Raw genomic sequence first — 108,450 nt, 5'->3', positions numbered from 1 at the left:
CATAGTATAGTATGTTGTCCAAAATGGGTCAAAAATGTCATAGTATAGTATGTCGTCCAAAATCATCAAAAAATGTCATAGTATAGTATGTCGCCCAAAATCAGTCGTAAAACCATGAGTATTGTATGTCATCCAAAATCAGTCAAAAAAGTCATAGTATAGCATGTCGTCCAAAATCACCCAAAAAAGTCATAGTATAGTATGTCGTCCAAAAACCCAAAAAAAGTCATTGTATAGTCAGTCAGTCATCATCTAACCGCTTTATCCTCCACCAGAGGGTCGCGGGGGGTGCTGTGCCAATCTCAGCTACATCGGGCGATAGGCGGGGTACACCCTGGACAGTTCGCCAGTCCATCGCAGGGCCACACACAACTAGAGACAAACAACCATTCACTCTCACAATCACTCCTATGGTCAATTTAGAGTGTCCAATTTACCTAATCCCCACATTGCATGTTTTTGGACTGTGGGAGGAAGCCGGAGTACCCGGAGAGAACCCACGCACACACACGGGGAGAACATGCAAACTCCATGCAGAAAGGCCCTTGTTCCAACCGGGGCTCGAACCCGGGTCTTCTCGCTGCAAGGCGAGAGTGCTAACCACTACACCACTGTGTGGCCCTCGTTGTATAGTATGTCGTCCAAAATCACCCAAAAAAGTAATAGTATAGTATGTCATCCAAAATCACCCAAAAAAATCATATTATAGTATGTGGTCCAATGTCACCTGTAAGTGTCTTGTTTTCTGAGACCGGCAGGACTCGAACTAGTGCAGCCTGGGCAGTCTTGTATCCAAAGTCTTAACATAGACCACTCAGCCAACTCGGATCTTAACACTGAAACAAAGTATACTCTCTCGTCCAACATCAGTCAAAGAAGTCTTAGTACAGTATGTCGTCCAAAATCAGTCAAAAAAATTAATAGTATAGCATGTCGTCCAAAATCAGTCAAAAAAGTCATAGTATAGTATGTTGTCCAAAATTGGTCAAAAATGTCATAGTATAGTATGTCGTCCAAAATCAGTCAAAAAGTCATAGTATAGTATGTCCAAATTCAAAAGTCATAGTATAGTATGTTGTCCAACCAAAGTCGTAGTAGTATGTGGTCCAAAATCGGTAGTCATAGTATAGTTGTCCAAAATCACCCAAAAAGTCATAGTATAGTATGTCGTCCAAAATCGCCTGAAAAAGTCATAGTATAGTATGTCATCCAAAATCAGTCAAAAAAGTCATAGTATAGTATGTGTCCAAAAATCTTTCAAAAAAGTCATAGTTTAGTATGTGGTCCAAAATCAGTCAAAAAAGTCATAGTATAGTATGTCGTTCAAAATCAGTCAAAAAAATCATAGTAAAGTATGTCGTCCAAAATCAGTCAAAAAAGTCATACTAAAGTATGTGGTCCAATGTCACCTGTGAGTGTCTTATTTTCTGAGAGTGGCGAGACTCAAACCAGTGCAGCCTGGGCAGTCTTGTATCCAAAGTCTTAACATAGACCACTCAGCCAACTAGGATCTTAACAGTGAAACAAAGTATACTCTCTCGTCCAAAATCAGTCAAAGAAGTCTTAGTACAGTATGTCGTACAAAATCAGTCAATATAGTATGTCGTGCCTAATTGGTCAAAAATTACATAGTATTGTATGTCGTCCAAAATCTGTGAAAAAAGTCATAGTATAGTATGTCGTTCAAAATCAGTCAAAAAAATCATAGTATAGTCAGTCAGTCAGTCATCATCTAACCGCTTTATCCTCCACCAGAGGGTCGCGGGGGGTGCTGTGCCAATCTCAGCTACATCGGGCGATAGGCGGGGTACACCCTGGACAGTTCGCCAGTCCATCGCAGGGCATCATAGTATAGTATGTCGTCCAAAATTGGTCAAAAATTTCATAGTATAGCATGTCGTCCAGAATCAGTCAAAAAAGTCATAGTATGATATGTTGTCCAAAATCACCCAAAAAAGTCATAGTATGATATGTTGTCCAAAATCGGTCAAAAAAGTCATAGTATAGTATGTCGTTCAAAATCAGTGAAAAAGTCATAGTATGATATGTTGTCAAAATCATAAAAAAGTCATAAGTATGTCGCCAAAATCAGTCAAAAAGTCATAGTATAGTATGTCGTCCAAAATCAGTCAAAAAGTCATAGTATAGTATGTTGTCCAAAATCAGTCAAAAAAGTCATAGTATAGTATGTCATCCAAAATGGTCAAAAAAGTCATAGTATAGTATGTCGTCCAAAATCAGTCAAAAGTCATAGTATAGTATGTCGTCCAAAATCACCCAAAAGTCATAGTATGTGTTGTCCAAAATGAGTCAAAAAGTCATAGTATAGTATGCTCAAAATCAGTGTAAATCAAATCAGAATCAGAGTCATGTATGTTGTCCAAAATCAGTCAAAAAAGTCATCCTATAGTATGTCGTCAAAAATCAGTCAAAAAGTCATAGTATAGTATGTCGTCGTCAAAAAGTCATAGTATAGTATGTCGTCCAAAATCAGTCAAAAAGTCATAGTATAGTACAAAAAAGTCATAGTATAGTATGTCGTTCAAAATCAGTCAAAAAGTCATAGAATAGTATGTCGTCCAAAATGAGTCAAAAAAGTCATAGTATAGTATGTCGTCCAAAATCAGTCAAAAAAGTCATAGTATAGTATGTCGTCCAAAATTAGTCAAAAAAGTCATAGTATAGTATGTAGTCCAAAATCAGTCAAAAATGACATAGTATAGTATGTCGTTCAAAGTCAGTTAAAAAAGTCATAGTATAGTATGTCGTCCAAAATCAGTCAAAAAAGTCATAGCAAAGCATGTCGCACAAAATCAGTCAAAAATGTCATAGTATAGTATGTTGTGCAAAATTTGTCAAAAATTACATAGTATATAGTATGTCATCCAAAATCCCTCAAAAAAGGTAATACTATAGTATTTCGTCCAAAATCACCCAAAAAATCAAAATACAGTATGTCCTCCAAAATCACCCAAAAAAGTCATAGTACAGTATGTGGTCCAAAATCAGTCAAGAAAGTCATAGTATAGTATGTCGTCCATAATTGGTCAAAAATGTCATAGTATAGTATGTCGTCCAAAATCAGTCGAAAAAGTAATTCTAGAGTATGTCGTCCAAAATCAGTCGAAAAAGTAATTCTAGAGTATGTCGTCCAAAATCAGTCAATAAAGATTCAAGATTCAAGATTCAAAGTGTTTATTGTCATATGCACAGTAAAGAAACACGTTTCCCTGTACAATGAAATTCTTACTTTGCTGTCCACTCAAAAAACACCAGCATAAAGTAGAAAAGTATAAATATACATAAGGAAAATATAAATATTACAAGAAACTAAAATAACATATATGCATAAAATAAATGTAAACATATGCATATATGCAAGGAATGAGAATATTACAAAAAAAACTAACATAACATATATGCATAAAATAAGTGTAAACATATGCATATAAACAAGAAATAAGAACTGTACATAAAGTGAATACTGGTTGTGCAGTTAAACAGATTTAAAGTGACATGTTTCATAGTATAGTATGTCGTCCAAATCAGTCGACATACTATATTGATTTTGGACCACATACTATACTATGACTTCTTTGACTGATTTTGGATGACATACTATACCAGGGGTATTCAACTAAAATTCTCTGATAAGCTAAACCAGTACCGTAAAGTCTAGAGAAGCTGCGCCAGTCAAAACAGAAGCGCCCCGTCAAAATATAAAATACTTTATACTTTATACTTTATAATTTATTTATTTATTTTATAATTTATTGACTGTCGGTCCAGGTCCATATAGGACGGCATCTGGGTACAAAAACGTCATACTGTAGTATGTCGCCCAAAATTTTATGAAAATGTCATAGTTTAATATGTCGTCCAAAATTTTATGAAAATGTCATAGTTTATTATGTTGCCCAAATTAGACAAAAATAGCAACTTTTTTATGTAGGTTGTTGGGCAGGAGAAGAGTTTCTTCTAGAGATTTTTGTCATTATTTTTCTGGATCTCAGCAGTGTGATGCCCATGTATCGCCACTCACACTCATTATAAAATCAGAAAACCTCCAAAAAAAGTACAAAACTTAAACTGTGATTGTAAAAAAAGCGTAATATGTATCAAAACTTTGAGTTATGTGAAAAATGTCCCAAGTCTTATTACCAGTTTAAAGTTTCAATTACGTTTCTACGGTAAAGTATGACGACACTGTGATGCTCCAAAATGTCCTTCATTTTGATCCTTCCTTCGACCGTTTCCCATTCATTTGTGTGTGGAAATTATTTGCAGTATTTTGCGATTTTTGACGCCACATCGAAACACACAAGTCTCGAGGTTCTCACTAGTATTCCTTGCAGCAGGCACTAATAATGTAGCTAAGTATATTGTACAAGCAAGTTCTTGCATAACCCATTCTGACAATTCTTTCTTACTAAAGTGTGGAGAGCTCCCAGAGGGGGTTCAAAGCAGGTGTAGGAACATTGACTTTGTCATTGCTTTTACATGTGCTCTGCTTGTCAAGAGGTGTTGGATACTTCCCTTGTCCCTGGCAGTGAAAGCAGCAGAGGACGCAAGGGGAGATTTTCTCTTTTCTCTATTCTTTTTCTTTCTTTTTTTGTTTCAACTCAGACATCACAGATACCTGCAGGACACATCAGTGCTGTCCATGTCAGTCGGAGGCAAACCGCGTTTGACAGGCCTACAGGAGATTCGGTTTGACCACGTTCTAGGGTGATTATGCAACATTTTATTTCTGAAATATGCAGATATATTCGCACGCCGTAAGATAGTTCGACCTACATCAGTATCCACAAAACTTTCTGACAATAACAAGTAGAAAGTACCAACATTTAAACACAAAGCACTAGTGACTTCTTAAACCAGGACGTACCACTCAAGTATAGTAGAGCAGTCAGTTTCCCATTATTTCATTTATTTTAACATGTTATCACTTTCTCAAATCGTTTGAAACACAGCAGAAGAGTTTGTCATACCCTCCAATGTGCAGCAGAGAGATTTCATCTGTTGTGTCACACACCTTTTTTTAATCAAATATAAATTACCAGGACTGAATCCTCTTGTCAAAACCAAAACAACCATTCATTTCCACACCAAAAGTTTTCATTTTTCACTCTGAACCTATGTCCTCACTTGACACTAGGAGGATATCTAGATAATGTAGGAATAGTTTTAATAAAATAACACTCAAGGTAGTGCGCAATTTACTCCGGCTCTGTCAAATATTTTCTTTAATGTAAGGATAAGTTAATGATGAGTTAAGACGTGAGAAAAGTGAAATTGTTACGAGTGTACCAACATGAATGCCAGCAAAGTACAAATTAAACTATGTCTTGTGGGTTTTACATTTGAGAAGTCCGCCTGCTCTTAAGGAGATTAAATTACTTAAGAAAGAGTGACACGCAGTGCTTGTGAGTGCTGGCTGAGTATTAGCCAAATAAATCTTAAAAAAATGAAAGGTCACTGAAGCCGATTTCCATCTAACAGACAGGAAACTATTTTGTCAGTTACGCTCATTCAACCTTTGATTTTGCCTTTAAATGCACTTTCATATTTGGTTATGATAAGTTGTGTGCGTGTGTGTGGGGGGGGACCGTGTTGATTTAGTCACATCCAGCAGGGCAGCTGTGGGCGCAAAACAGCCTCCAGTATTAGCATGTATAAACAGGCTTAGAAAAGGAGCACTATTTGGCTGTTCACTTTCATCCTCTTAACCGTAAACGAGGTGGAACAGGCACTGACACCCTCAAAAATAAATGTAGACCCACACACGCAAATTCAGCGTGATGTGGGGAACCAAGGAGAGTTGTTAGAGTTAAGGTCAATCCTGTTTAGATTGCACTGGTTGTCGGGGTGGCGTTGTGCTTCTTTTTTTCTCTTCACAAATTTGCTGAGATTTTCCGCGAGGTTAATCGTGTATTCATGTATTCTGAGATCTGATGTTTGCTTGTGTTGTTGGGCTGCGTTTTATGTTGAGGTGCGTGTTTGGAGTGGGGTTACGGGGTTGGTGCAGAGGATTCAGCACGGTGGTATTCACACAAATAGAGTTGCACAATAGCGGAGGCTCATGTAACGCATTTTATGGAGAAACCGTGTTAGGTAAAAAGCATTGTTCCTGTCATACACATTGTCCCCCATGTTTTAATTTTTTGACAGCTGGACCAAGTGTCAGTTAACCCTTCATTAACCTTATCAAAATTGTTATCACATTATCATATTTTTCCTTAGTAGGTCACGCAGGCATTAAACTAGACAAATGAACAAACCTTAAACCCTAATTTCATATGCGTCTGAATTGAGGTCACACCACATCCAGAGCCACTGGGTCTCCCACTGCTAACCGAATAAGTCAGATTACAACCACTGGCAGCTGTTCGCTAGAGAAAAACTTGTACATGCTGACTTTGTGACACCTACACCTCACAAATGTCACCAAGTTGAAATAAATGTTAAAAAAAAATTGTTTTAGCAGATCCCAGAGTTAAGGGTAAAGTCTGTAAATATAATGTAAATTATAAAAAAAATAAACAATTCATGCCGAATAATGATAAGGCAATTGTTTGTTAACAACTTAAGAAATGCAGCTCTAATATTATTGTTTTAAAGCATTGTGGGAAAGGTGCAGCTTTAAATGGTAGCTTTAAATTCTCACCTTAAAGTCACAATAGTTTGACAATATTGAGAAAAATGTGTGACAGATGATATAACAGGAGTTACAGTAAGTGCCACTGACAAAAAGAGCCTTGACTTAAAAAAAAGCTCTTGCAAAGGAAATTATACTGACTGTACAATACAAATGTGGCATTTACGTTTGAGACAAAGAAAAATGTCAAGTAAGTCATTTGACAGATGTGTCTATTGGCTCAGGTGTCTCGGTGTGACTTATGCTGCACAAAAGGATAATAGTAATTGCCAAAATGGTTGAAAGGTTATGTATGAGATCTAATTTCATGGCGCGCTATCATGAGCGCACTGGAGACAATGCAGCGTGTCACTGTGATGTGTCCCATCCTGGCTTTGTAGTGCTTTGCTAAAACAAAGACAGGATTAAATGCATGGATTCAAATGGTAAACGACAGTCAAATACATTTGTTTGTCCAACACAGCATAGTCTCACCGCAGCCTGGGGCGACCTGCTTCAAGTTATTTATGATGTCGAAATTAATCTCACTTAGCCCGATGAGGCTCTCGAAGAGGGGCCCTATTTCTGAGACGTTTGCAGAGTGAGGGATGAGAGGAGAGAGGGGACGGCGCAGAGCGACCAAAGACTTATTCAAATCCTCCCCATAGATTAGCAATCGCAGCTTGACAAGCCACCCGCAAGTTATTATTTATTTCATTTTTGAAAATTGAAGCTGTCTCTCACTAACATGTCAGAGACAGGGGAGGTAATCCGTTTGGAATTTGCGAGTGATAAGACAGGAGACAAACTCGCCAGTGAGTATGGAGGATGTAAAATATTTAAATGAGGTCTGTGGGATTTTACGGAGCAGCTGTGTGTTTAGTTGCTGCTCGCTGGCATTGTTTGCCCGTGATGGATGGAGCATTTTATTGCAGGGGCCCATTAGAAGAACAAATATTATGATTTATGATTACACATGATCTTTAATTGAGGATTGATGGGGGGAATTGTATGACTGTACAGTGTGGTATAGCGCTCGGAAATGTGCATGTCCAGTTTTTCTTTTTAATTAAATGAGTCTAATGAAGATGTAAATCACTGTGAAGTGCTCATGAAAAACACAAAAATCCAAAATAACGTATTAAACCTCTCTGCAGCCTTTTCTCGCCTGACTTAATCTCAAGACTTCATCTAGTCAGACAATCTTTCTGTTGAAACAAACTGAATGTAACATGGACTGTCCGGGGGAATGAACACAGCTCCTTTGTTGCAGCTTCCTCACTGAGACAGTGTTTTAAACAAATAAACAAAGTGTGCAAGTGACTACCAGTCACCACTGGCACCGCTTTCCGCAAATGCTGACTTTAATGGAACTAATGACTTCATCTGCTCATACGGCGCAGAAGAAAAGTCACAGCTATCGCAATCATAACATACACGTTAATGTAAAATAGTAGTGTACATAAAACATGCTGCCCAAGAAAAGGTTTTGTTGAACTTATTTTAAGTTAAACGGACGTAGAATTACAAAGAAATATTGTTTCCACATTCCACATTTAAAAAAAATATTATTAAATTTGCTTTTTAATAAATATACAGATATCACATTTATTCTCTTACACATGTGTACGTGGATAATCACACAGATTAATTAGATTAGATAAATAATAACAGTGACAATTTGACACTAAATCAGTCCTTGTGCTTAGAACAAAAGAATTATGTAGAAAAGGTCAAGGTAAGCTGACTTTGTTTATACAGCCCCACTCACAATAATAGGGTTTCAATAAAGCAGAGACCCTCGTGGAATAACGCTGGCATCAGCTCAGTGCCATTTATAAATATTTGACAACAGATGAGCGGACTCCATGGGATGCCACTCCGAGCAGCACAGAGTCAAAGTCTGCTAATAAAGCAAAGGCCATGAGCCTTTGCCCTGTGTTGACGAAATCCAAACTCGATATCCAGTAGCTGAGATAGTTGTGAAAACATGCACATTCCTGCTGAGAAACACAAGCGTGCACGCACCATCAAAATGTGAAGAGAGCAACCGAGAGAGTGAGAGACAGTCATTACAATCAATAATAGCGTGAATGAAAAAGCCATTAGGCGCTTTATGACCAGCTGTGATTTCAACAATATTATTATGTGCCTCTCATTTCTCCTCATTTCTTCATATTGCCTCTGCTTCACTTAAGACAAAGTGTCGCAAATAAAGTATAAATCTCGTGGTCACACTGTGGACAGTCACAGAATCTGTGTGTGTGTGTGTGTGTGTGTGTGTGTATCAATCTTCTTCTCAGGCAGCTGTAACCTTCCAGGTCTGAATGAGAAACAGGTGGTGGGGTCGAGCAACGCTCTCTCGGCTCAAAGGAAAACACCAGAACAGCGTAACAGCTTACATGATGCTAATAATGCACAAAGCATATTGCCTGATGATGTGATTTAAACGGCGTTGTGTATTAATTGTTTGATTCACTGTGTTACATGTGAGCTAAATAGTAGCACACCTACTGCCTGGTTTTCTTCTTCTTCTTCTTCTTCTGAGGTGCTGTCTTCTCTGCCCCAAATGACACTGCATGTATTTATAACAATGAATAAACAGCATAGCATCGCATCATTTTTGTCTGTCTACTGTCTACAATTGTCAGAAGGGTGAAGGCAAGACAATTTTGTGTGCATATAGACAATAAAGTATTTGCTTATCTTAAATGTTAAAATAGCTGATAGTTAAATAACACCATACTAGATTTTCTAAATGCAAGCCCTATCTAAAAATAATATAAATCTGTTATAACACTACAATGTAATATTGTTATATGGATTTGCGTGTAAAAGCATAGTGCAGTTCCCTTCGACTTGATTTCCCCCCCTTTCATTCATCCTCCTGCCTCTTTTATATTCCCCAGCTTCTTATCAGCCTCTTCATCTGTGATTACTCTTCCTTTGTTCTCGCTCGCTCCTCTCCTCTTCCTTCCTTCCATTCTTCCATCCCCCTCTCTTTCTGTCCATCTGTATATGTTGCTCACTCTGTGTTGGCACGTGCATCGCTGTTCCCCTGTTGGTTCTTGGCCAACTCCCCCACTCTGTTCTCGCTCTGGTTCATCCACCCCCACCTTCCTCCTCCCCGTCCTCTCCTTCTTTTCCCGTTTTGCATGTGTACCAGGGTCCGGGGGGCTCAGCACAGTGTACAGCCCAGTGGCCTAAAAGTGAATACTTACATAATTGCCAAGTGTCTCCAATCATTAGGGGCAGCCCTTAAAAAAGACATGCTTCGCGGACAGCTGCGTCCCCTCGCCTTTGCCAGCCTTTCAGATCGCATTTGCTTTAACAGGCTCATCCACATTATATTTAACCCCAGAGTGCTCCAGTGCACAGTGGATGATGGGGGGAAATAGATAAAGGTTACACTATTAATGTGGAGGCAACGTGAGGTATGGTTGACCACAGAATATAAACTTTCCCCCGGAGGTAATATATGTTAAGACTGATTGTGTTTATATCCAATATTACTCCAAGTGATGCTGCATATTTTGTGACCTGACTTCATAAACATTAGGTCACTCGCATCCAGTATCACATGAGTGTCTAGTCATGAGCGCAGTCCCACAACATTTCAATCTCCATTAAAAGCAACAGCCAAAATAATTGATTCGAAACGGTTATGATTCTGGGGTCATGCTCAAAAGAGACATTCTATATACAGTAAGTGACAGACCTTAAACCTCGGAACAAAGAGAATTTATGCTGTTTTCTTCCATTATATATAGAGGCTATAATAATATATGTATTTATGGAGTATAGAGTGTCTGATATCCTTTTTTTCAACATGACCTATAGGCAATTTGATGATATGTATACATATATGTATACAAATATAAAAAATATATATACATACAATACATATATATATATTCATTTTCACAAACTATATAAACCTATATAGTATAATACCTAATAATTATTATTTTTCTATTTTTTTTCGGAAATACGTCACAGTTCAAAGTTCGCTTGGCTTGAACAAACATAAAATTATAAGTGCATTTTGAGACTTCGGCACAACTATAGCTATTCCCGGATTAAAAAAAAAAAATAAATATGCAATTTAAAATGAATCAAAACTGACTCAACAACATAAAAAGGCAAAAAATATATTTTTTTACAGCCTGAAGATGTGACCTATAAACACACACCCCCAGGAGTTGTGTGTTATCCCCACGGCAATTCACCAAGGGTGCGCCTGTGGCATAGATCTGTGCCGCGTGAGCACAAAGAGTTAAGCTCTCATGTACGTTGTCATTATTTTTTCAGTACAACAGCTAAAGCTCCCAGTCACTGAGAAAAATACCCTCCATTTAATCCACAAATATAATGTCAAAAATATGAGTTGAGGCGTACTCAGAAGAGACATTTTGTTTACTGACAATTCTCTGCCAGATCCTACTGAGAGACAAACATACATTTTGATTTCTGCGCATTCAAAGAGGCCTCCCACAGTATGGTTAGTGACAGCTGGGTCATGTCCCCTTATATTGGGAACACAGCTGCCTTGCAGACATGAACTCATGTACGCACACACACAACACACAGAAGCTTGCACAGCTATTCTTTTTAGGACATTGCATTGACTGCTATTCATTTGGAAAGTCTGAACAAAGTGTTGTCCTTAACCCCAACAATTCACATTTTAGCCCTATAAATTTAACCAGTTCCTCAGACAATAGGGTCTGCCTCATTAGGACCAGGAATGACCTGATAAGGTCAGTGTTTATGATAGAAATAGGTCCTAAAGAGGCTACAAATACACACACATGCATGCTTGCATGTTTAAGGCAAACAGGAACAGGAAAGCAGAGCATCTGAACAGCCTCAGAGCAGGAACATATGACCACATTTTATTTGTTTTCTGACAAAAACATGTATCTGCAGGAAAAAAAAAAAGACATTTCAGCAAAGAACAAAAGACTACTTTTCACATGGGTCTCCATGTGTTGTACAGAAAGTTTCACAGTGGAAGAGGTTTCAAAGGGCCATAAATGGCATTATCCCACAAATAAAGTCATCCCCCTTTTAAAGCTTTATATGTCTGTAATTGACCATGATTCTGAACTGGTTTTATCTCCTTGGTTGGTCGCCATTACTGAAACTGTTGCCTAAGGAGAGGTTTGTGTATTATGTGATTCATCTTGTAACTGCCACAACTGAGAGTAAACTAACACAGTTCAAACAAGGAAAGTACAACATCATTTAACTGGCTTATTGTTACACATAAGCTCTTAAGTACAAGGTCAGGACATTGTTATAAATAAAAAGTAAGATGACCCTTTTTTTCTTAGAACACTGACACTAACGATCACAGAATTCAAGAGAAAATGGAGTTCATATGCACATGGTCAGATGTGAAATGCTGAACTAACAGCAGGTCCTTCAAAGTAATGACAAAATACCACTTTTGTTTGTGCCTTTAGTGGTGATTTGCATTCCGCAAATACAACCGTGTAGTTTGAGAGGACACAGTTGGACGACCAATATAATTTGTGTCTGTGTTTCCAAACCATGAAGTGAAACCATTGTATGATACAGCAATGCTATGGGTGACAGAGGAACTGCTTGATAAAGTTTGAGTTGAAATGACGTCGTGTGGTTTAGACTTTTGTGCAATTGTCGTGCTTTTAAAGGAACAGCGCTGACAGTTGGAAGAAGAACCAATGTGTCAACCCTGACCTACTCCCTACATGGTCTTTGTTACTCATCACCTACTTCCTCCCTTGCTATGCTGACTAATGTAGGACTTTGTCACTTGAGTGTAAAAACACAGCGTGTTGTTTTATGGCATTTAAAAAATGACTCTTCTTGTCATTTTTTCTTTGTTAACTCTGTAAACGTTGACGCTTGAGACTGATAATTTCCATGTATCTATTGAGTCAGCACACTATATTTTCAATCGTGTTAGACATTATTAGCTTCATTACATTATAAAAAGTACCATGAGTACCGTTGAGACTTCAGATAATAGTTGTTTTTTTTTTGTTAATTGTTATGTAATTTTTTTTCCTTTAATACTTTTTAGTTTTCATTTCTACTTCCCCCCTTTCTTGTTCTATGTTCATCATCTTCATCGCGCAATAACTATGTACTGAGACTAAAGGAATTCAAATTGTTTCAGGGCGAAAAAAGTGATGTGCAAATAAGTGTGTCAGGCTGACGGCTTGTGTAAACGGTCTTCTAACAGGAGCACAGTGGGCCATGAATCAACCATGAAGGATAATCAAATCAAATGCAAATGTGGTTTGTTTGAATTTATTTCTGTTGCTGATGCTTGATGCCCCGAGGGGCCCTGTCAGTTGTACAGGGAGGGGCCGTACATAATGACAGGTCACGCTCAAGGGGCCCTTTGTAAGCATGGTGAGTGGGAGCCCTTTTCTTGAGGACAATATTGTAGAATTAGTCCAAGACAAAAGGAGGTGTGAGTGAGAAGGACACGTATCCCCTCCCAGACACACACACACACACACACACACACAGATTTGCACAGAAAGTATTCTTAGAACACTGCATTGACTATCATTCATTTGGACAGCCGAAGCAAAGCATTATCCCTAACCTTAACCATTACTAGTTAATGCTAAATCCTAACCTTAACCTAATTATTACCAAATATTATTATCATTATTATTATTATTATTATTATTATTATTATTATTATTATTATTATTATTGTTATTATTATTATTATTATTATTATTATTATCAGTATTATTGTTATTGTTATTATTGTTATTGTTATTGTTATTGTTATTGTTATTGTTATTATTATCATTATTATTATTACTATTATTATTATTATTATAACAACCAGGTTCTGGTCTCCATGATGACTACTGGTCCTGACAAGTCACTGTTTAGAAAAGGTCCTAAAGAGGTAACAGATACACGCTCTCCATAATTTTAGAGAACGTAACTTTAAAGCACCACAAAGTAGGATTTGTTCTCAGCTCCCCCCACAGTTGGTAAACGGTACCACACTGCCGTACAATAAAAAATTAACAACACATGAAGAGGAACCTTCATTTAGCGATGTACAGCTTCTTCTTGTTTCCTAGCCTTGATGCCATTTGATCGTTAAAAAGCAAAGTGCATCGAATTAACATGGTACAACTATTTTCCTATTACCCAGTTGCATTTCAAAGTAAAGCAGAAGTATGCCTCTAGTTTCTAACTAGTGGCATGCAAATCATGAATATTTACAAAAAGATATAATTATACCATGATTTGAAACGTCTCTGAGCTGTGCGTGGTTTACTTTCATGTTGTTGAGTTGTAGAACATGCATCTTCATAGAGCAGAGAGGAGTACAACCAATTTATTTTGCATCCCTCTAATAGAAGGACATCGTAAATTTGGTTAATCAACATAGCTCTGATTACAGAAGAGGGGCCTCAATAACATTGTAATTGGAGGCAAGGTCTGAGACCATGGGGCTCTAAATATGTTGAGAAGTTTATCGCAATGAGGTTCTCAGCCTACTAGTCTTTGAAAACCGTAATGGAGGAGTATGTGGAGACAATAGTGGGTTAACATGATTGTGTGTGTGTGTTTGACTAGGCTTCGGAGCTCTCTGTAGTCTTTCTACTGTGCTCCTGATGAGGGGGAAGTGAGACATAATGATGACAAAAGCGACGGGTGCTTGGGAGCATAAAGAGCCTGGTTAATCACAACCCTATACTACAGGAAGTCTCTATTCAATGAAGCTTCAGGCAGCTAAGCAACAGTACAATCTGGGCACTGGAGTGGACCAGCAGGTCCACAAATGTTGCAGTGGGGGATAAAATGAGTTTACAGCATACAAGGCTTTAGAATTGTTGTTGGATGATGACAAATTGTGTGTATTTACTGCATTTCCCTAGGTGATCATTTTAAGTGCTTTGTTGTCATTCACTCCTTCAGATATACATTCTTACAGAGTATTTAAGGCATATAGACACGAGGACCTAGTGGTAAAACCCGATCAGCTCCACCACTGAACCACAACCACCAGTATAAAGTTGATTTTTCTGAAATGTTTCCTTACAGCATTTTATGGGATAGATTTTTGGCTTGGTGGTTTCAACCTCATCTCTTTTGTTTTATCCTTATTTACTCTACTCACCTATTTGTGTCTCTTCCGACAATGAGCACAGGATTCCTGCTCACCATTGAATTTTGGAACATTGTTAATTCAGAGCTGTCAATCATCTTAACATTCTGCCACAATAAATAAATACATAAAGACAACAGAGGCCAGTTAAACAAATATTTGTGCACCCATCCTGACTAACTGCTCATCAGAAGCTAAAAAACATATTAAAAATCTTTCTGATTCCGCCAACTTGCACCCGAATTAGTCAAGCTGAAAATAATGAATTGCCAGTGCCTCACGTACACAAATGCATCTCTAATGAGTAGTGTCCTACTTGTTCAATTCATTACAGAGATTTCCCGATGCTTTCATCTTGTGCACATGCCTCTGCCTGTGACTACAAATATGATGTGCCATATAAGATGCCCATGCCTTGTATGAGCGTGTGTGGGGGGTGAGGGGTGTTGGTAGTTTGTACACATCCGCATTATCTCTGGCTGCTCATCCGGCTGAGAAGCTGGCCTTAATTACAGCTGTCTGCCTGAGTCACTAGCTTGCTCCCCTGCCCACACAAATAGAGAGCAACAACAGACAGCATCTCAAAGGAAAGGCAAGAGTGGCTTCGCCTTGTAGCCGGAAGGCAACTTCTCCCTGCCAATGAGCTACAAAAGGTACTGTGGGTCTACATCCAAATGGATCTCTAGTCTATTATCCTGTGGGCCTTGTTGACATCCAATTGCTGTACAGTGTCTGGGAGTTTGGGTCTGGGAGAGCTAAATGCATTGTATTTGTCCCCTGTTGTTTAACTGTGTTTGTTCTTGGATTTCCTGTTGGCCTTTCAAAATCAGCTATTCTACTGTGTATCAATTTTAAGCTCAGAAATTGTGGCTTAAAGTCTGGTGTAGAATTAGGCTGTAACTTCACAGAGACTCAAACCAATTCAGTAGTCATCAACACAGATTGTGATATGCTTTGTATAGCTGCTTGGATAGAGTCATCGCGCAGGTTTTTCCCTTGACCCACCCTGTGCTTCAAACTGTCGACTTAAATGAAAAACTTTACATGGAGACTGACGGGGCTGCAATTAAACATCTGGAAAATACCAGGCCCAGCCCAGCTTGTTTGGAAATTGGGCAGAGACTATAAATAAATTCCATACATTTCTGTGGCCAGGGCATACCTCAGTATGCAAAGAATCTTGTTTGATGTTTCCATAAAGGCTTGGATTTGGGCCAGGATTTCTTGCGCACTGTAGTGACAGTCCTAAAAGTTTAAGTAGCTGCATTGGGACACATATCCGCAGTCTATGAATGGACAGTTTATAGGCCTATATCTAGTATTTCTGCAGCTGAAATAGTCTTAATCAACAAGTTTGCACACACATGACAAAATGTCATTTCTCTGTCTTTTTTTCCTGGAGACTGTTTTCATTCAAAGGACCAAAATAAGTGCCTTGACAATCATTTATGAATAAAAACTGTTTTTTTTTGTTTGTTTTTTTAATAGCCAAACCAATTTAAAGCCACATATCTTTCTCATATCTCACATTATTCTGGAGCTACATTATACTAATATGCTTTTAATGCTCTTGAATCCCACAGGTACATAATTGTAAATGTGCCTGCACCTGTAACATTAAACAGTCAGAAAACACATTCACTGACTTTAAAACTCTCCAATGGGCCTGTATGATGGCTGATCTAAGCTTTTGGCAGCTGAATCGACCTAGTAATAAAATCCCTTGTGCCTGTGATTTATTATTAATAATGATTTTATTTGTTAGTATGTATAGTATTAACATTTGTGACTATAATACAAGACTGTTATAATGTTCAGTGAAATGTTGCTAGGGAGAGAAAAGATGGCCCAGTTGGAAAAGTAAATAAATAATATTTTCAGATAATGATACAGTGGGTGAACTAATCACCTTCAGTGAATTTATCTGTATTGCACATGAGGCATGATTATACAAATAAATCTCTGTAGTGAGCATTGTGGAAAACAAATGTATGTGAGATTCAGCCAAAGTGCTCCAGAGATTCCATTGGCAAAGAGTAAAACATTAAGAAAACAGGTAACAGCCAAGTTATTTAGATTACAAATAAGATTCTGAAGCCAAAATAGCATGAAGAATATTTCATTTCTCCAAAAACCTGCACACAGATCCACTGATGTCATGTTATTATTGCCCATTGCTCAGGACGGAGTATTTTATCACCTGGTGTGAAACTGTGACTGTCTTTGCTTGCCTGGCTGCTCCTCTGCTCCTCTTTCTCTGCATTACCAGCAGGGAGTCGACTTCCAAAGCCTGTAAAAGACACACTTCATTAGGTCTCCTACAAGACCCAGACACAACTCAGATACATGAGGAAAAACAAGAAACGGCAGGGGGAAAACCCCCAGCTCTGACAAAACATGCAACACTATTTGAGATATACTGTCCTGATCCAAACAGTGCAATTTTAGTGTAAACAAATACTGACATGTCAAAATAAACGAGAATGAGTGTGGGTCAATATTGCATCGATGCAAAACATATTTACACCAGGTCCAAGACATTTAGAAATGTGTGTGACAACATTATGACATATAGGTCTTCAATAGAAAAATAACAAAGATATTTCAGTACATGAGCACAGAAGAGCTGATTATTTTAGGTGTCCTAGTGTTGAGGAATGAGATTTAACCTCAAATAATCTGACCAATCAGTTTAAAAACGCTCCAAAAAACACTTTTAAAAACACCACTGCTTTAAAAGTATAAACATAAACACTTCATTACTTGCCTGGTGGGAATTCATTAAAATCACCAGGTCTTCACATAACCATGAAAATGCAGATTAACCCCAATCTAGAACAATCCAGACACCCTGCAATATAAAAGAAATACTGAACTTCTCATCCCGGAACTAAAAGAAACCTTGAACATATAATCAATTGTGGTGCAAGGGTGAGTAAGACAAGTTAAAAATAAAAAATAAAAAATGACTGAAAACTTGGCTCCTCCCATCTCCGATTGTGGTCAGTGTGGCTGCACATGTTCTGTATGACAATCAATGTTCCAACATTTCCCTTTTACAGTTGGTCAGATATTCAGATATTGAGTAATGCTATATTTCAGGAGCGACAGAGACAGAATCAACCTCTTCATCATCACAGGCTGTGCATCAAAATAATTGGCAGCACCCAATTATCCTGTGATCCGTGTGCAGGCGATCTGACGATTCGCTTGAACGCGACTCTGTAATCAGGTGCTATGAATCACAGATTTGACGCTGCCATGTCATAGTGTTGGACAAAATATGGCTGCTGGTGTCTTTTCAAATGTCACATCGAATTTCAACAAACAAAAACAATGTACTGACAACAAGAGCAAGCTCATGAGGCCTAATCAGCTGTGGTGCAACAGCAGTTACTTAACAGTCGACTGTGGCTTTGGTGCTTAAGGCTGTGAAGCCAGTCCAACTGTAAAACATGTTATACAAGAGTCAGATGGAAGGAATAACTTCTTATTTAATGGGGTTAGAGTTAGAAAAGCAGTTTCTCTCACTGAAACAGCGAAGAATTGATTCATTTCATTTTCCACCTTCACTGAAAATAAGGCTAGTGATGTAACTTTAATGAATATCTTGGTCTAACACTAATACATGTTGTGTTTGTGGGCAGAAGGTGAATAGTTCTACAAATCACATAGCCCTTAGTAACATTTTCATTTATTTTTATTTTTTTTTACTTTGTGCTGCAAGCAGAGACTGTGTGTTTTGTCAAAGGACACTTTAGCAAAGTGCATCCTCGCTGCCAGGGGAACATTTTCTGGCAAATTACAATTTTAATTGTGCAAACACTTTTCTTGCTAAACTGGCTCAGTTAAAGCTCAGCGCTCACCATTTTTAAGACTGCTTATTGACTAACCAGCTAAGTCGTGAACACCAAGTTCAACTCCAGTCCAGCTAATGGACTGGACTGGATTAATGAAGCGTTTCCACTCTACTCTCTACTCACCTCACCTCGCCTCGCCTCAGCATGGTTAAGTTTCCACTAGCATTGTACCTGGAACCAGGTACTTTTTTTAGTACCTGCTCTGGCGAGGTTCCAGGCACGCTGAGTAGATACTATGCGTGACATCGCCAGACTGCGGCCACTGATTGGTCAGAGTGCAGTCACAGGAAGAGACGTCCAACACAAAAATCAAGCTGAATAGTGCCGAACTGTAGATCAGTTAAAAATATTTAACAATCCTGAAAATGTGGGTTAATCCCCAACAATGGAGGAAGTACTAAACAAATATTTTTAATTAACTGATTCTAGTTATTCAGTTACACTGAAAACAACTGCTGTACAAGTCACTAGTGACTTGTTTGTGTGTGTGTTGTTTGTAAAACAAAGTCACCGCAGTTTCTTGCAGCCGTGCAGTAATGACTCTGCCCTCATTGAGTATAGGTACTTTTTTTGTAGTGGAGATGCAACTTAAACCGTGCCGTGCCGTGCCGACCATTGTGGAAAAGGGCTATACACGCAGGAGTAATGGGACTATTAATTGCATTATCCAGATATGTTAGTCCGACTAAGACTAGCTCGATTTTAGTTTACATCTCATTAAGAAAACCAAATTATTGTCTTATTCCGACTAAAATCAGACTTTTAACTGTAGACTGGCATTGTGGATTCTATTCTTCCCCAGTAATGTACGCTGACATGAAAAAATTGTTTCAAAAGTCAAAACTCACAGATGTCAGACGACATGAAACATCAAGACAAATGTTAAAACACTTCTTTGGGAAGGACGTGATGGTAGGTCAAGCTTGAGACAAAATACTCTGAATGAATGCCCTCTAACCATGACATGATGTTTCTGTCAATCAGTGGCTGAACGAGACTGAAGCTGACACTGGTCATGTCACAAGGCGTCCGAGGCGTCCTCCTGTCCGTGTGGGGTTATCACAATGCTGCCTCGGCCAGGGACAAATAGTAAACACTGTGACAGAATATTATGGCTGAAATAACAATTGCTCAAATGGTACTGCTCTCTACACGACAAACTCAATATGTAAGGTTTGTATCAGTACAATCTGTCTTTTAATATAATGTGAACATGATGTTGCTCTCAAATCATAGTAGGTTTTATGAGCTAAACAAACACCAACAACTCTAATATTTGGAGATGAAAATATGGCAGATAAACATGCATGTTTTCATACCAATTAGGCTATGATAATGCGCCGTGTCGAGCACTCATCACACCTCGGCGAATTAGCATTTGTGACACATTCTTAGTGGAGGGTATGGCCTACTTCAAGATAATCTTGGTAATAATTACACTAGGACCGAATAAAATTTAACTGAATATTGAAATATTGGTTGTAATATTTAATTACATGAAGGATTTATAATTTTCTTTTCCTTGAATGCAGTAAATAAAGAATTTCCTGATTTTTCATAATAAGATGATTTTCACAATTAAAATGAGTGGTGGTGAGTAAATATGTAAAATCAATAGAGAATGATACTCTATGTGGACACAAAAGAAGGGAAATACTGCAGTATAATTTTAAAATTCCTGCAACTTGTCTTAGATCGCTGTCAAAATAAGAGTCACAGCCAGTGGACTCAGCTCGCTGAGAAATAATTCATATCATGCTTCCTTCTGACTGCCACTCGTCTCACGCATGTGTTCCCCTTCCACCTGATCCTGTGGTGAAAAAAAAGCACATTCCTATTTATTTCTTAAAAATAGATACCTTTAATCTTTTAATCTCTAACATTTAAGAAACAAGTTACATTTACAGAGGCTTGGCTGCTACGGGTTTCAGATGCAGTCCTCATCGATGTTTGTGTTTAGCGTAGGAGAACTCTCTTGCTTATACAGAGTTGCTCTATAAGCCTCATCTAATGTCTTTGAAAATGCATAACACGGGTGTGACCCTCCATCGGAAAACACAGAGGTTTTCTTCCAAAACATTTTAAAACCCCATCAGAGATAAATGACAAATTCTGAGTTGCAGCACCAGGGAGGCAGAGGCTACATCGGCTTATGCTTGAGCGAGTATGTAGGCCATATACACCATGGATGCACTGCACACCCTGAGGTGAGTGTAGCAGTTTATTTTCTTTATATATATAAACGTCAAGCAAGCTCCACTGCATCTGTGTGACACGGGCCCTGCCGCAGAGAGGAGTCGGCCCCATGCTGAATAAAAAAGCTCCCACATTATGTTGCTCAAGACAGCAAAAAATATTGTGCATAATATTGTGCAAAATACTGTGAAATATTATTGTAAATAGTCTGTTTCATCTGAAATTCAACAACTTCAACACACATTTAGCCAGAGATTTCATTAAAACTTTTTCTAGGTGAATGTGAATCATCATTTTAATTCAACTTAGTATCTTGTCATTTTTTTGTTTGTTTGTTCCTCTCTTTTTTCTCAACAAAGTAGGTAGGTTTACTGCTCAGAACAGAAATGATATATGTTAAGTTTAAATAGAGAACCAATGCAAAATTTGTATTTATAATCCCCCAAAACATTAGTATCACAACTGGATACAAAACAAAGTTAATGTAATTCAGAAAGAAGGAATTATGTGTATATCACGTGTGTATCTGTTTTGTCCCCTGGTAGAATAAACATATTCTTTCAGGGGAAGATGTGGTTGCTAGGTGATATAACCTGTCAAATCTGTTGATGGGAGTGGGCAAACCAATCCTCTTTTCTTGTCAGATATCAGTGGTGAGATTAGATGTGAAATTTAAATATGAATAAGGGAATCGGAGCTAATTATAACTCCTCGTTTCACTGCTTTGTCAGCACCAGGACATTCACACGAATCAAAAAACTCTGAGAGTTGGAAGGCAGGAGGAGGAAGAAGAGAGAGGAGAGAGAGAGAGAGAGAGAGAGAGGCAGAGCTGCAGATGCAGGGAGGAGGAGTCAAGAGATCAATCCCTAGTTTGGGATTACGTGTGCTCAGATAACATCCTGCACCCCACCCACCCCCACAGAGATGTGCCTCCTTTCAGGATGAGTGTTTCAAGACTGCACTGAGCGATTCCTTCAGTAATCACACACACACACACACACACACACACACACACACACACACACACACACAAAAGCACACTCCGTTATACCCCCATCCGCATAATGCTGCTGGCCAAGTTTACACCTATAGCTCTACGTTATGGTCTCCAAATGCGATTACCGCTTATCTGAAGGAAGACGAAACTACCTTCACCATCGGGTTCATCATTATCACATCCATATTCATACAGTTCAAATCCCCTCTGGAGTAAAACTAAAGGGATTCAAGCACCTGGGATCAGTGGAGAAGGAAGGATTGTAGATTTTACTATTGAGGTCACAGTATAAAAAAAGATATTTTTATTCTCAAAGACTTTTGTTATACAAAGAAACATCCACCATGGAAAGAAAGTGACAATCCTTTTTTTCCGATACAGTAATTGAGTGCACATGTTAAGAACAATTAAGGGTAAAATACACAGTAAATTCCTTTTTTTTTTGTTAATGCAGAAGCTTGTAATGATAATATGGGTGGAGCTGTGAAAATAAAGGATGGTTGTTTGCTCTGTTGAAGATACAGAGAATAAAATGATAGATGCTTCCATGGGGTTAGGTTTAATTACGTGGGAGAGGAAGTTGTTTTTTTCACGCCAATACAGCAGGTTTTCCTATATATAATATGTCTTTAAACGCCCCAATAGATTTTTTATTTTTTTTCCATGCACCGTATGTGGTAGCACCGCTGGAGACCAGTGGTGAACTCGAAAATGAGACCACCACGGAGTTTAATTAAATGTCTGCCCCCCCCATATAACTCCAGTTTGTGTTTCATGTTTGTTGAATTAAAAAAAACATTAAGTCGTGAAATTATTTCCACTGTAATCCTATATACTTTGTAAAGCTGACATATGTGAGAACATAGATCTTCCCTCAATCAAAATAAATAAGTGACACAAGGTTAAACAACTATCAATTTCACAAGATTTCATTAATTTTGGTTGGCATTATAAACCTGTTAGGACATTGACAAAAAAACAATAAACAATGTTTTGGTTTTGACCTGTCATTATGATGGTAAAAGCGACTGCGAAGAGTAACTGGTGTTGGAAAAAAAACCCACCACCATCTAAATGTATATTATTCCCCTATAAGCCTTCCATTCACTGTGTTTTCTTGGACAAGACAAGAAAAATAACAACTCATTGTACGACACAAAGGAACTTCATTATTCTGCATCCAAAACAATGAACGGCTTTCAATCAGTATGTTTATCACGCACAGTGCTTATTATAACATCATTATAACATCATCTTGAGCATCTTGCTGCGGCAGAGTCTTTACAACGGCGACCCGACGTGACACAAGAGCAAAAATATGTTGACCAATGTTCAGCAGTCAATAGAAAAGGTTTGTTCTAAGGCTCTGAAAACAAAGTAGTTTTATATTTCAGCAATTACACACATCTACAATTATTCTGATGGTAGTATATTAAGTTATTGACGATTAACCAATAAACATTCAAATGTTAAAGCACAAGAAGAAAAGAGAATGTCCTTTGTTACTGAAAAGCCATTTGTAAAACATCTGGGTAACATAGAGCTTTTCTCTTTCTGCATTTCCAATAACCTCTCGTTTCTACTTTACTTTGTCTTCATGGCTACAACTCCACTGTAACGAATGTTTCCCATCACCGACCACAGGCCTACCTTCAAACCACGGCCTCAACGGTTTCTTACCACTTCCACCTCCTTGACTTTGTATGTGCGTATGTAAATGTGTGTTTAGGGGGCTGCTGTATGCGGCACACAGCTGCCAGAAATGCAGGCGAAAAACCCTGATAGCATCATCGCACAGGAAAGAAGACACTGCCATGCTGGTGCTGCTAAATGTGGAGGAAAGGAGAGAATTGCAGTGAAGTGCTAATCTGTCTCTTTGTGGATAAAACAGATGTTCAGCGAGCATGGGAACTCTTCAGACTCCTTCACTGCGGCTTCTTTGTGCAGGTCAGAAGAGCAGCGAGTCCTTATCCAAAGTTTATTACCACTACTAATTAGCCAAGATGGATGCACAGTTCCTAAGCCAAATATTCACACATAGACTTCAGGCAACAGAGAAAAGATTAATTTACAGCCAAAGTCTTGGCTTACACAACGCCCACTATAATCACACACACACACACACACTCGCAGTGTCTCAGAAAGCTTTCAGTGATTATAAACAACTTATTTACGGCCCTTTTTGGTTTGGTGCTGTATTCATAGATTTTATTTTTGATAAATGATGGCACATAATTCATCCACTATTATGCCATAATATTATGGGTGTGATTGACAGCTGGAATCATCCAATGGGAGCCTGTTTGCAGGTGATGCCTCTGTACTTCTGGCTGCAAAACAACAACGCGGCGAGTCCTCAGACATTCTTACAGACGACGTGACTACCAGCTGCCACTCGAGCAAAACTGAGATCTGGTAATGAATGAAAATGAGAAGTGAGTGATTGTGATTGCTGATTTAAACGGTGGAAAAGATGATTGACACATTGTATTGACGGAGTTGTCCAGGTGGTTTTAGGCTGACAGCAAGTTGGGTTTGGAGCAGATTAAACTGTAATAATCAATCGTCATTGTTGTGCGTGTTTGACAAGATGCAATAATTCACTAGAAAATGTAATCAGTTAAAAGTGATTCTTCTCCATAATGTACTTTTCCTTACACAATTCAAATGTAATTCTCTGTGAGGTGAACGACACATATGCAGACACTAATCTTTGCATGTTTTACAGTATTTACATTATGCAAATATATGGTAATTTGTGTATCCTGTTTTTGGTGGAGCCTCTGTATTTGACTCCATAATGAACAGTTTCCTCATAAGCCAAAGTCACCCTGACTTCTATCACATTTTTATAATTATTCCCAAGGCAATAGATGCATATCAATCCACTATCTAGTTTACTAATCAGCGTATCTAATATGCCGCAAGTGAACTTTGCTCACAGCCCGCATGCTCGATCCCTGTCCCCCACTGCCATACCCCTCGTGTTCCTGTCTCTTGCTCCACATCTTTTATCGCTTCACATCCAGAGGGGAAATATGAAGCTTTTGGAGTAAATCAAGGCTTTCCTCTTCATAAATGCCTATGCAATTAACTTAACTATTTTCTCCCACTGATTTACGGCCACCATTTTGGAGACCGAAGTCATCCTGGCTCTGTGAGTTTCAAAAGATCAGGGTTAGTTGGATAAGTTCCACGCTCACACATGCACATGCACATGCATACACTTTGAACCACTGCACACTCACACGTACGCTCACTCCAGTCTTCTGTGAAAAGAAAGTGAGAGACAAGAAAGAAAAGGAAAATATGAGTGAGAAGCACAATGGCAGAAAAAATCAATAATGGAAAGCTAAAGTGCAAATTGATCTTACAATGGTGTATGACAGTATGATGCAGTGGCACGTGCACGTTAACCACAGAGAAACAAGACACTGCTTTGGATAAACATTAAAAAATTGATGTGTTTCCGTTTGCCTTTTGACATACATGTGCCAAACAGATCCATCTGTGTTTTAGTCTCATAAAAGAAACTGCTCTGTCATCAAAGTGCACTGTAGGAGAGTCTTCATTGGTTGGTTTGGTGCAAGTGACCCCTGCTTTTAAAGAAGCAACTGAATTCCACTGACTTTGTAATTCCTCAGTCCTCTTAAAACGTTATTTATTTCACAAATGAATTAAAAAAGGATTGTGAAAAAATGCAACACGTCATCTATGTGGCATAAATGTTGCACAAAATGGCGGTTGCAGAAAGCACCTGGAGTCTTTGTGGTTTTCTTTCTTGAACTTGAACCACGGGAGGTTTTTGTGAACATTTAATCAAAATTTTGAAAAAAGTTTTAGTGTGGTTGCTTCTTTAGTGTAAATCATCATTTCAGCAGCTTTTTGTGCCTCACTGTTCTCTTCTGTTAATGCGTGAATGCAGGTATTTGGAAGATGTAAGAGAAAATGCAAAAAAAAAAAATAGTATTTAAATATTTTGCTGGATTGATTAGGTTTAATGTGAAACATCACATTTCTCTATAGCACACAGTGTCCTGCCGCAGTGCTTTGCCGGGCTCACAGTAACGGCGTACGTGGGTACTCACTGTAAGTCGGATCAGAAGTGTAGGATGAAGGCTTTAAAGTTAAAAGAAACCCAGACATAGTGAAGTCAGATTTGATTCATAATCTTAATCGCTGTTAAATGTAGAGCACGGGGAAAAAAGACATTCTGCAGACACAGTTCATATAAGATGAGGCTCCTTTCCATACTCAGGTGAGGGATTAGGATTACAGACCATGCAGTCTTCTCATCTTCTTCAAGAATTAACAGGTTCTTTTTTTTTTTTTTCCTTTTAACCCACCAAAGACGATTACAGCACACATCACATTTATTAAGCCAACGTATATGTATATATATATATATATATATATATATATATATATATATATATATATATATATATATATATATACACATATATATACATAATTCTATACACTCCACTAATTACACAGACCTATGGGTATTTACTTTCATTGTTTGCTGTGAAGTTCAGTGGAGTTTCGCCTGACAAGAGCATAAGCAGTGACAGGATCTTCTTTTTGCAGGCAGGTTTCTTTTGCTCAATACTTGTGTGGACTAATTTTAGATAAGCGTCTATATTTAGGATGGAAACAGTTGTGATTTTAATCATTTATTCCCAAATTGGCCGATAGGGATCAACTTTCACATTATTTAAGGGCTTTGTTCTGTAGATGTGTCCACAGATCTCACCAGTTTGTTTTTAATATGACTTGCAGAATGCCTCAGATTCTATTTTGTGACTCTGTCTATTTACTGAAATGCTTTTCAGACATATAGGCCAAGCAGGGCCCCTCCCAAAACCTAGCCACATTTCCAAGCCCTCTGCATGCATTCCCACACACACATATGCCAATCTAGACCCCGGCGCAACCCATGTCTGCTGGCTATCTAACTGCACACAGGCTCCTTTTTTCCAGAAATAGTGAAGTCTGATGTGTCTGTGTGTGTGTGTGTTTAGGGATATATTAGTGCATACATTGTGGACGTGCCGGGAAGCCAGCATACATGTGAAGCCTTACATCAAAGGCTACAGTTGCGCACTTCATGTTTTTTGTAGTGATTATGCTGTTTGTGTGTGTGCAGAAGGCACAGACTGCAGATAGATTCAAAGCACGAGTGAGCAAGTTGTGATGTGTGTGGTAGCATTCAGGCAGATGACCTTCCTCTCTGCTCCCTCAGCCCCTACCCTGTGGTACTCAAACCCATCGACCCCACCGTGCATCTCCCGCATCTCCACCGTGCCACACTCACAGGACAGTAGGTCACACCCCAGATGAGGACATCATAATCGAGGTATGTATATGATTGAGGTCAATTTCAATTATGTTTCTGACGTTTGACTAATACTAGTTCCCATTAGAGAAACTAGTGCATGAACAGGAAGGATGACCATGTTCCAGGTTGTGGGGACCTAAATCTGTCTCATTATGGGGACAAAAAGCAAGACATCCGTAATTTGAATTACTACATTTTAAGGAGAAGACATGTTTTTTAAGGTTAGGATGATGTTAGAGTTAGGTTAGGGTTAGGGTCAGGGGTTAGGATTAGGATTAGGCCAGTAGTAAATATGGGTAAGGTCAGAGTAAGTCTCCAGGAAATAAATGTAAGTCGCTGCAATGTCTTTATTAGTCATGGAAACTTTATAGTCACACACAAAGCAGTATTCTTCATGTAGGACTATTTAATCACCTTGATCTATAAGTTTTTGAAATGGTACCTCTAATAGTTTATGTTTGTCAAGTCAAAAGAGCATTTGCAAGAATCTCACTGTGTTTGTTGTCAAAATGGTGGTTCTTCTTCCTTACAAACCCTTCACCGAGGCAAAACTAATTTTGACATGAAGGGCAATTAAAATATTACATTATCAACATAGTTGAATTATTATATTATTATTGTTGTGTTTTTTTGTGTCATAAAGCAGTGTTTTGTTTACTGTCAAATGTATGTAATGTATTTTCCAGCCAAATTATAGCACAAAATAAAATTGTGCTGGTATAAAATGACAGTATAATGTATGCTGCTACATGTCAACATGTGTAATTTTGATTGCAGAGTTCAAGAGTTGAGCTCGGACCTCATTTTGGTTCACGGAAAAAACGACAGGGTGTGACTGAATATACAGCACTTGATCACTGTGTTGTGGAAATAATTGTTGTCGTTTGTTATCAAAACAAATCTGTCCGGCGTGACGCAGCGAGCCATGCTGCTGAATCACTGAGTCTCAGAGCTCCCTTTGCTTTTCACTTCTTGCTCCACATGGCCACTAAATAAACTAAAAGACACTAAAAGAACACACCAGCAGCTTATCTTTGTGTCAGCCCAAGGCACTGAGCTCTTTCTCCCCTCCCCTACACCTTCACTTTGTAGCCCATGCCAAACACTGTCACCCCAAATCTCCTACTAACCTGCCTCCTTATGGCAGCAGTGCTCAGAGGGAAACCGCTATGGCATGGCGGAGCCACACGGTACCATCTGCTTCAGTGGGGCACATGGTGGTGGAGAGGGATCGGCCTCCTTCCTGGATCAACCAATCCCCCCCTTTTGCTTTCTTCATCCTATGTCGTCGAGATCACCACCCGCCCCCCAAAAAAGAAGAAAAAAATCCCCCTGATAATTTAGCAATGAGAAGTCCCTCTGCACTTGGATTATGAACGCCTGCTGTAGCCATGGCAACTTTGTATTTGAGGAGTGGAATACAGGGGGTATGAGGAGGGTTTTTGGGTGGGGAGGATGATCATGAGATGTGTGTTGGGGGGTTGCATAGAAAGTGGAGGCATTGTTGTATTGGTATTCAGGGTGTCAGCAAACCAGAGTAATTGCTAGGTCTTTATTAAGAGGAAGAGTTAAGGGCTTGTCTGGGGGGTGCAACGCTCTAAATTCCCTCCAGAACACAGCTGGAGGGAATAAACACACACTGTCTTTATACTTCCTGTTGAAGGAATCCTTTATCTTTTATATTCACAATTTATTTTTCCACAACAATGATGGAAGGGTCAATTTAATTTGCACGGGAGCAAGAGTGAGACATGACATTGCGCCTGTTTCCATGCTCAGATTGATCGATGCAAGCGCTCACGTTTGTGTCTTTATGCTTTTAGGTACAAAAAAAAGGAATGTAGCCAGCCATTTACATTCACCCTATGTTCAAAAAAAAATCTGTATTATGTGCCACATGTAAATCCTACAAACGTAATGTATGTGATCTGTTTACTGTCTCCCTGACGGTGTATCTGGAGCTCTCTCCGGGATGTATATATCTGCTTTCAGCTCCTTATCAGGCGCTCACAGTGTTCCCTGTAAAGTACAGACTCAACCACTACGTATTTGCCGTGAAACGACAGACTTAGAGGGAAAGAGAGAGAGAGAGCGCAAGAGAGAGGGAGAGAGAGATGGAGTAGGGAGAGAGAGGGGAGGCAAAAAAAAAACTCCTGACACCTCAGACTCCACTTCACAGCCAGTGAAGGAAGAAAGTGAGCGAGCCGCTAAGTCCACCCCCCACCCCCACCCCCAACAGCCGCCTGCAAGGTGGAGATATTACTGTTCACATTTGGACAGATGCGAGGATCTCACAGTAGTGTGTGTGTGTGTGTGTGTGTGTTTGTGTATATCTGTGTGTATGCAAGGTGAAGGCCTTAAACTATATCACTGAGATTGTCCACATTCACTGTTCATGTTTGAACATTTAATTCCATGACACGGTGACAAAGACGATCGTATCAAAGATCAACTGTAAACATGTCCTTTATCCTAAAAGTTGGAAAGCGTGTTGATTTCTGTGTGGTTGCGGTTGAGGTAATTGTATGCAAGATCTCTTGTGGGAGAAGTTGGACACTCGCTGGAAACAATGAACGGATGCTGGGTTTTGTGTGTCCCAAATGGTCAATTCAGGGAGACTGTGAACGGTTTTTGCTGTGGCCGTATTTCTAAATGCACAGCAGGATTTATTTTTTCTTTTCTGAGTGTGAGCTTCAAAAGGCTTTTGTGAATGAGCTGCTACATGGAACAAAACAAACATACTGCAAGAGACAGAAAACCCTATTGGGTGCAATACTGTGTACTGTACAGCCAGACAGTAATAGCATAATCAAACAGGACATGATCTTATTGCCCTCAAATGTCAACCGCCGATAGTAAACATTCAAGACCACTTACCTGGAGAGTAGCCAAGCAAAAGAGAGACAGAGGGAGGAAAAAACCCTACAGTGGACACAAGGCTGGAAAAGCTTGTGAAATCATTTCTCAAAAATAAAAACAGCTGCAGTCAGCACATGAACTGACACAAAGTGGATAACTGGGAGAAGGCCTGAGTGACTTGTCTAAACCCAATGTCTTATGCACTTTCATGTTGCATTATATTTAATTATACATCATACTGGGGCAGCCCTTAACAGGGTCTACTTGCCTCACAGGTAGAAATACTTAAATAATTCAGTAGTCGACATGTAGGATAGGATGTGGTGTGAGTGCAGGAGGAGAATAAGCTTACTGTTACTCAACCCTCCGCTCCATCTTGCTGCAGGACAAAATGGATTTTCAGTAGGGTTAAACGGCAGACTTTCACAAGCGTGCGCCCCGCAGCATCAATGAACCAAGTTATTCAAGAGCAAAACACCAATGTTACGGTTTACATCTCACTTTTGATGCAACAACAATTAATTGGCAAGCTGTTTATCTGAAAATCATTTGGAACACGGCAAACCAGCTTAGACCATGTCCGTGTTTCTGCACTGCACGCCATGCCCATTACTGTTATCTTTCTTTCATCCCATGTACCTAATACGTATTTTTACGCATGTTCCATTACAAGAAAGCAAGTTGCAGGTGTAGCTATAAAAAAAGATCTTATTGAGGCTACAAGGATAGAGACAGAACACACATTTATAGCAGGAATAATGTTGCCAGTTTCCTCCCACAGTCCAAAAACATGTTGGACACTCTAAACTGTCCGTAGGTGTTACTGTGAGAGTGAATGTTGTTGTTTGTCTCTGTATGTTTGTCCTGTGATGGACTGGCGACCTGTCCGGGGTGCACCCGTCCTTTCGCCGCCCTGTGTCAGCTGGGATTGGCTCCAGCGGCGCCGCAGCCCTCAAGTGGAGGATAAAGCGGTAGACAATGAATTAGTGAACAAATTGATAAAAGGAATGCAGCATGCAGAAGTAATTCATGTGCTTCCTCGGTAAACAATAATGTGCTTGTACACAATAATGTACACACCATCTGTTGTAAAATGAAACCATGAATGACCGAAGTTACTAAAAATGGAAAAAAATAACCACTTAAAGGTGTCTGTGTTCACGTCAATGTTTGTGGTCTGTGAAGATATACATGAAAGTTTCCCAGTTATTAAGTAAATAATCTGTTAATATACAAAAGACAAACAAAACATATTCAAATGAAGGTTTGTTCCCTTGTTAATTGATTCGTGCTTTGACTATAGAAAGAGCTTGACACCAGATAGGCCGTGATATAATGTCGCAGCATATCTGTACACTATAAAGAGCAAACATACAGTATGTGTAAGGGGGAATAAAATGCAGTGTTGCTTTGTCTGCACATGGCTGACAACGCCTGCAGACAAATACTGCAGGAATGCCGTTGTAATTTTACAGTGCAGGCACACTTTGGGGGTAGGAGAGAAAAATAGGTTACAGACACAATAGCGGAATACGAACGATGCTTGTCTTAGCGCTTTAATGTTCCCAGCTGCTGTCTCCACTGACTGTGTTGAAAGGCGGCTTTGGGTGCACAGCGGGAGTCCAGAGGGTGGGAATGTGTTGTGCGCTTCTCAGTGGTTCCTGCTGAAACTTTAGCATGAAAGAGAAATCTTTGAATATTCGTGCTGTCGTCTTTTTTTTTCTTTCCCCTGCAAAAGTAAGCTGCTCACTTCTGTCAGCCGCTGACAGGGGAGAAATATGTAGCTTTTACCTTTGGCACGAGGGCTTTAATACTTCTCCAGGTGCAAACGCAGGTGAGACATAAATTAATACTGTAAGTGATCAAAAAGATTTCGGGCACTACATGTCTTTTGGTTCCATCACTTGACGCATAGAAACCACACTGAGTTAGATTGAAACAATACATCTAACGCACTTAAATGTGGATTTCAGCAGGTATAGCTTATATATCAAAACGGAGGGGGGAGTGTTGGGGGAATGGAGTGAAAGATACAGAGAGAGAGGAGTGGATGCAATGAACAGGAAGCATCCGGAATGAATTCCCAAACATGACCACGCATGGCTGGGCTGAACTGGCCTGGATGCAGGAAGGGAAGGTTTGGTGGGGGGTTGAGAAACTCCTACATGTCCAGCTGGACAAAAAGAGAGAGACAGGAAGACGGCAGAGAGAAAGAGAGAGAGAGAAAGAGAGATGGAGAGATGGAGAGAGGAAGGAGAGAGAGAGGCCCCCAGGCACTGACAGGTGTAGCCCTCCACTCCAGCTGAGGCCTCACAGCTGACCTGGATCTCTGGATAATTCTCTCTACATCGCTCCCAAGCTCTCTCTTGCTCTCTCTACCCCTGTCAAAATACATGCTTTGACTTTGAGGGTTACACACACATGACAAGATATGGTTTGTTACACCGTGATCACTATACTTCATTTAATATGGCATGTCTACCAACCAGGCTGCAGCACAGTCGCAGTTCATCACACAGTTACTTGCTTTAAATTGGGGGAAAAACTAGCACCCACATTTGCTCATACGATCAAACAGAGCATCAAGCATGTGCATTAATAAAGTGAGTCTCATAAAAGTAGCTGAAAAGGCAGCTTTTTTTTCTTTCTTTTTTTTTTGGCTTAGCTGCTGGTGGCAAGCAACAGAAAATAGAGGATGACAAGAAGAACATCTGTGGATGGATTCACAACCATGACGTGTAATTAAACGACCTGGACCTCCAGACTAACCGGACACCACAGAATCAATAAATGCACTTGATGCAGTTTCTGCTTAGATAAATGCTTCAGAGTGAAATACACTCTGGGTGTGTATTAAAACAAGGGTCCTATAAGCTGAGTGTCTCTGTGTTTCTCACCACACTGATAAGTGGTCTCCATTTATGTAACACTATTTTTTTTGGTCTTGACGACCTCGCAAAGCTGCTTTACCCTATACAGCTTTGCCATCCCACTCGCAGCCATTCACTCCCACATTCCACAGCACCTCTTTCTCTGTTATACTTCTATCACAGCCATTCATACTCTGCGGGATCTAACCCATGACCTTACGGTTAAAGGACAACCTGATCTACCACTGTTCCCCCACTGGTGTGGTTGGTGCAGATGTCTCAGATTTTTTTTTTTTTTTCTTCAAAACCACATTTGCAAACCGTGTCTCATCCCCAGAGCGTCATATACCAGCGCCCTGTCACAGCCCTCAGTGTCGCCTGACAGATGCACAAGGTAGCCTTCTGGATCTGAAAGCAATGCACCGGGCTCTGCAGAGCAAAATAAAAATCGCTGTATGAGGTTAAGGTTAGGGCCAAGAAAAAAGAATTAGGATAAAGACTTTTATTTTATTAATATCATCAGCCTTTCCATGCCTAATAATAAATAAAAAGTATACATTTTCCTTGTCATGTGACTGCTGAGTACCAGTTTGATGCTCACAGTGACATTAAAGCGTGGACGGACACTTCAGGGCAGCTCTGCGGAAGGGTACCTTGTGTGTCTGTAAGACGACGCCGAGGGACGTGAGAGCGGCGGCATATGATGCTCTTGGAATGAGAACAGGCTGACAATTCCTTTAAAAATTCAGTTGCTTCCCACCACAAAGAGAGAGAGAAAAAAAAACAACTTCCCCCCAGTTAACTCTCTTTTTTGTGGCTTTGCTAAGAGGATAAATAAGTTGTTTGTGACTTTTTCACTACAAAACTCAAAGCATCGGAGTCGTTTGCGCAGAGAAACAGCCTGTTTCAAGATGGAAAAGGATCATGCCTCTGACGGATGATGAATGTGTAATGCAGTGCAGAAGGTGATGATTTCTACAGCAGATGCTTTATCTGTTTGGTTTCTTGTCATAATCTGAGGGTGAGCTGATGCACGTTTATTAAATACTGCTAAGCCAGTTCAGGTAAAACAGATCAGGTTCTCATCTTGTCCAATATTGTAACATCCATTGCTGTGTGCAGCATTAAGAAGTATCCCCTTTGTTACATGAAACATCAGCACAATTAAAAGTAACCACAAATTAATTCAGTTTGCTTCACTGGGCCGTTACGTGTGGTGACTCTTAACATGACGGGTGAATGATTATTCCAATATGACAAGTTACAATGATAAGGTCAGTGCTGCTGCACAAAGAGGGACAGTTTATGTCGCTCCACAAAGGACTAAATTAAACTCATTTTAAATAAACAATGAATTTGTGCGTGTGAACGAGAGCAGATTGATTTGCAGTTAGCAGCACGGTAATTAATCTTATACTGCAAGTTAGGGTACAGGAGAAACGCACAAAAAGATAAAATCACAATGAGCGCCATTGTGAGAGCAGCATTGTTTCATGTCATTGTCAAATGTAATGTACTGTATTTATTGCATGCTTTGTCTTTCTCTGAGCTAAAAGGGGGCTTCATTCTTAGTTGTTGTAGAATTCAATTCCCCTAAAAGAAGGCTGCAAATTGGATAATTGGTTCGTATCTTGTGCAGGTTTTTGGCGAGAACATCAACAATGACATGAGTCAGATCATGGCTGCATATACTCACGCACATTAAAATGTGTTTAAACTGCTTTAGAAAATCCAGTTAAGCGTAATCATTGTTCGATTTAATTTTTATGTCCATGTAGGTTTTAAGTGAACAGCAAGGCAATTGGTTTGAGGAAATATAGCCGTACCAAGTGGCATCCGTTCATCGTGTCACCCATAAGAATCTGAACTCCCGTTTTAAAGCTTCCACATTCTCAATTTGTGTCATGTCGTTGTTTCGCAAACGGCATCACCTGCAACCAGGCTCCTATTGGACAATGCTGTTATTGTTGTTATTTAACACTGAAGTTGCCCCCTGAAGGCTATTCAGTATATTGTACTTCCACACTGGAGTCCTTGGGAGAACCAAACTGAACCGCTGTGCGTCCACTTTTTATATATGGCGATCTGTAAACGCTTGTGTGATCATTTTTGCAGCAAACTTTGTAACTTTTAATACCTCCGGGACTTTTTTTTTTTCTTAGATAAAATCAAGTGATAAACATGCAAGTGTGTGCATCAGTGCATGACCTCCACGAACACACACACACACACACACACACACACACACATCTCTTTAAACAAACTCCCTCTCCTATAAGCACACACCGATTCATTCAACCACACTCATGTGGATATTATCAGTGGTGCTCAGCTGAGCCTCCCGGCCTGTCCAGTCCCCACTGTGTTGCTGTGACCAGGAGAGGAAGAGCTTATCTCAGCCCCCGGCTCCTCCCTCAGCACCATGCCTTGGCTCCAGGAGCTGGGAGGCAGATGCCATGCAGGCCCCCAGTGTGGCATGTTTTGGTGGCCAAAGCGTATAGCGTTTAAAGCTTGAGGGACAGGCTTTTGAACCAGACAGTCCATCTTCTCTGCATGTTTGTGTGTAAATGTGTGTGTCTGTGCAGGCCACACAGCAGATGGAGGTAAAGGCTTTTAGTGTAACCAATTCCCCGTGGCCCACCTGGACCTGATCAGAGCAGTTGGAACTCACTTGCAGTCGCTCCCTCTCTCTCTCACACTCACACTCACACACACACACATACTCATGCACAGACTTAGCAGGCTGTATTCCCTGGACGGTAATAAATGGGAGTAAATTGCAGTGTTAGTCCAGGAAAACGCTCTTCCTTTAAAGACATGATCAGTGGGAAGGGAAGTTATATCATATACATATGGTGATGAACACTGAGGGCCACACTGTTTTCAGAGATGATTTCACATAAATCAACAACAAGACGTGACCAAAATCCTTACATTTACAATATTTTTTCACAAGTCACTCTGCTCTCCATCATCTCCTGTCATACAACGCTTATTGAAATTGAGAGCATTTCAAAGGACAACAAAGGCAAAATTGGGGGTTTTCAGAAAGCCTCATGTCTGAGAAACTCCAACTGAGTCTTATAGAGAAGAGGTTAACGGCTTCCAAAAGCTCTTTTTCGTTTCAGCGAATTATGCTAAGTGTTCACAAAACATTGGTCTAAATATAGGACTTGAACGCACCACAGATTAGCTGGAACACTAATGGTTCTATAAGCTGGCAGCGCAGAGCTATCTGCTGTCTTTGACTGGCAAGTCTTTGAACTCCACAGCTCCAACTCATCCTGCAGTGGGTAAATATCTGCATGTACATGTGTGTGCGTCCACTCACATCCTGTCTGTGTAGGACTAATGGTTTTCCTGTGTTTTGAACAAATCCCATGTGTTCAAATGATTGGTTGAATTTGCTGGCTATCATACAGCAATAGAATAATAATGAAGTTACTAGAGTCTATTTCAGGGTGAGAGCACCTTCCTCTTGGCTCTTTAAAGGTATTAAAGAGAGACTGACATTTGCTTTCTTGGGGCCAACTATCATATATTTAAGCTCTCAACTCCAGCAAATACAGAAAAACGCCTTGACTTGGAGTCCTGTTTCAGTGAACAGGCACTAATATTTAGTTTTTTCTTTGAAGTCTAATCACAAATGTGCATGTCTACCACTCACACAAGCACAATGCCTTTGCTCGGAAAGAGTGACTGCAGTGTATGACCCATTTTGCAGAGGCAGGGCTTTGGTTTCATAACTACGGGGTGCGAGTGAGCATGCATGTGTGTATGGATGCATAAAGAGTTTAATACGGCGGGATGATGCAGCACGAAGGGCATTTATATCTTAAAAAGAATTTAAAGAATTGCAAAGCTGGGTTTTGGTAAAAATGCTACTGTCAAATGTTCAGTCGTAATGCCATTAGCTATACTCTCCCATGGGTGACAGACAAGCCAGAGAGTACTCACAAGTGACAAGAAAGGGAAGAAACATTATATAAAGTCAAAAAAAATAATTAAAATCTTGATGTGAAATATACATCATGTTCCTTAAGTGTGACGGCAATCCTCGAAAAAGCTGAACGAGCCCCTCAAGCAGTTAATAATCATTGTTTCACAGTGTAGGAGGAGCGAGGTGGTGATAATGTTTTGTTTCTAGATAACGCCTTGCCTTATTCCCGCCACCTCCCGCTAAAACATTGAGACAAATGGAATGGGTGCATTGCCTTGGGGCCACGCACACAAGGGTGACTGCCATGATGTGAAGCAAAGTGAAGGAGGAGGATGAGGAAGAAGAAGAGGGAGGGGTCGAAGTGCCACAAAAATCAGGGAGCGGCTGCTCGGCCCTCACGGTGCATCACTGTAGCAGTCAAGTGGATGTGAAAACAAGGGAAAACTTTGCGGAGTATTGATTTAATGCCGCAGCCCGGGTAAGGGAAGATGTGCACTCCAGATTACATGCGCTCTATTTCCCAACCACACAGAACCATGAATTCCTCTGCCTCCACACTTCACAGAACCAGAGCGAGATGGACAGACAGAGAGAGAGAAAGAGAAAGAGAGCGTTATTTTATGTGCTATTTTCCTGTATTAAGTCCAACTGTCAGGAAATCCAGTACAATATAATGTAGGACAAAGTAGATATAAGCACAAATGTGTAAAACATATGCCCCCTTTGTTTCAACTAATGTAAAAATAAAAGAGAATAGCAATAGGGTTGTATCCCTTCCTTGTCAGTTAATTTCCCCTCCCTGAAATAGTGAATTAGCTTCAGGAATTATAGGATCAAAAATAATTGTAAGGGTTTAGGTCTTTCCAAAGTTTAGCAGGTGATGCACAAAAAATAAACAAAAACATTAATCGTAAACCCTGGGATATTTTTGAAAAGTGTAAGTGTACAGTATTGTTTATGTATTTTCAGTGAATATTATTATTTTCTTTTTTTTATAATTTCTGTGAAAAATGACTCATGCCTCTCCGGTGATGACTGCTTTTGTATTTAATATTTTATCTTATTTCTTATTTACCGGTTCATTACGGCACATAGCATCTCAAGAAATCACTTCATTCCTGCTCCTGTATAATAGTGTTGCTGTGATTTTTATACCATCACAACAAAAGATGTTTGTGTTCACGTTACTGTGTTTCACACTAAACATGCCAACAATATTATCAGTGCATTAACGGCATCCATGGAAAGAGGGTTAACTGACTATAACTGCATCCTATAGCATTAGTTCTTACTTTAAAATATATGTTATCTTTACTCTTCAGGAAAATCGTATTTAGTAGTTATTTGTTACAAAAAGATCACATTTGTCCTCTCGAGACGTTGGATTGTCCACACATATTTGATATGTCCACTCACCGGTCAATCAGCCTTCTTTCCATAAGGGGAAGCGAAATGAGTGCATTTCTCCTCGCTGCGCTTCGTGTAACTCTGTGCACACATGACAAAAAAAACATTTGATCTTTGGAACAATTTGTTACTTAATGCCCTCACCCACCGACCCCCCCTTTAGCTGGTGAAAATTATGAACAGTGAGCTGCACTCACATTCTTGCGCACAGCCAAGTGAGGAGGCGCCTACGCTCCAGTCGTGGGCCAATGGCGCACGGAGCAGCCTTATCTCGATCCGCGGCTGGCCAATGGCGCGCCTCTCCACGGCTCACATGACGTCCTTCTGAAAGATCCCTCTCCTCTCAGTGCACAATCCCGGCGAGTGCAGGCTTCATTGACGACCTGACACCGGCGGAATCGGACGTCCACCGTCCCCGGCACAATTAAGCAGTGGCTCTCTCACGCAAACTTCGTCTTCGGCGGATGAAGGTGTCCATCCTGTCACTGAGAATGAAGCAATTTCGGCGGAGGAGCAGACTTTCTTTTCCGTCTCCAAACGAGCGAAGAGGCGCAGGGGCGAGACAATAACGCCCAGAAGTTATTGAAATGAAACGTAAGTAGGCGATATTATATTTGTCATATTCTTATCGCTTTTTTAAACTATTGCAATCACTCCGGGAAACAGTAGTTGGTGAAATGTTTAACATTTTTTGTCGCCGACTTCAGTTTTAAATACCGAGCAATTGTGCGCCGTAGTCTCTAAGTGAGAATGAAACGTTTAAAAATGCTTTATAGTTATTAATTTTTTTCGTCATCACATTATTTGTCTGCATTTCCTACTTAATGGTGTCTCATTGGACACTCTTTGTGCGTCTCTGTGATGTGTCCCATTGTGGACGAGTGGCTGTCCCCGCGCAGCGCCATAGCATGAAATATAGATAAAAAAGCACACGGTAAACTCGCTGACCTCAGGGAGGGAGGCAGTGCAACCGGTCCACACGGCTCAATGAGGACAATTAAGGAGGGGGGCAAGAGGGGGAAATAAATGGAGCACTTTAAGCGCACTCAAACAGGGCTGCACTTCTCTTCAACCAGTCAGACAGGATGAGGGTGGATCTTCAATAACCAAGTGTCATTCTTTAATGCAGGATATGACTGTACAATAAAAACAAGTTTTTGACTCAGGTCAAAACTGGCTTTAACTCAAATGCTTTGTTTGAAAAGACATGTCAAATACCTGTGAATTTGACAGACGCACTTTGTGGTCATGTCACTCACTGAGCACTTATTGATTGGAAATGTGTGTGTGTGGGGGATGTGTATAATCATTTATGAGACAAAAGTAAAAGAAAAAAAGGTGCCCTTTGATTTGCCATGATTTCTGCACAATCAGAGAGAGAAGGAGCTGGGGGGCCATTTGATGTTTTGAAAGGTTTCAGATGGCTTTAATTAGGACCTATAAAATCTGTCTGCCCCGTTCTCTAAGGCGGAGCAAGAAGGGAGGGGAACTGATGAAAAAAAAAAGAAAGAAAAGCAAACCGACACAGAAAGTCACTTCAGCGATGGATCATCTAATCAAATTTTTATGACCCCTTTTTTTTCCTTCTTCTCGTTGCTCCCTCCTTTGCCTCACACCCACCCTCCCTTGATGCTGGTGGTATGTAGGCAGCTCTCTTATTCCCTCTTTGTCTGGCTGCTGTGTTATCTAACTCCCCCCCATCCGTTCACCCTCCCAAATCCTCCCACTACCACTCTCAACCTCCCTACCACCAGCAGTCGGCCCAACCCCAGTCACCTGAAGGCTAGACATAATGATCAAGAGAAGTTCCAGTCAGTTTGGAGCAGGGCCAATTGCTTGAGTTGTTCTTCCTCTCCTTCCGCTACTCTCCCTCTCTCTTGTTTTTGTTGTCCTGCTGGCCTGGCTGGTCCTCCCCGTGTCTTTACCTGTTTTCTTGCCTTTCATCATCCAACAAAGACACAAATGTGATGCGTTTGTGTGCATGTGGTACGAGAGTTTGTAGTTGTGTTACTGCTGCTGCTGCTGCCTCTGTGCAGCTTATATGGAATTCTTGGATGTTGGGTGGGTGACTCACACAGCTGCAGCACACACACTCATGAGGAAACATCAAAGACTTCTTCTTTGTGTGTGTGTGTGCGTGTGTGTGTGTGTGTGAGAGCAGATAGATGAGCGTCTAACAGACTATAGTTGCCTGTAGTTATTTTGTACTGATCTGATTCAGTGTTTGGGATGTGTCTCTACACACAAGGGGCGATGAAGCTTTCTTGCAGGCGTAAAGTTTTTCCGGGGTGATGAAAGCTCTTAGTCTTGATGTCGATATTCAAAAGGATTAGGTACAATCCAGAAAAATATTTTCTCTTATTAATGACCAATGGTTGAGACGTTGGGCGTCTTTGAGTCGGGGCTTAAGGTGAGGTCGCTTTTGAAGGACGAAAAATAATAATTATAGGTGGGAGTTGGTGAAAATGATTCGATGAATACGTAGTTTTGACAGATGCGTGCGTCTTCGGCGAGTGTTTTCCTACTGAAGAATGCTCTTCTTTGTTTCCTCACTTGCTGTTGGTTAGGGATTACATCATTTAGTTGCTGCTGGGTTAGCTAGATAATTAGCTATGCTGCTTTTTTGCAAAATGGCCGGTTGGGGTGGACTTTTTTTTGGGGGGGCATCTTTGCTTGACAACAGCGGGAATCAGAATCGGGGCTTTGTGAGATGTTTTTCTGTTTCAATTGGAATGGCGCTGATCATTCGCTCAAGTGTCCCTTTTTCATATACTTGTTTGTTAAAAGATTATCCCCTGACAGCTGGAATGTGCCTCGCTCTCCTCAGCCATTTAATCTTCTCACATGTGATATTTTGAAGATCATCTTTGCAGAATTTGCACAGGGCTCAAATCAAAATCCTACCATTTGTGTGTGTGTGTGTGTGTGTTTTCTGAAAGCTGACTCTGTGTATCATGGCATCAAGGAGACGGAGGATGTCTCTTCCTCTGCCACCACCCTTTGAAGAGGGAAGTAATAAAAAGCTCAATGGGTGCAGCAAGCTGTTCTGCCCTCCTACACTTTGAGGATCTCTACCTGGAGATGAATAGGAGGCCTCTCCAAAACGAAGGGGGAGAAGAGAAGTTTTTATTGACGGCTAAGGATGTGGGGGGATGCGCCATAGCTTATAGACACTCGGTGTGAAATAGTCCAGTTGTACTCGTTTACAGGTTAGCAATGTTTTCTCAACTTGACACGAGAATAAATATTATTTTAAGTTCTCTGGAGGCATAATCTTTCCAAAACATCGCTAACCTGTAAAGCCAGAAGTGAAGAAGTCAATGGTCGGGAATGTAAATGGCAGAGTCATTCAATTACAGCTTTGTCCTTTCTCGGTAAAATCCTCATGACAATAGAGGTTAATTGTTTTTGAATTTTCATCCTCGGCGCGAAAATTAGTGAATAGGGTAGTTGAGTGTGTTCTGGATTACTGCTCGCTTCCATAGGAGAAAAACAAAAGCCGGTGAATGGGGAAAGAAGGATAGAAGGAAAATGATGGGAGGGATGTGAGAGGCCCACGTGTGCGATGGTCTGGTCTTCTTAAGAACAACTTCAATCCTAACCCTTGACCTCTCCTATGCTCCTCCCTGCTCCAGGTGCAAGCCCTCACATAGACACTCATTGCAGGGTAATTTTTCACACACACTGCAAGCTCCGGGAATGCAGATTCTTTTCACATTTTAACCCCCCGCTCCCCCCCGTGCGTCTTCTTCTTCATGCAATTCTATTGTCAGGGGTTAAAGATCCAAGCCTTCTTGTTGTAGTGGGAGAGTGTTGTGATTATTTCAGGCCTTTTTTTTTTTTTTTGTTCTTCCTCTGAAATATTTTCTCACTGAGAAAACAGATGAAAGCATAGGGGGGAAAAAAAAGATGATCTGACATGGTGCGATAATCACATGACTGTTAATCAGAGGGATGTCATGTATAATTAGTACAGTGTTTGATAATAACACAGCGAATAACCTCGGGCCATTAGTGAAAGTTTCTCTCTGCCATTAATGCACATTAATAAAATTCAAGGAAACCTGAATGGAACGAGCCCTCTGCATGGCCCACTAGTTAAAGCGCTGTAAGGTTAATGAACCACTTTACATACTATCTGCTGCCATCTGGGTGGAGTGGTGAGGCAGATGCTGCGTTCTTCGCACTGTCGTGTAGTGCTGTTCAAGTTTGAAAAATGTGTCAGGTCTGCGGAGGTCGACGAGCGCATTCGACATTATGCCTGTTGTCAAAAACGTTAATGAGCAATGTGAAAATCGTCGATGCTGAAAGTTCCTTTAAAAATAAACATGTAGCCTTTCATGTGTTGAATTTGTATTTAACTTGGTTGGCAATGGTCATGAAGTTAGTTTCAAATTTGACTACACCTCTCAGGTCACCAGCGTACACAATTGTTCTTCATAAAACGTGCTACTCGATGTGGATTTTTTTTCTCTGACCCCTGCTCATATCAGAGACAGGGGTGTGATCTGGGCCTCAGGCAATGAGAAGCTTGAAAAAGGGCTAAAATCACTAAGAACGATCCTGGAGACTGGGGCAAAAAGAGGATTAGTGTCTGTCCACCTCGCTCTGCAATCCTCATCTGGGTGATCACATTACAAATAGAGCATACTCAAAGCGCGTTTTTTTAGCAGAGGTACAAAACAAGGACTTTCAGTGATCAATAAAACAGTGTGAAGGCACAGGGATATACTTAAAACAAATCAAAGGCTCTGGCTGGCATGGCCATCATCCAGCTCTGTCTGCTGGAATCAGATAAGGGAGCAGGGCCTTGCAGGAAAGGTTGTTTGGCCCCAGGGCAGCTCGACTTAATGGATATCCCTCCTCCTGGCACCCAATGCAGGCTGAATCCGTCTGCAAATGGGGAAAACCAAAATGTTTCAGGATCTGTCTGGCCCCTCTTTGATACTGTATTTGTGGAAGAGCAGCTGAAGGGATAGATGGGTTAAAGGGAGTCTAATTTATAATCCATACAGGGTGTATGGGGAGAAAATACACATTTCTCTAACCCTTTGTTCGACTGATGGCTTTTAGCTCATGCTTTACTTACATGAAAAAAAAAAGGGAAGAAAAAAAAAACCTCCGTGGTTTTGGTTTGACAACGTGTCAGAGCCAGTGTGAGTGTTTTTCTCAGATTAGTTCTTTGTGCCGTGAGGAGAGAGGAAAGACTGGATGGTTGGGGGGGGGGTCAAATACGGGGGAACAATACCAGCGCAATCCCAGTTGAAAGAAATAATTTGCACAATTTTATAAAAGCCGCGTTTGTTCAGTCGGATGGTTCTATCAAAGCCTAACAGCCACAGTGTAATGTGAATTAAATGGCGGGTTGAGCTACAAACCAAGCATGATGTCGGGTTAGAGTCATTTCTTAGCTAAATGCTCTCCAGGTAAATGCAGATAATGTGCTCTCAAGTTTCTCTTTCTTAAAGACGTCTCATTTCAACAGACAACTCTGAGCTGTCACCAGTGCTGTCAGAGCTTCTGTTCTCGCAGCTAAGCTTATACAACATTTCATGCAAAGGCGAAAAGGCATTATGCTTTATAGCTGTGAATTCATCCCTGAAAACTAGCTACCGAGTTTCTTGTTCCTGTTAAAGTATTATCCCTTCCCTCACTTTTCCCCCCTCGTCTTTAAAACACCCCCAATTCTAAATTACAAGACCCACACATGATGAGTTTTCAGGTAAAGGAAGAGATGTTAAAAGATGATGAGCGCAATTTCTCAGTTTGAAACCTGCTGTCCTCTTGTGGTGCAGATAAAAGACAAATTGCCCACCCCTTTCTGTTGTTGTCTTCAGTTTCAGAACCCCCTGCAGTATTTCCTGGTGACTCACTTCTTTCCGAGTCATTTATGCTCAAAAACTTCCTAAGGATGAGACACACATATTCAGAGTTTTATCGCCAATGTGGGACCATTGGGCATAATGAAGTTCTCTTTCTCAGCATGAGTTTGTGAGGCTCATGATTACAAATGCTCCTGTCATTGTCTCCCATCATCTCCTGCCTAATTGAAGACAATATAATGAGACAATGGGGTCTCGCTTATCATTCTGCGTCGATGGCATGCTCCGTGGAACGTGCCAGCCTGTTAAAAGCAGGGTGGTGCTGGGGCGAGGTGTGCGTTTGTGTGTATGTGTGTTCATGGATACCTGAATGCAGTCGTAGCTTGTTCAATTTGGACCAAGAAGATGGACAATTAAAGTACAGCTCCCGGGGGGGTTGTTCATTTTGGTCTGCTTCCTCACTTCACGGGGCTGCCCGCCCTTGTAAACGCTCCTGGATGTGTCTGGGTCATGCATCAGGGGGTGGAGTAGGGTATGGAGGCAGAATGGTGATTGGGCGGGGGTCTGCCTCTGGAGGGATTGTCTCAGATGATTAGGACAGCCAAGTGTGGAGAGTCCCTCAGTGCCTGGCCTCTTTCACCTTCCTAATGTGCTCTGAATAAGTCCCCCTCCGCTGTGCATTTGTTGTGGGGTTTGGTGGGAGGTGGGGGGGATTATGTCTGGCCGTGGTTTAGGAGTTTTTGTCATCTGCCCCCTTGAGGCCTGCACTCCTTTGTTGGCGCATCAGGCGTCGGTACAATGTCAAATTACACAATGTGCATGCATGCAATCAGGCCATCTCGGGTGAGAAACTAACAAAGGATTAAAGGTCTGGATTTAAATTTTTCCCAAACTTAACTTCAGGGTCAAATCACTTTTGCAACAATTACATTTTTGTTTGTTGTGTTTTTGCAATCAATTATAAAAAAAACAAAAAACTATTCATCGTCAGCTTCACACACTAATACGCCCTATAGTAGTATGATGATGATGTTCTCAGAATATTAGAGACACACTTATACTGAGTAATGTCATGAGTTGCTGGGAAAAACCCCCACATTATTGCTGAAATTACAGTCATGCAAATAAAAATCTTGTAGAAAAAGGAAGACGCTCATCTGTCATCTCAGCAAATTGACGGCTACCACTGTGATGAGTCTTTCAAACTCTTTCTAATGGCTTTTTCTTTGCTCATTTGAAAATTGCTGCGCCTTGGCTTCATTTGTTACTCCGTCTCATTCACTGTTGAATTTGAAATTTGCTGTTAAAGACATTGTGAAAGGATAAAAGCGCAAATACTCCTCGATGAGGTTTCTAATCAGTTATGTTTACAATACTTCAGCTCAAAGTTGGTTCATCAAGACTTTGATTTAGGCTGAAGACAGAGACTTGCTCTATATCAGTTTATATACAGAGCCCTATTCTTACACATGTAGTCTAGAGTGTAATTTGATGGCCTCATAGATGTTTCCATGGTTTCACTACAGTACATCTCTGTGTGAAATGTAAAAAAGAAAAAAATCAAGATCTGTTCATGGTTAACAAAGAGGCTACTGAGCCCCGGCCAAATATTGCAAGTTACGTTGAAAGCCAACAAAAAAATGTTCTTGATGTATACTGAGGAGACAAACCCTCCCAGTGACTGATAACAGTGCTGCAAGATTTCGTCACTGTGGGATAAACGGCTTCTGTGGCTTCGCATTCAAGTCATTTGGGCATTTCGAGCAGCAGGAAATGACACACATTCCTCCCTCACAGTAACAAAATAAACCAAAGTCTTGCTTCCTACTATGACATGACAATTAATTACTTTGTTAGAAATCATGTCATTGATTTATGGTCTTGGTGTCGTAGCATTTTGTGGACTACAAAACTACTAGTCTTAGAAAATAAAATGCACTATTTACTCATGGTTAAGTGTTCTTGAAATCACGCCTCTCTGGTTTTTTAAAGCCAATCCTCCATTTTGGGAATTATGTGAGAATGAGAATTGACGTTGCAGACAAAGGTTTTGCAGCCCAAACCTCATTTAACTTTTTGGGAGTCTCAGCAAGCACATCTCACCATATACATTCCTAATAATGTGCACTGTTCAAGGATGACCCCATTAGTTGGAGCGACGCTCATATAAGCTATTTTCGATCACATTACCCTTTTTTTTCTCCGTCTTATTTTTGGCACTTTCAGATGTGTCTTTCTTACCTAGTACCTTAGTTCAGTCTCACGAGCTCTTACGCTGACAGAAAATATTTCAAACAATAAAAATATCAGACGTGCACTTGATCTGCCTTCCCTACTTTTGTTATTTTTAAGCTTCTAAGTACGTTCTACTCCATTTGACTGTGCCTTAAGGCACATTAAAAATCATTTTCATAAAGATTTCTTAATAAGCCCTTGAGAGGTTTTTCCATTGCTGAGGTTTTCAAGTAGTGTATAAAGTCACTTCAGATGGGAGCATGGGAGCACAGTAATTACAATTATGTGTGTAATTGAGTTTTCCCTGGTTCAGGGTGAATCCCATCTGACCAACAGACAAAAATGTTCCTTTCAAAAAATGAGAGCGAATAGCTGTGGCATCAAAGCCCTTTCATTCTCGGTGTGATTTTTGGCGGATATTAAACACTTCCAAAATTAGTTGCACTGCTTCCCACCACACAGACTCCCCCCAAAGGTGAGAAAATGAAGGAATTTAATTTAGCTGTGCTTAAACCAAAACCTAAAAATGACAATTCCCCATTTTGTTTTGTCTTCTTTCATCTTTTGTCTACATGGAAGGTTCTAAGCGGTCGGGGTTAATACACTGGGAGATAGATCACTCTATGCACATCATCTATCAAATTGAGTCTATTTTTTTCTACAAGAAAATAAATCCAGTGCAGATGATCACTGTGTGGGCAGGAATCCTTGAAGGTTTGCATCATGTCTGCCACATTCGCCTCGAGGGCATTTCTAGCCACCTTACATGCAGCAAAATGCACATACACAGACACACACACACACACGTTCTTTTGCGCGTATGCTCCTCACAGCACAGCAGGAGTCTGTCTTTATCTGTCCTATTGATTAATGAAGCAGGCACAGCAGGGTGTCCAGGAGAGGTAAGAGTCTAGATCAAGGCTGTGAGCTGCATCTCTGACAGCCACACACACACACACACGTACACCCACACACTCTTTCACTGTCTCTGTCATGTTCTCTCTGTCTGTCACAGCAACCAGCAAACACACAGGCAGCCATAACACAAGCGTACACACATGCATACTGAGACACACCCAGCAGTGCGACACATGCATAACTCATCATAACTCACACACTCACTCACACACACACACACACACACACACACACACACACACACACATCAAAATGAATTAGTGTAGTTTGGCTGTGCAAGTGTCTAAGCTGGAAAGACATTTTCTATAAACATAATGTTTGCAGATTAGTTGGGGTTAATGATCCGATTGCCTCGGAGCTACCACGGCGTCTACGTGTGTGCGCACATGTGTGTTTTTTGGCTGAGGGGAAAAGGCGCCGCTCCACCGTGCTGTCGACTCTTCCAAATGAGACTTGCCCCAGGCACCTTTTCAAGAGCAGTACTTATGCTGTCAGGGAACTGGGTCTGCTGCACTAGCAGTGGTAGCTATGTCCCGACTAACCTCAGTGGGCACGTCCAGTATTTTCTATGCCTAAATGAGAAATTACAAGTTGTGCACTTCGAGGCTATTTTTTGCAAATACCCTTTAAGTACGTTCACGCACATTATATTTTATTGCTTATTCTTTCAGAGCAGAAATAAAATCCAGAGTTAAGCGTGTGTGTGTTTTTTTTTCCCTCTTTCCCATTTTTTACTTGTGTTTAAAATTAGATTCCTGAAATAGTCCACTGTAAATGGCTTTGCAAGTCTCAGTCAAACTGGGGTTAGGTGGGTTCGTTGAGGGTGTGGTCCCTTTTTGGCCACAGACAACTGAGAAGTCTTCTGTGCTGATGAATGGACAGAAAAGTACAGATGTGAAATTGAAGGGGAGAAGAATGACTAACCCATGACTTAAAGACCCCTGCCCCCCTCCCCTCTCACCACCTACATATTTCCCTCCTGTGTCTCCCTCCATACTTCGTTCCCTCCCTCTTCAGTTCTTCCGGCGTTCCTGTCGAGGCATGCCTCCGTCCCCGCCAACCAGCATCGTCCATGACAGGGTGAGGGGGCAAGAAGCGAGGAGGGGAGAAGGGCAAACAAAGAGGCACTGTTGCCGCTTTGCAAGGTTTCTGGGGAGGGTCGACACCAGGCTATAGAGGGTGGCGGGTGGCGGGTGGAGGGGTACAGATGGAGAGAGAGCGGGAGAGTGTGACAGAGGAGGTTTATTGTTAAGAATAGAGATTAAAATGAATGGGAGGGGAGCAAGGGTTTCTGTTCTGTTCATAGTAATGAAGAGGACAAGCAGCGTTTTTCAAGCACACACACACACACCGTTGGAACACTCTCAGCAATGCTGTAGTTAGTGTGAATGAGTGTGCGAGATAGGCGAGGGGATGGAAACAGTTCATTGTTTCCTGGCCATTGTACAATATTTGCTTAAGCCTCGTCATTGATTTATCTGTGCAGCTGTACGCCGCAGATGAAACCGCTGTTGGCAATTTCATCTTTACACTACCAGACACTCCCGACGCACACTTGTACACGCACAGACCCTGTCATGTTATAATAGTGCCGTGTGGCCATGATGAAATCACTCTCTGAATAGCACAATTAAATACACAAGACGCACAATGAGTTAGACACAGTAACAAGTCAACACAGGTATGCAGACTGCATATGGCAATCATACAGACATACGAGTACATAATAACAGTAGTGTAGTTACGTGGCTGTAATTGCCAGGACCCCTGTGTGAACCTCAGTCTTTGTGACACTGAACAAAATGCAATGGAAAAAAAAAATGAAATCTTACGTGCAACATTTGATGGCATGAACTGAATCAATTTGTAACCTCTGTGTCTGTTTTCCGACATCACCAAGAACAGGCAATCACTGACCGGATTCCCACAAGATCTGACTCTCATGAATGAATGTTGTTATTTACTTGCGTCTGTCAATCTGTTAATCTGGTCGAGAAATCTCAATTTCCCTCGAATCGTTTCTTTAACGGTTACTTTCCCCCTCTCTGTCCTCTTCTGTTGCAGGCCATTAAATGAGCTGACACAAGAAGAGGAAGACACAGAATGAGAACCAGCAGTGCTAGCCTTCACCGCGGAGGGAAGGAAGGGAAGCAGAAAACCCCCCACAGCAGAACACAATGAGGACTAGACAAGCGTAATGAAAAATAGGTAAAAGAGCTTGGTTTGCCCAGGGGGGTGACACATTGTCTTGTTTGTGTGTTTATGTGAGTCTGCGTGTTCTTTGTTGCCCCTCCCGCCTGAGTCAGATGTCTACCTGGGGTTACTTTGGTGTTGTTCCCATGCATGTGTGTGTGTGGTTTTGTAATGTGTGCCTTTCTTTATGTGTGTTCCTGGCGTTGAGCCACAGCCGCCAGGTGATGCACGTACCATCGTGTCTGACTCACCTGCCGCATCCTTAAACATCTGCACTGTCTTTATCTCTTCATCTTTTTCTCTGTTTTCTTCCTTTCCATTGAAGGACCGACGAGAAACAGGTGTTGTTTTGTTTGTGTGTAAATGGAGCTCTGGAAAACGGGTAAAAAAAAAAAGAGATGAGAGGGTTTAAAATTAGAATCAAATCATATTTCATGTCATTATTGTGGCCATGTAAAAACTGAGTTTGTTGTGCAAAAAGTAGGATTACTGTAATGTAATGTAAAAATGTCAGTATTGACTTTAATAACCCTTGTACCCTTTTCCTGTGTTATCACACATGTTTTGTATTCTGAGGTTTTATGTCAGAATACAGAGGAGGATTTGACCTTTTCTCTCTAACATTCATTTATATAAAGAAATAGTTCATAGATGCACAAGAGAAAAAAAACAACAACACATTATTGCCTCAAAGAACTGCATTGCCAAAAGCCTAAACACAGTAGTGTAACTAGGAGCCACAGTATTGTTTTAACTGTGTTTCAGTGATTCCCAAAGTGAGCATCTCTCACAGACAAGCCCCCCCTCTCGCTCTCTCTCTGTGTGTGAGGCTGAAAGCTGCAGTAAATCATTTTCTGCTGCGCAGGCATGGCCAGAGTGGCTGCCACCATACAAAGATAGGGGGTGGTGGTTAAAGAGGCGAGGCAGCAGAAGGAAAGGAAAATGTTATTTTTCTCACTTCTTGTCATCCTCCTTTCTTATGAGACTCATTTCCACCTCAGCCTCCCACCCAGAGGTTACAGTTACAGTGATGCGATTTTTCTTCTGAGTGTTTTTAGAAGCACTTCAGGGTGTCTTGTGTGTTTTTTTCTTTTAGATACAGATCCAGTGCACTTAATTCTGGACTTATTCCATATCAACGAGTCATACTCAGTTCTCTCTTTTTGGCTCTTCATTTCTCACTGTCTCACACACTTAACATTCAGTCTGTCTGAGCTTTCCAGTCTTCGGCTTTTCTCACATTTTTATCTCACTTCTTTTGATCTCGAGCGACCGCCACCGTCACCGTCATTCTTTCTCCCCTCTGTGCCAGAGGTTTGTTTTCCAGGTAAGGCCCTTGCGGGTTGCATGGTAGAACGTTTCTTCTGTAAACCACCGCTTGGAGGGGGGATTTTCCACCATTTTGGAAGAAAGAATATAATGAATAAAGAGAGTATATTGCACTGTGGGAGTGTAAAATACTGGGGTAAACAGTCTTTTCTGCTGTCAGTAATAATCAGTTGCAGTTATTGGACTTTCTCACATTTCAAATCCAAATAACACCACTTGGGTAAGACAAAGTTGCTTGTAAATGGAAGTGGTTTTGAATTCAGCTGAGGAATGAATGACCTATCGGGGGAAGACAAATAGGAAAAATGTGAAGGCTGTCATAAGCAACTATCCAGACATATTTTTTTCTCAATTGTCTGTTCTCTGCTCCAGTGGAAGAAAGTCTTTCAAGAGCAGCCAAGTCTGTCAAAGCTGGCTTTAAAACCTGCACAAGTCAAGAATCAGCAGTAGTTTTCTTTAAGTGTCCATTTGAGTGTACGGAGGCAGAGTTGCAAGGCTCAGGCCACATAGTGTCTCGCCGTTTCATATTTCATAAGTCGCATATTAGAAAATGACAGGCAAATGAGTCACTCTGTCAAGTTGTATTGATTCACTGCGTGACAGGGGGACAGAGCGAGTAATTGTCAGTTTCATGCTGGCGCAAAATACCGAACAAATGATGGATGATGGTTTTACGATGGTGAATTCTCTTTTGGGGAGAAAGGGCATTAAAATACCTGATCGACAAGTGTCAGAAATGATAATATTTGGATGGATGGGTGAAAGAGTGATGGACATGACATGGTGGAGATAGAAAAAAATGTAAGAGAAAGAAAATGGTGGCCAGAAAAGATTAAAGAGACAGTTGGGATTGGGTTGTGGTAGAAAAGACTTCAGAGTTAGCTTGAGATAATAGAGGAGAGATATTGCAGAACTGGTGAATAAAGGAGTTGGGCCAGTGAAGCAACACCTCTAATGTATTTATAAGGCCATAAAACACTGCACTTCCTGGCCCTTTTCTAATTTGATGAGAGGGAATAGGATAGGGGGGCAGACTCAACTCTACCTGCTTACCAAATCAGTTCACTAAATCCTCACTGCTTGTGCTTGCGGATGCATTCTTTATTATTTGACATTTAAGTGGACAAAGAGATAGATACATACAAAGAGTGGAATGGCTGAATGGAAAACGACAGAAAGGAGGAATAAAAGGGAAACTCAAAAGACAGAAGTAAATGTAAGAATATAATGTTGGTAATACTCTATATAGGTTATACCTCACAATAACCATCTGTAAATGAGGCTGTGGAAGAACATGTAGAGGGGATTTTTATTGACTCAGCGGGGAAACAACCGTAGAAATGGCCAAGCTTCCCCAAGGAGCTGTACGCTGAACTCTGAAAGAAACGTTAGAAGTAATGCTATTCATCATTGCAAACAGAAACATTTTCATTTCATAAACTGCTTGTCGAAGGGACCCTGCCCCATACAACCCCCAAATCTCACATGAGCTTAATAAAAAACAGAGCCTTTAGAGGAAGAGAACAGCTTAGGGGTTTTTTACAAAGGGGGATTTGAAACTGAGCCCCAGATGTGCAAATATACTGGAACATATACCATTATCAACAGCTGACACAACAGTCCTACCGGGTCCTGAACCCTGGTCTTTTTGTTGCAAGGCAACAGTGCCAACCACTAATCCGCCACGTGTCCCCATGTGAACAATCAGCTCTCTCAATATAGCATTATTTTGTCTTATTGCAAAAACCCTTTCATGTTGTTCGGCACCATAGCATATATTTTTTCCCCCTTCTACATCCGTCACTCCAAATATACACTCTTAGACCACATTCTCAATATGAACGGTAACTGCATGCATTCAGATGTTTGTTTCCCTAAATGGAAATTGCACTTTTAATCTTTTATTATGACTTATTCAGAGTTTTTAAGCTCTGTGCATAAATTTACGAGTTTGGGTTGTATTGTGCCTCAACTTGCCCCTGCTACAGGAGCTGTATAATATTTGCTTTTCTTGTGTGCTGGGTTTTTATCAGAGGGCGCGAGACTGAAAAGGAGTCAAAGGCAGCCTTTCCCCCCTTAGCTTTCCATAATGTGTTCCGAGAGGAGACAAAGGCCTGCATTCACTGCTGGGTGTCGATAAGACCTATCATTAGTCTGCCATTGGTGGTATTATCAACACACTCACATACACAGCGTACTGGATGGTACTTATTCCTGTACACATTCTTCTTTCTTTTTCCTCGACACATAAATATCTGTATACATGCCAGAGAAGTGAAAGAGGCAATCTGGCTTGAATGGAATAAAAAAAAAAAAAGGCACTAGTGGACTCCCTGCTACTTTCCCGCTGCTGCATAATTCACACAGTGGGGGTGCACACACTCAGCTATACCTCCTCTGTTATATGGCTTCAGCATTAAGTGTCTGGTGCTGCACCAATACAACAATTAAGAATGTACAGTGCCCTGAATGCGACGTAAATGTATATATGTATATATATATATATGTGTATGTATATATATATATATATATATATATATATATGTATATATATAATATACCCCTATTGTTAATTCAAGTAAAAAGAAAACAATCAAACAAACTTGACAAATTATTCCTGTCAGATAAATATAATGGTGGTCTACTATGGAATAAAGAGTTATGGCTGCCTAATAAGTTTTTTGTGCCATATTTTGTACAGTAAAGAAGACATATGGTTAAATGCAGTTAAATTCAGGTGGAGGCCGCAAACATAGATGACAGAGTTTCTTATTTACAGTATTCATACCAATCTCGCAGGAGTAATGCAGTATCGATTCGCGTATGAGAAAAAGCCACACGTAGTGCATTTGCTTAACGAGGCGGGAGTAAATAAAATTAGATGCACAAATAGAAGAAATGGGTAGGTTTCCCCCATTTATTGTTTTCCCGCGTGTGCGGGTTATTGTTTAGACTAAGGGGAGGACGGCAGCACTGCTGTCTAGGTCCTAAGTAGATGATGGACCGTAGCTCGTATTCCCATTCCCTCTCATTATCCCCCACCCCCACAACCTCGGAGATCCCAGCCAAATGCCAAGCGTTGTCTCAGGGTCATTAGCCTCGCTGCTTGGAACAAATGGGCTTCGATTGTATCTCAGCTAATATACAAGGGAAGCAGATTAATCCCTTGATCCGTGGAGGTTATCATGTTGAAAATGATGGTAAGGAAGGAGTAGACGGGAGTGATGAGATACTGAATATGTTTTGTTTTTCCGAGCTCTTTCCATCTTAACGTGATTTTTTTGTGTATTTGTAGTTGGAGATTTTGAGTCCTTTCTTTTATTTTGTGTGGAGGAGGGTGGGTGGAATCTCATTGCACTTGAACTAAACATCACAGTTGCCTGCCTGGAAGCAAAACCTGCAGAGAGAGAAATGGGCAGCGGATCAAAGCTTGAGGAAGATTTGTTTGGTGGGTAGTCGCTGAGGTCCTGCCTCTGCAGACTCCATCTCTCTTTCCCTCTCTGTGTCTTCATGTCTCTGTATCTCATATGAAAGTGCAGACCAATAGGTTTTTCCCTCACATTGCCAGTTTGAAAATTATAGATCACAGGGAAAAAAAAGAACAATGCAGTCACAACAACCTCCTCCTTGGAGCTGATGTCTTCTATAAAAACCCACGGATAGACAAGTGTGTGTAGACACGCATGTGCTGCCTTGTCCTTTCCACCACTTTATCTAAGTGCCGACTTTAACATCGGTATCTCATCGCACCTCTTTCTGTGTATTGTTAAAATGCTTGACCTGCTATCAAACTAACCACTGCAATAACTTTTAAAAGTCTTGGATAGCTCACGAGTTCAGGGATACAGTAGGAGATAATACAATAATACAATAAAACAATCAGATAAGCTTTGGTGACCTCAGTGAAAACAACTCCACAAAGCACTGAAAAGGTTTATTTCCATCTAAGGTCAATGTGTTCACCGAAAAGTTCTTTCCATAAGGCCTCAGTGAGGTTTGTGGCCTATTTGTGGGGGGGGGTGGCTCAGATGTCTGTTTTGAGTAGAAAGACACGCCCAGAGGATGGATATAATTAAGACTAGTGACTTTTTCTTTTTTTTTGCAAGCAAGGAGAGCGTGTATGGGTAACGGTTCTGGGTGGTCTAGGTCTACATGCCTGCACTGGTTTTATTACAAACAGGCATAATATGGTAAGAACACAAACACATTGTGACAAAAGCACAAAGATCAGCATATATAATGCATGCAGACATAAATACCGCAGGAGCAAAAACAGCCATGTCATTTGTTTCCTGACCTCGTGCCCTTGTTGCTCGTCTGGATATGGTGGAGGAGATTTCCCTAAGAAGATAATCGTAAATTGTGATGAAAGCAGTTTGACAGATGTACCTATACAACTGTGGGTCACTGCATTTAATCACAGAACCGACCTTAGACTTCACTCTAGTATCTTATAGTTACATTGAAGCCTTTATTTTCTATTAAAGATAAAGATAAAGGGTTAGGGTTAGGGTTCTATTTATGTATGTATATGGTTTTGCCATTTCTTTATGTTCTCAGTGTTTAGTTTAAAGGGAAGACTTTTTTTCCTCAACTCTAATATATTTCATTTAAGAGAAAACAACTCTTTGACTGTCAAGTATCAGTGGGTGGCCCAGTGAACTCTAAACTTACACAGTGTTTGCATGATTTTATGCCCGTTGAGCCACACAGGGCCACAAGTGTGAAATGTGCCTTAAATAGTAAGGACGTGTGTTCATTAATAACTTCACGTAGGGTGTATTTACTTGACCCTGCTGCCTCTGCTGCACCGTTCTCTGGAAGTGTGGGATTGAATGTTCCCTTGACACAGAGTTTGCTCAGAGTCAACATTTTTAAAAATGGAATAGTGTGACGGTCCTTTTTCTTACACATTTGGAAACAAACCCGTTTATCTGAGGCTTCCCTTCTCTTTGTGGAAAAAGAACAAAGGTTGCAAGGCCAGTCAGTCTCGTAACAGGGTTCTTTTAAGCAGCCAGTCTTGATTAATAGCATCTTCTCGTTAACACATAAACGCCCTGTGTACCATCACAATGTGTGTTAATTTGGAACATCTTTTTTTTTTTTTCCCCTCCATGCGCATGAATTGGCTCATTTGGCTGGCAGAGACAACGCAGTTCTTTATTGTTACATTTTGTTTTGAAGGGGCCTAAACACATGGGTGGTCCCAGCGTTTCTTTAATGCACTGAGCTGCACAGGGATACATTAATGAGAGTTTAAATTGGTGACTCTGGGCGTTCTGGGACCCTATGACTATGGTGCCCCTCCCTGGTCTCAGTCATTTTGCTTATTGGAGCAGAGAAATGGATGCAATAGCGAGAGAATGAGGGTAAGAAAGAGGGATAAGAAGGTGAAACAACGAATGTTTGAAGGAACATACCATAACCGCAGTCACTGAAGGAAGCATTAGCACTGAAAGGCAGAAGTTGTAAACTGCGCGTATTCTGGCACACGCAGTAAATTGAACAAAGGGTAACTTTAAAAGAGAGAAATGAGGGGGCCATTTCTCCGGGAGCATGAAGGTGTAATTTCTCCTTCAGCTGTGGCGCGCAGCTTTCCGGTGCTGCCCCGTTTTGCTGTATTTAACATCAAAGTGAAGTATGAACAATTGAAGCAATTTTTCTTCCAGCCAAGGTCAATCATTGTTCTTTCTGTGTGGATGTAGATCTGGCTGGGAGGATTTCAGCATAACCATATTTCACCGGCAAGTCTATTTCAGTGAACCACTTTACAAAAGCCTTTCTCGACTGATTAAAAAAATAAATAAATCTTTTCTCGTGTGTGTTTTGGAATCATGGAATTTCCAGGTCCATTTATTATTGTTTTAGTGGCTTTCATTGGAGTTGTGTCTAGACTGTTTTAAATAATACATGGGATTTTTCACCATGAAAGTATACATGTCTGCGCACAGGTCTGTAGTTCAGGATCAGGAGCCTGTAACAAAACCCTGAAACAAATTCCTGATGTTTTGGAAAAGATTAGGCTGATTTACTGAGCAATACGTTTTTGATGCAGCAATATAAGCTATTTGAATATGTCAGCATGAGTTTAATAAAAGGATGTGTAAACTCCCTCTCTATATTTTAACATTTCATAGCCCAAACATTAATTTCATCTTAAATTATCAAGAGATGAATCGTCAGCTTAATTAGTATAACGAAAATAAATTGTCTTTTACAGTTGTAAAGGAAAGACAAGAGTTGAAAATAAATTAAAATGCTGTACATGTTTGACCAATTTCCTCACTATATTTGTATTTGCAATGTCTTTTTCTTTTTTTTTATACACCCATTAAATTCAGTCATTCATCCCCTACTGTATCTCGAGGTTGCTCTCTCGTTTTTGTTCTTCTCCCCCACTATCTGGTCAGCATAAGACGTTCTCTACTCAGAAATTCTTTTTGATTGTTCATTCTGTCTCAGACAGCGCACATCACTCCCAGCCTCATCACACTGCAGGCATGTCAGACACCCGGCTCTATATAATACATTACAGTCGGTGCCGTCATTATACTTAAATCCTTTGTTGTGTTTATGGTGCCACATGAAAGCCTGTGAGTGACATTTCAACATTCTTTGAGGAAACATAATGGACATCACAACTCAAATTCTGATTCCATGTGTTTTTGTTAGGAGGGCTCTCGTTCTTGCGGCATTTTTTTTCTTCTCTCTCTCTCTCTCTCTCTCTTTGAAGCGCCGAGCTTGCGTCCATTTTCTTTTTCTTTTTTCAATATTATGTTTAAGATGAATAGTGTGTAAATGTACTCACACTGTGGCTGCTTGTCGTCATGTCTCAAGACCACCCGTAGTGTTCATAGGAATCAGGTTGTGAGTGGGTTTGTTGCACATATAAGATCTCAGACTCACATCCGTCTGTGTGGTTGATTAATTCAAGTAAATAATGAAGACGCATAAATTCTACAAAACATGTTTTTTTGGAATTGAGTGCCTTGATTTAAGTAATAAAATATCAAATAATGTTTGTGGCAAAGTTGTGTGTATGTGACAAACAACACCTGAATTTATCCTTCCATTTCTTCTCTTTTGTTTGTTTTCTGCCCAGGTCCAGACACGAAGACGGCATAAGACACAGACACACACACACACACACACACACACACACACACACACTGCAACGAGGCTATCTGTGGTCTACCATCACCCTGCCACACACATACACACGGCTGTTACGGTAAGAACCACAGACAGAATCAGGAGTGAGGAAGACAATCATGGTGTGACTGTGAGAAAAACAAACTCATTATCCACTGATGTTGATTTCCCCGTCACGTGAACCAAATTGACTCCACGTTTCCCAAAAACACAGAGAGTTAATTTGAGTCATTTCACTTGTCAGGATACACTCTAAAAGCTAGTTTATAATTCTTACATTTGGATTATAAAACACAGAAAGACATGATGCGTCTCTGTATGTGTGAGCATGAAGAAAAAAAAATCTGCTTTATTTTATTTCCCTGTTTCCATCACTCAAACCAGCCTTCACTAGTTAACTTGAACAGCTGCACTGCATATTCCACAAACCCCAGCTACCCCCTTAAACCCACCCTGTGCCCCTCCCTGGCTTCCCAGCATCCTCTCTCGCCCTGACTCCAAAAAAATAGTGCGTGCAGAAATTACAGCACACGAGGCAGCGTTGTGGGAAACCCCTCCCTCATTTTAAGTGCTATGCATGACCTTATTCTGATATGTTGGGGGGGGGGTTATTTTAATCTCCATTTCACCGTTAAACAGCTGACTGTTCATTTGTTTCTACACATACAGTAGCTATAGAACAGTTTATTTATATATATTTAATATTTATCTTTTTGGCATGTGTGCATTACTGAGTGTGGAATGTCTGAAGGCGGGTTTTTTTTTGTTTTTCCCAGTGAATAATTCTGTTTGCATGCAACAAACCGGCAGTGGCTGACCAAAAAAAGAATAGGCTCGGATAGAAAACCATGCAGTGAAATAGATTTTGTGTTATTGTTAATGCAGGTCAAAGAAGGGGGGGGCAAAATAAAAGTGTATCAGTCAAAATAAGAAATACTACTAAGTGCCGTTTGTAGGCAAGCTACTTAAATCAGAGCGCGACCCCATTATCTTGGTTCCTAGCTTCAGGTTAACTCATGGCACCACCCTTGTGGCGAGCCTGTTCCTAACCAGCTGTAATGACACACTCCATCAGTTTGGCTCTGCTCGTGCGGCGCTTGCTTGGTTAACAGTCGGCCCGATATGCAGCGAGTGCGTGTGTGTGTGTGTGCACCGGCTATTAAAACACTTCAGTCAGAGACGAAAGGACTCGCACTGTTAATGGATATATCTATCGATGTTCCCATTTAGCAGCACACTGTAAACGATAGGGCAATGATTGTGTTGAAGACAGGAGGAGTGGAGAGTGGTTTGGGCCAATGATAATGACAAGGAAGGTTACAATATGGCGCCCTGCACAGTCTCTCTCTCTCTCTCTCTGGTTTATGTGTGTGTGCAAGGGTAAGAGCGAGTGAGACCGTGGTTCTCTTCCTCCATATCTCGCTGCTGTCGCTCCCCCAGTCGACTTGCCATTTTTCACTTCTCTTTTTTTTTTTTCTTGCCTCTCCACTCCTCTCTCACGACAATACTCACTGCCGCTAGTCCACATCAGTGCCCGTCTCTCCTGCACATGTTTTTCTCTTTTCTCAATGGCCCTGCAGTGTAGATTTTTTTTTTTTGCGATGGTAGGGGTGAAATATTATAAAACAAAGTGAAAGACAGAATAAAGCAGCAGAGGCATCTAAATAGTTAGGATAGCATGTTGTCCTTGAAATATTGATTCACTCACTCCTAGTTTTTCCCCTCTTCTGTGTGTGTGTGTGTGTGTTGTCATTTCCAATCAGTGTGTGTGTGATGATTATGAATCGAGTCAGTCTGCCTGCAGGTTTGGCAGGAGACCACCGCCAGCTGGACTCAGACCCCTACTCCAGTGTGTCGGTTTGTGTTAATGTGAGTGTGGTCGCACATGTCAGGGCGTATCTGTCAGCGCGGTGACAACCTGAGGATAAAATAATGAAAAGTATTCAAAATAACACAAAGGAGTCAAGTTTTGCCTCTGTCGTTCGAGATGTATAAAGACGGATTGAAACTAGGCGTCTAGAGCTGCAAATCTGGCAAGTATTTGGCTGTTTAACGTGCAAGTGCATGCAACTCTGCATTTGCCACAATTACTGTAAACAACCACATTATTTCTCATCCGTAGTGTTTATGTTTCTTTAAAATGTTGTCGTTGTAGTAAAAAGCCCATCCGTGTCTGTGTGTGTGCACGTCCATAATCGTAGGGCAGAAGATTAAGTGGGCAATGCCATTATAGCTGTGAGGAGATGGAACAAGTCCGCATACATACATATATTCACACAGTTACTCACTCACACACACACACACACACAGAAACACACAGACCTGGAGGCGTGTGAGCATTAAGTCAGGCAGCTAAACAGATCACGTCGTGGTATGATATCTGCAGACAGGCAGACAGAGGAGGCCGGTTTGTACCTGCAGGCAGAGAGCAACGACTCACAGAACCATCGCCAAGAATTCCCTCCCCCTCCTTAGAGACCGGGAGAGGGAGTAACTGAAGGTGAGAGAAAGACAGGAAAGACAAAGTGGAGTTTCCACTGTAAGGTGTGTGTCTATGTCTGTGTTTAGTGTGACCCAGTGTCTGTACACAACTGAATATCGTCACAACATACTGTAACTTTAAACAGAAAGCACCGTTTTTGCTGCGGATAAGAAAAGTGCGATAACCACAGTGGAGACTCTGCGCTTATCAGATACATTTTCATGAAGAAAAAAAAGGTTCAAATAAATAAAGGTGCATTTAAAACTGAAATTTAAACTGTGAGACACGAGGCTTATATACAGATTTTTGTTTCCAAGGAACTAAAATAAGCAAGCGAAGTTACAAATTACGACAGTGACACGGAAGACGTGAAAAAATGTCGTTACACCACAGTTAAGTCCAACATTCTGCTTTACATCCGCTGATGAAAGGAAATCCTTTGACATTAAAGAAGAACAACTCATTCACACGCTTCTGTGATATCAAGTGCAGATGGTTCTATTGTTAGGTCGGAGTAATTCAATCACCTCCTGTATGTCTTTCTGGAATTACTGGGCTTTTTTGACGGAGTCCTCAGCACCAATTGTGAAACATTTGACAGTATCTGTTACGCAAACTTGTTCTACTAGTTTGCTATTGTTAACATTCTCCCTAAGACTTCCTGACATTTTTCATTCATTTGCAATCTGCTCTACATATGTGGCCTTTATCTTCCAGGACAGTTGTGGTCTGCTGACCACAAAGCAACTTCGGACCTCAGTGGCAGTTATGGAATAAAGGCGAGCTCTTGATTTACATCTCGACGCGCACGCCCACACACACACACACACACACACACACATCAGTTCGACTATTCATTTCCCCTTAACGTCACAAATGTGCTTCTGCTCTCTTTAATCTGCCCATGTCCTTCAGCTAAATTTGTTTCGCTCATTAGGACGATCAGCCGCGCACTGCGAGGTTTTTATTCTCGTCTTTTTCAAAGCCTCTTTTCGTCGGCCTGAAAAGCGCCTCCTGAAATTTTTACAAGGCACAACTCTCTACGCCACAGTCACTTATCTAAAAATGATTCAGTGGTTAAATGTCAGAGCTGTCCGCACCATTAAGGCCAGCACGTTTGAAGGGAGGACACCCTCAGCTGCCCTCTCCTCCTCACATCTGACTCCCCCCTCCTCCAGACTCAGGCTGGTTCGAGGGCTGATGTGCAGACCTTGTCATTCAGATTAAGGCCACATTGTCAGCTCAGGGCCCCTTTCTCTCTGCGTGCATGTCCTGGATCTTTCTCCCTACTGTCACCCTCGTCCTGCGGCCAGAGAAGACCTTATAAAGCAACATTCCTCCTCATGCATTTCTGTCAATTTCAACACTGTCACTCAAATCACTGTGCGGGAGAATGGAGAGAAGCTGAGTTAGCGGAATCCCTCACAGCAAGGACTGTGCTTTTCAGTCCAGGCTTGGGAGAACTGTCAGCAGTTAGCAAAGTACTTTAAGTTAGGTTTTATTTTTTTGCGTTTGCTCACAATTTACAAGCTTACAGTGTCTCCCTTCTTATGAGACACAGGAAATGACAAAGTAGATCTTGTGATCTGAAGAGAAGCAGCACTTTTTTGCTGTCGGGCATGTCGTAGAAAACTTTTAAATTCTTTAGTTTTTGCTTCTTTAAAGTGTTCTTGCTTCATCGTAAAGATTAGTCACAGTGTTATTTAAATGAAGCTTCCAGGGTATAAAAGTATATACACCACATGATTATTGTCACTTCACGTCCTGTACGGTAAAAGTGTCCCAACACCGTATGAATCACCCAACCACATCTTGACTCACTGCCACAGATTAATTTTCACACTGAAGCCTTGTGGTATTAGATTATTGTGCTTTGCACACTCTTCTCCTTTTCTCTCGATGAGCAACAGTGATTAAGCACTGTGCAATGAAGTCTCTCATGAAAGATGGTGGACAGTTTCTTTACTGGTAATACTACAAGAGAAAAAAACAACACCACGTAATCTTCAGCCCGTGCCACATCATAGCGAAAATATGAGGCACTATTGATCTGGGTAAGTTGTCAGTTTCATCCTCCACCTTGCATGAAGCGCTCCAAGCTTGTGGCTCTCTAGAGGCTGCACTGCTGTGCACATAGTGACTGGCTGAAGCCTCCGCCCAGGTGCTGTGTTTACTAAAAGCCACAAATGAGTCATGAGTTTCAAGATGACTTCTCTCCTCTAAATGATGCTTGCTGTGAAAGAAAATGTGTTCCCATGCACCGACATGTACACCGGTCTTTGGCGTCATAATTACCATGTGTCCTGGAAGTTAATCACACGTACACAGCATCTCATTTTACCATCGCGGGGATTAAAGAAGAGATAGAGCTCACAGCCAATTCTGCTTCTTTTTACGAGGGAGGAAAGCACAGGGAAAACACGTTAGGCGTAGCAAGGCAGGGTGTGAGCAAATATGTTTAATGTTAGAAATTTAAATAATAGAAGAGTATGGAATTCATTTTGGGTTGGTTTTTTTAGCAGAAATCCAATATGGCAAAAAAAAGATGAAAAAAGATCAAAGTGTACCTTCGTCAGTAAAAGGAAATGAGGATTTACTGCAGAGGGAGCTAATTACAAGCCTCTTACTCAGACTTCGTCTACGAGTTTTCATCAGGTCCGTGCTCATCTCGGTGAACATTCAACGCTGTCGGTGAGTTTGAGCTAACTTGACAAAACCATCGACCGTTGATTGTACCCTGAGGCGGGGCTAAGTCAACTCTGCATCTTGAAAAAGAAGTCAAACACGGGCAGAGACCTGCACACAGATATGGCCAGGGACTCTTTGAACAATCGCAGGAAGATCAAAGTGTCCCTCTTACACAAGCAACAACAACAACAACAAAAAACACTTCCAGCTTCCAAACCACAGCAAAGGTCACAATCAACATTCATTGCTGTCGGTGGGTTTAACTGTGTGGAAGAGCTCACTGAACGATGAATGCAACTGTGTCCCAGATTTCATCCAACTGTCAGAAGGAATAGCGTCACGATGTGCTGATGATGGCATTATTTATTTCTCTGCCTGTGAATTTAGAAGCAGTTCCGATGTGAGATAAACTAGGATGCAAGATCAATGTCCTTTAAAGAAAACTACCTATAATGTATTGCACCTAAGGATTAATGGAGAATTTAGCAACAAAAATCTGTACGGATGTGTTCATGTGAACAGATGTGCTTCAAAATTAAAAAAAAAAAAGAAAAACCTTTCTTGGAAATATATTAAAATTATTCTACATATTAACAGTAAATCACTTAGATGTAAAAATGTGGGATTTTTGTATGATGTGTATTAAAATTAATTATTTGTTTGCACTGATGTTTCATGATGACAAAACATTAAAGAACCATTACACAATTCCCTGTGTCTTCTTGATACTGTACACTATGACTCAGTAGTAGGTCGTTTGTTAAATTGTCACTAGTTCAGATTGTTCCTTTGCTTTGGGAGATGTAAAAGCGATTGACTTTAAATTAAACACGATCAGCAGTAGCTTATGCCTGCAGATAAGAGCCGATCTGATGCATCTATTAATGTGGCAAACATTCAGTATTACTACTGAATTTTATTATTATTATTATATTATTGGCTACATCTTTAATCCTTAATCTCCTTTTACTGCCAAAAATGCATTAGTGTTTGATCTGCTGATAAATATTTATTAACATTTCTATAAATACTGGCCTAAAAGCTAGTTCACAAATATTATTTATATAATATTTAAACATAGCTTTGATAACGTGAATTTAAATAAAATAAAATAAAAATCACAAATACAGTATAACTTAGTTTCTATGTAAGGACAAGATTCCTGGAGTAAATTTCAATATCTGTTTATCATGCTTAATAAGCTCAAGCTAAATTAAAAATAAATTTCGCAAAACAGTTTTTTGTTTTTTTTACAAGATTTTGTAATGCCAGTAAAGTAATTTTGTACTTCAATCCCTGCTGTGCGCGTGTGTGTGTGTGTTTCAACTATAAGCTTACAGGTCATTTCGTCACTGAGACAAATTACAAAAAAAATAAAATAACATTGAAAACTGCTGGCTAACCAATGCCAAGAAGCTGTAGATCTACGAGGCTAAATGAGCCATAGCGATAACTAAAGACGAGATGAGAAAAATAAACTCATACAAAGCAAATTTAAGCATGTTCTTATCAACACACACACAACAAACCCGGTGGTGCAGAGTACTGACTGACGGACAGACAGACGGATAGATAGTGACGCCCCATGTCCACTAGAGGGACACCAATTACACAGACAATATAAAATATACCAACAAATTGTCCAGTTCAAGTTTGTTTTCTGTATTTCTTTTAGAACATAACACATAAATGCTTCCATGCATCATCAACCTACAATGATAGACATGCTTTGATATTCAAACAAAACATTTCAGACACATTTTTAACTATGAAAACATAGTATCAAAACTAGCTAAATTAACAGAGGGAATTATTTGCATGCAGTACATGTATTTCATTATTAAATGTTAATGTTGTTGTGCCCACCAGGGGACTGATGATGTAAAAAAATATAATTTTTATAAAATACAAATTTTAAATCATGATTCATAAAGCCTTTAGCGAGAGATAAAGACTGTGCGGTTTCCAGATTGGTGAAGTATTAACGAGAGTGTGATGATTAATAGTTTTGAAGCACATCACTCTTAACATTTATAATTAGAACATGGCAGTGGGAAAACATTTTTATAACCATTATGTTCCTTTTCATTAGAAATGGTCACTAAAATACGGACTAGGCCCAGATATCTTACATGGATCACCACACGTGAAATATCACAAACGATAGTTCTGTTCTGCTAACTTGGGCTGATAAAGTCTACCTACAAACTCAAGCGTCCGTCTTCTACACAAACCTGATTATTATGACATCGTACACAACAAACAAAACAGCAATTACTATTGGAGGCTCCAACACCATCAGCTTATCCGCAAAAAACATTTGAGCACAACAAAGCCACAGAAACATAGTATTAAACGTATTTAAAACAAACTTCTCAACTTCCTTTACACTCTGCTGCCAATTCATTCATGAAACATAGCAAGGTATCTATTATTGACTTCTGATCAATTCACTAGATCTTGTTAAGAACAGGAAAGTAATGTGATAAGGTATCAGGCTTCCTCTGCTAATATCATTCTACCTGCCAAAGTAATTAAAATTGTGTTTTGAATTGTTTATATAGCACCTGCTGACATGAATATTTTTCATAAGATAGTTGAAGACAGTGGATCAATCTGAAAACATAATTACTTCCCACTGGGAAGAATCATTCTGCAAATTAACTGTAGTGCTTATTTGTTTTGACTTGCAGAGGTCCAACTGAACTTTTTCATTAGTTAATTATCAAACATTGTTGTTTCCCCCGGGTAATGCATGGAGGAAATAAAGCGATACTCGAACATACAAAAAAATAATGCACAAAAAAGAAAATCAGGCAGAATTGATTTGAATACATTTCTAAAAAACGTGGAATCAGTAGACATTTTTAAATGTAAACACAAATAATGATCTTCAGTGACGGACTTAACAAGAGTAAATCACCAGAAGACTTCTAGTGAGTGACTTGTGGCTTACCCCCCCTTTATGCATTGTCTTTTACTGCTGTTCAAAGCCTTCTCCAGTAGGGGTCACTACTGTCTGATGTCTGCTGGCCTGAGCTGTCTCTCACCCTCAGCCAGGAATATCTGCATGGCTCTGTAGAGCAGATGGACACCCAGCTCCTGTTTCCGCTTTGTCTGCCAATTTGACACCACGCCATAAAAATCGCCTCGCTTCTGATTAGTGAGCATCTTCAAACCTGGGAAGTTAAAGAATTAAAATTACTGACTGACTGGCTGGTTCAACACAATGAGTAACAGTCAGAGACTCCTCGGGGAAATAGAACAGCAATGTCTTGGAATTGTCAAAAACATTCTCTCAAACAACAGTCAATCAAAATATACTTTGAATGGTTTAGAAATAAGCCGTCTTGTGTATTTATGAGATTACATCATATTTGAAATGTACATTTATACATAACACAAACACAGGGCGTCTCATGGCCTTGAAATGTTTTAGTTGGAAAAGCATAGATTTAATAATAACATTGACAATGGTACGGTACAGTTCAGTTAAGTCAGGAAAGTGTGACAGTAAGGCAGCCTGGAACTGAGGAACTCAGCTATCTTTACTTTGATTATCGTCACTTAATAATCATGTCGACCGATATGGTTTTTAGACGGCTGATGCCGATTCCGATTTTTTTGACATCAGCCTTAGCGGATGTCCGATACATGCTCCCTTCATTTACATGATAAAAATGACACAATGATAACAAATGTTACTTAAGTCTCAATTAAACCAAAAAACGAAATATTTATTAACAAAACAGTTAAACAATGAAGAACATTTAAATATGTAACAATAAACAATTTTAACATTGAAATGTGCAAATTCCTGAGAACGTTTGAAGATATAACAATAAACAATGTATAGGCCTCAATGTGGTGGCGCTTTAGATGAGTCCACATTCAAAGTGTTTTTCTTCTGTCCTGTATCAGCCCCCATGCTCACCACTGAATTACAAATGTTGCACCTAGCGTTGCCTAGTGTTGGCGTAGTGAATTTTTGCCACACTGGGTTGCCCTTCTTTTCAGCCATTTCTTTAAAAAGAAGAAACAAGAACACAAATTCAGTATTATTTCATCTATTGCTCACATCTTGAGTTTAATTTATAAATTAAACAGTTGTTTGATTTTTATCTACATGAAAACATTTTTTTATTATGTCATATGCAAAGACAACACACTTGAGACAGACAGACAGACAGACAGACAGAGAGAGAGAGAGATGCAATCACACACAGTGCTGTGATGGCTTCTCTGCTCCGCCCTGAGTTTCCCTTTCCCACTGGCCAAAACTCATTTCTTTTTACAGTCTATGGTTTAAACCCGCAAAAAACCAGCTTCTGACTGCAGTGGGACCCGCGTCCCGACTTGAACTCAATCAACGCATCACAGCAAGAAAGAAGAGTTTCTCATGTTCCGTGGGGAAGAGAGGAGGACAAACACTGACCACTGCTGCAGTGTATGGACTATATTTTATGTAAAGTTAGATGCTGTATAAACTCTTAGTGATAGGTAATTGTTTTCATGTGCATACTGATAAATGTGTCGTATTCTGTAGCCATAGCACGGGCAGTGGGAAAGGGGCGCTATGACGATTGTAAGCGTGTATCGACCAGAGTTTAAAAAAAAACATATATCGACCCGCTAATTTCAGTGGCAGAGAGAAAGAAACACAGAGTGACACAGAGACAGACAGACTTTCAAAGTGTAAGGCAATAATACAGCTAAGTTACACAAAATACATTGAAAGTCGAAAACTTACCATTCTCACGGAGAGTAGTTGTTGTTGGCTGACTTCCAAAACTCCCAGCTGCTCTCTGCCAGGGAGGGAGGGGCAATGCATGCGCTTCACGTGCTCTCCAGCATCTCAACACAGGGCTGCGTGAATGCGCAGGACGGAAAATAAAATGCACAATAGATCGGCGAACGCAGCCGCGAATCGGCCGATGCCGCTACAAGTAAAAAACGCAAATGTCCGATATATCGGTCGACCCTTACTGTGATCCGTGAAAATATCTGCCATTAAAAAGAACTTGAGTGTTACATGGAGTTTAAAAGGATAGGGGTTGTTTTTTTTTAAAGTGTGGTTGTATGAGGTACCGACACATCAACACTTAATTGGACAAGCATGCCACGCTTTCATTACACAGCCTGGGACCCAGACACGTGCTTTCACTGACAAAATAGCTGCCAGCAGAGACACAAGGGAACACTTAACAAAAGGCTCACCTAATAAATCCTATGCCTGCTAAAGTCTACATATCTTCAGAATATGTTCAGCACTTTATCTCGCTTTTTTCCTCACTCGCACCAAAGTCCACTGAGAAAATCAGCGTTTTAAACTTCGTCTTTGGCAAGTTTGTGTCTCTCAGGTAAAAGCCATAGACAGGATTTGAACACCAGAGTCACAAGATAACACATTTGATTACCACGAGAGGCAGCAGTGAATTAACGACTCCTGTACAGCCCGATGAAAAAAATTGCAGAATTTCTCTATGGACTTCGGTGCGAGGGCAGAGCAGTTTAAACTGCTCCAGAAAAGGCTGCCTGACGGCAAGAAACATAAATAAGATATCACAAGCCTACGTTGGCATGGATTTTATTAGACAGGTCTTTTGCTAAAGCCATTGCTAGAGTGGCTTAAATATGTTTTTCCTTCTGTTCTTTTTGGCAGCTACTGTATGTTTTCAGAGAGTGGTCCATTATGAATGATATCGCCATAGTTTTTGGGTCCTGGATAAGAGGATCAGGTTAAGCACACTTTTGTGCATTAATCCATCTTTGAACTAAATGAAAAATCGAATCTGGTGTTGTGTGGTTAAATGCCTTGTTTGGTCAGTTGTAATGTGTACCGTGTGATCATTTGCATGATGTTTTCTCATGTGTGTTGTGTGTGATTGCAAATGGAGAGGCTATGGCAGAAAGATGCAAGAAACCATTGACATTAGCCTAATAAATTATTTTTTTCCATCTATGCAAATGCTCCATAACTTTCAGATACAGAAAACTTTATTTATCCCCGAGGGCCAATTCAATGGCATAATGTGGCAACTTTGTCTCCCCAGCTAGTCTTTCATGTTAGCCCTTACAATCACATCCCTGCACCCATGTAGCTCATTTGTCCGTGACATCTTAAATATATTAAAAATAATTAGTTTATAATCACAAGGTTATTTAAGAGCTTAATAAACAGTAGTTGAGGACTAGGAAACTGGAGTTCTTGAGTGCATAATATCACTGTTTGCCAAATTAAAGAGATAACCGCTGATAAACTTCATCCTCCTTGTACTCACCAATGGCCTCCACCATGCAGGCCTCTCTTGTGTATGCCTCCACTGGGATGACGTTCTGGAAACAATGCAGAGAGATGACGCCCTGTCCGGCATTCCATACCTCAAGGATGTGCTGCACTTTGGGGCACAATTTCTGTCACAGAGAGAGAAAGAGTCAGAAATGTATTTACCTATCATTCGTTTTTAAATTAAATTAACCAAGACTGAACAGTGTAAGCTGCCCTACCTTGGAGGTCTTGTCCCCTCTGTGGTACTCTAAAGCCTCATACAGATGGCTGTAGGGACGGGAGCGTTTCCCTTTGCCCACATAAAATATAGCATGGATAAAAGTCTGGAAACACTCCTGCGGCGTCATGGTGTGACTACGGAAAGGGAGGTTTTTTGTCACTCTAGTGGAAGAGGAAAAACAAAGATTAATTTTCTCATGTTTTCAGTTTCACAATGAACTCAGTTAAATCTATAAATTAATCTAAGACGTTCCAAAGATACAATGTGAAAATGTTTAAATATTCTTTCATCTACATGGTCATTAATGTGTAAGAGGTGAGTTCCCACAAATCAAACAGAATTTGAGCACATTTTGCATGATTTTTCATTTATTTTTTTATTCTTTTCACTTGACTGTATGAAGAAAAAAAAACAACTAATGTTTTGATAGACTAATATTAAATCAAATAGTTCATTTTGATTTTAATAATGACATGTTTTGATAACAGGCAATGGATTGCGGAAATTATTTCTATGGTAAAAAAAAGTAGGACACACAATGGCAAAATTATGGATAAGTCAATATAATTTTTTTGGGGGGGAGAAAGTAACTTTGCACAGAAGGAAAAAGTAAATCACAGCACACCTACCTTGGATCTAGCAGCAGGTAGTTGAAGCTTGACTTGATGATGCCCTCTCTCCACTTTCTATTTTGGTCTGGTTGGTCAAACTGCAGACACAAATCCTGCTCGTCTGCCTGACAACTAGGCAGCTTGAACGTGTGCAGGGCCCGGCGCAATTCTGGATTATAACCTAAAGCAACAGGGTAAAAAAATTAAAAATAAACATGACTGTTGCTGGTGAGCTTCATTACAAACATGTTTTGTTTAAATGTCCTTTTTCATGTTTAGTTATGATTTTATAACCAAGTGCTTCATTGTTTAAAAGAAAAGATAAAAACAAAATACAAATAAATAAAACATTCTTTAAAAAGTCACCTGTTTGTGTTTGAGGTTGGTCTAATTGTTTCTGGTGATGTGGTGATTGGGAGTTTGACTCCTGCAACAGACGGCATAGCCTGCGTAGGTAGGTGGGCCTGGTCCGGCTGCTGATGGGCCCTGGACTTTCGCCCATTTCTAGCAGTCTCTGTCTCAGCTCCTTGTCAGTCATCCCTTTAGTCTCTGGCGAAAAACGATCCTCGCGCTCACCATTTTTCTCTTTCTGCATCCCCCTCAGAGGTTTCTGGTTCTCCTTCCCTCCATTGCTCACCACTTTGGCCTGCAAGGAATGCCAGTCATAAAGGATGGTATCCTCACTGCTGGTCGTGCTCATGCTGGAGGAGAGTGAGGTGTTTGCTGTTGGTGGGACGTGGGTCTCAATCAACTTGTGACCATGTTTTGTGTCAGTGTAGAGGTACTCCACTGGTTCGTCCAGATCTTGAATAAGTGGACGGCCCCCAGGCGTGTAAGACAGGTTAGCCAGGCTTTGTGGCCTGTGGCAACTAGACACTCTGCTCATGCTGTACCTTGGGGTGCATCCAGTGCCAGGGGTGCACGGCGGGTCAGAATCTTCCCTGGACCTCCTAGGGGAAAAGTAGCTGGAGCTGGATGAAGAGGAAACGGAGTCTGGCTGAGTGCTCCAGTCCTCAGTGAGCCAGCCATCTTCATTTTTTAGACTGGCTACTCCATCCTCAACAGGGTTATCATTTACCTTTCCTTTTGTTGTGGCCTCATCTGTACTTGTCAGATCATCCGTCATAAAATCCCCACCTTCAGAAAGATTCTGATCTTGGCACTGCATAGCAAGCATAATATCGTCAAGGTTTTTTTCATATGCATTCAGTGAAGAGTCCAGTTTTTTCTCCAGTACAAATGTATCTGATAAAGTCTGTGATTCAGTGTCACTCTCCCTTATGCTCTTGGGGAGGATGAGAGTGTCCGCTTGGCTACTGCTAACAGTTGAACCCACTTTGAGGGTGCTGGACTGTGTGTCCTGGCTTTCCTCGTGCAATGAGTCTTCTCCTGTGCTGTGCCCTGCATAGGTTGGTGCAAAACAAGGAATGTGTGGTGAACTGTAATATTCTTCAATGCTCTGATATCTAGGTGTCTGGCGGTGTGATCGAACTGGTGTCGGTAGGGTCTCCTCAAACAGAGAAGATGTAGTGAAGAGGCTCTCTGGTGTTCTGCTTGTTCTCAGCAAACAGCGACTCAACCTCGAGCGAGTCCTGCCAGTTACAAAAGGACTGGGTGTGAATGGGAGGTTAGCTACATCCTCTGATATCTCAGCTGCCTGATCAGATTTGGTGTCTCTAGTCAGCCTTGTAGCCACGTTGTCAACACCAACTTCGGTTGTATTGTCCGCCACATGCCCATCGCAAGCAAACGCATCACTATTTGTATGTTTTGTCTCACACAAGTTAAGTTCATCAAGGATTCCTGGTAAATGTGCTAACATTTCATGCTCTGAATCCATCTGGAGTTTAACGTGTGGAAGATTCCCATATTGCCACACAGAATCAGAATGTGTAGAAGTCTTTTTGCCAGATTGAGCTTCAGATTCAGAGTCAGCAGAAACCTCCTCTGCTTCAGGAAGTAAAGTCCGCCTGGGATGTAAGGAAACATCCAAAGCACTGGTGTAATGGTCACTCTCACAGCTACTATAATGACTACTAGTGGTCCCACTGCTACTGCTGCCCCCGCATGGATGTGTTGGCTTTTCAGTTACATTTGCGTGCACATTTTTTACATCTTCCCCCTGCTGTTCATCATCACTCTCTTCCAAAGCACAATGACTGATGACGGTTTTCTCCATGTCCTCTTCTGTGCTTGTGCTGCTCTCCCTGCAGAAAATGTATACGTGATCTGGTGATGTCACGTCAATACCCTGCTTGTTTAAAACTGTGGCCATGCGGTCTGAGTCAAGGAAGTCAGAATATTCAGAAAGGTCAAAGGATAAGTAACTAGGGCTCTGTCTGCCATCACCAGCAGGCTGCTCCTTAGGAGAATTTGGACTAAAAACAGGGAAATATTCATCTACATCCCTAAAACTCACACTCTTGCGACTTGCTCGCCTAGAGAGAAGTGCTGGGAGAGTGTCTCTTCTGGATGGAGACATTTTGCTGTTAGTTGTAGCAGCATTTTCTTTTGATTTAAGTGTGGAAAAATCTTCATCAGTAAATACATCATCCTCCTTAAGAATTGGCATTGGAGCTACAGTTCCCACACAAGACATGCGAGTACTTGATAGTATGGAGGGACCTTCAGCCGCCCAGCGTGCAAAGGAATTGTCCCAGTCCTGGCTGTGATGAGTCTTAGTCTCCATATTAGAAAGTCTGTTATATGGGTTTAAAAATGATGAGCGCCTTGTGCTGCTTAATGGGGCTTCGCCAAAGTCACTGATGATAGATGAGTGAGAAGTGAAGCTGTAGTCTGAACCAGGATAGCTGGACATGTCTGACTGGTCTGAATACACAGCTGTGGGGGGAAAAACAGACATAAATAAAAGATATAAAATATATTATCACAAACCATGCAGATTCTGGAAAAATAGAACTGGAATTCAAAAATAGTCTATACACCAACGGAATGTGTAGCAGATGATTAGTCTAATCACATTAAGATATACATAGGAAAGACAACAATAAAGAATTAAAACAATACTGAATACAAAAAACTTTTTGTATTCAGATTCAGAAAATCAGTTGCCAATTAACAAGACATAAATAATACAAGTAAGAGTTACACACAAGTAGGATCTTTAAGGGTGAATGACTTATGTAATATCATGTCGTACAATACTGGAATTGAGGGAATCCGTCCTCCTCTGCTGAGCTGGTCTGGTACTCCTGAAGGAGCAGGGCACATTTTCTATTCTCCTGTTGCTCAGCAAGATGCCCTGGTGTATTCCCTTCCTGCATTAATTAAGGAAAAAAACAGCAATAAACCAAACTGTCTCAGAGATTCGGACATTCTACTTGACTACGTTTTAATAAACAATTATCAAATTTTCACTAATGACTGATTTGACTGGTTAATGCAATGTGTTTATGTGCAAAGTCAGTTTAACTGGTTTGACTTGGTTTTCCAGCCTTGAACCTTGGTCCATTCACTTTCCTTGTGTGAAATCTTACCTTATCCTTAATGTTTGGATCCCCTCCATTCATCAAGAGCATCTTCAGATTTTGAAAACATCCCCACAAAGCAGCAATGTGGAGAGGAGTCAGGCCATCTGATGACCTGTATGAAACACAAGTAAGTACATAACTTGTAAAAACATTACAGCAGCTTAGGGACCATTAACAGCCAAGTGACAAGAACTTCAACAGTTTTTACCAGCCATATTTTAACTATTTTTTAACAAATTGAACACAATAGAGAAGGTCACTGTGTAATATTAGGTTTATTATAACCATACCTGACATTAGGGTTCGCTCCAGATTGCAGCAACATTTTCAAGCAGCGTGTGTTCTTCTCAGACTCTTTTCCAACGGCCAAGTGCATGGCAGCCACCCCTTTACTGCCCACCAGGTCAGGACATGCACCTTGTGACAGAAGCAGCTGCACTAATCTGCCATGCAAAGGGGATATATTACAACATACCTTCAGTGAAATTTTCAACAGAACAGTTTCAAATAAATTAACTCTTTTTTCATTGTCTACTTTTATTGTTGAACAAATTTATAAACATATATGGATGCTGTTGTGATGGGATTTGTCTTAATATTTGTCTTTATACTATACTAAATACATACAACCATACTTTAAGAACTATGAACGTGAATTTAACAGGCAAAAAAAAAAGAAACAGCAGAGCCATATTTACACTCATTTACACATTTTATATGGTCCTTATCAGTACTGTTGCTTTTACATTGCTTTCAGTATATGCAGGTATTTTTTATATTCCAGACTAGGGCTGAACAATTAATCAAAATTTTAACTAAATCGCAATATAGGCCATATTGCGCTTTAGTTAAAATTTTGGAATGCTGTAATTTTCAAATCGCAGGAGGCGCAATATTTCTTAAAGCCAAAATGTGTGTCAAATTACCATTTTGGATTAAGTATCGTGCTGGCTGAAAAAAACATATTTTGTTTCTCATAGATCTGCCCAAATATCATATAGTAATCATTTAAAATATGGTATTGAAATGAAAATGAGAAAAACTATGTAAAAATGACCTTTTCCTGTCAAATCGCTAATCAAATCACAATTACACGTTTATTTATCTATTTAAAATTGTTCAGCCCTATTCCATACATTTTTAGTCTTGCACTTGCAAAGACAGCTACCTAATCGCTTGGTACTTGTGCAATGACAATAACGTTCTAGCCATTAAAAACAGCACTAACATCCTGAACTGATATGAAAGTAGTTGTGGAGGAAAACAGACAACATTTGTGCATCAATATCAGAGTCAAGTTATAGCCTTATTTGCTGACTTCACTGCGTTGATACTTGGTGTTAAAAGAAGTACTGCAGAGTGAAATGTGGTTTTATTCCCAGTCAACTAGTAAAACACTAAACATTGCACTGGGCATATTTGATACACAACTGGAGGTATAGTTACACTAATTGTCCACCCCGATTCTACACGAGGCGTATTTTAGCAAAACAAAGACAGAACATCACCTGGGTTGTCCATCGTTCACCGCTTTTCTGAGCTGACTTTCCAGCGTCTTCTTCTTTTGGTCCATGATCAATAGCACCCGATGTTAAATTATTTATGGTCGTGTATCGGCATCTTCCGCATAAACTCGCAGCCTGAATCCAACGCACTGCAGCAAACTCTATGGTAGCGGAGCTAGTAGCGACCGAGAACACGCTCCGACATGTTAACTCAACTGCACATCGCTTTTACATATTCCTCCTATTAAACGAAACCAAAAATATGACTGAGAGTTCGTCACGTTTGCCCAGAAGTTGTTTACAGACTTCATTCACCACTTGTTTATCCATTTATTCGCCCACTTGTTTTGTCGTTGTTGGTCTGTCGGTGTTAAACTTCCCTCCAAACACAAACGCGCCCCCTTACACCGGATGTCCCGCCTACTGTTGTCTCTGATTGGACAATCGTATTATTTTCACCAATCTCGTTGAAGCAAAGGCCCAATTTAATGTGTTATTCCGATCATGTCAAATGACAATCTGCCATTTCTAAACCAGCCATTTCCAATATGTGTGATACATTTAATCACAATTAAATGTTCTGCTTGTGTTTTAGGTTATACATCTTGAAAACAGATTCTGTAAAAGTACCTGTGGGTCATGATCCAGTCTCTGGGGAGAGCGATGGTGCATTAATTGTACTAAATGTATCACTACTTTAAGGAAAACATCCCACAATAAATTGACCATCCGGTTATTACTGTATACCCAGCCATCCATCGACTATCGCTTTATTGTCCACAAGAGGGCAGCAGGAGGCATATGGCAAAAGGTGGGGTGCACCCTGGACAGGTCTCCAGTCTATTACAGGGTCACATAGAGACAAACAACCATCCAGTCAATTTAAGGTGTTCAATTTGATTATTCCCCCATCTGCATGTTTTTCAACTGTGGGAAGAAACATGCAGACTCCATGCATCAAGGCCCTTGTTCCAAACCACATCACAAACCCGGGTCTTAACCACTACACCAACCATATGGTCTGGGTTCTTTGTGCATTGTATCTTGCCTGTCTGTTTGTGTGCAGTATAAGATAAAAGCTAAACAACAGATTTTCTGAGGATTTAGGTCACATAGGATTATGGATGAAATATTTAGACTATGGTGGCAATTCAGATGCACATTGAGTTTTTCTTTTTTTTATGCCCAAGGGAGCTTTCATCAGTTTCATTGTTGCCATGAAAAAACATGATTTAATATATCTACTTACTGTATAACTTGATAGAAAAAATGTTAGTGTTTTGACACTGTCCAGAATTGGAGGAGGTGTGCACTCCCCAAATCCATTATCTGGTTTTATATGAAATCATATTTGAGGAAAACAATGATGACCTTTTGATTCAACAACACACAGCATTATAGGAAGGAATGGAGGCAGAAAATCAAGTGTTACTCATAGTGCCCTTTGTACAATATGCTTTTTGGCTATGTGTAAAATGATGTGGGACATGGTTGTGTTTACAGATTAAAACATTTTTAAATATATGAATATCAGGAAACTGTACAATGGAAGAGCATAAGTCATTTGTTCAGGAAAATATTTGGATAAACTACCATCTCGGTTTAAATGTGCTATTTCAATATCAGAGCAAAGGACATACCAAAACATCATCTTTTAGTTCATTACATCATTATAAATCACTGCTTCATTCAAAATATAACTACCATGTTTTATATAAATAAAGTCAATATAGTGTTAAAAGTCATGGCTCTGAATATACATGTTTGCATATTTCGTTTTTTTGTACAAAAAGGTAGCCCAGACAAGCTGAAACTATTTAAAATTGTTGCAATGTCAAAGAAGTGCAACTATGCAGCTTTAATTCTGAGTTAGCACAATTTCTGCCATCCCAGACCCTTAGACAGAGAAGAGAGAGAGGGGAACAAGGCTCATCAGGAGGAACAGCAGGCTTGGGTGGATGGCTCCAGCATGGTTTGGTGGGGGGGGGATTTGGCATTTGTCGTAGGGCTCCAGACAGGCAGCAAAGGCCATGGCATGGGCGATGTAGCTCTGCTCCTGGACCCCATGAAAGAGGTGTGACATTGGCCCTTTGGCAAAGATGGCTACATCCTCTATGCCATGGGTCTCTGAATCGAGAGGGACAGGCGCCTGCTGGCGGTAATCGTTGTGTGCTGAAGTTTAATGGGACAAAAGAAGAATAGATTAGCCTTTCATTCAGCTTTTCATACGTCAGACAAATAACAAACCTAGAGTGTGTACAAAGAAGGGACAGACTGCTTTTTAATAGCCTTATAAGACAAATCTGTACCCTGTGGATCGTGTAAACACATTTTAACACTTATTGTTTGTGCCTTTTGTGCCTTCACAGTTGATTTTCTGTTCTACCACAAGATGGAGCTGCTTTATTACACTGTCATTTTTGGAATGATTACCAGCGCACGCTTACATGCAATTGATTCATTCACATCTGGGCGGATTCCATTGACAATCTGGTATCCTGGTCCATTTCCATACACAGCAGTAGTGAAGCGCTTCCCATCCTCAGCTGTTGAGCGAGACACTCCTGTACATCACAGAAACAGGTTTGTGATACAGATGGAACACATCACATGACATTTACTTTTTCAGCCTAATCATAGTTCAAAGTTTTCTCTTTTTTTTACCCAGGACAGGGTTTCCTCTCTTAGCATGTCCTCCAAACGCAAACACATGGGAGTGGTCGGCACTAACCACCGTCAGGGTGTCCAGTTCACTGGTGAGTTCAGCTGCTCGGCCAATTGACCGATCAAACTCAACAGCCTCATACAGAGCTCTCTTGGCCCGCCCTCCATGGTGCCCATGGTCAATTCTTCCCCTTATAGTCCAAAAGAAAGTCATTGACAAATGAACATATGTACACACATACTGTCATTTTCCACATGTTTTATTTCATATCACAATATAGTGTGATGATGACACAACTGATCCCAAAACAACCATCTCCAGTATTTCAATTGCAACTACCTTTATGTTTTTCCCACCTTTATGTCATTCATTTATGATTTTGAAGGACAAACAATGTGAACCACCTCCTTAATTTTAACATGGAAATTCATGATGCCCGAGAGAGGCAGAGCAAAAGAAAATACACTTATCTTCCACAAAGAGGTAAAATCCCTTGGGGTTTTTGCTGAGAATCTTTATTGCTTTCTCCACCATCTCAGTGAGCGATGGATCCGTGTTGGGATTACGTTCCAACTCATAGCGGCAGTCTTTAGGCTCGAACAGACCTAAACGTAGAGAGAAAGCGCAGACCTCATGATACATTTCAAGTATGTGAGTTACTACTTGTCTCATTACTCAAAATTGAAAAACTGTATGTACACGGATACTTCTTACCCATCAGGAAATCAGTTGTTGCAGGGTTGACAGCATCAAAATCAGCTTTGTTCCAAACATATTTAACATTCTGCAAAGGAAAAAAATATATATATATATAAAACATGTATTTATACTGAGTATGAAGAGCTCACCAGTGCAATCAACTTTTTACCTTTTTGTTTTTAATCCACTCCACAACAAGATTTTTTCCATCTGTTCGGTCTCCTCTGTAGTTTGGATACTCTGGGTCTTGCATGTCTGTGGTAAACATGTACTGACGACCTCCACCAAGAAGGACCTGGTTCAAAAAAACATGGAGACAATTATTTGAACTAAACTAAATACATTTTATGTTTATAGTTGATCCGTTATTCCAGTGGTGCAGCCACTTTACTCTTATATTGGCCTTTACGGTAGAGGTGAGTGAACACTTTTATCTAAGATCTTACAGATTGAGGGATTTATTTAGCAAAGTACTTTCAAACCCAATGCAATGCGTTGTTTCAGGCTTGTTTTGCCACAGCAATACCCCGTTATTAATGCTTACATCAATCTCTGTGTTGTGGAGCATCTGATACGCAATGTCCCGGCATCCATTTTGGACGGCCTCAGTGGGGAGGTCAGAGTTAGCATACCAATCTCGATCAGCAGAGTGAGCATAGTTTCCTGCTGGTGAGGCGTGCTGCACTCGGGTTGTTGTGACAATTCCGACAGATTTCCCTAAAAACAGACAAGGGGAAAAAAGAGTAATATGGTCATAATCAAGTCAGTGTTTTGACGACAACCTCTCGAGTTCCCCCTAAAGAAAGTGATTTTCTCGTGCTTTTCTAGTCTTGATGATCACTCAAAGTACTTTACACCACCGTTTTTTTCTTTAATTGTATTTATATAGTCTACTATATATGCTGTGCTTTTTACACATGGCTCAAATGCTCCAAGTACAACCATCAGGACCAATTAGGGGTTAAAACTCTTGCCCAGGGACACATTGGTTTATAGACTGGAGCAGCCAGGAATCAGAACTCTTACCTTTTGGTTAGAAGACCTGTTCTACCTACTGCTCCACAGCTGAAAGACATTTATTTTGTATTTAGAAAGGAACCAAGTTCCCATACTGCAAATAATTTTATACTACACTGTTTGGGGGTTTGTTTGATAGTGACCTTAAATTACGGTACTTTAAATATTGTGAAAAAAAGACACATTTTGTTAGTGACAACGTCCTTACATGCAGGAACACACACCTTAAAGCCACAATAAAGCAAAGCTTTGTGAAGAATGACATAAACTACCTGCTTTCTTGGCACGATGCAGAACAGATTTGACCTCATTCCCGATAATGGCGCTACAGTTGCCCCTTGGTACGGCAGCAGTGACACCCAGAGTGCCATAGTTGGCCTTCACACCACATAAGTATGCTGTGGCTGTGCCTGCGCTGTCTGGCATCTGCTGGTCAACATTGTATGTCTGCAGGGACCAAATCACACAAATCACACACATTCACAGTTTGAGCAGATTGTAATTATGAGTTTAATTCCTGCAGCAGGGCTTGAGTTAGTAATGCTTGTCCAAGCAAACAGATGAAACGCCTGCACATTTAATGATACAAATATATCCAGTACATTCTGAAACGTGTGCTGTTCACATTTATTCATGCTAATGAAACGGTCTGCCTTTTAGAGTTCACTGACATTTAGGTCCAAGATAGACTCAATGCCATGATATTCAGTCATGCACATGTTTTCTTCAGCTTGTTTTGTGTTGATGAAAATGCAAGTTGTCTGAAGGGTCTTATTTCTAAACAACACACCTCAAAGCTATTAATATTTTCTATTAACCATTTTGCAAAGAATGAAGTCAAGGATAGTCATTTTCCTGTGTAATAATACACATTATGTTGGGTTAAAGGTGGAGCTGAAACCATTACTCGATTAATCGATTATTAATCGATTCATAAATTAATCGTCAACTGTTTTGATCATTTTCATTATTAAAAAAGGACTTCTGATTGCTGCAGCTTCTTAAATGTGAATATTGCCTTTGTTTCTTTGTTCCATATAACAAAGAAATCATTAAAAGTGAATAATTTCCAGGCTTGACAAACAGTGATCAACATTTTTTAACGTTTTCTGACATTTTATGGACCAAACTAAACTAAAAAAAAAAAACATGTATATATATGTATATATACATATATATATACATATATATACATATATATATATATATATAAAAACTAATCGTTAGTTGCAGCTCTAGTTAAAGGTGTTGTTGAAAAGAACAGAATGATGAGTGCTAAAGTTAGCTAGGACTTCTGAGTATGTATATAATTTAAAAGAAAATTGCGAAGATTGCGTGTGGGATGTCCTTATTGTAATAGTTTAAACACATTCCAGTGAAGTTGTGAATGTTGGTGTGTTGTTGGCTGACCTTTGACAGTGCCAGGTGAGGAAAGGTATCCATGACTAGACTGGTCTCCTCCCCTGATTTCCCTGCCAACTGGCCTTTGAGGATCCGCGCAGCAGTCAATGTTGGTATTCCCATACCTGGAAGCAGGTGGAAGCACACCTGAGTGTTAGATAAAACCAACCAGGGAGACACAGAGTTGCCATTGTGCTCACTCGGCTAATATTAGTTTAAAGGTCGGTGAAAGACAGCCAAGATATTTTCACTCACAAATGTGACAATATGTAAAGCAAATACTTTCAGATTCTAGATGGTTTTTTTTCTCTAAAACCTGATGATGTATAATATTTCATTTCATTTCAGGAAATGTGAAATATACTTCTGTACCTTAAATATTCACAGAGAACTACATGCAAACCAGTCATGGTTAAAACAACATAAAAAAAAAATCTAAATAAAACAATATAAAATCATAAATAGCCACTATCAGCATGTTTATGGAGTATTAGTCAAATATTGATGTTGATAGGAGGAAGTACAGAGCAGCAATTACTTTATTATTTTTGAAGAACTGGGAGTTGAGAGGAAGCTAATCTTGTTTAACGTCTTTATCAAATTATCTAAGATAATTTGTCAAAGCTATTGTGGAGAAAGTTCTCTTTACATGTTTGTGATACAACCTCAAAATGGTTTAAATTGGACATTAATCATAACTTCAGGTCACTTGTATATTCTGGTAACCAGTCATCCATCAGTTTCCTTTAACCCAGAAACCTTTTTAAGGCCAAATAGTTCATAAATGCAGACTCATACTCAACCACCATCATGATGGTGGGACTCATGTGTTCAAGCTTCCTCCCATCTGAACAAACAAAGTGGACGAAAAGCAGCAAATGACCCATAGTTCAAATAAATATCAGTTTCTCAGACTCACCATCCCCCAGGAAGAGGATGAGGTTCTTGGCTTGATAGAGATTAGGTTGAATATTCAGGGCAGCGTGAAGAGCCTGACTCCCTTTGTTGTTCCAGTAACTGGCATGGAGCTCTTCTTCTGTACGCAAGAAAAAGATATATGACAAACACAATTGTTAGTTGGCTATTTGCATATATTCACTCAGTCAATTTACACAAATCATCCATTGTTTTCATTTTCTTATTTTACTAAGCAATTGTCAAAATCATAATGACAAAAACAACAAGGTTTTACAAACAGAAACACTGAAGACGTGACCTTGCCATGACATTCATAGCAAATATAACAGTGTCTATAATATGTGGTTGTCTTGTAAACTATAATATTTTAACGGTATTTACATGCAACTATCTAACAATGTACATCTTAGTCCATCTAAGTAAAGCTTCCTAAATCAGTTTACTTTTTGTTCAATCAATACTTTAAAAAAAAAAAAAGGCAACTGATGCATTCAACTCTTTTATTACTTAAAATAACAGTTAACACAGTATAAGTTTCTGTTGTCATGGACCTGAGATAATTCAAGTGTGAAATCCAAGTTTGTGTTAAGATCATGACATCAATAATGTATAACAGACTCTTACCTGAAACACACAGAATCTGCTGCAAAGAGATGAGAATTAATAATCCAATAAAAAGAGGCTCATGCCCCTGCTTATACGTCAGAGCCATGTTACTGTCTATATGTAAATTAAAAAAAGTAAACTGAATACAAAAGTTCTCGTCCTCACACCAACATCCCTTTTATAGCTGCGTGAAAGGAGCAAAGGGCACATGAGCATGACGAGAGCAATAAGTCACACTGAACCCGCACACACACACACATTACACGTCCGTCTTTATGTGTACATGAGTGATTAATCATTCATTTTAACTGCGATGTAATTTATCCATTATCTGTGTTTGTGTTGATCACTTCTAAGTAGCATCTGATGAATGTTTCCCGGCAGCAGGTTTCAAAACAAGATTTATAGTTAACCAGACCTCATACAGGTATTTTTTGAGCTGGCCGGAATTTAAAATGTCTTAAAAAGTGATCTAACAGATGGACCATTTAGTGGCAGAATTAATTGTTGACGCATGTGTCTGTGTGTGTGCGGGTGGTTCCGACTCCACATCTGTGTGAGGCTCTCTGAAGTGTGGTTGGTCAGGCCAACCAAGGTCACAACCAATTTCTTTTGTCTGTATCAGCATTTTAATTTATTACAGCAAAAGGCTTCCCCTCTGAAAGACGTCACGACATGTGTTTTGAGCAATTTGAATATTAGAATCATACAGAGAAAAATAGGAAGTATATGACACCGAGTATGATGAGGACACAACATTTTACAGATTGTGTTGCAAAGATATACAGCCTGACCTTTGGAAGTTACTATAACACTATAAGAGTTAATGAACTATTACAATTTGTGGAATAGATTTCCTTGTCATCCTGTGATCAAGTGCTTACATTTCTCATTTTTGATTGAATGCTCTTTCAAAATAACTGTGCAGTTGTACTGTTTTTCTTCTTCTATTTCAGTGGTTTGTTGCTAATAAATGTGAACTGGACAATGGACTCCAAAAGTGTTTTTTTTTATACTTATTTATACGTAACATTTGCAAAAACATCAGTATAAAAATACATTTGCTTATAAAATACATTCAAATATAACCCAGATAGATTACATACTGTATCAAATGACAGAAAACATATGTACTATTTGAAGCCAAATAGTACAAATTGGAAAAATAGGTACAGTATCTTGATATCTTGAAGTTAGACTCTTTAACTCAGTACTGAGAGTATCTTTGAGTTCTTGTACGGTCTTTTGGTATTGCAGCTTGGCTTGGCAAGTTGGCTCATTATTCAGGTTTCTGCGTGTGCCATATACTGATCACAGCTGTCCACAGGCTGATCACTGAGCCCTTGCTTGGTCCGCTTGATTGCTTCAAGTTATTTTCGAGGAAAGCCTCAGATTATCGTGTAAACAAAAGGACAGTTCATCGCAACTCGGAGCAAACAGATTGCGCTGGCTTATATCACTAACTAATAAAAGAGCTAGTTAAGTTAGTAGTCATGTTGCAAGTAGGAAAAAGCCTTAGTAAAGTGCTAATGGCTCTGCATAGGAAATATATGAGTGTTTCTCAAAGAAACGTCCCAAAGAATTATTGTCAATCTTTGCATGTGTCCTATAATGTCTGCCTGTCAGTAAGCACTGCAAAAGGACACTGCATGCATGTTAAAGCAATACATGGCAGTTCATACATTAATTTGGATGTCTGCTGAGTGACCAGGGTGGAGGTCATGTGAGTAGTTCTTATTCATCACATACAGTGTGGTGCCGTATATGTTTATCCCTGCCAGCCTGTGCACACAACAAACGTGTGTGTGGCGACAGGAATGCCTTTTCGGCATCAAGTGTGCGGATTTGCTGCATGCATGCTACGTATTTGTGTGACTGGGTCATCTGAACAACCAGAGGAGGCTGAGCAAGCCAAAGAGGAAGCAGGAGCGTGTGTTCACACACCCAGCTGAGGTGTGGGTGTGGGTGTGGGGGTGAGGGGGGCACTTTGTGTAGGGCTCCAGGCAGGCAGCGTATGCCATGACATGTGCCACGTAGTTCTGTTCCTTCACCCCGTGGAAGAGGTGAGCCATTGGGCCTTTGGCGTAGATGGCGACGTCCTCCCCACCGTGTGTCTCAGCATCCAACGGGACAGCAGCCTGCTGCATGTACTCCTCATCATCTGTGGCGAGGAGAGTAGAATATGACCAATCACCATTCTAAACAACTCGTCAATGGTAAATACAAAGCAGATGCTTTAATAGACTCCTCCCCCAGGTATTAACCATCAATTCGTGATCACATTATTGTTTCAATAGATAAACTTTACTGAGAAATTACATGCAAGCAAAGCATCACTGCAATGCGGTTTGTGTGATTGCCAACGCGGCTACCACCCATTCCACAGAATATCTTTGATTTGCTTCAAGAATGCACTCTCCCCATAGACGTTTTTGTGGCTGTTTTGCAGCTCAAATGGTGTTTTGTAAATCCTCCGTAATTTAACTAATTTAACTCAATTGCGACATTTTGCAACTAAAAAAATGTCATTTAAGCCCATTTGATAAAATTACAGCATTTTCTGTATGATTTTCAACAGTGAAATATAACCAAAGATTAAGGCCATTTAACTTAAAAGAAACACACACACATAGTTGGAAAACAAGCTCAACATGCCCTGAAGTTAGGATGTACAACAAACAGTATACTTTGCTGTACTCAAGACAAAAAAAGTTATATATAATATTATATAATATATAATATTATAGAACACTGTTTAAAAAAAAAAAGAAAAAGAAAAGAAAAGAAAATAAAAAAATTAGAGATTTTAAAGTTTATTCATCCTTGGCTGGGTATATTTTGTCCAAGAACACTCATGCAATGGCTAAAGGGAATGGTGCAGAACGAAGGAGGGAAACACCAGACAATTGAAGTACACGGTTCTACAAAGAAAAGTACAGCTACATGTAAACAATGAGGCCTGCGCACAGAGCAAAAGACTGCACGGTGCCATAAACATCGTATTTCATTTGCTTGCCAGAGTAAAACACAGGCATGAGTCGGCCATAACCACATCAGTTTATGCTGCCTGTCTACACATCGGCACTACATCTGAAAGGCATTAGCTTGTACTTACAGTAATCTACCATTGTGATGTTTCCTCTGGTTCCATTTACATGGACATACCCGGGGCCATTAGCATACAGGATGCTGGTGAAAGGCATTTTGTCGTCAGCTTTCTTTGGTGCCAGACCTGTACAGCAAAAAAAAGAAAGAGGTAAGCAATAGTATGATGACATTGACAGCTATGTACTGTATGAATTGCTTTTTTCCACATTGTATTTGGATGCAAACACAGATTCAGTGATTAGTTTGTCTTATTTCCATACTAATTGGCCAACATTAACAGCTTACCAAAGATGGGGTTCCCTCGAGGTGTGTTACCGCCGAAGGTGAAGACGTGCGAGTGGTCAGCAGTGACCACAGTCAGTGTATCAGATTCTCTGGTTAGCTGTGCAGCACGCTGAATTGCTCGGTCAAACATCACAGCCTCTGTCAGGGCCAGTTTGGCAATGCCATCGTGATGACCGTGATCAATTCTCCCTCGTACTCTAGGAAAATAAATAAGACATGACCTTAACTTGTTTTCACACTAGGGCTTCAAACATTATTTCATTCATTTGTCAGCTTTTCTTAATACTTTACTTATTTTAGTTCTAAAGGTCGCTCCAGGTATAAATCATCACACCACGTGGATATAATTCACCATGATACTGATAATAAAACACTTCTTGGAGTGCTGATATACAGAAATACGTATCTTCCACAAACAGGAAGTATCCTTTGGGATTCTTGCTGAGGATTTGTATGGCCTTCTCCGTCATCTCCACAATGGAAGGGTCTCGTGTGCTGTTGCGGAAAACCTCAAACCTCATGTCCTTTGGCTCAAACAGACCTGGAAACAAAGAAAAGGGAGGGATACAAGAATTAGGTTTGATATAGTGGTTGTACAGACAGAAAAGAAGACGGTTGGTTGAAAGATGAAGGCAGTACAAGCACATTTGCAACATGAAGACAAAGTAACTTCTGTTCTTTCATGAGCATTATGTATGATTGTAGTCAGGGCTGATAGTATGAGCTATCTACAACTTAACGGTGCACTATCATGTGATCTTGACATGCTTGTAAAGATGAAAGCTGAACTTACTGCTTTCAAAGCCCTTGAGAGGGTTTCGTAACGTAGATAAGAAGAGAGTGTGAGTGAGTGTCTATACACACACACACACACACTGGTTAGCTATTCTTCTAAGTACACCGCAGTACACCTTCACTGCAACCAGTTAATGCCTCATCAGGACCAGGTTTTGGTCTCGATGAGTAGTGGTCCTGACAAGGTCAGTGTTTATGCAAACCATAGCCACTATCAGTTTTTGTCTGATAGACAGGTGAGTGTCTATCAGTCTTGTGTAGATTGATAGACAGATGTGTTGTCAATGTTTGTGTGTGTGTGTTCACCTGCTCTACCTGACTGTGTTTATATAAACATCTACGTACTCACCCATGAGCCGGTCAGTAGTTTTAACATTAACCTCATCAAACTCTTTCCTGTGCCACACATAGTGTGACCTCTTGTCCTGAAACACAAAACAGAGGATACATGAGTGTGAGCGAGAGATGTACTGACAGAAATATTAAATGGCCTTACCGGGTTAGCATTCAGCCACACATCAATGAGGTTCTTCTTGTCTCTGCGGTCCCCCTTTCGAGAGTTGGAGGTAGGATACTCTGGGTCTGGTGTGCCTTTTGGTGTCATGTACAGCCTCCCTCCCCCCAGGATCACCTTGAGGGAATACCAGACACAGTGTAATCATTAAATCTTATCTTATATCTTTTGCTGACAAGCAATAATGCGCTCACAAAACAGGGCCGGGATTTTCACAGCTTTTCTAAAAGAAAAGAAGATGATTAAAATTTATTTTGCGCATTTAAGTGAATGTTAAGACAGCACAGTATTGGAAGTATTCAGCCTAATGGTTCAAAATGTAGAAAACTACAAATAAATGATGTAAAGAGCTAATTTTACAGTTTTATTATTTACATATTTACATATTTTGTCAAAACAGGGTTCTTACTTTTTGACTTTAGACTTTTCCTTTTCATTCCACCCTGTGTTGTGTTTTATTGTTGTATTTGCGTTTTAAATATACAAATAAAGTTAATATTATTATTAAAGAAAAAATGTGGCGGCTGATAAAGCATCTCCCCCTTGTTCCCATATATAGTCTGATGTTACATTAAATGGTGATGTGCTATGACAGTAAGGCATAGAATTATATTTTCATACATATTCAGCCACTAACCACTACCAGCATTACATACATAGATTTTTAAAACTGAACTGTTTTTTGTTTGTTAGTTTGTTTTAAGAATAATACAATGTCCTTTAAAGCAAACAAACAAACCACATCATTCGACAGATGTCTTGTAACGTGTTTAAACATTTAACCAGAACAAAGTCCTTGTGGATTCATTGCAGTTTCAAAATCATATTCCAATAAATCCCTATTCACTTCAATTACTGTAAGGCAATATAAAGTCAGATAAACGGCTGATTGTCCATCGGAAAACAAACAAATAACAAGACAAATCCAGTAATGGCACAGTGTTCCTTCAACCCATTTCTTCAGTATAGTCAAATGAATCACATGATGTTAATTTAAAGTGCTAATTAAGCGCCTTACATACATCAATGTCGACGTTGGTGACCATTTGGGTGGCAATGTCGACACAGCCCTGTTGGCGAGCACTGAAAGGGAGATCTGCATCACTGTACCAACTGCGGCTGACTGAGTGCGCGTAGGCCGCAGCTGGGGAGGCATGCTGGACACGGGTGGTCGTCACAATACCAACTGATTTACCTGGAACAGTGCAGAGATACAACCAAATCAGAGATTAATGTGTTGACAATGAAATAAACACAGTGTCAATCTGAAGCTGTCGGGAGTCACTTGTTCAGTTGTCACTGTGGATACCTCATTACTTGACTCTCTGGTCAAGTAATGAAGTTGATGAGACATTTTTTAGTATTGTTTAGTTTCGCAATTCAACCGAAAAAAAAAACAAAAAAAGAAAAAACAATATACTGGGCCTGATTCTGCCAGTCTGAGGCCAATCCACTTACCAAACTTGACACAGTGAGAGGACATGGTGTGGAAATTAACTTCATGACACATAACGACCAACAAATGTAGAAATGAAATGTACACATAGTGTTGCTGCACATAATAGGTCAAATATTTATCTTAATAAACATGAATGTGCCCTGTCATTGGGATCATAGACACGTCTTGACACACAGGTAAACATTACAACACATACATGTTGTGAAATTACCGGTGAAGGGGTCAGTGAAGACGAAATCACTATCTTATGAGGGCTGTTTTGAAAATTGGGCTATCAGTGGTTAAATAGGTAGCGAAGATCAAGCTTATCAGAGGAATGTTTTATACCTCGTGTTTTTATTTTCTGGCAACCATGGCCTGTGCGTATCTTGAGATAAGAAATGTAATTCAAACCTGTTCAACGTTTCATTACACATCACACCCATTACTTGGCTGAGCCATTTACTGCTCTTACCTTGTGCCTTGGCACGTCGTAAAACTGAGTAGACCTCGTTACCGAAGGTGGTGTTACACTCGTAGGCCACTGCGTGAGCGCTGAGGCCCACTGTCTTAGCGTTGGCCTTGATGCCGCAGTGGTAGGCCGTTGCTGTGCTGGCACTGTCTGCTACCTGCTTATCCACACTGTAGGTCTGTGAAGCGTAAAAACACAAACACACTTTAAGTCAAGAAGTGAGAACGCATTCAAAGCATTTCCTTTGTCTGACATGAACTGGGAACAGAGAGGGTTAAAAAAATGCTGTTTCTAAATTTTTTATAAGGAACAGTCTCATACAACTGAAAACATATACGTGCTCTACCCAACCATTTTAATCACGTAACAATCCTAGTTGATTATAGGCTAGGATTCAGAAACACTAAAGACACTGAATTATGTTTGGCCGTGAGGTTGCATTTTTGCAACTATTCAACGCAACTATGTTCAAGTCTGTTTTCACTGTTTCTACCACAAAGTCAGCACTTTCAGTTGAAGTGTTGATTGAGCTTAATTCCCTAAAAGCTCCTTTAAGGCAAAAAAGAGATGGATGGTAGGAGACAAGATCGTACACGTCAGAAGACAAGGAATGCGACAGATGGACACACCAAACCACTGACCACTCCCACTCCCTTCTTTATACCAGAGGATTTATCTGGAGAGCATCACTCTCTCTTTTTCTCCAACTCTCTAGCTTCTCTTTACTCTAAACTACTACATCATACTGATTTATTTAATCGGATTTGTTAACTCTTTCAGGATCTTTTCTGTCAAAGACACTGACCTTAACAGTGTCCTTGTATGGGCCAAAACCTGGTCCTAACCTCATTTCTGAGAAACGAGAAAAAGTTTGGGGCTAACATTTGAAGTGTGGTTAGATTAAGGTTAGCCGTTAACTGACTATGATTAAGGGTGAGGAAGTCAATGAAAAGTCTTAAGAAGAACAAAGGAATCATTTTGATAGAAATGTGTGAAAACATGCCAAATTATTACTTTGTAAATATTGACAAATACAAGCGTTTACAATTAAAGGGCATAATAAATGCCATAATGTATCCATGTATTTACAGATAAATGGTGAATATGAAATGATGATGAAATAGACCTTCTGAAACATGGAAAACGTTTGGTCACATAATAGAACACTACTGACACTGTGATGTTGACCAACAGGTCAGTATTGTGTTTTCACCTTAGACAGAGCCACATATGGGAAGGTGTCCATGGCCAGAAGGGTCTCCTCCCCCGAACCACCGTCCATCTGACCCCGCAGGATCCGAGCTGCCGACACAGTAGACACACCCATTCCTGGGAGACAATAATTAACAGGTGAAGGTCTCTGATATGCTCCATGTTTTTAGCTTCACCGTCATTAAACGAGTACTGTACTATACACATTCAATGATGTTGGACTCTAAACATGATGTGTTTGAAGGTTCTACTGGTCTAACAGAGCGTGCCAACTGTTCTCCGTCCAGTACGACCACGACAAGCCACACTAAAACATTTCTGCTTTGAACAGCTCAGTTTATAACTGTCATACTCAGAAGCAAATATTGATTCAGCAATTCTCCAAGTAAACAGAGTCAGCACATGGCAAAGCCATTACTGAATCTGCAAATAGTTGGTACAGTTAGACAGTGGTTTTCTAGGAAAGCCACATTTTCAAACAAAATCATCAGACGGGCCAACAATGAGTCGTACAGCCAACTATTCAGCCCATTTGTAATGTAATTATATGAAGTTAAAAAATGTTGCTCCATCACTATACAACATATGGAGATACAGACAGATGGAGATAGAGAAAATGCCTCTGAATGCTTTAAAAACTTAAACAAATCTCCTGTAGCTCCCTATTGGATTCCACCCGTGTCTGTGAAAGTCCCTGAAGAAGCCCATGATACTGTCAAACATTTAACCCTTTCTTAAACTCCACACAGGCTTGAGGCAGAAGAGATGCACAAAGGAAACTCAGCCTCAACCACCCAGAAATGTGTGATTAGTCGTTAAGTGGAAAAAAACTCTTAAATCTCTTCCTTTTCACAGTTCCCCTTACAAAAATGTGTTTCATACCACCGCAGCTCTGCATATATCACACCAGTGACAGCTAATGCAAAATATTCCAATCGAAGCCAACTGGCTTAAGTTCCTAAAGTGAATGAAGGCCAGACTACAAGGCTGAAAATGAATCATGTCAGTTTCTCCCAAAATTAAAATTAATTAACTTTAATTGTCACCCCTCAAAAATCACTCAAAAAGTATTCGTCTTACAAAATAACCTGATGGATCTAAGAAACATTAGCTGGTTCCAATAACTTCTAAAGGGAAATACTGTATCTTGAATACACTTCAGTTGTCAAAACCATCACTGCTCATCAACAGCTCACTGACTTTTCTGTTGTTTAGTAAGCAGACTATGCACAGTAGGCTTTGCCGTAAACCACTGACTGCTGCATTAAAAATATACCATTAATGAGAGTTCTCAGAGTAGCAATATACAATATGTACATTAAAAAAAGAGCTCATGTTACACTTTGTAAGCAGAGGAAAGATGACAGTGCATTCATAGAGCCTACCATATTCTCATTGAGTGTTTAAGTACTTAAGTTTCTATAACCATGCTATTATCTACATAGATAATATATATTTGTTTCAAAGTAAGGGTGCACACTACACTTAACAGAGTAAGGTAAGTATGGGTTAACTCGGGTGACTTCTCCAGCAGTTGCCCACTACTTGCTTTAAGGGAAACAGCTATTGCAGAGCTGACATCTCTAATTAGCAATTATAATTATTATAATTTATGGGAATTTCACATAAATTAGGTTTATTCCACTAAACTATTTGACTATGCTGAAAGCATAGTGCAATAAGGCATAGACATACTATACACTTAGTAATCACCAAATTATTATGTAAGTATCTATTCCTATGGTGACCCATACAGACAAACTACTAACACATCCGCCTTATCCTGTATGTGGGCAAAGTATTCATTTCTTAATGTCCAATCAAACTTTTTATTTTTGTTTCATTTTATTGTGTAATTACCCAGTATTTAATAGTAACTCCCTATCAACTCCAAGCTGTGTTGCATACTGTTCTGTATTGTCACTGTATTTCCAACTGCAGTTAACCTCTTTTGGGATCAAAATGAACCTACAACCAAGTCAATATTAAATATTTGCTTGTAGAGATTCCCGTAATGATAGCATGACCTACCATCCCCGAGGAACAGGATGATGTTCTTGGCCCGGTGATTCTGAGGGTGGAGTTTCAGTGCAGCATCCAGTGTCGCTCTTGCCTGAGCATCCCAATAATCTGGTTCTTTCTCCAGTTCATGCAGTGCTGCTCCATGGAAACAAACACAGATATGGGTAAGAGGAGTGTGTGGGGAGAGTGGACGGATGTAAGTGGATCTCAGAGATAACCTGGCGCAGGTATGTGATTGAATGGTAAAGAGGTTTACATGAGTTCTATGTGTGCCTGCACATTTTGCCTTTGGGTAGGGAAGAAAATGGTTCCCACAGAAGTATCAAAATGACAAAAACAGCCAAAAAATATGTTTATGCATCTTCACAAAAGTGTCCTTTCATCCATCAGATGAATCACCTAGTGTTTCACAAAATGACTTTCCTATTACAAATAACGCTTTCAATATTTGACTAAGACATTTAAATACTGAGTTTCCGCTACAATTTTGGTGTCCGTCTGTCCAGTGAAAGAAGTCAAAACAGAACATTCCCTCAGCCAACGGAAAGACAAACAGTTCATCCCACATTTTACATAAACAGGTAGACACAGGCAAAAATACATTCACACCAGCTTTTGTACATCAACACTGACACTCTCAGTCTCTCCATCACAACTACACACCTGAGTCTATGCTCATGGACCACCACAGATGACAAGCACAAGCTCAGTCTGTGCTCACTGTGTTCACACTTTTACAGGCTGAGGTTACCTGCTCAAGTCCCCATGTGTGTGCCCACCAAGTGCTACTAATATCCCAAGCACAAGCAATAATAATAACTCTGTCATCTCCTCACCTTGGCTCTCCACAGCAGCACGGCCCACAGCCAGCAGGATGGGGCACAGGAGGATGAGCATGAGATTGGGGGCCCCGTGTTGCGGTGTATGCATCTTTGATCCAAGCAACCTGGAGGCTGAAGAGGTTGACACAGCCGCTTTTTTGGAGCAGCACACCGAGTCCAACAGGCAGACACACAGGCGTAGAGAGAGTGTGGCTGCTAAGACCTCCAGCCCTTCCTTTTTAAAGCCCCGCTGGGTGTGTAACGAGGAAGGGCCCACGACAGCTCATAGGCTTAGAGCCACAAAAGAGGGAAGAGAGAATGTAAGAGAAGGAGGAAGAGCCGCGAGTGGAGAGACACACAGGAAAAGACCACACAAGAGCACTGTAGCATCACAGCCCCTCTACTCATTTTGACTTCTGAAAATAAACAACCCCCACCCCTCTTTTTATTGTTTTTAATTTACAACTACCTCCTTTCCCTGAAGTGAGCATGGCAGAAGTTTATATGGCCCTTTAATGTGGTAAATGAATAATAGGTCTTTTAATGCAGCAGCCCCTTAAACAGGGAGAGAGAGAAAAAATGGCTGCCCAATTTGTGTTGGCATTCATAAAATACAAATCATAGCCATGACTTTTTCCCTTTCTTTCCCCCATCCACTGGAAAAAAAGGCCTCAGGAAGTACGAGAACATGGTCCAATTCATTCTGGAGAATATCACGATTTAGTCTTCATGCACTGTGTTTTTCATGTCAAGGAAGTGGTCACATTTCCATTTTCCTCCCCACAATCACATTTTTTTGCATTTGAAAGACCCCGATATTTTCCCTCTCTCACCAATTTAACTTGGCCGTTTTTCCATGGCAAGTGGAGCGGAGTTAGCATTTTTCTTCTGTGAGGTAGTGACGACTGCCTGCAGTATAAAAATGTCTCCCCTCTACACACACACACACACCAGTTAATGTGTGAAATAAGGTGAGTTGAGCCAACTTTGCTCCACACGACCAGAAGAATCAAATTTCCAGAGAATGGCTCTCGTCTTGTGAACAACGGGGCTGAATCTCATTACCATTCAGAGCTCTGGAAGACCTTTGCTTACTGCCAACCCACTCAGCCATCGCCAACAGGGGTTTGCAGTTAGTCACATGTGCCTAATCAAGACTGCAATAAAATCATAGCAGCAATTTGGGTAGAGAGGCCTCACATGATGCAGCCCACACCACATGAACTGGAAATACTAGCAGCAATGTGCAAGAGCCGGAAAACTTGTGGAGGCATGACTGTCTGTCCATTTGTTATTTGTTAGGTTTGCCTCAGAGACAGAGTGTAACTTATGCTGGGAAAGTCAAATTAGTTTCCTTCACGACAAACGTAAACACCTGGTGGCTGTTTTTGGTCTCAGCATGGATCATCCATTCTCCCAAAAGGTGCTTAAGTGCTTTTGTGGGCTGATTATATGGTAAACTTGAAGGCTTGTGGGAAACCATTGCCCTCCTGGGAATTTAGAGAACTAAACAATATAATATACAAACATTATATTTAATTATATTTTTTTTTTTTAAGTAATGCATTGCAGTATTAGTGAAATCAAAGCCACACATCTGATCCAGATTCAAACTTTATCTTTGTTGTAATATATAGTATTATCAGTCCTTTATGCACCCTAGGAAAAACAGCTATGATAAGAGAGATTGCAAAGCAGAAAGGTGTTTCCATGTCGTGTGCTTGAATACATTTAGATAGATGTTCTTTCCATATCCAGACTGCGACAAAAAAGAAAAAAACAACGATATGAGTAGGCATAAGATAAGACAAGAACCCCTTATGACACACACGCGCACACACACATTCCCTAGCCCCTTACCCTAACCTTAACCATCACAACTAAGTGCCTAACCATAACCATAACCTTAACCTAAAACTAAACCCAATGTTAAGCCTAACCCTAAAACAATGTCTTAACCCTGAATAAACACTTTAAAGTTGTGGGGCCCAGACAAAATGTCCAAGATATAAGGTCAAAATGACAAAGATATAAACACAAGTCCAGACACACACACAAACTACACAAAGATATATGTGTCTGAGGCAGAAAGAATTGAAGACATACTAGTAATATGAACATATAATGATATATTTTTTTCTTCATCTCTGTACCATTACTTTCTATCAGCTATGAATCCTCCTCTGTTGAAGAGCACACATACACAGTGACGTTAACGTGCAGAGTCATGGCCCATTTTACAAGTAGAACTACAGTTCATGGTTGATTTGCAAAGAACCTAAAACAGATCTTTTTTTTAAAAATATACATTGGTTTTACATTCACACACGTACACACACAAGCCCTCCATCTTTCCAGCATCTGGACCCCGAGTCATTCTCTACTACACATAAATTACAAATGCTACTTCCCCGCCCCCCCCCCCTTGCTCTTAACATGCTGGGATCCTTCAACCTATAGACTCTGTAAATTACAGTGGTTAGTTGAAACCATCTTAGGTCTAGATTACAACTCATGGAGGGGAAATGTTTAGGTTCAGGTTGTCAAAGAGAGGCTACACATGTGTGGGTGGTGCCAGACCACACAGCCACACTTTCAAAATCTTTTCCTCTGGCAGTTAAAGGTTGGCCTTTTAACAAAAAAAAAAAAAAGAAAAAAGGATCAACTCCAAACTGACAAAGATGAAGGAATGGTGAAAAGATGAGGGTATCTTATAGAGATCCTGTATGAAGAAAAAAAAAGAGGAAAGAAACTGAAATCCTGTCATGATCTTCAAGACAGTAAAAGTAGAGGCAGCTCTGGTGGAACAATTAAACAATGTCTGCAATGATGCCTGCGATCTATTTTGGCCTCAGCATAAATATGAGCCCCTTCCTCTTGAATAGAATTTTCAGAGTGACATTCATAAGGCACATGAGAAATATTCCCAGATCAATTTAAGGAGGGACCATAAATGATGTAAGTCCCTTTTTATGAGAAGCACTGCCTCGAGTTCCCATCTCAGAGCATTTGGAAAGACAATCATAAAAGGGGTTTATTACTGGCGCACAACTCAACTGGGGGATAATTAGAAGTGAAGTGGTGAGTGACCCATGTCCTGATTCAAGACAGCCACTCACAAAAGCTTCGATAAAGAGACCGTGACCTCAACCTCAAGTGGTCAGAAAGCAATGAGAAGTGGCACCTCTTAGTTTTTAGTTGGACTGACGAAGGCGTTACAGAGTTTATCCTAAATAGGTTTTTGTGTGGCATGGAGTTTGCATGTTGTCCCCATGGGTCCGGGTTCTCCGGCTTCCTCCCACAGTCCAAAAACATGCACTATGGGGATTAGGTCAATTGGACACTCTAGTCTATCGCCCTATGTCAGCTGAGATTGGCACAGCACCCCCCACGACCCTCATGTGCAGGAGGGTGCAAAAGTCTTCAGTACATTAAAGAAACTGAGGTTAAGCTAAAAACTTGAGAACATTTGACAATAAAGGGGACACAGAGACAACTTCACGTGGACATGGACATCGACGTGGACATGTTTGCGCACACACACACGCCTGTCTGACTGTGTTATAATTGTGCTGGGTTTGTTATGTCTCACTTCAGACCTACTGTACAAGCTACGACATGGGAAAAAGTAAATTGCAGTCGACTCATATGAACACTCATAGCTCCAGTTTTATTGTGAGCATTGAAGAATATATTGCATTTGACATCATGTCATAAAGGAATGCCTTCATGGACACAGTGCAACCACATCAAATCTCTGCCCATGGCTGTTGGTATAACCCTCTCCCTTTTTCTCTTACTTTCTTTTCATTCTGCCAAAATCACAAACAGAAACGTCTGACTCACCTATGCCACCACATCCATGGATGACTAAACTCATCAACACTATCATCTTGTCTTTGAGGCTTAAAAACTCAACATTTGTAAATGTTTCCTTCTAAACACTGTTGGTTCTTTCGACACTTCTGTTCTCACCATTCTCCCCTTCATCCTCCGTATCCTCTCCTGCTTTCTTAAACTTCCAAATGTCTAAAATCTTGCACATAGGCTCCATTCTGAGCTTTCATCTTTTGTCTCAGAGAGAGAGGCAGAGGACACACACACACACTAAAGGCCTTTTTGATGCCAATATTTAAGCTAATTACCTCAGGTGATATAAGTCACAGGTGTACGCAGGTCACTACCTCACGAAAGGTGCAAAGAACACTTGTACAACTCAAAGACCTTTGGCACAAATCCCTGCGACAACAGTTGCGACAGTACACAGAAACAAGAAAGAATTGATACAACTGACACAACACCACTTGTGTATCCAGAGAATGTAGACTAAGTTTCAAAAGCAACACAGAAAAGTGCATAGCTCACTCACGGTTGACAAAATGTGTAATTATATTAGTCATTTGTCTGTCTACACACCAATACAGTGGAAGAAATGCACACCGCCAGTCTGAGAGCGATGAGGGGACCTCAGCCACTAATTCACAGTATATATATCATATTACATTCAAAGTAATGTAATCACAAACTATTATTCCAGATGTTCCTTCAAAAGTTTTCACTCCCACATTTTGCCGAGGTTCAATGTATTCATTTTTTAAAGGTTTAAAGCCACAGATCCAAATGTTAAGAAACAGTATTTGAAAATCAAAATACCAATTTGAAAGTCACTGGTGCCAGTAAGCTCAGGATTATCAGATGGACATTTGACCCTCTACTCTTACCCACTGAGTGTGAATTTTAGTAACGATTTATTCATAGTTGAACTGTTTAATATTGAATTATGTGACTGTGAATATATGTCAGATTTATATGATCACAAACCTGGTTTCTGGGCCTTTAGGGAGACCTATATTGGAAGCTGCTGACAGACAAGCTCACAGCTGTCTGCACATATCATAAAACGCTCCCTGACAATGATAAGACCATAGTAAAGCATTCACCACTTTCCATGCTGCAACTATGTTCAGTTCATCATGTCTGCAGTGTTGTGACCTCCAATTTGTCAAATAACCCTAACAAACAAAAGAAAAAGTGCGTCGCTGCACAAATGTATGTCAGTGCCATTATGTCATTGTAGCTCATGATATATCTTGTTTTACAAGAAAAATATCCTGTCAAAAATACAGTACGAGTCCCTGATAAAAGAAACTACTTTTTAATGGTGTGTGTGTGCAAATCTTAAACTGTGTTGTTTTGTGGTTGCTTTTCTTGACTGATCCTAGAACCATACTTTTCTCTGCATGAAAAACGTTTCCAATAAAACCAATTACAGCGCACTAAAAGGGCTTGACAGACAGAAATCCGTCCTCAGGGACAGCAAACCCTTTCACAAGCACATAAAACACTAAAAACTATGAATAAAAGCTGCATTATGATAAGATTTATGAAATTCTTTTAAATTGTGATTAATCATGGCCTTTACGCGTCAAGACTGAATAAATGAATACATTTAGAAAGTGTTTTAACAAGGTTGGAACAACGGACATTTTCAAAAACAATAAAATGTGTGCTCCTTAGGCATTGTCCACAGACAATAAAATAAATTGTGCTTGCAGCTCTTACATGAGCTCATTCATTATTCATATCTTCATTTCACAAACACATGTCTCACACAAAGTGCTCTGGTGGCTGTTTCAACCCTCTTCTGAGCTTGATTATTGTTCTCACCCAGTTTTATGTAACCCCAACAAGCATCTGGAGAACTGATACAAGAACTGGGGTTTGGGGGCAGGAGTGAGGGACTTGTTATACCCACAGAGAAAATGTTTGTGTGGAACTCTTTCCTGCTCCCTCATGTATCTCGCTTCTAATGAGAGAGAGAAAAGCACTTCGCTTACTACTGATAATAATACTAATAATACTGATTTACTCAAGCAGCAAAAAAAACAATTAAACAATCAATTAAAGCAACATTATGCAAGTGTTGACCAGCTTCAAAATCATGTCAATGTAATGTGAGTGTCCGGTGCCTCGTTTGGGCAGTGATCCCACTGCTGCTTAGAAAGTTGGACAATTCTCAACCTTCTGACACACACACGCAAATCAAAACAACTAATGTACATTACATTTTGGCAATGCATGATGCAGCCCAATTAAGAGTGAATTAGTTGCATTTCAGTTCCATCACATCAAGCTACAGAGGCAGAAGCTGCGGAAATCAGGCCCAGTAAATAAAAGAAAAAAGAAAGGCGAATGGGTACCGGGTGTCTTGCCTCATGAATACTAACGCCCTCCTTCATCTGTTATAGATTTTGATATGTCCCCGCCTCTGTAAATGCAGCTGACCTAGAAAATTCTCTGCCACGTTCACCATATGTGAAGCACAAACTCTGTCTGGACCCAATTTTGTCGACATTTTCCATTGCTCATGTCTGGCTATAGTGTGATTTTAAAGATTTTTTTTTTTCCAGGCTTTGTCATTTATTTGTATTTTCAGTCTAGACAAAGGTGGTGGATCTATCAAATGATCACACTACTTCCAGCCCTGTAGCCACATCACCAACTTTGCTAAAACTTGTCAATAAATGTTGACAAGGCCACGGAGAGAGACAGAGAGAGATCAATATCTTTTGTGGAATGGCCTGGGTGGTGAAAGAAGCAGATAAAGTATATCAATTACAAACTAAAAAATGCTTTGTTTTCTGGATTATTATTATTATTATTACAATAACTTTTTACTATTGTATTACTATTACAGTGACGTGATAGAATACTAATTAGTAGAGATGTTCCGATACCATTTTTTCCCTCCTGATACCGATTCCGATACTTGTGCTGTGGGTATTGGCCGATACAGAGTACTGATACCGATACCAGTGTGTTATAAAAAAAATATATATCATATTACGCCTGCATGACTGTGATATGACTATCATTGGTGGTAAGGTTTGGCTCAGGTTAAACCCTCTGTAAAACATGAACGAATACAGCAAATGGACACCCTTTATTTTTACCAGTGATATGTTATTTCGTTTTTCAGGTCCAAACAACTAAGTAGCTCCTTGTCCACAGGTGTTGGGTGATCAGTTGTTCTTCGCACCTCTAAAACAGCACAGTGCAACTGTTTCAAGAGTGGTGAAGAAGATCCGCGTCAGAAGTAACAGAGCTCTAATAAATTACGTGGTATCGGATCGGTGCATGGACTCCAGTACTCGCCGATACCGACACCCACATTTTCGGCAGTATCGGAAGCATTTCCGATACTGGTATCGGAATCGGAACAACTCTACTAAAAAGCCATGTTTACACGTGCACATTTTCTACAGCCATTTAAAATCATTCAGAATAGAAATGGATGTAAACAATAAGTGATTATGAGGAGTGTATACGTGCATCAACCATTACATCAGAACCATTTTGACATGCACAGAGTAAAAGAAGAATCTTCACTTCCACCTGTATTATTTCCCCTCTCTGTCACATCTGTGACTTTCATTTCTGTACTAACCCAAACCCTGAAGTCATGATCGGAACAGCTATATGAACACCAATGGGAATGATGATCAGCATAAATCACCTATCTCAATCGAAATGAAATTTCTTTTCGAATGGGTATTGGGAGCGTTTTCTGTTCCAATCAGGCTTTTATTCAGATTATTTGTGTCCACGTAAGCATAGCTTTTGATTCTTCACTGAAGCTTGCAATTTACTTGAAATGCTGCAAATTTAAAAAAAAAAAAACCTACAGTATCATACATTTACCCCAGATGCATGTGTGGTCCTCACAAATTGTCAACAACTGCAGATATTGTTGATCCATGCAACACAGTGTAACCTGAATGTTTGTAAAAGTAAATGAATAGTTGTGAAAGACAGAAAGAGCCCATCTTCCAGTAGTTCCTCCTTGCACTGCTGACAGACTCTGTCTGGTTAGCACCTGGCGGACACTGAGGAACTGTAGAGGATGTTTTTGGACAGACGCCTGCCTAGGAAAATAAACCTATGTCTGACCTCAAGCGCCAGCCGTGGAGGCTCCACACCTCACCACCTGACACAGTGTTGCTCCCACAAGCATGAGCATCATGCCTGGGTGGCCATGCAGGGAAAACTAACACAGCTCTCCAATGGGAAAACAAAATTTATTAGGATGAAGGCTACATATCCATGCACAGTGACGGTACTAAGTCACTTGATTCAACTACAATAAGCATCTTTGGTGTTTAATTCATCTACTTCAAGTGTTTCTGCTTGGTCTTGTCCAAGAGCCTGCTAGGTGAAATAACCAGCAGCTGATATTGTTTTGGTTTGAATGATCTTCCCCACCCACCTCCCAGGCTCTCTTCGTCTCTCATTCTCCTGCCCCGAATCTCTCTGTGCATGTGTGATGGCTTCTGTAATGAACTTCTTTGATGTGGGGGAGACTGGGGGTAATTGTGCTAAGGTGAATGGGAGGTTGAGGAATGCACGTCGTATCCATATAACCATATCTGTCTGCAGAATCCTCTTTAATCAACATTCTCCACATTAGCACATGTTGTTTTTCACATCACTGCCTGGGTAATGTATATGCACCATGTACACACTTGTTTATTCCTCTGCTCCCTTTGTTCCTCTTTGATTTCTTTGAAACCAACAGACATTTTCCCGAAGCAAACTCTGTCAGCATGAAGTGTTGACAGACAAGCGTCCACCAAGGCCCCTAAGAGACAAACACTTTGAGATGATGTATGATGGAGGCAAAACACGGGCAGTGTGGGAAGAGAAATCATGTACATTCTGTGATTTGATGGATATTTTTGATGCAAACTGGTAAAAAGGCAAAGGCTGCTAGTGGGGGAAGATACTTGTGTTTGAAATTAACATTTATCTTTGAAGTAAACATATCAACATTATTATTACTCAGAAATATTTCCCGCTGCAGAAAAACAGTCGCTCTGAGGGCGTGGACGTTGAAGGAATACACTGCAATTTCCACGGTAACAAGTTAATGTAACAGTGCAGTAACTTGGTTACTCACTCAGTTATTTTTGGGAGAAGTAACTATAACAAATTACTTTTTTTAAAAGTAATGTGTCCAACACTGCTTCAGAATAATGTTCAGACAGTCTTTATCTCACTGTTAGAAGAGGAATTGGTGACGTAAATGTGAGTAATGGCTCAGCACTTGACTTCAGTACCCTCCTGAGGATCCAGACTAAAGATTAGCTACAGCTACAATGTGAATGCTGACATCTGCTGGTTCATATTTGATATTACACATAAAAATACATGGAAACTAACCTTTAACCATATGCGCTTTTCCATCATACATGTCTAGCACTATATGGATCTACTTGATTCTACTCAGTTTGGTATCAGACATGTCATTTTTAATTAGTTCATAGTACTTACTCAACGTGGGCGGGGTCATCATAGCACGGCTGCACAAAACTGCTGTGACGTCGTTTTGGGTCCAGCTCTCTCTGGATCCTCTCATCAGCTACCAAACAAAGGAGTGTCTGCACCACGTTGACAGACCACAGTGTATTTCTGTGGACAGCAGCCATATATGCTCGCTGTAGCAATCTTGCCAGTTTGTTCTTTGTTTTTTGTTTTTGAAAGATGGCAGTTTTGATTCTTGCTCATGACGACACTCCAATCAGTCCGGCAGTCTGTTGACGTCACATTTCAGTACCGGCTCAGCTCGCTTGGAACCTCGCCAGAGCAGGTACCACAAAAAGTACCTGGTACCAGGTACTATCCATAATGGAAAAGCAAAATAAACGAGTAGAGTCTGAAAAAAAAACAAACAAACAAAAAACAGATGTTGACAACAGCAGTTGTTTTGGAAAATGTATTAGTTTCTGCAGTGAAAACAACATCCAATTCAAAATGATTTATATAAACTGGATCTAAACGTATTACTGATGAAGTTGATTCATTTCTGACTGGATTCAATTATAAGCTAAAAGTCAGTAAATCTAATCACAAAAAAGAGAAGCAGATGAATCAGAAATCTAGTGAGGACTTCAGGGCAGGGAGTTTGGATGGAGAGCTGACAGAGCTACAGGTGTGAACCCAGGTTGTTTATCCTGGATTCTGGGTCTGATCTTGTCTCTCAGTGTCTCTGTGTTCTCTGTAGGACATGAAGAGACAGCAGCGTCTGTGGTGCGGAGGACGAGGTATCGCTGTTTATAATCTGATGTTAAAGCTTGACTCTTGAAACTTTTGATACTATTTTTTTTTAATCTTTTGTTTGAATTCTCTTCACGTCCTGATAATCAACAATAAATAAAGAAAAACGTGTATCTGTGAAATAAACATGACGTTCCAATCATAAAGAATCATTGTCTGGTGAGCCTGTTTGTGCGTGGCGCTCAGTATACTGATGTTAAAGAGACGGTTCAGTTTAGAGCTGCAACTATCGAGTATTTTACTAACCTAGTATTTTACAGATTATTCCATCCAATAATCGAGTATTTGGAAATGTTATTTCAATTTTTAATTAAAGCACAATAATAAATATACAACAAAAACCCAATGTGTTTGTTAAAATGTTTTTAGAGCATTTTAATCGTTTGATTGCACATTTTGGCAGAGCAAAAACAAATAAAAAAGAATAAATTATAATCAAATAAAATCTGAAAACAACAGATAGATACAACATATATAAATACTAACTGAATCCTGTTCCTCAGGCCTAACATAAGCCTTACTATAAAACACTTGCACAAAAATCACAGGACTAAACACAAAAACCAAACCGAAAACCAATAAAACCATAGAGCAGCTGTCAGTGTTAATCTTAACTCAAACTGTTGATATATATAGACTATTTTTTGTTAATGCTTCCCTATACAGTTTTTAAATAATCTTTGAAACAGATGTAAAAATCACATTGTGTGTCTGACCAAGTCTACTGCTCCGAGATTACAGTCTGTAAAATGTGTGTGTGTGTGTGTATGTGTGTGTGTGTGTGTGCCACAGTCACAGACTTGATAATGAGAACATGTCTGGGGGCCATACATCTGTCGACATTTTCCATCGAGAAGTCTGACTCTGGCAGCCTCCAATTAACCCCATAACTAAAACCACAACTGGCTTTGCAACGAAAACCATCAAGGAGTTGATTGATGTATGGAAGTACAGGACAATTCTGATGGAACGTCACTTTAAAAGGTCCAGATTTGCAGGATTTAAGGCAGATAAATTTGTAAAAAATGTAAGTTAAAAAAGTCACCTCTGACTAAGATTTGTGGTTATATTTACCTTAAAATGTGCTCAGAATCAGCAGTAGGTCCTCTTTCACAGTGTCCAGTACTGAACACTTAGCCCAGGGCCATGGCGCCACGCTCAGGACTACTACTTAATGTATGAAGATGGACAATAGAAACAAAAAAAATATAGACTGCCCCCTGGTGACTGACTTCCGTACCGGCCATTAAGGAACTACAGATGGATTCAGTCACCGTCCATGTTTTACTTTCCCTTAAATTAGCACATTTAATTTACATTTAATTTTACTTTACGGTCAAACCTTTTGTGTTCACGTAATATTAAACTGGCAGTTGATAGCGATTATTGGAGGGACAACTTCCGTACAGCAGGGGGCGGTAATATGTCATTGACACGGTTTACCAGCAGCAACGAGCGGAAGCAGAACTAGGCGGCGGAACCCGGTAGACGGAATGTTTCCGGTCGACGTTATTTTGAGAGAGGACTGGAGAATCGGAAGGTTTACTTTTGTACTTTTACGGCTTCACCATGGAGAATTCAGCGTTTGCTCCTGGTAGGTTATATCGTTTACTAAAGCGTTTGAATTCCCGTGTTCATATATATATACTGCAGATGTTCAGTGTACTTTTGGAACGGTAGGAAAAGCGTGCTTTATCGAAGTGGCGCTAAACTTAAAGTTAGCATAACACAGACCAAAACCTCTGTGTAAAATTTGTGTACTTTTCCCTCCACTTCACACATGCTCCTTAAAACCGATTTTATTTTATTTATTTATTTAATTATCGATATCTGATCTCTCTGATCTGCAGATACACACATTTCTCAAGCAGGAGCTTAATTTCAATGTCTCCGTGAAAATGCATTTGTTGCGAGTTACAGTGGCTATTTAGCAGCAAATAGATACTCTACATATGCTGTTAGAGCTTTGCAGCAATTAAATAACAATAAAAATTACATATATTTTTTTTAAATTAAGCAACACTCTTGGATATAACACATGTATATAACTGCCTCAGATGTCTGCCAAGACTATTAAAACCACAAGTAAGCTTTCACTCAGGAGCAAAAAATATATATATCCATAATTATCTGAAATAAATCAGTAAATCATGGGATCAGCCAAATGCCTTATGTGCCAAATAATGTGTCTAGCAATTGGATAACATACGTGTGTATGAAGATAAAAAAAGCACACATTTTTGTACATTTTAAATAAGTTTATATCACTTTCCTTACAGGTCCTAACAAGGACAACATTCGAGCCGGTTGCAAAAAATGTGGATATCGTAAGTAAAGCTTTGGCTCACAAGTTCCATGTAAAGGGTTTGTGTTTGTATGTGTTGCTATGAGTTCCTCTTTAAATCTTTCATGTCGGTCTCATGCAATTTGTTGTACAACAAACTTAAATCCAGACTATATTGATGATGGATTTGAGAAGCAACATTATGCTCATCAGTCAGGGCTGCAGCGATTAATCAATAATCAATTGCAGTTTTGTTGAATGATCCATTGGTATGAGTGTATTTTTAATAATTGAAAAATGTAATCTGTTGATTTTTGAGCTTTTTAAATGTAAATGTTTTATGGTGTCCATATACAAAGAAATCATGGAAAAAACAAGACAGTTGAGTACATGCCTGCCATCATCAATTTGAGGTTTGGCAAACATGGATGACATTGTCTTCTTGGTTTATGGTTGTGATATTACAATATATATAACAATAATAATCAATATAACTGTTTTAGTTTTTAATTGATTGTTTTTTTAATTTTTTCCTTCTTCAGCGGGCCATTTAACGTTTGAGTGTCGAAACTTTGTCAGAGTTGACCCCCAAAAGGACATTGTTCTGGACGTCAGCAGTACCAGCACGGAGGAGAGTGAAGATGACATGCCTGCAGCTCAGCAAAATGTAAAGCGAGAGAAGAGTGGTCAGCATCGCAGACGTAAGATATTTGATCCACTAAGCTTTTTAAAGATTAGAATGCAGGGTCTTGCATAGTATATCTTTTGAAAAGATGATGGAAATACATTCACCTATAGGATATTGGTGATTGTACATACATGAGCAGCAGTACAGCAATCAAAGTAACACTTATTATGTTATGAGCAGCTTATATTATATTGGTAACACTTTGAATGTTTTGTTTTATGTTTTAGGTTCCCCTGACGATGACGGAAACGAGAGACAGAAACGGAAAAAGTACCGACACAGAAAGTCCAGAAAGAGGTAATGTTTCCTACCACATAATACTTCTCTCAATTTATACTACAGTTATCTGACCAAACATTACATATGCACTTGTGTGAGTGGATATACTTAAACAGAAAATTAACTATTTAAAGTGGAAATTAGACATGTTCTTTTAAGTAAGTGATTATTTTACTGATAATACTTGAATCATAATTTGAGTTAAAATGAAAATGTTTCTCTGATGCTTTTTTAGATCACTTTCATCATCAAGTGATGGGGATACCATGAAGAAAAAAAAGAAACACAGCAGGTCCAGCTCCTCATCTGATCAAGAGGAGAAGGGGAAGAAAAAGAAATTGAAAAGCCACAAGAAGAAAAGCAAAAAGAACAAACACAAAAAGGAGCACGGGAAGAATCCCAAAAAGAAACAAAAAAGCAGGAAACATAAATCATCATCTTCATCATCATCCTCTTCTTCCAGCTCCAGTGAATCATCAGACAGCGACTAAGGTATAACTTGATGCTAGACGTCTAACGTATCTCAGTCACTGAAAAGTGTATGTTGCAGACATTGTGTAAATCAGACACCCAGGCTTGTTCCACAGAGAAGGTGATATGAATTCTTAAAGCAAACACTTTCATCTTTATAAGTATAGTTTGTTTTCACACTTCAGAGTTGACATCCATACTGAGCCACTGTGTTGTTGTTGTTTTTCATATATCTGATAAAATTCTCCTAACAAGTCGCAAGTGACATGTTTAGTGTCATATTGAACATCACTGTATAGTGTCCAATAAAGAACTTAAGGTAGAAGCCAGGATATTTGGTTCCTGTAATTTGTCAAGCCAAAGTTATTTATTTTTGGTGTTTTCTTATACATTTTGTTGATTTAATCCTTTTAGATTCTGCTAAAAAAATTGTAGTGAATTGTGAATTCATCTTCAATTGACCAGAGGGTTTGTCTTTATGTAGTTTTTGCTCATTAAGTCTTTGAACTTACTTGTAAGACAGTGTTGCTGCCAGTCATGTCAATTAATTTTTATCACATATTCAGCCAATTCAGCATTCATTCCAAAACATTTGTGATGATATTGGGAAAATTGTCAACACCATAGCTTCTTTATGCATTGTGCATTTTTGTCATCCACCACTTTTTTCATGGGTTCAGACTTTGGTCCTCCTCAATAATTGGAATTCTCTGATGGAATTAAAAATATATTTGTGTTAAAGGTACAAGTGTGTTTTTTTTATTGCAGATTTGAAATACCTCATGCTTTCACAGGAGGTGCCTAGCATCAGAGAAGTCTGATGATGTACTAATAAAGATTATTGATCAGGTCCTGTTACAGTACAGTCATATACCCTGTAGAGGGCAGCAACACACCTAAATTATGTTAAAACAATAATCATCAACATAGTCTAAAAGTACTATGTGGTAAAAGTAAGACCATTATATATAAGGTTTACTACTAATTTGCACATTTATCTTTATTTGGTTGTATTATGCTGTCAACCAACGCTTTGTTGAATGTCTTTAAGTTTCTTATTGTATTTTTTCACATAAATAAAAAAGTAGATTGAAGTGGCTAATGACAGGCAAATTACGATTTTCTTACCAATACGTGCCCATTTATCTTCAAATGATGTCCAATAGAGAAGGCAAAGTAAAAACACTACAATAAAATGTGCTTTAAAAAAAATACACCTCTTTAATGAATGTAATTCTTTACACCACCTTGTGGTCATGATGTGAACATTCAAAGACTGAGTGTCCCACGTTGCTGCTGCCATCATCTTTAATAATGATGTGGAATGAAGAGAGACAAAACCTTAATCTTAGTAATACATGATTGGTTTTCCAGACAATCACAAATGGAAGGAAGCAGCGAATACTTAGACTTTCTGTCTCAACTCAGTGTCAACAGCGGTCTCTGTGTCAAACGTCAGT

The 108,450-nt window shown here is 40.0% G+C and overlaps 4 protein-coding genes and 2 long non-coding RNA genes across 7 annotated transcripts; 3 read left to right on the top strand and 3 right to left on the bottom strand.

The window, feature by feature from the left end:
- The first annotated feature begins 4,088 nt into the window (after positions 1–4,088).
- LOC122760772 lies at positions 4,089–9,254 on the top strand. Its single transcript, XR_006358489.1, has 2 exons — positions 4,089–4,728; positions 8,941–9,254. It is a non-coding gene; the product is annotated as an uncharacterized LOC122760772 (long non-coding RNA).
- Positions 9,255–38,592: 29,338 nt separating this feature from the next.
- On the top strand, positions 38,593–63,774 carry LOC122760777. The gene is made up of 3 exons (XR_006358490.1): positions 38,593–38,841; positions 49,287–49,430; positions 57,847–63,774. It is a non-coding gene; the product is annotated as an uncharacterized LOC122760777 (long non-coding RNA).
- Positions 63,775–64,707: 933 nt separating this feature from the next.
- ankle1 (ankyrin repeat and LEM domain containing 1) lies at positions 64,708–76,378 on the bottom strand. The gene is made up of 9 exons (XM_044015954.1): positions 75,186–76,378; positions 73,968–74,120; positions 73,684–73,789; positions 73,347–73,464; positions 70,553–73,027; positions 70,205–70,367; positions 69,574–69,736; positions 69,348–69,480; positions 64,708–66,245 (listed from the first exon to the last, which is right to left on the bottom strand). Exons 1-9 carry the CDS (start codon positions 75,248–75,250, stop codon positions 66,079–66,081), a joined length of 3,543 nt encoding a protein of 1,180 aa, XP_043871889.1. The 5' UTR covers positions 75,251–76,378; the 3' UTR covers positions 64,708–66,078.
- A 620-nt stretch (positions 76,379–76,998) lies between these two features.
- On the bottom strand, positions 76,999–82,665 carry alpi.2 (alkaline phosphatase, intestinal, tandem duplicate 2). The gene is made up of 11 exons (XM_044015957.1): positions 82,507–82,665; positions 81,884–82,000; positions 80,974–81,089; positions 79,836–80,010; positions 79,091–79,263; positions 78,716–78,841; positions 78,562–78,631; positions 78,318–78,452; positions 77,847–78,038; positions 77,630–77,746; positions 76,999–77,354 (listed from the first exon to the last, which is right to left on the bottom strand). Exons 1-11 carry the CDS (start codon positions 82,592–82,594, stop codon positions 77,080–77,082), a joined length of 1,584 nt encoding a protein of 527 aa, XP_043871892.1. The 5' UTR covers positions 82,595–82,665; the 3' UTR covers positions 76,999–77,079.
- Positions 82,666–82,943: 278 nt separating this feature from the next.
- Positions 82,944–102,581, bottom strand: LOC122760774 (intestinal-type alkaline phosphatase-like). Of its 2 annotated transcripts, XM_044015955.1 has the most exons (12): positions 102,486–102,581; positions 93,171–93,445; positions 92,344–92,469; positions 90,314–90,429; positions 89,104–89,278; positions 88,213–88,385; positions 87,173–87,307; positions 87,026–87,101; positions 86,288–86,422; positions 85,882–86,073; positions 85,604–85,720; positions 82,944–84,649 (listed from the first exon to the last, which is right to left on the bottom strand). In XM_044015955.1, the coding sequence occupies exons 2-12, from the start codon at positions 93,262–93,264 to the stop codon at positions 84,369–84,371; spliced, it is 1,620 nt and encodes a 539-aa protein (XP_043871890.1). In that variant the 5' UTR covers positions 93,265–93,445; positions 102,486–102,581; the 3' UTR covers positions 82,944–84,368. The 2 variants fall into 2 exon arrangements, with proteins under 2 accessions (XP_043871890.1, XP_043871891.1); XM_044015956.1 differs by lacking the exon at positions 93,171–93,445 and having other exon boundaries at positions 102,486–102,580.
- Positions 102,582–104,752: 2,171 nt separating this feature from the next.
- On the top strand, positions 104,753–107,735 carry LOC122760771 (protein SREK1IP1-like). Its single transcript, XM_044015953.1, has 5 exons — positions 104,753–104,862; positions 105,548–105,595; positions 106,095–106,253; positions 106,468–106,537; positions 106,755–107,735. The coding sequence occupies exons 1-5, from the start codon at positions 104,838–104,840 to the stop codon at positions 107,008–107,010; spliced, it is 558 nt and encodes a 185-aa protein (XP_043871888.1). The 5' UTR covers positions 104,753–104,837; the 3' UTR covers positions 107,011–107,735.
- Positions 107,736–108,450: the final 715 nt, after the last annotated feature.

Source organism: Solea senegalensis, unplaced genomic scaffold (assembly GCF_019176455.1).
Source record: "Solea senegalensis isolate Sse05_10M unplaced genomic scaffold, IFAPA_SoseM_1 scf7180000014046, whole genome shotgun sequence".
Taxonomy (NCBI): domain Eukaryota; kingdom Metazoa; phylum Chordata; class Actinopteri; order Pleuronectiformes; family Soleidae; genus Solea; species Solea senegalensis.
The sequence above is the reverse complement of the archived record's forward strand: the minus strand, read 5'-3'. Positions and strand labels throughout refer to the sequence as shown.

Excerpts from the sequence above, each read along its gene's own strand:
- LOC122760774 (XM_044015955.1), bottom strand. The coding sequence starts at position 93,264 with ATGCATACACCGCAACACGGGGCCCCCAATCTCATGCTCATCCTCCTG. Across the intron at positions 92,470-93,170 it reads TGCTGCTGTGGAGAGCCAAG|CACTGCATGAACTGGAGAAA; the intron begins GTGAGGAGATGA and ends TCCATGGAGCAG. Across the intron at positions 86,074-86,287 it reads ATACTTCCTGTTTGTGGAAG|GAGGGAGAATTGATCACGGT; the intron begins ATACGTATTTCT and ends TTCCTAGAGTAC.
- LOC122760771 (XM_044015953.1), top strand. The coding sequence starts at position 104,838 with ATGGAGAATTCAGCGTTTGCTCCTG. Across the intron at positions 104,863-105,547 it reads GAATTCAGCGTTTGCTCCTG|GTCCTAACAAGGACAACATT; the intron begins GTAGGTTATATC and ends CTTTCCTTACAG. Across the intron at positions 105,596-106,094 it reads TTGCAAAAAATGTGGATATC|CGGGCCATTTAACGTTTGAG; the intron begins GTAAGTAAAGCT and ends TTCCTTCTTCAG.
- alpi.2 (XM_044015957.1), bottom strand. The coding sequence starts at position 82,594 with ATGGCTCTGACGTATAAGCAGGGGCATGAGCCTCTTTTTATTGGATTA. Across the intron at positions 77,747-77,846 it reads GAGAGGAAACCCTGTCCTGG|GAGTGTCTCGCTCAACAGCT; the intron begins GTAAAAAAAAGA and ends TGTGATGTACAG. Across the intron at positions 77,355-77,629 it reads TGTGAATGAATCAATTGCAT|CACACAACGATTACCGCCAG; the intron begins GTAAGCGTGCGC and ends ATTAAACTTCAG.
- ankle1 (XM_044015954.1), bottom strand. The coding sequence starts at position 75,250 with ATGGACCAAAAGAAGAAGACGCTGGAAAGTCAGCTCAGAAAAGCGGTG. Across the intron at positions 69,481-69,573 it reads GAGGGGACAAGACCTCCAAG|AAATTGTGCCCCAAAGTGCA; the intron begins GTAGGGCAGCTT and ends TCTCTGTGACAG. Across the intron at positions 66,246-69,347 it reads CTGCATGGTGGAGGCCATTG|GTTTGAAGATGCTCACTAAT; the intron begins GTGAGTACAAGG and ends TTAACTTCCCAG.